Genomic DNA, 144,179 nt, shown 5'->3' on the forward strand with positions numbered 1-144,179 from the left:
GACAATTATGGGCACTCGACGTCGTGGTATCAGCCGAAGCCTTCATGACGTCAGCGACTGAGCGGCGCGCGCCGGGTTGGACTAGAATGCCTGCTCTTGTATAAGGGAGGCTAGGTCTGCTCGCCAGCCGCGTACGCAACATGAAGGTGTGCAATGGGCAATAGGCCCAGACCCCTGTGCCATAGGATTTAGACCGGCGTGCTGACCTCTCTATTGTGCCTAGGTAGGGCTGTGACGTGTTGATCTTCCGAGGCCGGGCATGACCCAGGAAAGTGTGTCCGGCCAAATGGGATCGAGCGTGTTGGGTTATGTGGTGCACCCCTGCAGGGAAGTTAATCTATTCGAATAGCCGTGATCTTCGGTAACAGGACAACTTGGAGTTGTACCTTGACCTTATGACAACTAGAATCAGATACTTAATAAAACACACCCTTCCAAGTGCCCGATACAACCCGGTGATCGCTCTCTAACAGGGCGACGAGGGGAGGATCACTGGGTAGGATTATGCTATGCGATGCTACTTGGTGAACTTACTATCTACTCTCTTCTTCTGCTGCAAGATGGAGGTTGCCAGAAGCGTAGTCTTCGACAGGACTAGCTATCCCCCTCTTATTCCGGCATTATGCAGTTCAGTCCACATATGTTACCCCTTTTCCATTTGATACCAATGCATACATATGTAGTGTAGCTCCTTGCTTGCGAGTACTTTGGATGAGTACTCACGGTTGCTTTGCTCCCCATTTTGCCCTTTCTATTTCCGATTGCTGCGACCAGACGATGGAGCCCAGGAGCCAGACGCCACCATCAACGATGACTCCTACTACTACGTGCAGCCCGCCGACGACGACCAGGAGTAGTTTAGGAGGATCCCAGGCAGGAGGCTTGCGCCTCTTTCGATATGTATCCCAGTTTGTGCTAGCCGTCTTAAGGCAAACTTGTTTAACTTATGTCTGTACTCGGATATTGTTGCTTCCGCTGACTCGTCTATGATCGAGCTCTTGTATTCAAGCCCTCGAGGCCCCTGGCTTGTAATATGATGCTTGTATGACTTATGACAACTAGAACCGGATACTTAATAAAACACCCCCTTCCAAGTGCCAGATACAACCGGTGATCGCTCTCTCACAGGGCGACGTGGGGAGGATCATCGGTTAGGATTATGCTATGCGATGATACTTGGTGAACTTACCATCTACTCTCTTCTTCTGCTGCAAGATGGAGGTTACCAGAAGCGTAGTCTTTGAAAGGACTAGCTATCCCCCCTTATTCCGGCATTCTGCAGTTCAGTCCACATATGATACCCTTATTCCATTTGATACCAATGCATACATATGTAGTGTAGCTCCTTGCTTGCGAGTACTTTGGATGAGTACTCACGGTTGCTTTGCAACCTCTTTTTCCCCTTTCTATACCCGATTGCTGCGACCAGACGATGGAGCCCAGGAGCCAGACGCCACTATCGATGATGACTACTACTACTCGGGAGGTGCCTACTACTACGTGCAGCCCGCTGATGACGACCAGGAGTAGTTTAGGAGGATCCCAGGCAGGAGGCCTGTGCCTCTTTCGATCTGTATCCCAGTTGGTGCTAGCCTTCTTAAGGCAAACTTCTTTAACTTATGTCTGTACTCAGATATTGTTGCTTCCGCTGACTCGTCTATGATCGAGCTCTTGTATTCGAGCCCTCGAGGCCGTTGGCTTGTAATATGACGCTTGTATGACTTATTTTTATTTGTAGAGTTGTGTTGTGATATCTTCCCGTGAGTCCCTGATCTTGATCGTACACGTTTGCGTGTATGATTAGTGTACGGTCAAATCGGGCGTGTCACAAGTTGGTATCAGAGCCGACTGCCTGTAGGAATCCCCCTTCCACACTCCTTGGCCGAAGTTGAGTCTAGACATTACAAAACTTTTACTAACATGGTTGTGTGCCTTACAGGCCCACGTCGCCATCTGGGTGGTATTAGTATCTTTTACTCCTCGATCCTTTGGGACTCTGAACTCTCTTCTACTCGGGTTAAACAATTTTACTAACTTTAACATTAGGATCCCGTGACCACGTTCACCCCAAAGTTGGATAAGCCCTAGCTATTCTTTAGAGTAGTATATTGAACATTATCCACACTGTCAGTTGACTCCTTTGAAACATCTTTGTTTTCAGATGGAACCCACGAGACAGGTCGTGCGCCACACGACGGCCATTGGTGCCTCAGGATCACCTGCTGTGTTGGTTGAGATGATGACCTATCTGGGTTATCGCTGGCACCCTGAGTACACCGTCTATGAGGAGTACTAGGACTTCAACCAGGAGCAGTACCGTGCCATCGTCCGAGTATGACTCCACTACCGTGCTGCACACTGCTCATGGTGTTGGAGTGACTATTGACATGGCGGTCCACGATGCTGCTTATGCTGCTCTGACACGTCTTCGTGGAGAGTATCAGGAGTTGGACACCTCCCCCTTCAGGCACATCGCTATCGCATCTGATGTTGGTGCGGAGGGATCCTACACTGCTGCCTACTCCACCGTCACCCGAGAGCCCTTCTACCATCAAAACCTGGTTCTGCATGCTGATGGGTTGGATAGAGCTAACCGAGCTCTTCGTCACGAGTTGTACACCACCCGTCAGCACCTGTACCGTGCTTTGACACTGTTGCACCCCTCTGTCCGATCTGGTGATCTGTCGCGTTCTGCGATCTACCCTTCCAGGACCGTGATGCCCCAGGGCGTCGGCTGGCCAAATGTGGGAGGCTACTCTCCCGCACTTGGTCCTCTCCTGCCACCTGCGCATCAGGTTCCGCACCAGAGTATCCGCGGACCCCAGGCTACTCGCGTGGAGGTCTTCCCTTCACGTCACTACCAGCTGTCAGGCTACACCTACCTCCATAGTTCCTCATGGGACTGATGTAGGCTTTCTTGTTAGTGTTAGATGCATTCGCCGCGAGCCTGCGTGCCGCCTATGATGTTCTTAGTCTGTGTACTGAACTCTGTGTACCGAACTCTATGCATGGTCACTTTTGTAAGATATGCCCACTACTATGCAGTGTCTATCTTGTTCCTTTCATTATGCATGTTTCATCATGAGTGCTTCTTGTCCTTGCAAATTCTCAATGCTGAACTACCCCTGTTATATATTAGCAGGATGGTTAGACCAGGTGGTCATGGTCGTGGTAACCCTCCCCCACCGCCGCCCGAGTACATGGCTGGGATGATGCAACAGTTTGAGCTGAATCGCCAGTTCATGGAGAATATTATGGTTTAGTTTCTCGCCCCAATATAAACCAGCAGCCAACCCAAGTGACTCTGCAGGATTTCATGCGCCTCAACCCAACCGTGTACCGCAGCTCAACTCAGCCTTTGGATGTTGATGACTGGCTCCATGACATCACCTATGAGATGGAGTCGGCTGATGTAGCCCCTGCCAGCTATGTCACCTTTGCTTCCTTCTCCCTGAAAGGACCCGCTGCTCAATGGTGGGACAGCCACAGGCGTACTCTGCCGGTTGGAACAATCATCACCTGGCCAGATTTCCAAGCTGCTTTTCGTGCTCGCTTCATTCCTCAGGGAGTCATGGACCGTAAGAAGTGCGAGTTCTGCAGCCTCACCCAAGGCAACAAAACCGTGGAAGCTTATCAGTGGGAGTTTCTGGACTTGTCCCGCTATGCTGAAGAAGACATTGCAACTGATGCACGCAGAAAGGAGAAGTTCCATGATGGCCTTCAAGCTGACATCAAGCTCGCACTTCTAGTGCATGACTTTGCTGATTTCGCCACCTTGGTGAACAAGGCCATCAATGTCGAAACTGGTCTGCAGGAACACCAGAGCTCTCACAGGCGCAAACGTGACACGGGCTCATCTTCGGGCCTATCCTCGCAGAAGCGTAGGATATGGATTCCCAACAGCATGTACCAGCCAACTGCACCTGCTCCAAGGCAGTCCTATGCTGCATCGTGTCTGCCTCCCCCATCAACTAGGCAGCCAAGACTTCCAGCTCCACCACCACAAGCTCATGTTCCACTCCCAATAATGGTCTGTGCTTCAGGTGTGGTCAACCAGGACACCGTGCTAGGGAATGCAACCAGAACCAGAATCAACTGGCCCTCCCTGCAGCTGGCCATGGAAACAACCAGCCTCGCAACAACAATGCTAGGTATTATGGTCGTGTTCATGCCAACCACGTTGATCTTAATGAAGCTCAAGACCAGCCTGCTACTGTGATGGGTACACTCCTCGTAAATTCAGTACCTGCATCTGTTTTATTCGATTCAGGAGCATCGCATTCATTCATGTCAGAAGATTTTGCATACAAGCATGATGTTAAATGTGAGGAGATGAACACTTCGGTATTGGTAAAAACCCCCGTGGGACAATGTCAAACCTCACTGGTTGGCATCGACATCCCCGTGGAAATCGAAGGGCTGGAATTCTATGCCTCTCCCATTATCCCGAAGTCGTCTAACATCGACCTCATTCTGGGGATGGATTGGTTGAAAGCGCATACTGCTTCTATAGTTCGTGCCACTAAGACCATCCATCTGCTCCATCCTTCCGACGAAATAGTTACTTACTAGGCTCATCTAGTTCAAAATGCCGAGGCACGACTTTATGCCTTGAATGCATTGAACGCTGCACCACTCGAGGGCATTGAAAACATTCCCGTCGTTCATGAATTCCAAGACGTCTTTCCGGAAGAACTTCCAGGGATTCCCCCTGCTAGAGCTGTCGAATTCATCATCGACTTGAAAACCGGCACCACCCCTATAGCCAAACGACCCTACAAGATGCCTCCACATGAACTCATTGAGCTTAAGGAGAAAATCGACAAATCTCTTGTCAAAGGTTTCATTCGCCCAAGTTGCTCTCCTTGGGGAGCACCTTCTCTCTTTGTTAAGAAGAAGGATGGGACAAACCGATTAGTCCAAGACTACCGTCCTATAAACCAAGCTACCATTCAGAATAAATATCCTCTTCCTCGGATCAATGATCTTTATGATCAACCGGCTGGTTCATCAGTGTTCTCCAAACTCGACTTGAGGTTGGATTACCACCAGATCCATGTTCGTGAAGAGGACATCCCAAAAACCGCCTTCGTGACTCGTTATGGGTCATACGAGTACACCGTCATGTCATTCGGCTTAACGAATGCTCCCGCCACCTTCTCTCATCTGATGAACTTTATATTCATGGATTACCTCGACAAGTTCGTCGTGGTTTATCTGGATGATATCCTTGTATTTTCCAAGAACAAAGAAGAACATGCTGAACATCTTTGTCTTGTGCTAGAAAAGCTTAGAGAGCATCAACTATATGCTAAGTATTCCAAGTGTGAATTCTGGCTCCCCGAAGTAACCTATCTTGGGCATGTCATCTCCAAGGATGGTATTGTTGTCAACCCTGAACGAGTTCAGGCTATTCTCGATTGGACTCCTCCGAAGAATGTCAAGCAAGTCCGAAGTTTTCTCGGTCTCGCCAGCTATTGCCGTCGATTCGTCGAGAACTTCTCCAAGATTGCCAGGCCTTTGACTAATCTGTAGCATAAGGGTGTCAAGTTCGAATGGACAGATAAGTGTCAGGAAAGTTTCCAGACGCTCAAAGACAAGTTGACTTCTGCCCCAGTGCTTGCTCCACCTGATACTAAGGACTTCGTCATTTACTGCGACGCTTCCCATCAAGGATTAGGATGTGTCCTAATTCAAGAGCGCAGAGTGATTGCTTATGCCTCTCGTCAACTGCACCCTCACGAAGAAAACTACCCAGTTCACGACCTCGAGCTTGCTGCTGTCATTCATGCACTGAAGCAGTGGCGACATTACCTTCTCGGTAATCGTTGCGAGATCTTCACCGACCACCAAATTCTGAAGTATCTATTTACTCAGCCAGATCTGAACCTCCGTCAGCAGAGATGGATGGAGACTGTTGCAGACTTTGACGTGGGTATATCCTATACCCCCGGCAAGGCTAATGTAATGGCTGATGCCTTGAGCCGCAAGTCTTACTGCAACCACCTCCAGGCTCACAAAGTTCAGCCCTCGCTTGTCGAAGAATTTAGAAAGCTGAACCTTCATATTGTTCCTCCTGGAGCACTCGCTCCCCCTCCCCCAGAGTTCCAAAAGATGAATCTTCATGTTGTTACTAAGGGTTCTCTAAATACCCTGGCTGTCGTACCAGATCTCGTAGCTGGTATAAAGACTATTCAAGGTTATGACTCTGAAGTCCATAAGATTAAACGCCATCTAGGAGAAGGAAAGCCCTCAATCTTCACTATCGCCGATGATGGCGCCTTGTACTTCAAAGGCCGCCTAGTGGTACCATGTTCGAAGAAAAACCTGGATAAGACTAAAAGGGTTATGAAAGAAGCTCATGATACGCCTCTGTCTATCCATCCTGGTAGTACAAAGATGTACGAGGATATTCGTCAAAGATTCTGGTGGTCTAATATGAAGCAGGACATTGCTCGTTATGTTGCTGAGTGTGACGTTTGTCGCCGTATCAAAGCAGAGCATCAAAGGCCTGCTGGAACTCTGCAACCTATCGCTATTCCTGAATGGAAATGGGACCATGTTGAAATGGACTTGATAACTGGATTTACCAAATCGCAGAAAGGTAATGATGCTATTCTTGTCATCATTGCCGGCTTTCTAAAGTTGCACATTTTCTGGCAGTCAAAGAGACAATCACTGCTAGCCAGCTTGCTACTCTCTACTTGTCCAGAATTGTTTCACTTCACGGTATTCCACTGGTTATCAGTTCAGACCGTGGCAACTTATTCACTTCAAGATTTTGGGCAAGTTTCCAAGAAGCTATGGGAACTCATCTGTCGTTCAGTACACCGTTTCATCCTCAGTCGCAAGGACATGTTGAGCGTGTCAACCAAGTTCTCGAAGACATGCTTCGAGCTTGTGTAATTTCCTTTGGCAAGAAATGGGAGGGATCTCTTCCATATGCTGAGTTCTCTTATAATAATAGCTATCAAGCTAGTCTGAAGATGTCCCCCTTTGAAGTGCTATATGGACGAAAGTGTCGAACCCCTCTGAACTGGTCAGAAACTTGGGAACGTCCACTCTTCGGTCTGGATATTATCCAACAGGCCGAAGAACAAGTTCGCATTATTCGCGAGAATCTCAAGACGTACTGCTCAGTCACGTCAGAAAAGTCAGTATGACCGTCATCACCAAGACATGGTCTATCAACCTGGCGAAAAGGCTTATCTTCGAGTTACACCAATGAAGGGTGCTCACCGCTTCGGGATCAAGGGCAAGCTAGCTTCTCGCTATATTGGCCCATTCACTATTCTCGAAAGGTGTGGAAAAGTGGCATATCAACTGGAGCTTCTGCTGAACCTTTCTCAGGTTCACGATGTGTTCCACGTGTCACAGCTCCGCCGTTGCTTCAAGGATCCAATCCAAGCAGTGGATCATGAAGTGCTTGAATTACAACAGAACCTCTCCTATAAAGAGCATCCGGTCCGCATTCTCGACCAAGCTGAACGCTGAACATGTCAGAAGGCGATCAAGTTCCTCAAAGTCCAGTGGTCGCACCATTCTGAAGATGAAGCCACTTGGGAACGCGAGGACCGCCTGCGTGATGAATACCCCGCACTGTTTCCCTCTACCTCCTAAATCTCGGGACGAGATTTCTTGTAGTGGAGGAGATTTGTAACGCCCTGATAATCGTGCTACAGTAATCCAACGCTAGTCATGCCACGTCACCACGGTTACTGTTGATAATCTACCGTTAGTTCAAAACCGAGTCAAATTCAAATTTAAAATAAAGTTAAATAATAAAAGTTTTCAAAAGTTAAAACAAAAATGTTCAGGCAGTGCCATAATTTGCATATTTAATTATGGTGTAATAAACACATTTTTATAAAGTGCCTGAGTATTTTAAAATGGATTAAAGCAGAAAAGGAAATTACAAAAAAAACAAAGAAAAGGAGAAAGCCCCCCGACCCCTTGGGCTTCGGCCCACCAGGCCACAACTGACCAGGCCACCGGCCCAAATGGGCGAAGGCCCAGCCGGCCACTCCCCCACTCTCTCTTATCCACTCCCACCCCGAAACCCTAACCACCCGTCGCCCCGCACCCCACTCCCCCCACCGCTCTCTCCTTCCCCCCGATCCAGATCTGGATCGGGAAGGGGAACGACTGTAACACCCTTGATGCGGCTATATCTCCCATGTGTCGAAGCATGAGTTAGAGGTATAACCGCATTGAAAGCAATGTCGCAAGTGAGGTAATCTTCACACGACCCATGTAATACATAAGGGAAAGAGATACATAGTTGGCTTACAATCGCCACCTCACACAATACATGAATAAAGCATTACATCAACCAGATACAATCAAGGTCCGACTACGGAACCCAAAATAAAAGAAGACTAGCCCAAATGCTACACAGATCCCCGATCGTCCCAACTGGGCTCCACTACTGATCGACTAGAATGAAACAACACAAAGGACAAGATCTTCATCGAGCTCCTCCTTGAGCTTGGTTGCGCCACCTGCTCGGTAACATCGGCACCTGCAAACTGGTGTTGGATCTATCTGTGAGTCACGGGGACTCAGCAATCTCACACCCTTGCGATCAAGACTATTTAAGCTTATAGGTAGGGTAAAAGGTATGAGGTGGAGCTGCAGCAAGTGGCTAGCATATTTGGTGGCTAACATACGCAAATGAGAGCGAGAAGAGAAGGCAAGAGCACGGTCGAACAACTATGATCAATAAGTGATCTTAGAACAACCTACGTCAAGCATTACTCCAACACCGTGTTCACTTCCCGGACCCCGCCGAGAAGAGACCATCACGGTAACACACGCGGTAGATGTATTTTAATTAAGGTCAACTTCAGGTTTTCTACAACCGGACATTAACAAATTCCCATCTGCCCGTAACCGCGGGCACGGCTTTCAAAAGTTCAAATCCCTGCAGGGGAGTCCCAACTTAGCCCATCACAAGCTCTCACGGTCAACGAAGGATATTCCTTCTCCCAAGACAATCCGATCAGACTCAGCATCCCGGTTACAAGACATCCTCGACAATGGTAAAACAAGTCCAGCAACACCGCCCGAATGTGCCGATAAATCCTGATAGGAGCTGCACATATCTCGTTCTCAGGGCACACTCAGATTGTCCAAACTTCCGGTAGGCCAGCCTAGAGTTGCCCCTGGTGGCCACCGGCGGCTGACAAGGTGGACCAACACTCAGAGGAGCACTGGCCCGGGGGTTTAAATAAAGATGACCCTTGAGTCCGTGGAACCCAAGGGAAAAAGAGGCTAGGTGGCGAATGGTAAAACCAATGTTGGGCATTGCTGGAGGAGTTTTATTCAAGGCGAACCGTCAAGGGATTCCCATTATAACACAACCGTGTAAGGAACGCAAAATCCGGGAACATAACACCGATATGACGGAAACTAGGGCGGCAAGAGTGGAAGAAAACACCAGGCAAAAGGCCGAGCCTTCCACCCTTTACCAAGTATAAAGATGCATTAATAAAAATAAGAGATATTGTGATATCCCAACAAATATCCATGTTTCAACAAGGAACGATCTCCAAACTTCACCTGCAACTAGCAACGCTATAAGAGGGGCTGAGCAAAGCGGTAACATAGCCAAACAACGGTTTGCTAGGACAAGGTGGGTTAGAGGTTTGACATGGCAATATGGGAGGCATGATAAGCAAGTGGTAGGTATCATAGCATAGACATAGCAAAAGAGCGAGCATCTAGCAAGCAAAGATAGAAGTGATTTCGAGGGTAAGGTCATCGTGCCTAAAATCCCGCAAGGAAGAAGAACGAGTCCACGAAGAAGACAAACGGATGTAGTCGAACGGGTCCTCACAAACGCAACGTTAACGGAACCAGCCCGAAGAAGCAACACCGGAAAGAAGCACACAACATAGTAAACAACCAACACATGAACATGGTATGATATGCGGGATGCGGTATGCGGTGCATATGCATGATTTCGAAAGGGATGATTGAACCTGGCCTCAACATGGAAATCCAAGAGTGCCACTGTAAAGGTGAGGTGATTTCGGTTGAAATCGATATAAAGATCACCGGAATCGGATGCACAGTTTGGAAATGGCAAGCAAAACAAATATGGCACCGGTGTGCGATAAACAACAAATAGCCATCTAAATGCAACAAGACAAATATGCTACATCACTCAAACATAGCAAAAAAAAATACATGGCAGGGATCCACTCATGATGCTTGACAAAAGATGAACATTGAGCTATGGCTAATTCAAACATTAACAGATTCAAAAAGCATGGCAAAAGTGCAAAAGATAACATGTTTCAGACTTAGCGAAATTAACAGCAAGTCAGGAATTTATCATCAGGAAGCAATGTTTAGAGCATGATAACTACATGCTACAGGAACATATCATGGCAAATCAGGGCATGGCATGAAGCTAATCAAAGCATATAACAAAAGTCCCTTAGTGACCATGAGCCAAAAGGGATTAAAAAATACAATTGCAACCATGTGAACATAGCAAAAACATAAACAGATTCAGACTTAGTGAAAAACTGGAACATGCAGAACATACATCAAGTAGGCATGTTTACGAGCTCGATGCACTCACTACAAAGCATGGCATGACAAACTAAGCATACACACATAAAATAGACATGGCATAAAATCTAAACATGGCAAGAACAACAACATAGCATGCACGGATTAACAACAACAAGCTTGGCAAAATTGCAAAACATGTTAACAATCTGCCAGGAACATTTTATAGCAAAAGTAGAGCTCGATTAACTCAAGCTAGGGTGCTCCATAATTTCAAACAAAGACATGGATGGATAGAGCACCACAATATTAACAAAACATCCTTACTGATCATACTCAAAAGAGGCACGGATCACCAGGAAACAACATGAACATATGGCATAAAAATAAAGACAGGTCAAGGACTTGGTGAAATTCTAAGTCCCTGAAATCAGCATCAATGAGTAGGCTACTTTGCATGCTTGTGCTAGTCACCACATAGATCACAAAAATACATGGCATGCACCCTTGTAAAGATGGCATGGCATTCTAAAAAACACATATAGAGCTCAGGATCATAGCATGCACACATTAATCATGGCAAAAATGACAAAAGTGCATTTTCTAAAACAGGTGTGACATAATCATCACACAGCCCTCTTCCAACAGCATTTCGGACATCAATATGAGCTCAAAATAAAATGATGCAATGAGATGAAATGATGTACTCGTCGAGACGAACATTTTGATATGCTACACGCACGAATCAGAGCTATGATGAGGGAGTTATGATGCTGTGAAGAATGCAAAAAATAATAGAGATTATGGCAAAAGTCAACCCTCGGGATCTCAGATCCAGATCTGCATGGACTTCGAGGCGGCGGCGGATCTCTCCGGAATCAGCGTCGGAGCTTGGCCGGAGTTGCGGGATGGAGAGGAGGAGGCCGGAGAGTGCTGCGGGGAGGCGAGGAGGTAGCCGGAGAGGGCCGGACGGCAGAGGGCCGCGCGGGCACGGCTGCTCCGGCCGGAGCGGTGCGGCGGGGCGCTGGAGCGGCGACTGCGCCGGCGAAGGGCGGCGGTGGCCGGAGCAGGCGACCACGGGCGGCGGGAGGGGGGGGGGGGCGGCGACCCGAGGCAGCGGAGGCGGCTCGGGCGGAGCCTGGCGGCGGAGCTGCCTCCGGGCGGCGGCGCTAGGAGATGGGCCCCACGGGCCCGATCCAGGCCGCGCGGGCCGGCGGCGGGGCTGGAGGAGAGAGAGGGAGCGGCGCGGGTGATGTGGCGGGCTGTGGTTGGCTCGGGTGGCGGTGACGCTGAGGTGGCGGGCTGCGATTGGCCCGGGTGAGGTGGCCGGCGAACATGTCCAACGGCGGAGTGGACATGCCCGGCGCGCGGAGGAGGAAGATCTAGGTTTAGACCCGGATTTCGAGGGAGATGCACATATATATAGGTAGAGGGAGGTAGGAGAATCCAAATGAGGTGCGGTTTTCGGCCACGCGATCGTGATCAAACGACCGAGATGATGGAGGGGGTTTAGGTGGGTTTTGGGCCACTTTGGAGGGGTGTTGGGCTGCAACACACATGAGGCCTTTTCGGTCCCTCGGTTAACCGTTGGAGTATCAAACGAAGTCCAAATGGCACGAAACTTGACAGGCGGTATACTGGTAGTAAACCAAGGCCGCATGGCAAGTCTCGGTCCAATCTGAAAACGTTTAACACCCGCACACAAAAAGAGGTAGAAAGGGACACCGGGTGACATAGGAGCGCCGGATTGCAAAACGGACAACGGGGAAAATGCTCGGATGCATGAGACGAACATGTATGCAAATGAAATGCACATGATGACATGATATGCAATGCATGACACGCAAGCAATAAAAAGGCAACAACAACGAATAACTGGAAGACACCTGGCACATGGGTCTCGGGGAGCTACAATGACCCACCCCGCCTCCCTGACGACACCCGCCGCCGGACCTCCACCCTGTCGAACGCCACCCCCTGCCTCCTCCCAGGCACCCCACTCGACTGGATCAGGGAGGTGCCAGATCCCGCGCCGCCCCAACGCGCCTCGACGCTGGCGCCCATCCCCTGCGTCTTCGCCCGTCGTCACCGGACTGCTGCCGCCTCGTCCTCTCCCTCGTCGGACCTCCCCGACCTCCTTCGAGCCCGCTGCCCTTGACCCTACGAACCCGCGGTGAGGCCCCGGGCTCCCGCCCCCTCTCCTCGCACTCCCTCCCCCGCGATCGTCGACGCGCCTCGCACGCTCCGACCCCGCGCTCACCACGGCCGGCCGCGCCCTGGCCACGCGCTACGTCGCCCGGCCGTGCCCGTCGTCCCTGCTCGCGGTGCGCGCCCCAGCTGCCGAGCTCTCTCCCGCTGCCCCCTTCGCCTGCGCTTGCCTCGCCTAGGCTGCTCGCGCCGCCCACTCGCGGTGGCCGCGCGCCTGCTATCCCGTGCTCACGCGCCCACCTGCCCTTGCCTGGCCGCGCTCGAGCTACCGCTGCCCTCTGCCTACTACGCCGCTCTCTGCCCCTCCCACTGCGGCGGCCTTCACGCCGGTCACCGTTGCATCCCTCTGCTAGCCGCCGGCGCCGGCGTGCGCCGTGCGCGCCCAGCGCCGCTCGGGCAAGCGCCCGTTCCAGCACCCCCACCTCGCTGCGCCTGTGGCCGGCGCCCCCCTGTCGATCTGGGCGTATGCCCAGTCGGGCTGGGCACCAGCGCCCGTTAGCGCCCGAACCCGTTATGGCCCCTATGGCCCTATGACAGTGGGCCCCCATGCCCCAGAATGATTTATAAAAAAAGGAATTTTAATATATATATATATAAAATAAATAAATAATAAAAATAAATAATTAATTAACTAATTAGTTAACTTAATTAATTCTGATTAAATTAGCTAATTAAGATTAATTAATCCAATGACTAATTAACCTAATTAACTACTGTTAATTAGCTAACAGAGTATGACAGTGGGGCCCACCCCCTAATTAATACTAATTAGGTTAATTAAAATGTTTAATTAAAATGTGTCACTAACCAGTGGGACCCACTGGTTAGGTTGACCAGTCAACCCCTGTTGAGTGCTGATGTCAGCATGACATCATGCTGATGTCATAAATCTAATTTTGAATTAAATTAAATAATTAATTAAATTCCAAAAATTAATAAAATCTTTAGAAAATCATATCTTTTAATCCGTAACTCGGATTAAATTATTTTCAACATGAAAGTTGCTCAAAACAACGAGATGAATCCGGATACGCAGCCCATCCATCCGCCACGCATCCCTAGCATAGCGAACACACAACATTCCCCCTGCGGTTCATCTGTCCGAAAATGGGAAACACCGGGAATACTTTCCCGGATGTTTTCCCCCTTCACCGGTACCACCTCGTACCGCGTTAGGGCACACCTAGCATCACGCTTTGTCATGTCATGCATCGTCATGCATTTGTTTGCATTACATTTATTGTTTCTTCCCCCTCTTCTCTCGCTAGACATCGAGACCGACGCTGCTGCTATGCAGTACGACTACGGTGTTGACGACCCCTCTCTCTTGCCAGAGCAACCAGGCAAGCCCCCCTCCTTGATCACCAGATATCGCCTACTCTACTCTATACTACTTGCATTAGAGTAGTGTAGCATGTTACTGCTTTCCGTTAATCCTATCCTGATGCATAGCCTGTCCTTGCTACTATAGTTGTTACCTTTACCTGCAATCCTAATGCTTAGTATCGGATGGTAGTTTATCATCAGTGGCCCTACATTCTTGTCCGTCTGCCATGCTATACTATCGGGCCGTGATCACTCGGGAGGTGATCACGGGTATATACTATATACTTTATACATGATACATGTGATGACTAAAGTCGGGTTGGCTCGAGGAGTACCCGCGGTTGATTCACGAATTGGGGGCTGGAAGGACATACTTTCCCGACAGCCCTCTTTGTGGATCTTTGTGGCGAAGCGACAGGGCAGTAGAGACCACCTTGGAAGAGTGTCAACTTTAGGAAGTAATGATCCCACTATTTTGGAGGGTGTTAAATCTTATTGGGATAATTATTAAAGTGGATTTGGAGAGGTCATGACTTTATTTAGTGATGAATCCACTATTTCAGAAGAGGTTCCAATTGATTATGAGAACAAAGCTGCTATCTATGATGATTATTGTGATGACTTGTATGCTATAAAGAATAATGATATCAATGAAACTTGTCATCATGATTTTAATTTTCAATTGGATTATGCCTCACATGATAGTTATTTTGTTGAGTTTGCTCCCACTACTATTGATGAGAATAGATTTGCTTATGTGGAGAGTAATAAATTTTCTATGCTTATTGATCATGAAAATAATGCTTTATGTGATGGTTATATTGTTGAATTCATTCATGACGCTACTAAAAATTACTATGAGAGAGGAACATGTGCTTTTACATATTGCAATAATATCAAGTTTCCTCTCTATGTGTTGAAAATCTTGAAGTTATGCTTGCTTTACCTTCCTATGCAAGTTGATTCTTGTTCCCACAAGTCGTTTGCTCACAAAATCCCTATGCATAGGAAGTGGGTTAGACTTAAATGTTCTAATCATATTCTTCATGATGCTCTCTTTATGTTTCAAGTCTTATCTTCTATGTGAGCATCATTGAAATCATCATGCCTAGCTAGGGGCGTTAAACGATAGCGCTTGTTGGGAAGCAACCCAATTTTATTTTTGTTCTTTGCTTTTTATCATGTTTAGTAATAAATAATTCATCTAGCTTCTGTTTAGATGTGGTTTTATGTTTTTAATTAGTGTTTGTGCTAAGTAGAACCTTTGGGAAGACTTGGGGGAAGTCTTTGCGATGTTGCTGTAAAAAACAGAAACTTTAGCACTCACGAGATTAGCTGCCACTTTTTTACTAGAGAGTGAGATTAGGTTGATTCTTTTTGCAGATGATTAATAGAAAAATTCCTCACGTCCACCAATTTATTTCAGAATTTTTGGGATTACATAAGTTTTCGAAACCTACAGATTACTATAGACTGTTCTGTTTTTCACAGATTCTATGTTCATTGTGTTGTTTGCTTATTTTGATTAATCTAGGAGTAGTATCGGAGGGTATGAACCATAGAGAAGTTGGAATACTATAGATATTACACCGATATGAATTTAGAATGAGTTCACAACAATACCTAAGTGGTGATTTATTTTCTTATACTAACGGAGCTTACGAGTTTTCTGTTAAGTTTTGTGTTGTGAAATTTTCAAGTTTTGGGTAAAGATTCGATGGACTATGGAATAAGGAATGGCAAGAGCCTAAGCTTGGGGATACCCAAGACAACTCAAGGTAATATTCAAGGAAAAACAAGAGCCTAAGCTTGGGGATGCCCCGGATGGCATCCCCTCTTTCGTCTTTGTTCATCGGTAACTTTACTTGGAGCTATATTTTTATTCACCACATGATATGTGTTTTGCTTGGAGCGTCAATTTATTTTATTTTGCTTGATGTTTGAATAAAATACAAAGATCTGAAATTCTTAAATGTTAGAGAGTCTTCACATAGTTGCATAATTATTCAACTACTCACTGTGCTTCGCTTACATCGTTTGGAGTAGTTTGTTGTTTGCTCTAGTGCTTCACTTATATCTTTTTAGAGCACGACGGTGGTTTTATTTTGAAGAAATAGATGAACTCTCATGCTTCACTTATATTGTTTTGAGAGTATTTTAGAACATCATGATAATTTGCTTTGGTTATAAAATTAGTCCTAATATGATGGGCATTCAAGATGGGTATAATAAAAACTTCCATATAGAGTGCATTGAATACTATGAGAAGTTTGATACTTGATGATTGTTTTAAGATATGAAGATGGTGATATTAGAGTCATGCTAGTTGAGTAGTTGTGAATTTGAGAGATACTTGTGTTAAAGTTTGTGATTCCCGTAGCATGCATGTATGGTGAACCGTTATGTGATGAAGTCGGAGCATGATTTATTTTTTGATTGTCTTCCTTATGAGTGGCGGTCGGGGATGAGTGATGGTCTTTTCCTACCAATCTATCCCCCTAGGAGCATGCGCGTAGTACTTTGTTTTGATAACTAATAGATTTTTGCAATAAGTATGTGAGTTCTTTATGACTAATGTTGAGTCCATGGATTATACGCACTCTCACCCTTCCACCATTGATAGCCTCTCTTGTGCCCCGCAACTTTCGCCGGTACCATACACCCACCATTACCTTCCTCAAAACAGCCACCATACCTACCTATTATGGCATTTCCATAGCCATTCCGAGATATATTGCCATGCAACTTTCCACCGTTCCATTTATTATGATACGCTTCATCATTGTCATATTGCTTTGCATGATCATTTAGTTACATCATATTTGTGGCAAAGCCACCGTTCATAATTCTTTCATACATGTCACTCCTGATTCATTGCACATCCCGGTACACCGCCGGAGGCATTTATATAGAGTCATATTTTGTTCTAAGTATCGAGTTGTAATTCTTGAGTTGTAAGTAAATAAAAGTGTGATGGTCATCATTATTAGAGCATTGTCCCATGTGAGGAAAGGATGATGGATACTATGATTCCCCCACAAGTTGGGATGAGACTCCATACGAAAAAAGAGAGAAAAGAGGCCATAAAAAAGAGAAGGCCCAAAAAAACAAAAAAACAAAAAAATGAGAGAAAAAGAGAGAAGGGGCAATGCTACTATCCTTTTACCACACTTGTGCTTCCAAGTAGCACCATGATCTTCATGATAGAGAGTCTCCTATGTTGTCTCTTTCATATACTAGTGGGAATCTTTCATTATAGAACTTGGCTTGTATATTCCAATGATGGGCTTCCTCAAAATTCCCTAGGTCTTCATGAGCAAGCGAGTTGGATGCACACCCACTAGTTTCTTTTGTTGAGCTTTCATACACTTATAGCTCTAGTGCATCCGTTGCATGGCAATCCCTACTCACTCACATTGATATCTATTGATGGGCATCTCCATAGCCCGTTGATACGCCTAGTTGATGTGAGACTATCTTCTCCTTTTTGTCTTCTCCACAACCACCATTCTATTCCACCTATAGTGCTATGTCCATGGCTCACGCTCATGTATTGCGTGAAGATTGAAAAAGTTTGAGAACATCAAAAGTATGAAACAATTGCTTGGCTTGTCACCGGGGTTGTGCATGATTTAAATATGTTGTGTGGTGAAGATGGAGCATAGCCAGACTATATGATTTTGTAGGGATAGCTTTCTTTGGCCATGTTATTTTGAGAAGACATGATTGCTTAGTTAGTATGCTTGAAGTATTATTATTTTTATGTCAATATTAAACTTTTGTCTTGAATCTTTTGGATCTGAATATTCTTGCCACAATAAAGATAATTACATGGATAAATATGTTAGGTAGCATTCCACATCGAAAATTCTGTTTTTATCATTTACCTACTCTTGGACGAGCAGGAATTAAGGTTGGGGATGCTTGATACGTCTCCAACGTATCTATAATTTTTGATTGTTCCATGCTATTATATTATCAACCTTGGATGTTTTATATGCTATTTTATATGATTTTTGGGACTAACCTATTAACCTAGAGCCCAGTGTCAGTTTCTGTTTTTTTCCTTATTTTTGAGTATCGCAGAAAAGGAAAACCAAACGGAGTCCAATTGACCTGAAATTTCACAGAGATTATTTTTGGACCAGAAGAAGCCCACGGAGTATCGGGGATGGGCCAGAAGAGTCTCGAGGCCACCACAAGGGTGGGGGGCGCCCCCTACCTCGTGGCCACCTCGGAGACCCCCGTGGCTTGTCCCCGATGCCAACAGCTCTTATATATACCCAAACTTCCAGAACACAACCTAGATCGGGATTTCCGCTGCCGCAAGCCTCTGTAGCCACCAAAAACCAATCTAGACCCGTTCTGGCACCCTGTCGGAGGGTGGAATCCCTCTTCGGTGGCCATCTTCATCATCCCGGCGCTCTCCATGACAAGGAGGGAGTAGTTCATCCTCGGGGCTGAGGGTATGTACCAGTAGCTATGTGTTTGATCTCTCTCTCTCTCTCTCTCTTGTGTTCTTGATTCGCATGATCTTGATGTATCGCGAGGTTTGCTATTATAGTTGGATCTTATGATGTTTCTCCCCCTCTACTCTCTTGTGATGGATTGAGTTTTCCCTTTGAAGTTATCTTATCGGATTGAGTCTTTAAGGATTTGAGAACACTTTATGTATGTATTGCATGTGCTTATCTGTGGTGACAATGGGATATCACGTGATCCACTTGATGTATGTTTTGGTGATCAACTTGTGAGTTCCGTGACCTTGTGAACTTATGCATAGGGGTTGGCACATGTTTTCGTCTTGACTCTCCGGTAGATACTTTGGGGCACTCTTTGAAGTTCTTTGTGTTGGTTGAATAGATGAATATGAGATTGTGTGATGCATATCATATAATCATACCCACGGATACTTGAGGTGACATTGGGGTATCTAGGTGACATTAGGGTTTTGGTTGATTTGTGTCTTAAGGTGTTATTCTAGTACGAACTCTAGGATAGATCGAACGGAAAGAATAGCTTCGTGTTATTTTACTATATGGACTCTTGAATAGATCGATCAGAAAGGACAACTTTGAGGTGGTTTCGTATCCTACAATAATATCTTCGTTTGTTCTCCGCTATTAGTGACTTTGGAGTGATTCTTTGTTGCATGTTGAGGGATAGTTATATGATCCAATTATGTTATTATTGAGAACTTGCACTAGTGAAAGTATGAACCCTAGGCCTTGTTTCAACGCATTGCAATACCGTTTTCACTCACTTTTATCATTAGTTACCTTGCTGTTTTTATATTTTGAGATTAAAAAAACATATATCTACCATCCATATTGCACTTGTATCACCATCTCTTCGCCGAACTAGTGCACCTATACAATTTACCATTGCGTTGCATGTGTTGGGGACACAAGAGACTCTTTGTTATTTGGTTGCAGGGTTGCTTGAGTGAGACCATCTTCATCCTACGCCTCCCACGGATTGATAAACCTTAGGTCATCTACTTGAGGGAAATTTGCTACTGTCCTACAAACCTCTGCACTTGGAGGCCCAACAATGTCTACAAGAAGAAGGTTGTGTAGTAGACATCACCGGGTTGCGAGTATTTGTTATTTGTGTGCAGGTGTTGTTTACGTAGTGTTGCTTGGTTCTCCTACTGGTTCGATAACCTATGTCTCATCATTGAGGGAAATACCTACCATTGTTGTGCTGCATCATCCCTTCTATTTGGGGAAATACTGACGTAGTTATAGCAAACATCAAAAGGAATTTCTGGCGCTGTTGCCAGGGAGACGTCATCAACATCTACCAGGTTCCTAATCACAAATCTCATCTCCTCGCAATTCACATTATTTTCCATTTGCCTCTCGTTTTCCTCTCCCCTACTTCACAAAAATTTGCCGTTTTATTCCCCCTTTTTTCCGTTCGCCGTTTTCTTGTCGGATCTGTTTTTGAGTGCAATCTTGTTGCGTAGTCACAATGACTCAAGAGAACACCAAGTTGTGTGATTTCTCCAATACCAACAACAATGATTTTATTAGCACTCCGATTGCTCCTCCCGCCACTAGTGCGGAGTCTTGTGATATTAATATTGCTTTGCTGAATCTTGTTATGAAAGATCAACTTTCTGGTACTCCTAATGAGGATGTCGTGATCCATCTTAACACATTCTTAGAATTATGCAATATGCAAAAGAAAAAAGATGTGGACAATGATGTTGTGAAGATGAAATTATTTCCGTTTTCTTTGCGTGATTCTGCAAAAAATTGGTTTTCTTCTTTGCCTCGCAATAGTATCAATTATTGGAATAAGTGCAAAGATGCTTTTATCACTAAGTATTTTCCGCCCACAAAAATCATTTCCCTTAGAACCCAGATTATGAATTTCAAGCAACTTGAACATGAGCATGTTACACAATCTTGGGAAAAGATGAAAATAACGCCAAGGAATTGCCCAACTCATGGGTTAAATCTTTGGATGATCATACAAATTTTTTATGCGGGGTTGAAATTTGTTTCTCGTAATCTTTTAGATTCGGACGCGGGTGGTACTTTTATGGAAATTACTTTGGGTGAAGCTACCAAATTGCTTGATAATATTATGGCAAATTATTCACAATGGCATAACGAAAGAGCTCCTACTAGTAAAAAAGTTAATTCAGTTGAAGAAATTTCTTCTTTGAGTGAAAAAGTTGATGCTCTTATGAAATTGGTTGCTATTAAAAAATGCCCCTATTGATTTCAATGATATTCCTTTGTCTACTTTGATTGAGCAAAATAGTGATGCCGATGTGAATTTTATCTCGCGAAACAATTTCAATAACAATCCTTATAGACGTAATTTTAATCCTAGGCCTTTTCCTAGCAATTCCTCTAATAATTATGGTAATTCCTATGGAAATCCTTCTTACAATAATAATAGGAGCACCTCTGATCTTGAGAATAATATTAAAGAATTTATCAACACTCAAAAGGTTTTCAATGCCACAATGGAAGAAAAGTTGAATAAGATTGATGATTTTGTCTAGAAGTGTTGATAGAATTTATCATGATGTAGGAAATCTCAAGATGGATTTTTTTGCCCAAGGTTGAGGAATCAATTAAAGCTCTTTATGTTTCTATGGATGAAAGTAAGAAAAGAACCGCTATGCTTAGAGCTAGAAGAGAATTTTTAGAAAAAAGCGTTTTCTAGTGATTGCTTTCATAAAAGTGATGAAGATATTAAAATGATTGGTGTTTCTTCTATTGATTCCTTGTTTAGTAAAATTAAGATTGATGAAAAAGGGATTGAAGAAGAGTCAACTTTAGCTAGAAGGCATCCCGATAATTCGGAGGGTGAAAATCTTGTTGACAAAATTGATAAAAGTGGGTTTGAACAGGTCAAAACTTTAACTAGTGATGTGCCCACTCTTTTGGATTATGATGACTTTAATTATGATAGTTGCTCTTTTATTGATTGTATTTCTTTGTTGCTGTCGGTGTCAAAACCGGCGGATCTTGGGTAGGGGGTCCCGAACTGTGTGTCTAAGGCGGATGGTAACAGGAGGCATGGGACACGATGTTTTCCCAGGTTCAGGCCCTCTTGATGGAGGTAATACCCTACGTCCTGCTTGATTGTTCTTGATGATATGAGTATTACAAGAGTTGATCTACCACGAGATCAGAGAGGCTAAACCCTAGAAGCTAGACTATGGTATGATTGTATGTTGTCCTACGGACTAAAACCCTCCGGTTTATATAGACACCGGAGGGGGCTAGGGTTACACAAGGTCGGTTACAAAGGAGGAGATATACATATCCGTATTGCCTAGCTTGCCTTCCACGCCAAGTAGAGTCCCATCCGGACACGGGACGAAGTCTTCAATCTTGTATCTTCATAGTCCAACAATCCGGCCAAAGGATATAGTCCGTCTGTCTGGAGACCCCCTAATCCAGGACTCCCTCAGTAGCCCCTGAACCAGGCTTCAATGATGATGAGTCCGGCACGCAGTGTTGTCTTCGGCATTGCAAGGCGGGTTCCTCCTCCGAATACACCACGGAAGAGTTTGAATACAAGGATAGTGTCTGACCCTGCAAAATAAGTTTCACATACCACCGTAGAGAGAATAATATTTCCACAAATCTAATCTGCTGACACGTTTTGACAGCATGACATCATGCCACGGCCCGGTCATTATTTGAACCGTTTTCTTTAACCAGCCCCGCACATAACGCGAGGCGATTTCTTGACACGTCTTGTCAAAGTAGAGATCGTGTTCCCCTTATCATGGGATTCTCATCAATACAAATGTGGGTAACCCAACTGTGCCGGTTGGTATGACTCCTAGATCTTAGGTAAGTCTCAAACGACCACGAGGAGGACGCCTGATATTCACCCTCTTTATAAAGGGGACAAGGCTTTTTCTTTTTTCCATCCCACGCTCAATCGAATCCTTCCCCCGCCTCGAGTTCTAACACCCAAAGCTCAGGTCAGGTACTTCGGACCTTCAATCATGTCTAGATCCAGCCTTCAAGGCCGATGGATGCCTTCCTCCGTCATGGAGGAGGACATCAAGAAGTTGAGGGAGGCCAGATATCTGACCGCCGAAATTTTGCATAGGCTGCCCACCCGAGGGCAGGTCGTCCCTACTCCCGAACCCAACGAGAGCATTGTTCGTCTCCCACTTCCTCCGAGGACTAGGCCTCGCTCTGGATCCCTTTGTTAGGGGTCTTATGTTCTATTATGGGCTGGATTTTCATGATCTGGCCTCGGATTCCCTCCTTCACATCTCGTCATTCATTGTCGTATGTGAGGCCTTCCTCCGCATTACCCCTCACTTCGGCCTGTGGCTCAAGGCCTTCGATGTGAAGCCGAAGACGGTCGAGGGGCAGTACGCAGCGTGCGGAGGTGCTTTAATAAGCAAAATTGCTGACGCTCCATGGCCAAAGGGTTCCTTTCCAGAGCTGTCCGGATTGTGGCAGCAGGAGTGGTTTTACATCATAGCTCCCCGAAGTGCCAAATGGGTAGCTGCCCCCACCTTTCGCTCGGGCCCCCCACCACAACTGATGTCATGGATCAGCAGGGGGCCGAGCTGGGGTCCAGCCAAGGACGTGCCAATACTGCAGAGCCGTATCCGAGATCTATTCGAGGGAGATTTCAGCTTGGTTATGGTAAAGCAAGTTATGCTGGTTCGTCTAGTCTAGCCTTGCAAACGCCGACCCCTCCGCATGTGGGAATTCAACCCGGAAGGACCGCACACTATTCAGCATTTCCTCGGCATGACGCACGAGGAGATGTACAAATCGTTCTTCAGACCCCAAATAGAGTGTCCGGACACCACCGAGGACGTGGGCCTAAGCTGCAACCGCCCCGCTGCCCAAGTAAGTAATCCCATGGACGAACACACTGTCCTTTTATTTATCATGACATTATTCTGAAGAATCGCTCTTTGACCAGGACTAGATAAAAAAGGCGAAGATGATCCGGTGTTCGGCCCCCCTTCCTGAGGGCTTGGACAATCCGGTGCTGGAAAAGATGCTCGAGCTAGCACCTTGTCTAGTGCCCTCAAAGGAAGATGAAGGGGGGAATAAAGAGGGAGAAAGCGGGCCTCCTTCGCTACCTATTCCAACCGAGGGACTGAGCACCTCCGCGAGGGAGGATAACACAGGGGAAGAATCTGACATTCTCTCTCCCCGGGGAAGGAAGAGGACTACCTCTGAAGATCCGGAAAGTAAGGTTTCCAAACGGGAGAAGAAATCTCTGCCAGAGGGTCCTGCCTTGGAGGGTATTCTTGCCACACAATGTCCGCGCGGGGATCAGCCCTCTACCGAGATGTAAGTAATCAAAAAGTACTTAATAGTGAAGATATCCTACCTTACTTCTGAAGACAATTACCGATGCTTATAAATTGTAGTCCGCATCGCAGCCCTTCTCGACAGAGTTCATCTTCGGGGGATCTTCTTTCGGAGATGATGGAGAGCGAAACGCCTCCCCCGGACTCACCAGCTCAAGAAGCGGGCGACCTTGAAGTGTCGTTGCGAAGGGTATCTCTGGATCCACTAGGGCCAGAGGATAACCCTTTGGCTGCCCGGAATCCCCAGTATCCGTCTCCTGAGGAGAGCGACAGCAAGGGTCCGTGCAGTGTGCGGTCGGACGCGCTGAAGGATCTTCTGGGGCAAGCTGCCATCTCGGAAGTGCATCGTACGCTAATGGGTACGGTAATTGAAAGGATTTCATCCGCTGAAAGTGGTTTGCACGAAGCTTTTATGAGTATGCTAAAAGGCTTCGAGGTACGTGAAATAATGTAGTATGCCTTTAACAGTACCGCATACGTTAGGTATGCCCATGCAGATAGTAGCCCCCGAGACTCTGGTTGTCGTCGAGAACGGCGGCAAACAGAGGATCATAGTCCCAGTTAATAACCTGACCGCCTTTATGTGCAGGTGGTTGAAGCTCCGATTGCTAGCCGGACTGATGGGTTTGCCGAACTAAAGCGGCAACTGGATGCGGCAGATGCCGACATCGTGCTTTTCAACAAGCGGCTTGACGAGGCACAGGGTGAGTGTTTTTTCTGGTGATCGTCACATAATAAGAGCAGCATGATGCTGGTATCTTTAATATGTTGTGACTGCAGATGGAGCTGCCACCGTGGAGACCCTTCGGGCGGAGCTTGCCCGAGCCAAGGAGCAAGTAAGGAGTAGCAATGCGGCCGCTTTAAAGGCGGCCAAAGAGTTAAGGGCCGAACAGGCTGCGCATTGTGAGAGCAAGGAAAAACTAGCCAAGATGGCTGTAGAGTTAAAAGATGCTGTTGACCGTTACCAGCTTCTTGAAGAAGAAAACCGGGTGAAGGCGACGGACCTGGAGAAGGCCCGGGTGGCTGCCAAGGAAGCCCGCTCCAAAATTAGAGCGACGAGGGAGGAGCTGAATCAAGCTGCAGATATCGTGTCTGGGAAGCCCTTCTTGTTGCGGACTAAGTTCGGAGATCCGAAGTACGCTCCTCTGGACTGGCTATGGAGTTCTGCGGACGCGTACATGGATTTGGCTGCAAGTGCTGCTGATGCGGCCAAGTACTTCAAGGATCAGAAAGGTCCCGAAGTGGAAAAGCTATTCTGGTCACAGTTTCAAGCTCCAGTCCGTCCGCTGCTGTTGAATGAGCGATTGGCCAGGTGGGCCGAGCTCCATAGGTTGTCCGGACTTGCCATGAGGTCCGTTGTGGATCACCTGTGGCCAGGAGGGCCAAGGCCGAATAGCTACTTCAGCTTAGTGCAACAATTCCTTGGTGTTGTGCCACGCGTCGATGCTGTAAAGAGATCGGCATGCATAGAAGGTGCGCGGATGGCCCTTGCCCGTGTAAGGACATACTGGGCGGAGATGGAGGCCACCACTGTTGCGGCACAGGGTTCGACCATAGGCCGAGTGGCTGCCGAGCACTACTTTGAAGAAGTTCTTGAAGGCGCTTGTTCGATAGAGGCTCAGTGCTCGAAGAATATTATTTTCCAGTGACATGTAGTCCCATTATACAAACAATGTTTTTATGAATTAATCAATGTTGTATTTATACTTTTGCCCGAAAGTACTATGATGCCTCCTGTGCGGCCGTTTATGTATATATGTATATAACCTGAAAGTTTGCAGTCATCGGCTTCTGCCCCCACGCATATAATGCGGGGATGTTCGCAAAAGATGCATATCCACACTTGATCCAACGCCTTGGTCCGTTAAGGAGGTGATAGCATAGCGAACGAGGCAATCGGACTATATTGCTTTAACACTTTCACTTAGCCATAGGAGTTTGACAGTGGGGCTACTATATAGCCCCTGGTACTTCTGCGCTTGTCCGAATACGGGGCGCGTGCGTACATGACCGGGAAACGACCCTTCGTTAATGCGGAGGAATCCCGAAGATTCCGGTCAGTCATCGAGTGGTTGACCATTATCTTGCTATATCATGACAGTCAGTTTTTGACTTTCTCTACTGAGGTGCTCATCCGGATGAACCAGGGCACAATCGCAGTAGTTCTCCCAGTGCTACCTTAGCCGATATAACGGAATGTAAGGTACCAAAACGTGGGAGCCGGGCAAACCCAACATTTAACCAAAGACATGATTCGGAGCTGATGCATAGAGGGCCAAACTCGCGACTCCGAACACTCCCTAAGGTGTTTGGTCTTTATAACATATACCGGGCTAAACAATGCCCTTTATAAGAAACCCCATGTGTCCAGGTACGTGCAAAATCTTGGCGTGGCCACATGCCAATAACGCCGGCATCCTTCTCGGCTGTGTGGAGTATCCGGAGGATGTGAGCAACAAGAGATAGTAATAAAGGTTTACGCAGGGTCTTAATCTAAAAAGAAACCTTTGGGTGGGTCCCTGCTGCACGTCTGCACCTGTGTCTCCGTTGTGCCGTGTCCTGGACGGGTGTAGCACGATTGTCATGTGCAAAAGGAAAGAACTTAGGTGAAAGTTGCCGTGCCAAAAAGAAGAATGAATTATGAAAATTCCAGAGAAGTCTAGTTGAGCCGGGCTGGCCCTGATTACACGCGAGAAGCCCCTGGTATCATTTTATGAGGGTTCGAAAACCAATCTCATGCATGTATGATGGAACGCCGGACTCGTCTAACCGTGTCCGTGGTCTTGACGACCTGCCATTTTTTCTGGTTGGTGAGGCCGTCTAGTGTTCGGCTGTTAGAGCCGCCGCATCCTCTTCCGTACGTAAAGAACGGTTGGTATTTCCGCTAACTGTGATGACGCCTCGTGGACCGGGCATCTTGGGCTTGAGAAAATCATAATGCGGTATTGCGTTAAAGCAAGCGAAAGCCGCCCTTCTGAGTAGTGCTTGAAAATCACTCAGGAATGGAGCGATGTGAAAAGTTAACATTTCACTCCGGAAGTTATCGGGAGAACTAAATACCACCTCTAGTAGTAGAGAGCCCGTGCAGTGGGCCTCTTGGCCTGGTATTACTCCCTTGAAGGTAGTATTACTGTGGCTTATTTGTGTCGGGTCTATCCCCATTTTGCGGACTTTGTCCTGATATATCAGATTTAGATCACTTCCGCCGTCCATGAGGACCCTTGTGAAATGGTACCCATTTATTATTGGGTCTAACACCAAGGCCGTCAGTCCTTCGCGGCGGATATGTGTATCATGATCCCTATGGTCGAAAGTGATCGGGCAGGCCGACCAGGGGTTGGACCTAGGGGTGACGGGCTCTATGGCGCGTGTGCCTCAGAGTGCATGGTTGCTTCTCCTCTTTGTCACCTGGATCACGTTTACTGTTTTAACCTCTGGTGGGAACTTTTTTTGTCCTCCGGCGCTTTGCTGGCGAGGTTCATCCTCGTCTTCACTTGGTGTCTCTTCCCCTTTGTGTTCGGCGTTTAGCTTACCAGCCTGCTTGAAGACCCAACATTCTCTGTGGGTATGATTTGCAGGTTTGTCTGGGGTGCCGTGAATCTGACAGAGTTTGTCAAGAATTTTGTTTAGGCCAGATTGTCCTTCTCTGCTGCCTTTGAAAGGCTTTTTTGCTGACCTGGTCGGGAGCCCCTGAATCCGGTGTTTACCGCCGTGTTATCTGGGCTACCTTCTTTATTTCGACGCTTGTTTTTGGTGTGTCGTGGTTTACCATTTCCATCCCTGACTTCAGATGTGCTTGGGTCGCTGGTGCTGTTACGGGCCGACCAGCTGTCCTCACCCGCACAAAAGCGGGTCATGAGGCTTGTTAGGGCTGCCATTGTTCTCGGTTTTTCTTGATCGAGGTGTCTGGCGAGCCATTCGTCTCGGACGCTGTGTTTGAAAGCTGCTAAGGCTTCGGCGTCCGGATAGTCGAAAATTTGGTTCTTCTTGGTGAGGAACCTGTTCCAAAGCTTTCGGGCGGACTCTCCGGACTGTTGGATTATATGACTTAAATCATCTGCATCTGGAGGTCGGACATAAGTCCCTTGAAAATTGGCCCGAAAAGCGTCTGATACGTCTCCGTCGTATCTATAATTTTTGATTGTTCCATGCCAATATTATTCAACTTTCATATACTTTTTGGCAACTTTTTATATTATTTTTGGGACTAACATATTGATCCAGTGCCCAGTGCCAGTTCCTGTCTGTTGCATGTTTTTGGTTTCGCAGAATATCCATATCAAACGGAGTCCAAACGGGATAAAAACGGACGGAGCTTATTTTTGGAAAATATGGAAAATTTGGAAGGAAAATCAACGCGAACTAGTGCCCGAGGTGGTCACGAGGCAGGGGGGCGCGCCTGCCCCCCTGGGCGCGTCCCCTACCCTCGTGAGCCCACCATAAGGCAGTTGACGCTCTTCTTTTGCCGCAAGAAAGCTAATATTCGGAAAAAATCACGGCGAAGGTTTCAGGCCAATCGGAGTTACGGATCTCCATATATACACGAAACGGTGAAACAGAGCCAGAACAGAATGCAGAACCAGAGAGAAACAGAGAGATAGATCCAATCTCGGAGGGGCTCTCGCCCCTCCCACACCATGGGAGCCAAGGACCAGAGGGGAAACCCTTTTCCCATCCAGGGAGGAGGTCAAGGAAGAAGAAGAAGGGGGGCCCTCTCCCCCTTGCTTCCGGTGGCGCCAGAGCGCTGCCGGGGCCATCATCATCACCGCCATCTTCACCAACAACTTCACCGCCATCATTACCAACTCTTCCCCCCTCTATGCAGCGGTGTAACCTCTCTCTTACCCGCTGTAATCTCTACTTAAACATGGTGCTCAATGCTATATATTATTTCCCAATGATGTATGGCTATCCTATGATGTTTGAGTAGATCTATTTTGTCCTAATGGCTATTTGATGATCAAGATTGGTTTGAGTTGTATGTTTTATTATTGGTGTTGTCCTATGGTGCTCTCCGTGTCGTGCAAGCGTGAGGGATTCCCGCTGTAGGGTTTGCAATATGTTCATGATTTTCTTATGGTGGGTGGCGTGAGTGACAGAAGCACAATCCCGAGTAAGTAGGTTGTTTGCGTATGGGATAAAGGGGACTTGATACTTTAATGCTATGGTTGGGTTTTACCTTAATGAATCTTTAGTAGTTGCGGATGCTTGCTAGAGTTCCAATCATAAGTGCATATGATCCAAGTAGAGAAAGTATGTTAGCTTATGCCTCTCCCTCAAATAAAATTGCAATAATGATTGCCGGTCTAGTTATCGATTGCCTAGGGACAAATAACTTTCTTGTTGACAAAATCTCTTTACTAAAACTAATTTAGTTGTGTCTTTATCTAAACATCCCCTAGCTTTTATTTTTGCGTTCTTTACTTTCTTGCAAGCTTACCCAAAAACACCTACAAAGTACTTCTAGTTTCATACTTGTTCTAGGTAAAGCGAACATCAAGCGTGCGTAGAGTTGTATCGGTGGTCGATAGAACTTGAGGGAATATTTGTTCTACCTTTAGCTCCTCGTTGGGTTTGACACTCTTACTTATCGAAAGAGGCTACAATTGATCCCCTATACTTGTGGGTTATCAGCGTCCTCGAGCTCCTCCCAACTTCCAGTTGATTTTTCGGGGAGGCTTTTCAGCCAGTGCCTAGCTGGCCCTTTAAGCTTGAGGGGAAATTATTTAATGGCATGGAGATCGTCTCCATGAGCCATATGGATGTGGAGGATGAAGTCCTCTATCCAGACTGCAGGGTCTGTGGTTCCGTCATAGGCCTCTATGTTCACCGGTTTGAATCCCTCTGGGAATTCGTGATCCAGCACCTCATCAGTGAAACATAAGGGGTGTGCGGCACCCTTGTATTGGAATGCGCCATGGTGTTCGGACGGTTGTAGTATTCGGTGTTGGTTGTGTACCGTAGCGCGCTTCCTAGATCCATAGATAGATCTGGTCGCGCCGGATTTTTGACGCAAGTTCTCACATAGATCGTGTGTTGACTTATGCGTGACTTTGTTAGCCGCTCTATCGCGTTCATAGGGTGGTGGATCCGGCCGGTTGGCCGTATCACTTTTCGGCTATATGGGCTCTAAGTCCTCATCATCGAATTCCGGTAATAGCTTGCGCTTTGGATAGCTATTTGGATGGTAACTTCCACAATACTTTGTTAGTTTGTTCCACTTTCTGTTGAGCGTATCTTGTGCGACCTTGAGCCTTTGCTTTTGTTTCTTCAGGCTTCTCGCTGTGGCAATAAGCCTTCCGCGGAGGTTCTCTTGCTCGAAGTGTGTTTCGGGGATGATGGGTGCATCATTGTCCGGACTGTTTTCTTCCCTAGACAGGGATTGATGAGGCTTATCTTTGGCGTCATCGTGTTCGGACGTCAGGTCCGTACTATGTTTGCAGTTTGCATCTTGATCGTGTTCTGCCACCGGGGTGGTGCAGTTGTCGTCTCTTCCAGAGTCGCGTGGACTATTATTATCACTGTTCTTGCTATGGCTGGACTTAGAGCAGCGCCGCTGACATCGGCGCTTGGGTTGCTTCTTGGAGGTGCCATCCTCCGCTGTCTCATCGCCATTGGCTTCTTTGGGGGTGTCCACCATGTATACGTCATGTGCTGAAGTAGCGGTCCAGTTCCCCGAGGGCGGTGGATCCTGTTCGTCTCCGGCTTCGTCGTCATACCGTCGAAGTCTTCGGAGCCGAAGTCGAGCATGTCGGTTAAGTCATCGACAGTGGCTACTAAGTGGGTTGTGGGTGGGCAGCGAATTTCTTCGTCGTCCGCATCCCATTCTAGCCGGACATAGTTCGGCCAAGGTTCTCCTGACAGGGAGAGAGACCTTAATGAATTTAGCACATCCCCGAAGGGTGAGTGCTGAAATATGTCTGCAGAGGTGAACTCCATGATCGGCGCCCAGTCGGACTCGACGGGTACGGATATGAGCGGCTCGGAGATGAATCCAGTGGTTCGGCGACACGACTCTCGTAAGGGGTGAAGTCAGTATACGGCTCTATCGCCACTGAGAGTGCAGCCTCCATGGCGAGATCCATCCCTCCGCTCTCGGATGGCGCGACTTGCTCCGGATTGATGGACGGAGTAGCTGCGGATGCGATCTCCCGAACACTGTCCGACGACAGAGTTACGTCATGCTCGTCAAGACTATTTGACGTGTCCGACATGGGCCCGAATCCGTCGAAGATCAAGTCTCCGCGGATGTCAGGCGTGTAGTTCAAGTTTCCAAATCTGACCTGATGGCCAGGGGCGTAGCTCTCAATCTGCTCCAGATGGCCAAGCGAATTGGCCCGCAGTGCAAAGCCGCCGAATATGAAGATCTGTCCGGGGAGGAAAGCCTCACCCTGGACCGCATCGCTAGCGATGATCGGAGGAGCCATCAAGCCTTATGGTGATGACACAGTGGAACTCTCAATGAAAGCACCAATGTCAGTGTCAAAACCGGCGGATCTCGGGTAGGGGGTCCCGAACTGTGCGTCTAAGGCAGATGGTAACAGGAGGCAGGGGACACGATTTCCCCCCAGGTTCGGGCCCTCTTGATGGAGGTAATATCCTATGTCCTGCTTGATTGTTCTTGATGATATGAGTATTACAAGAGTTGATCTACCACGAGATCAGAGAGGCTAAACCCTAGAAGCTAGCCTATGATATGATTGTATGTTGTCCTACGGACTAAAACCCTTCGGTTTATATAGACACCGGAGGGGGCTAGGGTTACACAAGGTCGGTTACAAAGGAGGAGATATACATATCCGTATTGCCTAGCTTGCCTTCCACGCCAAGTAGAGTCCCATCCGGACATGGGACGAAGTCTTCAATCTTGTATCTTCATAGTCCAACAGTCCGGCCAAAGGATATAGTCCGGCTGTCCGGAGACCCCCTAATTCAGGACTCCCTCAGTTGCAATCCATGATAAATTCACCCCATGCTTATGAACAAAATAAAGCTTTTACTAAACATATTGTTGATGCTATGATGAAAGCTTTAGAAGAAAAGTTGGAATTAGAAGTTTCAGTTCCTAGAAAATTACATGATGAATGGGAGCCTACTATCAAAGTCAAGATTAAAAATTATGAATGTTTTGCTTTAGGTGACTTGGGTGCCAGTGTTTCTACAATTCTGAAATCTTTATGTGATGTGCTTGGTTTTACTGATATTGAAGAGTGTTCTTTAAATTTGCACTTGGCGGATTATACTATTAAAAATCCTATGGGAAGAATTAATGATGTTCTTATTCTTGCAAATAGGAATTATGTGCCCATAGATTTTATTGTTCTTGATATTGATTGCAATCCGTCTTTTCCAATTATTCTTGATAGACCGTTTTCACGCACTATTAGTGCCGTGATTGATATGAAAGAAGGCAATACTAAATTCCAATTTCCACTAAGGAAGGGAATGGAACACTCCCCTATAACAAGAATTAGGCCACCATATGAATCAATCATGAGGGCATCTTATGGATCTAGGAACAAAGATGACCAAACTTAGATCCTTGCTTTATGCCTAGCTAGGGCCGTAAAATGATAGCGCTTGCTGGGAGGCAACCCAATGAATAAAATTTATTTTTGCTTTTTGCTTTCTGTTCTTGAGTGTTTACACAATTATGCTACTGTTATGATTGTGTTTTTTGTGTTTTAAGTAGTGTTTGTGCCAAGTAAAGCCTTTAGGATCTTCTTGGGTGATAGTTGTTTGATCTTGCTGAAAAATAGAAACTTTCGCGCTCATGAAAATAATTCTCATTTTTAACAAAAGCGTGATAAAATACCAATTCTTTTTTGCATAAGATTAATATACAAATTTCTCAGGCCATCCCAACTTTTCAGAATTTTTGGAGTTACAGAAGTATTGAAATACCCAGATTGCTACAGATTGTTCTGTTTTTGACAGATTATGTTTTCTTTGCGTTGGGTGCTTGTTTTGATGATTCTATGGTTTTCTGTGAAGAGTTTTTGCCATACAAAATTTGGAATACAGTAGATATAATGCAAGAATAAAGTATGAATTGTTTTGCGACAACACTTATAGTAGTGATTTGTTTTCTTATACTAACGGATCTCACAAATGTTTTGTTGAGTTTTGTGTGATTAAAGTTTTCAAGTTTTGGGTGATGTTATGATGGATGAAGGAATAAGAAGTAAGAAGAGCCTAAGCTTGGGGATACCCATGACATCCCAAGCTATTATCCAAAGAGAAGCAAGCAACTAAGTGTGGGGATGCCCCGAGTGGCATCCCCTATTTCTTCTAACGACCATCTGTATTTTACTCGAAGCTATATTTTTATTCGTCACATACTATGAGTTTTGCTTGGAGCATCTTGTATGATATGAGTCTTTGCTTGTTTTGATTTTTGTTTTAATCCTTGAATCCTTTCTAGAGACACCTATTTGAGAGAGCCAAAATTATGTCATGACTTGTTAGAATTGCTCTCTATGCTTCACTTAAATTATTATGAGCTATGGAATTGCTCTAGTGCTTCACTTATATCTTTTTGAGCATGGTGTGCTTTAGTATTTTTTTGAAGAAATGCTCTCTTGCTTCATTTAGATTTACTTGAGAGTTAGTAAGGGGCTGTTTGGATTGTGACTATCATTGCCATATATTGCCAAATGATTTTTGCCACACTTGCCTTAGTTGAGTTGCTCAAATTGTTAGCCACACTTTGGCTTGCCTAAGGGAATCTTGCCACACTTCTTGTGTCTATGACATGTGGGGTTCACTGCTCATCAAAAAATTCTTGCCTTAGGTGTGGCTAGAACCAAACACCTGCCTAACTTGGTCAAACTTGCCTAAGGTTAGTTGTGGCAAAGTGTGGCAAGGTTTGGCTAGGAACCAAACAACCCCTATATTTTTTGAAGAAATTCTCTCTTGCTTCACTTAAAATTAATTTGAGGGAAAGAAAAACTATGCTCATGATCTTCACTTATAATTTTTGAGCTTATCAAAAGGAACACATGAAAATTAGTTCCAAAGTGATAGATATCCAAGAAGGATATAATAAAAACTTTCATGAAGATCACCGGACAAAATAAACTTGATTCTTTGTAATATTTTTGAGATATGATGATGTGATATGCGAGTCATGTTCATGAGTAATTATGCTTTAGTAAGAATATTGGTGTTAAGGTTTGTGATTCCCTATGCAAGCACGCAAATCAATAGTCATGCAATGAAATTACATCCTACTTGTGGTGCATTATTCGGTGTTAATTATGCTCAATGCTCAGTTATGAGATTATTTGTTTCTTGGTTGGTCGCTTCTCAATCTTTTGCTAGCCTTCATTTTGCACTAAGTATGATCACTACTTGCGCATCCAAAATCCTTTAAACCAGTTTTGCCACATGAGTCCACTATACCTACCTATATGCGGTATTCTTTTGCCCTTCTAAGCAAATTTGTATGTGCCATCTCTAATTTTCAAAATAATTTTCTCTTTTGTGTGCTCGTACCGCTCGCGAGGCGGTGAGGGGTGGCCCATATTTTCCATGCTAGATGTGTTATTCTCACGATGAGTGTTTATTCACTTGTCGTTGCACAAGAGTAAGGCAAAGGTATTAGGGATGCCCAGTCCTGAAATGAAAATTGAATTTACTTTATGTTGTCAAATAATAAATTCCTTGGAAAGTGTTGGTATGGAGGGCACCCATGGATACGGTTAGCCATGGAAAGTGAAAGTATGGTGGCAAAAGGAATAAACTTTATTTTCTGTTTGGGAACCGCCTATGATATATCTAGCATGGAAAGTGTTGGGAGCTCTAAGTCATTTTCGTTGGTGGGAAAAGTATGCCTCTCAAAATGTTTTTATCTCTCAATTTTCACTTTGAGCTCTGGCACCTCTACAAATCCCTACTTCCCTCCGCGAAGGGCCTTTCTTTTACTTTATGCAATTTTTATTTTTAATTTGACTCTCCATCTTCTCTTATAAAAGCACCAACTAGGGGCACTATGATCGTACTTGAGCATTGGGTGTAGCTAATATGCGAGTGTGTTTCATGAACGGATCAACGATTGAGCATGCTGGGTTAGGGATAACTTATTTTAGCGTTGATATTTTGAAAGACATGGTTGCTTGTTGATATGCTTGAGTATTTAAGTCTCATGTCAAAACTAGACTATTTCTTTGAATCATATAAAAGTCCAAATGTCCATGCTATAAAGAAAATTAGACGACATGTTAGGCAGCATTCCACATCAAAAATTCTGTTTTTATCATTTACCTACTCGAGTACAAGCAGGAATTAAGCTTAGGGATGCTGATACGTCTCCAACGTATCTTTAATTTTTGATTGTTCCATAGTGTTATATTATAATTCCTGGATGTTTTATCATCATTTTATATCATTTTTTGGTACTAACCTATTGACATAGTGCCAAGTGCTAGTTGTTGTTTTCTGCATGTTTTTTTACATCACAGGAAATTAATACCAAACGAAGTCCAAACGCAGCAAAACAATTTGTGGATTTTTTTGGACCAGAAGACATCCAATGGGCCAGAAAAGCGCCCGGGGGTGCTCCGAGGGGGGCACAACCCACCAGGGCGCGCCTGGAGGCCCAGGCGTGCCCTGGTGGGTTGTGCCCACCTCGGGTGCCTCCCGAACCGACTCTTTGCTCTATAAATATCCTCAATATTCCAGAAACCCTAGGGGAGTCGACAAAAATCAATTCCAGCCGCCGCAAGTTCCAGAACCACAAGATCCAATCTAGACACCATGACGGAGGTGTTCATCATGTCCATTGGTGCCTCTCCGATGATGCGTGAGTAGTTTTTTGTAGACCTACGGGTTCGTAGTTAGTAGATAGATGGCTTCCTCTCTCTCTTTTGATTCTCAATACAATGGTCTCTCGGAGATCCATATGATGTAATTCTTTTGCGGTGTGTTTGTTGGGATATGATGAACTTTGAGTTTATGATCAGATCTATGTTTTTATCCATGAAAGTTATTTGAGTCCTCTTTGATCTCTTATATGCATGATTGCTTATAGTGTCATATTTCTTCTCCGATATTTGGGTTTTATTTGGCCAACTTGATCTATTTATCTTGCAATGGGAAGAGGTCCTTTCTGATGGGTTCGATCTTACGGTGCTTGATCCCAATGACAGAAGGGGAACCGACACGTATGTATCATTGACATTAAGGATAACAAGATGGGGTCTATTTCTACATAAATATATCTTGTCTACATCATGTCAACGTTCTTATTGCATTACTCCGTTTCTCCATGAACTTAATACACTAGATGCATGCCGGATAGTGGTCGATGTGTGTTGTAATAGAAGTAGATGCAAGCAGGAGTCGGTCTACTAATCTTGGACGTGATGCCTATATAATGATCATTGCCTGGATATCGTCATGATTATTTGAAGTTCTATCAATTGCCCAATAGTAATTTGTTTGCCCACCGTTTGCTATTTTTCTCGAGAGAAGCCACTACTGAAATCTACGGGCCACGGGTCCCTTCTTTAATATATTTGCCTTTGCGATCTATTTTCTTTTGCTTTTATTTTCAGATCTATTAAACCAAAAATACAAAAATACCTTGCTGCACTTTATTTTATTTGATGTTTGATCTATCAATTATTACAACTCTCTCACGTCCGTTTGCCAATTTCTGGCGCCGTTACCCGAAAGGGATTGACAACCCCTTTTACACATCGGGCTGCGAGTATTTGTTATTTGTGTGCAAGTGTTGTTTATGTAGTGTTGCTTGGTTCTCCTACTAGTTCGATAACCTTGGTCTCATTACTGAGGGAAATACCTACCGTTGTTGTGCTGCATCATCCCTTCCTCTATGGGGAAATACCGACGTAGTTCTAGCAAACATCTTGGGAATACTCATATTTTGGTTGCTGTTGATTATGATACTAAGTGGGTAGAAGCTATTCCAACTAGTAGTGCTGATCACAACACCTCTATGAAAATGCTTAAAGAAGTTATTTCCCAAGGTTTGGAGTCCCTATATATTTAATGACTGATGGTGGTTCACACTTTATTCATGGTGCTTTTCGTAAAATGCTTGCTGATGAACCACAAGTATAGGGGATCTATCGTAGTCCTTTCGATAAGTAAGGGTTTCAAACCCACCGAGGAGCAAAAGGAAGTGATAAGCAGTTTTTAGTAAGGTATTCTCTGCAAGCACTGAAGTTATCGGTAACAGATAGTTTTGTGATAAGGTAATTTGTAACGGGTAACAAGTAATAAAAGTAAATAAAGTGCATCAAGATGGCCCAATCCTTTTTGTAGCAAAGGACAAGTGTCGGTGTCAAAACCGGCAGATCTCGGGTAGTGGGTCCCGAACTGTGCGTCTGGGCCGGATGGTAACAGGAGGCAGGGAACACGATGTTTTACCCAGGTTCGGGCCCTCTTGATGGAGGTAAAACCCTACATCCTGCTTGATTAATATTGATGATATGGGTAGTACAAGAGTAGATCTACCACGAGATCAAGGAGGCTAAACCCTAGAAGCTAGCCTATGGTATGATTGTTGTATATGGAGTTGATTGCCTACGGACTACAACCCTCCGGTTTATATAGACACCGGATAGGGTTAGGGTTACATAGAGTCGGTTACAATGGTAGGAGATCTTGAATATCCGCATCGCCAAGCTTGCCTTCCAAGCAAAGGAAAGTCCCAGCCGGACAAGGGACGAAGTCTTCAATCTTGTATCTTCATAGTCCAGGAGTCCGGCTGAAGGTATAGTCCGGTTTCCCGAACACCCCCTAATCCAGGACTCCCTCAGTAGCCCCTGAACCAGGCTTCAATGATGATGAGTCCGGCGCGCAAATTGTCTTCGGCATTGTAAGGCGGGTTCCTCCTCCAAGTCCTTCATAGAAGATTGTAAACACCAAGAGTAGTGTCCGGCTCTGCAAAATAAGCTTCCACATATTGCCATAGAGAGAATAATATTAACACAAATCAAATCTGCTGACGTATTCCGCAGTGCGTCATCACACTACAGCCAAGTCCTTCACTCGAATCGTTTTCACTTTTCCACCTCAGCGTGTTTTGCGAGGTGGTTTCCTTGGTACGTCTTGTCAAAGCAGAGATCGTGTGCCCCCCTTTTACGGGATTCTCATCAATACGGACGTGGGTAACCCAATCGTGCCCGTTAGCATGTTTTCTCGATTAAAGGCGAGTCCCAAACGGTTACGAGGAGGGATCCTGGTATTCAACCTCTTATAAAGAGACCAGGGCCTTACTCCTTTTCTCCAATCCCAAAACAAGTTCGCCCGTCACCTCGAGTTCCAACACCCTAGGCTCCAGATTCCGGGTGCCTCAGACCTTCGACAATGTCCGGTTCCGACCTTCAAGGCCGATGGATGCCCTCCTCCGTCACGGAGGAGGACGTGCTAAAGTTGAGAGAGGCTAAGTTCTTGACCGCCGAAATTTCGCACAGGTTGCCTGCTCAAAGGCAGGCTATCCCCAGTCCCCAGCCCGGTGAGAGCGTAGTGTTCGTGTCTCACTTCCTTCGGGGGTTAGGCTTCCCGATGGACCCCTTTGTGAGGGGACTACTGTTTTATTACGGGCTGGAATTCCACGACTTAGCTCCGGAGTCCATCCTCCATATCTCCTCGTTTATCATTGTATGCGAAGCGTTCCTCCGTGTTACCCCTCACTTCCGATTATGGCTCAAGACTTTCAAAGTGGAGCCGAAGATGATCAAGGGACGGCACACAGAGTGCGGAGGCGCTGTTATAAGCAAAAATGCTGATGCTCCATGGCCCGAGGGCTCTTTTCAAGAGGAGCTAGGCTTGTGGCAACGAGAGTGGTTTTATATCACCGCTTCTCGGAGCACCAAGTGGGTGGCGCTTCCTGGCTTTCGCTCGGGTCCCCCACCACGGCTAGCGTCATGGGTTAACAGAGGGTTAGATTGGGGTTTGCCCAAAGACGTGCCCCCTGTTACAGGGCCGAATTAAGGATCTCTTGGAAGGAGACCTCAGCTTGGTCAAGGTGACGCAGGTCATGCTGATTCGCCGAATATTGCCCGGCAAACGTCGCCCCCTTCGCCCGTGGGAGTTTAATCCAGAGGGACCGCGAGCTCTCCAGAACTTTATGGGTGCAACGCCTGCGGAGATGTATAGACTGTTCTTCGGATCACAAGAGATGTGTCCGGATTTAACCGAGGACGCAGGCCTAAGCTGCAATCGCCCGGATACTCAAGTAAGCAACCTTGTGCCCGGACCTTCTATCCGTATAATTGTCATAAACTTGCCCCTAAAAGAGCCGTCCTTTTAAACATGAGTGGATAGCGAAGGCAAAGCTGATCAGGTGTCCGGCTCCCCTTCCTGAAACCAGGCCGGATCCCGTGCTGGTCAGGATGCTGGAGATAATGCCTTTGGAGGGGGAGGACAAGGAAGCTATGGCCTCCTCGAAGGAGGCTGCTCCGAAGGGAGGAACCGACAATTCCTCTCCTAAGGGGAAGAAGAGAGCCGCCTCTGACGACCCGGAAACCATGGCCTCGAAACGGGGGAGAAAATCCTCGTCAGAGGGTCTGACGCTGGGGAGTTCCTTGGCCGGACTACGCCCTCAAGGGGATCATCCCTCCAGCGAGCCATAAGTGGAGAAAAGATTTTCCTTTTGAGGGATGAGGGAAGTCCTTGATTTATATCTGAGAAGATTAACCAAACCTTTATCTTGTAGCTTGGACCTCAGCCCTTCTCAGCAGAGCTCGTCTTCGGGGGATCTCCTTCCGGAGATGATGGAGAGCGGGACGCCTCCCCCTGCCATGCCGCCTAGCGAGGCGGGCGACCCTGAGGTGTCGTCGCGGAGGGTTTCTCCAAATCCGGCAGGGGCGGAAGGTGGCTATGCGGCCCCCTGAGGTTCTTCGTGTCCGGCCTTCGAAAGAGGTCATGGGACGAGCCTGGCATCGTCTGGTGCTCGGCCGGAGGAGCTAAAGATTCTGCTGGGGCGAGCTTCTCTCTCAGAGGAGCACCGCGCATTGATGGGCACGGTGATTGAAAGGATTTCATCCATAGAGAGCGGATTGTATGAGGCCGTCAAAAGTTTACTGACGGGTTTCGAGGTACATTAGATAATGTATACTTTTGTCAGTTCCGCATGAGTAAGATGCGCCCTGTGTAGATAGTAGCCCCTGAGACTCTGCGCGTCGTCAAGAAATGACGGCACGCAGAGGATCATAATCCCAGGTCTAAGATGTCATCTTTGAATGTAGGCAGCAGGGTGTCCGGAATCGAGCCGAACTGACGATTTTGCCGAACTAAAGCGGCAACTGGACATGGCAGATGCCGACATCACGCTTGTCAATAAGCGGCTTGATGAGGCTCAAGGTATGTAATTCCTCGGGCGGCATCAGGTAAGAACAGTTTTATGCCTGTGTCTTACGATGTGTGTGCTTGACGCAGATGGTGCGGCCGCCGTGGAGAGTCTTAGGGAAGAACTTGCCCGAGCTAAAGAACAAGCCAGCGAAAGTGATGCGGCCACCAGGAAAGCCCTTGAAGAGCTGAGAGCCGAACAGGCTGCTCATTGCCGAAGCAAGGAAGAGATGGCCGAGATGGCTGAAATGTTAAAAAGCGCTATAGACCGTTGCAGACTTATTGAAAAAGAAGACCAGGCGAAATAGACAGACTTAGAGAAGGCCGTTTCCAATGCCAAGGACGCGCGCTCTGCGATGAGAGCTGCGAAGGAGGAGCTGCGTCAGGCCGAACAGATTGCGGCTGGAAAGCCCTTTATGCTGCGAAGGAAATTTTGTGATCCAAAGTTTGCTCCGTTGGAATGGATGTGGAGTGTGGAGGATACCTATCTGGACTTGGCAGCGAGTGCTGCTAATGCGACCGAACACTTTCGAGATCAAAAAGATCGCGAAGTGGAAAAGCTTTTCTGGTCGCAGTTTCACAATCCAGAGCGTCCACTGGCAGTGGATGATCGTTTGGCTCAATGGGCCGAACTGAATAGGTTGTCTGGACTCGCCATGAAGTATGTCATGGGTCACCTATGGCCGGGGAGATCGGAGCCGAAGAGTTATTTCAGCTTGGTGCAGCAATTCCTTGACGCGGTGCCGCGTATAAATGCAATGAAGAGGTCAGCATGCATAGAGGGCGCTAGGATGGCTCTTGCCTGTGTTAAGACAAACTGGGCAGAGATGGCGTCCCGAGATTCGGACAAAAGCCGAGTACCCTCCGAGCACTATTTTCAGGAAGTTCTTGAAGGCGCTCGTGTAATAGAGACGCAGTGCCCGAAAGATGCTATGTTATGATAGCATATGTAATTATAAAGTAATATTTTGATAAACTGTAGTGGCCTTTTTTATACTTGTGCCTCCAAGTATTGGGAACACCTCCTGTGCGGCCGTTTTAAGATATATATATATATATATATATATATATATATATATATATATATATATATATGTACATAATCTGAAAGATGGCAGTCGTTGGCTTCAGCCCCTACGCACATAGTGCGGGGGTGCTCGCAGAAGACGCATTTTCACACTTAACCCAACGTCTTGGTCCTATAAAGGAGGTGATAGCGCAGCGGGCCAGGCAACTGGACTATAATGCTTTAACACTTTCACTTAGCCATAGGAGTTTGACAGTGAGACTATTTAGGTAGCCCCTTGGTGGCAACTGCGCTCGTCCGAGTTCGGGGCGCGTATGTGCCTGACCGGGAAGCGGCCCTTTGTTAAAGCGGAGGAATCGATAGATTCCGATAGGTCATCGAGTGGCTGACCAGTCTCACACTACATCATGACAGTCAGTTTTCGGCTTTCTCTACTGAGGTGCTCGCCCGGCCGAACCGGGGCACAATCGCAGTAGTTCTCCTGGTGCTACCTTAGCCGATAGAGCGGAACATAAGGTAGCCTAACTCAGGAGCCGGGCAACCCAACATTTGACCAAAGACATGATTCGGAGCTGATGCATATAATGCCAAAACTCGCGACGCCGAACACTCCCTAAGGTGTTCGGTCTTTATGAGGTGCGGGCAAAACAACACTCTTTATTAAAAAAGCCCCTAGTGTCCAGGTACGTGCAAAAATTCTAACGTGGCCACATGCCAAGACGCCAGCCTCCTCCTTGGTTATATTAGAAAGAAAAAACCAGGGGATGTGTAGCAACAAGAGACAGTAAAAAAGGTTTATGCAGGGTCTTAATCTAAAAATAATCATTTAGGACGGGTCCCTACTGCACGCCTGCGCCTGTGTCTCCGTTGTGCCGTATCCTGGACGGGCATCGCACGACGTTCATCTGTAAAAGAGAGGAACTGAGTTGAAAACGGGTCGTGCCGAAAAAGTTTAAAATAAGCAAAGTATAAAGTAAGATATATAAGATTGAGCTTTATTGTCTCTTATTGTATATGCGTGGAGCCCCTAGTGCAGGGGTATATGGCTTCTAGGCCTGCATCAATGATGATTTTGCACCGAACTCGTCTATCCGCATTCGTGGTCTTGAATGACCTATTTCGAAGTTTTTTGGCCGGTGAGGCCATTTTGCTGTGGGGCTGTCAAAGCGGCCGCACAGTCCTCCGCTTGGGGAGGCGCACTTTAGTGCTTCCCCTTCAAAGAGATGATGCCTCATGGACCGGGCATCTTAAGCGTAAGAGATGCATAATGCGGTATTGCGTTAAAGCGAGCGAAAGCTTCGTGTCCCAGTAGTGCTTGATAGCGACTTGAGAATGGGACGATATGGAAGGTCAGCTTTTCATGGCAGAGGTTACCGGAAGAGCCGAATATGACTTCGAGCTGGAGAAAACCCATACAATGGGTGTCCGGACCAGGTATTACCCCTTGAAAGGAGGTTTTTCTGCGGTGGATTCTTGCTGGGTTTATCCCCGTGTGTTGGATTGTATCCTGATATATCAGGTTTAGTCCACTGCCGCCGTCCATAAGGACATTTGAAAACTGGAGTCCGCCAATTATTGGATCGAGTATCAAGGCAGTCCAGCCTACGTTCTTGATGTTGCTAGAATAATCTAGCTGATCGAAGATGATCGGTTTTGACAACTAGTGGCAGGACCCTTTGGGGATGGGCCGTGTGGTGCGTACCTTTACGGGCGCCGCACGTTTTGTTATGTGAAGTGAGTTCACTGTTTTTACTTCTTGTGGGAAGTTCTTTTGTTTCCTGGTGCTCTGCTTTTGGGGTTCGTCCTCGTCTTTGCTTGGTGTGTCGAGCCCCTTGTGTTCGGCATTGAGTCTGCCGGATTGTTTGAAAACCCAACAGTCTCTGTGGGTATGGTTAGCAGGCTTCCCGGGAGTACTGTCTATCTGACATATCCTGTCCAGGATTTTATTTAGGTTGGATGGATCGTCCCTGTTATCCTGGGGGGGGGCGATTTTTCCTGATTTTGTCGTGAGCCTTTGAATCCGGCATTGACTGCCGTGCTCTTCGGAATTTTGTCCTTAGTCCAGCGACGGTCCTTGTTGCGTCGCGGTTTTCCGTTTCCATCCCTAGTTTCGAATGTACTTGGGTCGCTGGGGCTGCACCTTGCCAACCAGCTGTCCTCCCCTGCACAAAAGCAGGTCATGAGGCTTGTTAGTGCGGCCATTGTTCTTGGCTTTTCTTGGCTGAGCTGTCTGGCGAGCCATTCGTCTCGGACGTTATGCCTGAAAGCTGCTAAGGCTTCGGCGTCCGGACAGTCGACTATCTGATTCTTTTTAGTGAGGAATCTATTCCAGAACTGCCGAGCTCATTCTCCGGGTTGTTGAGTTATGTGACTAAGATCATCTGCATCCGGAGGGCGGACATAGGTCCCTTGAAAGTTTGCTCGGAAAGCATCCTCGAGCTCTTCCCAGCTTCCAATTGTGTTTTCGGGAAGGCTTTTAAGCCAATGCCGGGCTGGCCCTTTAAGCTTAAGGGGTAGATATTTTATGGCGTGGAGATCATCTCCTCTAGCCATGTGTATGTGGAGGATATAATCCTCGATCCAAACTCCAGGGTCTGTTGTTCCATCATATGCCTCTATGTTTACGGGTTTGAATCCCTTTGGGAATTCATAGTCCAGGACCTCATCGGTGAAACATAGGGGGTGTGCGGCGCCCCTGTATTTGGGTGTGCCGGATTCTGATGATGGCTTCATAGCGTTGCTTACGAGAGCTTGCTTTCTTGGCCCATAAATGGACCTGACTGGGCCATGATGCGAATCCTTAAGTGGGTCGCATGCCGATTTAGGTGCGGTGCCGCTTGCCGCTTTATGGGGTCGTCTATCCGACCGTGTGGCTTTTTCATTTTTTGAATGCGAGGGCTCTAGGGCCTCTTCGTCAAATTCAGGCAATAGCTTTCTTTTCGGATAGCTTTTAGTGCGGCGACTGTCGCCGTACTTATCTGTGGTATTAATTACTTTGCTCCATCTAATCCGGAGTGCATCTTCCGCTGTTTTTAGCTTTCGCTTCTGCTTTTTTAGGCTGCGTGCAGTTGCAACGAGCCTCTCGTGGAGATTCTTCTGCTCCATAGGTTTATTCGGTGTGAGGTCGTCCGGAATGCCATTTTCGCCGGAGGAGGGATGTTCGGTTTCTCTATCCGTGTTGCCCTGTTCGGACGGTTGCTCTAAGGCCTGCTCGTTGTCTACCGGCTCATCCTGCTCTATGGCTGGGTTTTTGTCGAGGCGGGGCTTGGGTCGGTGTTTACGCTGATGCTTTGATTGCTTTTCGGGGGGTCGATCTCCCGTCCCATCCCCTTTTTCCTCGTTGTCGCTTCCTTTAGGGGTATCCACCATGTACACATCATGAGATGAGGTGGCTGTCCAATGCCCTATGGGCGTTGGTTCATCGGTATCTCCTGCATTGTCATCCATGCTGTCGATGTCTCCGGAGTCGAAGTTGAGCACGCCGTTTAAATTGTCGACAGTGGCTACCAAGTGGGTGGTGGGTGGGCTTTGAATTTCTTCATCGTCCGTATCCCATCCTTGCTGACCGTAGTTCGGCCCGGGCTCTCCTGATAAGGAGAGAGACTTGAGAGAGTTCAGGATATCGCCACAAGGCGAGTGCTAAAAGATGTCTGCGGCGGTGAACTCTATTATCAGCGCCCAATCGGATTCGATCGGCAGGGGCGCGGGGGGTTCGGAGTTCGGAAAGGAGTCCGGATCCTCAGAGTCACAGATCATGCAGAGTGCGGGGCTAGCGTTCGGCTCGATCGCCTTTGAGATCGAAGCCCCCGAGGTGACGTCCAACCGCTCATCCTCAATTGGCGCAATAGGCTCCGAGTTAGGGGTCGGAACCGATGCGTGTGCGGCCTCCAGGACACTGTCCAGAGGCAGAGCTAGATCATGCCCCTCGAGATAGTGCGGCGCGCTTGGCCGTGGCTCGAACCCGTCGAAGATCAAGTCTCCGCGGATGTCAGCCGTGTAGTTTAAGCTTCCAAACCTGACTTGATGGCCAGGGGCGTAGCTTTCGATCTGCTCCAGGTGGCCGAGCGAATTGGCCCGCAGAGCGAAGCCGCCGAAGACGAAGATCTGTCCGGGGAGAAAAGTCTCACCCTGGACCGTATCGTTGTTGATGATCAAAGGAGCCATCGGGCCTAAAGGCGACGACACAGAGGAACTCTTAATGAAAGCACCAATGTCGGTGTCAAAACCGGCGGATCTCGGGTAGTGGGTCCCGAACTGTGCGTCTGGGCCGGATGGTAACAGGAGGCAGGGAACACGATGTTTTACCCAGGTTCGGTCCCTCTTGATGGAGGTAAAACCCTACGTCCTGCTTGATTAATATTGATGATATGGGTAGTACAAGAGTAGATCTACCACGAGATCAAGGAGGCTAAACCCTAGAAGCTAGCCTATGGTATGATTGTTGTATATGGATTTGATTGCCTACGGACTACAACCCTCTGGTTTATATAGACACCGGATAGGGTTAGGGTTACATAGATTCGGTTACAATGGTAGGAGATCTTGAATATCCGCATCGCCAAGCTTGCCTTCCACGCCAAGGAAAGTCCCGTCCGGACACGGGACGAAGTCTTCAATCTTGTATCTTCATAGTCCAGGAGTCCGGCTGAAGGTATAGTCCGGCTGCCCGAACACCCCCTAATCCAGGACTCCCTCAACAAGCCTGAACAAACTCTTATATAGAGGAAAGCGCTCCCGAGGACACATGGTAATTATCGTCAAGCTAGTTTTCATCACGTTCATATGATTCGCGTTTGGTACTTTGATAATTTGATATGTGGGTGGACCGGTGCTTGGGTACTACCCTTTCTTGGAAAAGCATCCCACTTATGATTAAGCCCTATTGCAAGCATCCGCATCTATAAAAGAAGTATTAAGGTAAACCTAACCATAGCATGAAACATATGGATCCAAATCAGCCCCTTACGAAGCAACTCATAAACTAGGGTTTAAGCTTCTGTCACTCTAGCAACCCATCATCTACTTATTACTTCCCAATGCCTCCCCCTAGGCCCAAACAATGGTGAAGTGTCATGTAGTCGATGTTCACATGATACCACTAGGGGAGAGACAACATATATCTCATCAAAATATCGAACGAATACCAAATTCACATGACTACTTATAGCAAGACTTCTCCCATGTCCTCAAGAACACATGTAACTACTCACAAATCATATTCATGTTCACAATCAGAGGGGTATTAATATGCATAAAGGATCTGAACATACGATCTTGCACTGAATAAACCAACTAGCATCAACTATAAGGAGTAATCAACACTACTAGCAACCCACATGTACCAATCTAAGGTTTTGAGACAAAGAGTGGATACAAGAGATGAACTAGGGTTTGAGATGAGATGGTGCTGGTGAAGATGTTGATGGAGATTGACCCCCTCCCGATGAGAGGATCGATGATGATGACGGTGGTGATGATTTCCCCCTCCCGGAGGGAAGTTTCCCGGCAGAATAGCTCCGCCGGAGCCCTAGATTGGTTCCGCCAAGGTTCCGCCTCGTGGCGGCGGAGTTTCGTCCCGAAAGCTTGGTTATGATTTTTCTCAGACGAAAGACCTCATATAGCAGAAGATGGGCACCGGAGGCCTCCAGGGGGCCCACAAGGTAGGGGGCGCTCCCAGGGGGGTAGGGCGCGCCCCCACCGTCGTGGATGGTGGGTGGCCCCCCTCTGGTACTTCCTTCGCTCAATATTTTTTATATATTATGAAACGTGCTCCCATGAAGTTTCAGGATTTTTGGAGTTGTGCAGAATAGGTCTCTAATATTTGCTCCTTTTCTAGCCCAGAATTCCAACTGCCGACATTCCCCCTCTTCATGTAAACCTTGTAAAATAAGAGAGAATAGGCATAAGTATTGTGACATAATGTGTAATAATAGCCCATAATGCAATAAATATCGATATAAAAACATGATGCAAAATGGACGTATCAACTCCCCCAAGCTTAGACCTCGCTTGTCCTCAAGCGGAAGCCGATATCGAAAAATATGACCACATGTTTAGAGATAGAGGTGTCGATAAAATAAAATACGGACATGAGAGCATCATGATCATTCTTATAACAGCAATATATATATATTGTCATATGATCTCTTATGCTAAAGTAACAATTCATTCACAGTTTCAAGTATGAATCATAAACTTCATTGAAAACTAACAAACTATAATCTCAGTCATTGAAGCAATTGCAATTTATCATAACATCGAAAAGAGTCAGTATAAGAGCTTTTCAGCAAGTCCACATACTCAACTATCATTTAGTCTTTCACAATTGCTACACTCACGCAATATTTATGAGTATGAAGTTTTAATCGGACACAAAGAAAGATAGGGGCTTATAGTATTGCCTCCCAACCTTTTACCTCAAGGGTAATGTCAACAATAATAGTTCATGAAAACTCATATCCAATTAGCTATATATATCAGGATCTTTCCAACACATTGTGCTTGCCAAAGGATAAAATGTAAAAAGGAAAGGTGAAGATCACCATGACTCTTGTATGAAGTATAAGACAAGAATAAAAGATAGGCCCTTTGCAGAGGGAAGCAGAGGTTGTCATGTTCTTTTATGGTTGGATGCACGAAATCTTAATGCAAAAGAACGTCACTTTACATTGCCACTTGTGATATGGACCTTTATTATGTAGTACGTTGCTTTTATTTCTTCCACATCACAAGATCGTATAAAGCTTATTTTCTCCACACTAATAAATCATACATATTTAGAGAGCAATTTTTATTGCTTGCAACAATGACAACTTATTCGAAGGATCTTACTCAATTCATAGGTAGATATGGTGGACTTTCATGGCAAAATTGGGTTTAAGGATATTTGGAAGCACAAGTAGTATCTCTACTTGCTGCAAAGAATTTGGCTAGATGAGGGGGAAAGGCAAGCTCAACATGTTGGATGATCCATGACAATATAATTTATTTCAGATGTAAGAAAGCATAACCCATTACGTTGTCTTCCTTGTCCAACGTCAACTCTTTAGCATGTCATATTTTAATGAGTTCTCACAATCATAAAAGATGTCCAAGATAGTATATTTATATGTGAAAACCTCTCTTTCTTTATTACTTCCTATTAATTGCAACAATGACCAAACTATGTTTGTCAACTCTCAACAACTTTTATTCATCATACTTTTTATATGTGAAGTCATTACTCTCCATAAGATCCATATGATCTCTTTAATTCTTTTTATTCTTTCTCTTCTCTTTTATTTTTATTCCCTCAAGATCATAGGAAGATAACCAAGCCCTTGACTCAAAACTAATCTTTATTATATGTGACTCACAGACTCGATTACATGGAAGGATCATAAAGCAAAACTCAAAACTAGATCATACTAAAACTTTATTCTACTAGATCAAGATATAACCAAAAGGATGGAAGTAAGAAAAATGGTAAAGATAAAAGTGTGATGGTGATACGATACCGGGGCACTCCCCCAAGCTGGGCAGTTGCCAAGGGGAGTGCCCATACCCATGTGTTTATGTCTCCTTCCTCGGAGGTGGTGATGATGGGGTTGTTGATGATGTAGGCTTGTCGTCCATCTTCCAAGGCATAGGCTCACCATCATAGAAGGATGATCGAGTCTCCGGGATCCTCGATTCTGCAGCCAAACTCATCCTCTTATATCTATATACATACTCATAGTTTTGGTTTTGCAGGTCATAGATCTAGGCTTGGAGATGCTCAATTTTCTCGTGAAGCTTGAAGATGGTATCCCCGATGTTCCTGGCATCTTGCTTGGTGTTGTTGGTGAACTCTGTGATCATTATGTGGTTGGCGTCGAGTCCACGCTGCACCATCTCCTGGCACTTGAAAACTTGTGGATCCATTGCCTCGAGTCTTGTCTCCACGCTTCCGGTCCTCCTTGGTCCCTCAACATCACGGATGTGCAGCAACCCCTCTTGCATCTCAATGGTTTGAGGGTGTTGCAGCACCTCCGTGAGGTAGGGGTTGATGACCTTCTTGAAGAACTTGTCCTTGGGGGCACTTGAAGACGTCATGGCGATCTAAATCTGTCAGAAAAACAACTCGAAACAAAGACAGAAGATATTTGCGTGATACAGTGGTCAAAACCTTCAGGTGATTATATAATGAATTTTTACCGACCAAAAGAAGTATCGTGCAAGAAATCGGAGTCTGGAGAGCACACGAGGTGCCCACGAGGCAGGGGGCGCGCCCAGGGGGTAGGGCGTGCCCTCCACTCTTGTGGAAGCCTTGTGTCCTTCCCGGACTGCTTCTTATTTTCCTATTTTCTTAAATATTCAAAAACAGAGAAAAAAATGCTATTAGAACTGTTTTGGAGTTGGTTTACTTACCGTACCTCATACCTATTCCTTTTCGGAGTCTGAAACATTCTGGAAAGTGTCCTTCATGTATTCCTCTGGGGTTACAGTTTCGATAACATTAGTTTCAACATTTATAGGATTACCTGAGATATAATGTTTGATTCTTTGACCGTTCACCACCCTCGGATTTGTGCCTTTGAAGTTGTTGATTTTTATGGCACCGGAGCGATAGACCTCCTCGATAATGTAAGGACCTTCCCATATTGAGAGGAGTTTGCCTGCAAAAAATCTTAAACGAGAGTTGTATAGCAAAACATAATCACCTACATTGAACTCATGCTTTTGTATCCTTTTGTCATGCCATCTTTTAACTTTTTCCTTAAACAGTTTGGCATTTTCATAAGACTGGGTTCTCCATTCATCAAGTGAGCTAATGTCAAATAACCTCTTCTCACCGGCAAGTTTGAATTCATAATTGAGCTCTTTAATGGCCCAATATGCCTTATGTTCTAGTTCGAGAGGTAAGTGACATGCTTTTCCATAAACCATTTTATATGGAGACAGACCCATAGGATTTTTATATGCAGTTCTATAGGCCCATAATGCACCATCAAGTTTCTTGGACCAATTCTTTCTATATCTATTAACAGTCTTTTGCAAAATTAATTTAAGCTCTCTATTACTCAGTTCTACTTGACTACTAGACTGCGGGTGATACGGAGATGCAATTCTATGATTAACATCATACTTAGCAAGCATCTTACAAAAAGCACCATGAATAAAATGTGAACCACCATCAGTCATTAAGTATCTAGGGACTCCAAACCTTGGAAAATAACTTCTTGAAGCATCTTAATAGAGGTGTTATGATCAGCACTACTACTTGGAATAGCTTCTACCCACTTAGTAGCGTAATCAGCAGCAACTAAAATATGTGTATACCCATTAGAGGAAGGAAACTGTCCCATATAATCAAAGCCCCAAACATCAAATGGTTCAATAACAAGTGAATAATTCATAGGAATTTCTTGACGTCTACTAATATTACCAATTCTCTGACATTCATCACAAGACAAGACAAACTTATGGGTATCCTTGAAGAGAGTAGGCCAATAAAAACTGGATTGCAATACCTTATGTGCAGTTCTATCTCCAGCATGGTGTCCTCCATAAGCATCGGAGTGACACTTGCGTAGGATATGTTCCTGTTCATTCTCAGGTACACAACGTCTAATAACAACATCTACTCCTTATTTATAAAGGTGTGGGTCATCCCAGAAGTAATGTCTTAAATCATAGAAAAACTTTTTCTTTTTCTGGTATGTGAAACTAGGTGGTATAATTTTTTAGAAACTATGTAGTTAGCATAATCAGCATACCATGGAGCAGTACGAGAAGCATTTATGACAGCTAATTGTTCATCAGGAAAGCTATCATCTATAGGTAGTGGGTCATCAAGAACATTCTCTAACCTAGACAAGTTGTCTGCTACGGGGTTCTCAGCTCCCTTTCTATCGATAATATGCAAATAAAATTCTTGTAGCAAGAGAACCCATCTAATAAGTCTAGGTTTAGCATCTTTCTTTTCCATAAGATATTTAATAGCAACATGATCAATGTGAAAAGTTACTTTAGAATCAACAATATAAGGTCTGAACTTATCACAAGCAAATACAACTGCTAAAAATTATTTTTCAGTAGTAGCATAATTTCTCTGGGCACTGTCCGGAGTCTTACTAGCATATTGGATAACATTTAGTTTCTTATCAACTCTTTGTCCTAGAACATCCCCTACAGCATAATCACTAGCATCACATATAATTTTAAAGGGTAAATTCCAATCAGGTGGCTGAACAATAGGTGCAGAAATCAAGGCTTTCTTAAGTATTTCAAATGCTTCTACACAATCATCATCAAAGACAAATGGAACATCTTTTTGTAAGAGATTTGTCAGAGGCCTAGAAATTTTAGAGAAGTCCTTAATGAACCTCCTATAAAAACCGGCATGACCATGGAAACTCCTTATCCCTTTAATGTCCTTAGGACACGACATCTTTTCAATAGCATCAACTTTAGCTTTAGCAACTTCAATACCTCTTTTAGAAATTTTATGCCCCAAGACAATACCTTCATTAACCATAAAGTGGCACTCTTCCCAATTCAAGACAAGATTAGTTTCTTCACATCTCTACAAAACTCGATCAAGGTTGCTTAAACAATCATCAAAAGAAGTTCCATATACGGAGAAATCATCCATGAAAACCTCAACAATCTTTTCACAAAAGTCAAAGAATATAGCAGTCATACATATTTGAAAGGTAGCAGGTGCATTGCATAAACCAAAAGGCATACGTCTATAAGCAAAGGTACCGAAAGGGCAAGTAAAAGTTGTCTTCTCTTGATCCTCTTTTGACATAGGTATTTGAGAGAAACCAGAATAACCATCTAGAAAGCAAAAATGTGTATGTTTGGATAATCTTTCTAGCATTGGATCAATAAAAGGTAACGGGTAATGATCCTTTTTAGTAGCTTTGTTCAATTTTCGGAAATCAATTACCATTCTATAGCCTGTAACAATTCTTTGTGGGATCAATTCATCTTTATCATTAGGAACAACAGTAATACCTCCCTTCTTAGGGACACAATGGACATGACTTACCCACTGACTATCAGCAACGGGATAAATTATACCTTCCTCCAGAAGCTTTAGTATTTCTTTTCTTACCACTTCTTTCATCTTAGGATTTAACCGTCGTTGGTGATCAACAACCGGTTTCACGTCTTTCTCCAATTTTATTTTGTGCTGGCATAGAGTGGAACTAATGACCTTAAGATCATCAAGAGTATATCCAATAGCAGCACAGTGCTTCTTCAGAGTTTTCAATAATTTCTTTTCTTCATGCTTTGAAAGGTTAGCACTAATAATAACAGGAGATATCTCTTTCTCATCAAGATAAGCATATTTAAGAGTATCAGGTAAAGGTTTAAGCTCAAACACAGGATCACCCTTGGGTGGAGGAGGATCCCCTACGATTTCAACACACAAGTTGTGTTTCAAAATAGGTCCCTGTTTAAAGAATACTTCATCTATTTCCCTTCTTTCATTCATAAACATATCATTTTCATGGTCGAGCAAATATTGTTCTAAAGGATCATTAGGAGGCACGGAAATAGAAGCAAGACCAATAATTTCATCTTTACTAGGAAATTCTTTATCATGCGGTTGTCTATGAAATTTAGCAAAATTAAACTCATGAGACATATCCCCCAAATCGATAGTAACAATATCCTTTTTGCAATCTATCCTAGCATTAACAGTATTCAAGAAGGATCTACCAAATATAATGGGACAAAAGTTATCTTGTGGGGAACCAAGAACAAGAAAGTCAGCAGGATATTTAACTTTCCCACACAAGACTTCAACATCTCTAACAATCCCAACTGGTGAAATAGTGTCTCTATTGGCAAGCTTAATTGTAACATCAATTTCCTCTATCTCAGCAGGTGCGATATCATGCATAATTTATTTATATAAGGAATGAGGTATTGCAATTGCACTAGCACCCATATCACATAAGCCATGATAGCAATGATCTCCTATTTTAACAGAAATAACAGGCATGCCTACAACAGGTCTATTTTTATTTTTATTGTCATGTCTAGCAATTCTAGCAGCTTCATCACATAAGTAAATAACATGCCCATCAATATTATCGTCCAAGAGATCTTTAACCATAGCAACACTAGGTTCAACTTTAATTTTCTCAGAGGGTGTAGGTGTTCTAGTATTACTCTTATGAACAACAGTTGAAGCTTTAGCATGATCCTTTATTCTAACAGGGAAAGATGGTTTCTCAATATAGGCAGTAGGAACAACAGGATCAACATAAGTGATAGTCTTTTCTTCAACTTTAATAGGTGCAACTATTTTTACTTCATTGGGAGGATTATATTTAAACCACTTCTCCTTAGGCAGATCAACATGAGTAGCAAAGGATTCACAGAAAGAAGCTACTATCTCAGAGTCAAGTCCATATTTAGTGCTAAGTTCACGGAAAGCATTGGTATCCATAAAAGATTTAACACAATCAAACTTAGGTATTATACCTGACTACTTAACTTTGTCGAGATCCCAATTTTAAGAGTTGCCTTTAATTCTTTCCAATAAATCCCATTTGAATTCAATAGTCTTCATCATAAAAGAGCCAGTACAAGAAGTATCGAGCATGGAGCGATTATCGAGAGAAAGCCGAGCATAAATTTTTTGAATAATAATTTCTCTTGAGAGCTCATGATTGGGGCATGAATATAACATTGACTTAAGACTCCCCCAAGCTTGAGCGATGCTTTCTCCTTCGCGAGGCCAAAAATTATATATATATATATAATTACGATCACGATGAACAAGATGCATAGGATAAAACTTCTGATGAAATTCCAATTTCAGTCGGTTGTAGTTCCATGATCCCATATCATCATAGCCTAAACCATGTCAATGCCTTTTCCTTCAAAGATAAAGGGAAGACCTTCTTCTTGATAACATCCTCGGGCATACCTGCAAGCTTAAATAATCCACAAACTTCATCCACATAGATTAGGTGAAAATCGGGATGTAATGTTCCATCACCTGTGAAAGGATTAGCTAGCAGTTTCTCTATCATACCCGAAGGAATTTCAAAGTAAACATTTTCAGTAGGTTCAGTAGGTTGAGGAGCAACTCTTTGCTTTACTGGCCGGGGTGAAGATACCCCGAACAAGCCCCTCAAAGGATTGTGTTCCATAGTAACAAGTGACAGTAAATTTCAGCACACTATATAAATTTTTCCTTACCAAATTCCACCTACCAAAGGCGCTTCACTCCTCGGCAACGACGCCAGAAAAGAGTCTTGATGACCCACAAGTATAGGGGATCTATCGTAGTCCTTTCGGTAAGTAGGAGTGTCGAACCCAACGAGGAGCAGAAGGAAATGATAAGCAGTTTTCAGTAAGGTATTCTCTGCAAGCACTGAAGTTATCGATAACAGATAGTTTTGTGATAAGGTAATTTATAACGGGTAACAAGTAATAAAAGTAAATAAAGTGAATCAAGATGTCCCAATCCTTTTTGTAGCAAAGGACAAGCCTTAACAAACTCTTACATAGAGGAAAGTGCTCCTGAGGACACATGGGAATTATCGTCAAGCTAGTTTTCATCACGTTCATATGATTCGCGTTCAGTACTTTGATAATTTGATATGTGGGTGGACCGGTGCTTGGGTACTACCCTTTCTTGGAGAATCATCCCACTTATTATTAACCCCTATTGCAAGCATCCGCAACTACAAAAGAAGTATTAAGGTAAACCTAACCATAGCATGAAACATATGGATCCAAATCAGCCCCTTACGAAGCAAGTCATAAACTAGGGTTTAAGCTTCTGTCACTCTAGCAACCCATCATCTACTTATTACTTCCCAATGCCTTCCCCTAGGACCAAACAATGGTGAAGTGTCATGTAGTCGACGTTCACATGACACCACTAGGGGAGAGACAACATACATCTCATCAAAATATCGAACGAATACCAAATTCACATGACTACTTATAACAAGACTTCTCCCATGTCCTCAGGAACAAACGTAACTACTCAGAAATCATATTCATGTTCATAATCAGAGGCGTATTAATATGCATAAAGGATCTGAACATATGATCTTGCACCGAATAAACCAACTAGCATCAACTACGAGTAATCAACACTACTAGCAACCCACAGGTACCAATCTGAGGTTTTGAGACAGAGATTGGATACAAGAGATGAACTAGGGTTTGAGATGAGATGGTGCTGGTGAAGATGTTGATGGAGATTGACCCCCTCCGGATGAGAGGATCGATGATGATGACGCTGGTGATGATTTCCCCATCCCAGAGGGAAGTTTCCTCGGCAGAATAGCTCCGCTGGAGCCCTAGATTGGTTCCGCCAAGGTTCCGCCTCGTGGCGGCGGAGTTTCATCCCGAAAGCTTGCTTATGATTTTTTTCTCGGACGAAAGACCTCATATAGCATAAGATGGGCACCGGAGGCCTGCCAGGGGGCCCACGAGGCAGGGGGCGCGCCCCCCACCCTCGTGGATGGTGGGTGGCCCCCCTCTGGTACTTCCTTTGCCCAATATTTTTTATACATTCTGAAACGTGCTCCCGTGAAGTTTCAGGACTTTTGGAGTTGTGCAGAATAGGTCTCTAATATTTGCTCCTTTTCTAGCCTAGAATTCCAGTTGCTGGCTTTCCCCCTCTTCATGTAAATCTTGTAAAATAAGAGAGAATAGGCATAAGTATTGTGCCATGATGTGTAATAACAACCCATAATGCAATAAATATCGATATAAAAGCATGATGCAAAATGGACGTATCACTTGCCAAGTATGATGTTAACCATAGAAGTGCATCACCCTATCATCCTCAGTCTAGTGGTCAAGTTGAACTTAGCATTAGAGAAATAAAATTAATTTTACAAAAGACTGTCAATAGGTCCCGGAAGAATTGTTCTAAGAAATTAGATGATGCACTTTGGGCTTATAGAACAGCTTATAAAAATCCTATGGGTATGTCTCCTTATAAAATGGTTTATGTAAAAGCTTGTCATTTTCCTCTTGAGTTAGAACATAAAGCTTATTGGGCAATTAAAGAACTCAACTATGGTTGCAAACTTGCTGGTGAGAAGAGGTTATTTGATATTAGCTCATTAGATGAATGGAGAACCCAAGCTTATGAAAATGCCAAGTTATTTAAACAAAAAGTTACAAGATGGCATGATAAAAGGATCCAAAAGCGTGAGTTCAAGGTTGGAGAATATGCTCTTTTGTACAACTCTCATTTCATATTCTTTGCAGGAAAACTCCTCTCCAAATGCGAAGGACCCTATGTTATCGAGGAGGTTTATCGATCTGGAGCTATCAAAATAAATAATGCTGAAGGTACTAACCCGAAGGTTGCTAATGGGCAACGAGTAAAACATTATATCTTAGGTATGCCCATTAATATTGAAAGCAATATTATCCAAACTATGACACCAGAAGAACACATAAAGGAAACCTTTCGGAACACTCCAGAATCATGAAAAAAGGGATGTACATGATACAGTAAGTAAACGGACTCCGAAAAAATCCACAAAAATATTTTTTGTCCATTTTGGAATATAACAAAAATTAGGAAAATAAGAAACAACCAGGAAGGCACCCCTGGTGGGCACAAGACACTAGGGCGCCAGGCATGCCCTGGTGGGTTGTGCCCACCTCGATTACCTCCCGAACTCCATTTTTCTTCCATTTGCTTGTTTCCCAAGATAAAAAATCTTTATATACCCCCCAAACCTATTGACCTCCATATCGCGGATAAACCTCCTGTTTTCTTTTCCTTGTTATTTTCTGACAGATCTAATCCACCATGGCCGCTTCAACCTCCTCCAAGGACAAGTTCTTCGAGAACGTCATCAGCCCATATCTGCGGGAGGTGGTGCAGCACCCTCAGGTCATCCAGATGCATGAGGGGGTGCTTATCCTTCACGATGTGCCACATCCACATTTGCGATGCCAATCACCCTCAAGCTATCAAGATGCATGAGGGGGTGCTTAAGGGAGTCCTGGATTAGGGGGTCCTCGGGCAGCCGGACTATATCCTTTGGCCGGACTGTTGGACTATGAAGATACAAGATTGAAGACTTCGTCCCGTGTTCGGGTGGGACCCTCCTTTGCATGGAAGGCAAGCTTGGCAATTCGGATATGTAGATCTCCTCCCTTGTAACCGACTCTGTGTAACCCTAGCCCTCTTTGGTGTCTATATAAACCGGAGGGTTTAGTCCGTAGGATAACAACAATCATAATCATAGGCTAGCTTCTAGGGTTTAGCCTCTTCGATCTCGTGGTAGATCAACTCTTGTAATACTCATGTCATCAAGACCAATCAAGCAGGAAGTAGGGTATTACCTCCATCGAGAGGGCCCGAACCTGGGTAAACTTTGTGTCCCCCGCCTCCTGTTACCATCTGCCTTAGACGCACAGTTCGGCACCCCCTACCCGAGATCCGCCGGTTTTGACACCGACATTGGTGCTTTCATTGAGAGTTCCACTGTGCCGTCACGATAAGGCTGGATGGCTCGTCTTGTTGTCAAGGACAACATCACCTCAGGGGGAGCCCTGTCTGTAGGCCAAACCCTCCGACTAGGTGGCTTCGTCATGACCGCCTGTTCGGCTGTCGCGCCGACGATGACTTCTCGGGTCATAAAAAACAGCCTCCACGTCGGCTCGGTATTCGCCGAGTAGATGGATCCAATAGAGCTCTCTTCCTTGAATGAGCTCTTGGATCGCATCGCCGCCCTGGGAGTTGCTACGGACTACGATCGGATCGGGCTTAAACTCGACCAAAGGGAGATTAACTCTCCGCCGGTCACCCATCAGATAGCGGTGGTGGAGGAGCAATGTTGTGATTCTTTCTCTATTTTGAGGACAAACTATGTCCGGATTCCCGATCTCTCTGAGCCAGATACCGTCCACGGGAGGACATGGCCCAAGCTGCGAACCTAGAATCAGATAGCGGGCCAGAACTATTGGGCAACATCCCGGAGTCCGAGCTGCCAAGCTCGGAAACTCCTCCGCCCCTGGGTCTCAGATCGGGTCAGGGCTTGGACCTAAATCTACCCACCCACCCAGACTCAAGTGATCTTTCCCACATTAGACAAGAGCCCCAAGAGACAGTACATCACTATTGTGCCAGATTCCTTCTTGTAATGAGAAAGGTCAAGGACTATCGTGAGGAAGATGCAATTTCATTCTTTTGCAAAAATTGCACGGACAAGGGAATCCTCAACACCATAAGTCGCCGTGACATAGCACACTTTGCTGACTTAGCGGCCGTAGTACGGAAGTACTGTGCGATGGAAAGCACCTGGAAAACCTAAACAAAATTCTAGGACCCTCCGGCTCTCACTAACCCCCCCCCCCCATCCGAACTAAAAGGGTGCACTCTTGTAAGTCACCCAATCCAATTACAAAGAAACCAAAGCCCACTACAGGGCGTGGAACTGTATTAGAAGGATGGCTCAATGGGCCATGCAAAATTCACAGTACAGCGGATACCATGCCAACACACAACCTTAGAGCATGTTGGATACTCCGGCAGGTGGCCAAGAGCGGCGAGGATATCCTCACCAACAATAAAACAGAGCACCATCCTGTGGAAAATAACAATACATTATTGACAGTCTTCGAGACCTTCGCCTCAAATAATAGGCGCAAGCGAACACTCCGCAGCCTTGCCGAAGTCTGCTACGTTGCAGCAATAAATCCATGGAACGACACGGCCATAACCTTCAATGCCAGTGACGAACCTCAATTCCGAACAGCCCGAGCACCAGCCGCTTTGGTCCTTAGTCCAATTGTAGATGGCTTCCGGCTTACTAAAGTGCTCATGGACGGTGGCAGCGGATTAAACCTCACCTATGAGGAAACTCTTAGCAAGATGGAAATAGACAAGAGCCGCATTGAGCAAAGCAGCACGACCTTCAGAGGAATCATCCCTAGTCGGGAGGCACGATGTGCGGGAAAAATAAGACTAGATGTGGTATTCGGCACGCCGGAGAACTATAGGTCCGAAGAAATCACATTCCAAGTGGCCTAGTTTAGTAGAGGATACCACGCCCTTTTAGGGCGGGAGGCATTCACGATCTTCCAAGCATACCCCATTACGGGTACATGAAGCTCAAAATGCCCGGGCCCAATGGAATAATCACTCTGTCTAGTGATCCGGACATAGCACTCCGCGTCGAAAATAAAACCGCCGCACTAGCCCTCGAGGTGTTATCCGAAGCCCTGGCAGCCGAAGAACTAACTGCGATGCGCTCCACAGTGGACAAGGACGACGTGATACTCGACAAAAGACCCAAGTCCACCACTTTTAAACCAGTGGTCGAAATAGTCAAATTCCAGGTCCACCCAACGGACCCTACAAAAATAGCATCCATCGGGGCATAGCTGAACCCCACAACAGACGCCGCATTGCGGGAGTTCTTGCACGAGAATTGGGACATCTTCGCCTGTCATCCTTCAGACATGCCAGGAATCCCACGCAGGCTGGCCGAGCATAGCCTTAACATTCTAAAGGGGTTCAAGCCGGTCAAGCAGACTCTTCGATGTTTCTCTGAGCCTAAGCGACAAGCCATGGGAGAAGAGCTAGCCAAGTTACTCGAGGCCGGATTCATTAGAGACATAAAGCATCCGGACTGGCTAGAAAACCTGGTGATGGTACCAAAGAAGGACAAATCCTGGCGCCTATGTGTCGATTTCAAGGACCTTAACAAGGCTTGCCCCAAGGATCCCTTCCCCCTCCCCCGCATCGATCAAATTATCGACGCTACCGCAGGACACGACTCATTGTGTTTCCTCGACGCATACTCCGGATACCATCAAATTAAGATGGCGGAGTCCGATCAAGCCGCAACAGCATTTATCACTCCATACGGCCCCTTCTGTTTTACCACCATGCCTTTCGGGCTCAAAAATGCCGGTGCAACCTATCAACGCATGATTCAGACATGCCTGGAAACACAAATCGGCAGAACAGTGGAGGCATACGTAGACGACGTGGTCATTAAAACAAGACACGTCGAATCTTTAATTGACGACTTGAGGCTCACGTTCGACAATCTCCGAACATACGACATCAAGCTCAATCCAGAAAAATGCGTTTTCGGCGTGCCTGCCAGAAAACTCTTGGGCTTCATCATCTCCAATAGAGGAATTGAAGCAAATCCGGCTAAAATCTGAGCTTTGTCACAGTTGGCTATCCCAACAGACCTCAAGCAAATCCAGGAATTAACTGGATGCATGGATGCCTTAAGCTGCTTTATCTCCCGATTAGGAGAAAAGGCATACCTCTTTATCGCCTTCTTCGACACACCGAACACTTCGAGTGGACCGATGCGGCCACGGCTGGATTAGAAGAAATAAAAGCCGTATTGTCCACCAACGTAATCTTGGCCGCGCCAAATGTTAGTGAACCAATGCCGTTATATATAGCGGCAAAACACCAAGTTGTAAGCGTAGTGCTCGTCATCGAACGAGAGACGGACGGACATAAGTTCCCGCTTCAAAAGCCGGTATACTACGTATCCACCGTCCTCACTTCATGCAAATCACGATACCCACATTATCAAAAGATAGCATACGCGGTCTTCATGGAATCCCGGAAACTACGACACTACTTTCAAGAGTGTTCAATTATGGTGGCCTCCGAAGTACCACTCAACGACATAATAAATAACCGTGATGCCACGGGCCGGATTGCTAAATGGGCTATCGAGCTCCTCCCGTTCGACATAACATACAAACCACGGTGAGCCATTAAGTCGCAAGTACTGGCTGATTTCATCGCCGAATGGATGGAAGTCGAACTCCCTAAAGAGTACGGTGCGTACTCCAATTGGATCATGCACTTTGACGGCTCTAAGATGTTGGTTGGTCTGGGGGCAGGCGTCGTCCCGACATCCCCCACCAGAGATACAGTCCAATACATACTCCAAATATTATACACAAACTCCAACAATGCAACAGAATATGAGGCCCTGTTGCATGGTCTCCGGATGGCAGTCTCCATGGGCATTCAACGCCTAGAGGTGCGTGGGGATTCTAACCTCGCAATATCTCAAATAAATGGAGACTTTGACGCCAAGGACCCGAAAATGGTGGCTTACCGCAACGCCGTCCTCAAAATGTCAGGTCGGTTTGAGGGGCTTGAATTCCACCATGTGGTCCAGGAAAACAATCAAGCGGCGGATATCCTCGCCCGCATCGGCGCTAAGCGCGACTCTGTCCCACCTAACATCTTCTTGGAAAGGCTGTTTAAGCCTAGAGGTGCGTGGGGATTCTAACCTCGCAATATCTCAAATAAATGGAGACTTTGACGCCAAGGACCCGAAAATGGCGGCTTACCGCAACGCCGTCCTCAAAATGTCAGGTCGGTTCGAGGGGCTTGAATTCCACCATGTGGTCCGGGAAAACAATCAAGCGGCGGATATCCTCGCCCGCATCGGTGCTAAGCGCGACTCTGTCCCACCTAACATCTTCTTGGAAAGGCTGTTTAAGCCATCCATGGCATGGGAAGGAGAGACCGGCAACAACAGTCCGGACCCGACCACAATGCCAGATACCGAACACTCTGACATAATTAGAGGCTCTTCCACCGAAATAACGCCTTCGACCCACGTGATTATGGCTGTCATCGCCCCGTGGACAGAACCCTTCTTGGCTTACCTAACTAGGAAAGAATCCTTGATGACCGAAATGAGGCACGTTGCATTGTGCGGCGGTCTAAAGCCTACAAGGTCCATGAGGGAGAGATTTATAAGAAAAGCGTTACCGAAGTACTTCAAAGGTGCATCTCCGAAGAGGAAGGACGACAACTTTTGGCAGAAATTCATGCTGGACTTGGCGGCCACCACGCCGCAGCTCGGGCCCTTGTAAGAAAGGCCTTCCATATAGGTTTTTACTGGCCGACGTCCCGAGCAGACGCACAGGACCTCGTTCAACGTTGTGTCGGTTGCCAGCTTTTTGCGAACCAAAGCCATATGCCACCTACCGCTCTCCAAACAATCCCCATTACTTGGCCCTTTGCGGTCTGGGGGCTCGATATGGTCGAACCCCTTAAAGGGGGAAGCCATAAGAAAAAATACCTATTGGTCATGGTGGATAAATTCACCAAATGGATAGAATCCAAACCAGTTAAAACGGCCGAATCCGGACCAGTGATAGACTTCATATCCGGGGTTGTACACCGTTACAGCATCCCTCACAGCATCATCAACGATAATGGCTCGAACTTTATAGCCGACGATGTAAAAACTTGGTGCAGCAACATGGGAATTAAGCTCGATTATGCCTCTGTCTACCAGCCGCAAACTAACGGTCAAGTCGAGCGAGCAAAAGATCTTATCATGAGCGGCATTAAACCAAGATTAGTGCGATCCTTGAAGGAATCAGATACGCACTGGGTGGAGGAACTTGACTCCGTACTATGAGGGTTGCGGACCACGCCAAATCCCACTACCGGATACACACCGTTCTTTATGGTGTACATCGCAGAGGCGGTACTGCCCTGCGACATCATTCATGATTCACCTCGAGTGCGCATGTATGAAGAGAAAGAAGCCGAGCTTGATCGGCAGGACAATTTGGACGCCCTGGAGGAGGAGCGTGACGTGGCAAAAGCCCGCTCCATATTCTATCAGCAACAGGCTCGGCGGTATCAAAGCAGAGAAGTACGGGCCAAAACTTATAACGTTGGAGAACTCATTCTGCACCTACCGGAGAAGAAAAAGGACAAGCTCAAGCCCAAATGGGAAGGTCCCTTCGTTATTGACAAAGTTCTGACCGGTGTAGCGTACCGTCTGCAGGATGCATCGGACAATCGACTCGAGCCAAACCCATGGAACGCAGCCAGACTCCGAAGGTTCTACGCCTAGCGCCGGACTCTGTGTTCGTCTCCTTACCTCCGTCAATTTTTTATATATATCAGTTATCTGTCTTTTCTTTCTTTCTTTCTTCCCTTTTTTCACGGCCTTAAAAGGTTAAAATGTGTCTCGACTACACAATCCTGACATGCTAGGCGTGCTCATTATTCTCGGGGGCTTCTTATACAGAAGCTTAATATAACTATGTTCCGGGCTCTATGCCCCCCGCACATGTGCTACCTTTCCACATGTACCTTTTCTTCGCCATTATATGCATCGATATGACTTAAGTTTTGGCCAAGCTGGGTTGCCTGGCTCTTGTGTTTATGCCCTACGTCCCCGTTAATTCGGCTAGGGCAGAAGGGGAGCACCTCTGCGATTGTTATTGCCGGGTCAGCCGGATGTGTACCTCAGACTGGGTGAAGCCGAAAGCTAGCGTTCTTAAGGGAATATCCAGTCGATGAACAAAAGATGACTTTTATTTATTGTGATACATGCCCCTAGATGTTTATATCCTGCGTCTCTTCTCGCAGTCCGGACATGCACATTAATGCATGCGTACCTAGGGAAAGGAACCCTGAACAGAACTATTCTCCCTGGAAGATGTTTCTTACTATCCATGTAATATAAGATAGCTAGTTGGGTACTTGTTTGTTCAAGCACTTATGACCCCTACGCATGGTTTCCACGCGTACCCCGGTTTTTACATAACTGAGCAGGTATTCGGATACACTCCGGACTGTCGGGTCCGGAGGTTGAAGCGAAAAGGTCCGCCATGACCAATGATTTACAATCCGGCTAGGGACACTACATGTCATTTGAAGTACACAATCACTTAGACTGACTAAATTCTTCTTCTATACCATCCAACAGGCTATCTAGCCTACAATCCTATTGGGAATACTTTGCGGCTAATTTCACTTGGTCATACACCAAACTGACGGGGATCTCTTTCCCATCAGACCCCACAGGTCCGACCTCGGCCATGTGGTTCGGGTCAGCCTTGGTATATCGCGTCTTCACCATGGCCCAGGCTTCCGTTGCACCTTGTCGGCAGGCCAATATCTTCCATAATCGGAAGCGCTGCCACACTCCCTTGAGCATCTCTACAAGCTCCCCCATGCCTCCTGGCAGGGAGGCGGATGGCCACAAGACTTGGGCAATGCCCCGCATCACCTGCCGAACTTGTTCGTGCAGTTGTGAGAGCTCTGGCAGAAGATCACCCGCAGACCCGAGCATCTCCTCTGCGGGACGACCCGTTAGCATACCTACAGATATAACTTTGTTAGCCGGTTTCTTCGCCGAACTCTATAAAAGTTCGTTCAAGCACTTACTAAAAATGCCGCGTCGAAGCCTTTCATTCTCCTTTACGGAGTCAGCTAGCTGGGCCCGAACGTCTTTCAGTTCAACGCCCAGTTGGGTATTGGCATCTTGGAGATCATTTTTCTCCTGCCTAACCCATGTAAGCACGCGCTCGCCAACCTCTAGCTGTCGATGAGCATGTTGCTCATCCCCTCGCACGACCTCCGGATTCACTCCGAGGTCATCTGCAGAATCTATTGTTAGATTTGCATACATGCCGAATACTAACCAGTACATATCCTTCTTTTCGATAGAAACAAGTGTTACCAGATGGGGCCTTCGCGGACTCCTTCATTGCGGCAACTACGGCCTGCAACTGGGCTTTGCACCCCTCCATCTCTTGAGACAACTGGGTATTCTTCTCTGTAAGAGCCTACACAAATAACGATCCTTAAATCAGTTGTGTCAACTGTTTCAAGTCTCAGGGGCTACTAATATATATATATAATTATCAGATTTTCTTACCCGTATATCCTTTACATATTGGTCTGTGGCTCTGGCAAGACCATTTTGAGCAGCTTGGATGTACGCGTCTCCTGAGTTGAAGGCATCGAACGCCTCTTCAGAGAAACCAGGGTCGCGGAGTACGGCCCGGCGGCGCCTGTGATTCATGGCACTCTCCACTTCGGAATTTGTAGCGGACAGAATATCCACATCCTCTGTAGGAGGAACATCCGGTGTTGTCCCCACGTCAGCATCTGCCCCTAAGTCCAGCTCTGGAGTCCGGCTGGTGGAGGCATGGCCGGCAGGCTCTCCGGGCACGGTCTGGCGAGCGTTTTTTCTGCCAGGAACCATGGACGTTATTATATTTTAAAGACGTCAAACCACGGAGCAGGGTTTTTTCATACCTCTATGACGGCGTCTCAGTTCTGACCGCCTTCCTTTTAAGCCTATCTAGTTTCGGTGCCCCTTGCTGGTGAGTCACTATGGGTTCGGCGTGGCATCCCGAGGACCTTCCCTGTAGGACACCATATGTGTGTGATGGGTGAAGTGCAAAAAAGGGATCCTTCTCGGAAGTTGGGACTCCGGTTTTACTTACATGCGATGCAGGGAGTAGGCCCGGATAATCGGCTATGATAGCCACCAAGGCACTGTCACAGCTCAACTGATAGAACGTCATGTCGATGAGTTCCACGAATATGTCTGGATCTTCTTCGAGTTCGGAGTCGAGGGCCCGGGCAGGGTCCTCCGGCTATGGAGACGGGCTATGGACCTCCCTCACAGCTTTTCGCAGTTCCTGCTATGAAATAGCAAGGTAAATACTTATAATGAAGAATGTGGGAAGATCTGGAGTAAAAGGTAGTAGCTCACCCAGTTTGGGGGGTTGTACATGGAGAATCCATCCCGTGTCTTAATACGGATGAACTCCTCTTCCTCTCCTTTGTATAAATCGGATAGTACTTTTGCTAAAGCGGCGGCGGAGTCCGGACCTTTACGGCCGCAGTGGGTGACATTGTCTTCTCCATTGAAGTGCCACATGGGTTTCCCCCGATACTGAAGTGGCTGCACCCCCCGCATTATACATATTGTCATAACCTCGATTATTGTCAGTCCTGATTTGGCCAGCGTTTCTATCTTGCCCATCAGGTAAAGGACCTCTCTGTTATCTTCCTCCTGGGGGCTCCGAGGACGCCAGCTGCGGCGTTTCTTCAAAGGGTATTATTGAACTCAGGAAGGCCCATCCGAATAGGGTCCGAAAGGGGGACGTCCTCCATATAAAACCACTCCGAAGTCCAGTCTTCAGATGTCTTCTTCGGGGTACCAGACAGGTATCCGATCCCGGTGATGCGCCATATTTCGGCTCCGCCCACTTGATATATTGACTCCTTCTGTGTACGGGGTACGAGGCATAATAGCCTTTTCCATAGCTCGAAATGAGATTCGCAACCCAGAAATAGCTCGCAAAATGCAACGTAGCCGGCGATGTGTAATATGGAGGTGGGAGTAAAGTTATGCAGCTGGAGGCCGTAGAACTCCAGGAGCCTGCGGAGGAACGAATGGATTGGAAATCCGAGTCCCCTCAATAAGTAAGGGACAAGGCATGCCCGCTCCCCCATGGACGGGTTGGGGAAGCTCTCTGCTTGCTCCCCGCCATTATAGGTGGCTAGTCCGGCTCGGATGGGGACCATATACGCAGGAGGAAGAAACGCATGGGTCTGTAACTCTACTAATTGGCTGTGAGGGACGAAACACTTCTCCCAATTGCTTGGCTTAGCGCTACGGGAGCGAGAGGAGGAACTGCGATGGCCGGCCATGATAGGATGGGCTTTTCCGGGCGCGCTCCGATGGATACTCGCTGTGGGAGGATGGTGTGATCTGATCTGAGGATCCCCAACTCTTTAAATAGGCGATTTACTCACAGGGTTAGGGTGGCAAATGTAAAAATGCCCCGACTTCTCACATTTGCTTGACACATGGAAGATAGCCATTATTAAAGCGCAAAAGCCGAGGAGTGCAACATTTATGGGAAGCCGAACACTACTCGACAGGTATTCGGAATTTGGAGAAGAACCCGCCTTGCAATGCCTAAGACAATCTGCGTGCCGGAGTCATCATCATTGAAGCCTGGTTCGGGGGCTACTGAGGGAGTCCTAGATTAGGGGGTCCTCGGACAGCCGAACTATATCCTTTGGCTGGACTGTTGGACTATGAAGATACAAGATTGAAGACTTCGTCCCGTGTCCGGTGGGACTCTCCTTTGCGTGGAAGGCAAGCTTGGCAATTCGGATATGTACATCTCCTCCCTTGTAACCGACTCTGTGTAACCCTAGCCCTCTCCGGTGTCCATATAAACCGGAGGGTTTAGTCCATAGGACAACAACAATCATAATCATAGGCTAGCTTCTAGGGTTTAGCCTCTTCGATCTCATGGTAGATCAACTCTTGTAATACTCATATCATCAAGATCAATCAAGCAGGAAGTATGGTATTACCTACATCGAGAGGGCCCGAACCTGGGTAAACATTGTGTCCCCCGCCTCCTGTTACCATCCACCTTAGACGCACAGTTCGGGACCCCCTACCCGAGATCCGCCAGTTTTGACACCGACAGTGCTCCATATCCGCGATGTGCAATGCCCCAAGGGGACTGGATCCGTGGAGGCTAGGCTTGAAGCTATGGAGCAGGAAGTCTTCCAGTGCAAGGGGATGGTGGAACATGGACTCAATGCCAATCACCTCATGATTGCGGACTACACCCGTGATCTCAAGGTGGATGGAAAGTCCATGAAGGACATCATCTTCACCTTCAACGAGCAAATCAACTTCCTCCAGAGCCAGATCTATGACCTTCAAAACCAAGTCTTTGAATATGAGGCAAGGTTTAAAGTTACGAGTTTGGTTGCCAGTTGCAGGACCCGAGAGACTCATTCCTCCTCTTATGATGGTGAGCCTCTGCCATGGAAACCCAACAACAAGATCGCTACCACTTCATCACCACCACCTCCTTCTTCATCACAAAAATAAAATTGAGTATCGGGTATGGTCACTCCCCTTGGCTTGCACCAAGCTTGGGGGAGGTGCCCCGGTATCATATCACCTCCACTATCGTTTGCCTTTATTTACCTTAGTTCGATCCATAGTTATCTTTTGCTTTAGATGAATAAAAGTTTAGTTCGATCCTTGCTTTTCGAGAGTTTGCTTAGTGATATATCTCTGTAATCATATGCGAGATATATAATAAAGTTTAGTTGGAGTTTTGTTCTCTTTACTTTCATGTTCAATAAAAAGGAAAGGAAATAAATGAAAAAGATCATATGTTAATCTTATGGTAAGTAATGAGACCACATAAGGAAAAGTATAAGTAGAAAATTGTATTGGATATTCACAAACATAGCATTGGTCAATGATGCAATTCATGAAAGAATTAATAAGGGAGGAGAATATTCACATGCAAATACACTATCTTGGAAATCTTTTGTGATTCTGAGCCCCCATCAAAATATTATATGCCAAAACTGTTGATGTTGGACAAGGAAGACAACATAATGATTTATTTTCGTTCATATTCACGTAGAAGTTATATTGTCATAGATCCTTCAACATGTGGTGCTTCCCCCCATCTTTGCTAGCCAAAAATTCCTCACCAAGTAGAGATACTACTTGTGCATCCAAAAACCCTTAAATCCAAATCTTATTTTCAAGAGTCCACCATACCTACCTAAGGATTGAGTAAGATCCTTCAAGTAAGTTGTCATCGGTGCAATAAGGCAATAAAAATTGCTTCTAAAAATGTTAGATCATTTAGTGTAAGGGAAAATTGAGCGTTGTACAAACTTTTGATGGCAAAGAATAAAAGCAACAGACTGCATAATAAAGGTTGCTATCATAAGGGGTGATATAACGTGACATTCTTCTGCACTAAGGGATTGAGCATACAAACAAAAAGCACATGGAAACCTCTGCTTCCCTCTGCGAAGGGCCTATATTTTACTTTTATGTATTTACTTTCATGCAAGAGTCAAAGTTTTCTCTCTATTCCTTTTTATTTTTCTCTTTTGGCAAGCATCATGTGGTGAGGAACGATCTAGGCACATATATCCAGTTGGATATGGGTAGCATGAGTTATTATTGTTGACATCACCCTTGAGGTGAATACATTGCGAGGCGAAATTATAAGCCCCTATCTTTCTATGTGTCCGGTTGAAACGTTTTGCTCATGTGTACGCAGTGAGTGTTAGCAATCATAGAAGACTATATGATGGTTGAGTATGTGGACTTGCCTAAAGGCTCCGATACATGACCCTTCCTGAAAAGATGATGAATTATAGTTGCAAAGTTGACTGAGAACATAGTTTGTTGGTTTCCAATAGAGTTTATGCTTTATAATTTGATGTTGTGATGAATTGTTACTCATTCATGAGAAGTCTATGATAAAAGTTCAATGATAAAAGTTTTATGTTAAAGTTTGTTGTTGTTATAATAATTTACATGATGCTTCTATGTTCGTATTTTGTTTTTATCGACACCTCTCTCTCTAAGCATATGTACATGTTTTTCGATTTCGGTTTTTGCTTGAGGACAAGCGAAGTCTAATCTTGGGGGACTTGATACGTCCATTTTGCATCATGTTTACCTACTGTTATTTATAATGTTTTTGTGCATAATAATGCTTTTTGGAGTAATTCTAATGCCTTTTCTATCATAATATGCAAGGTTCACACAAAGAGGGAGAATTCTGGTAGTTGGAAATCTGCACCTGAAAATGCTACGTCAGGCTACCTATTCTGCACAACTCCAAATGAGCTGAAACATCATGAAGAATTTTTATGGAATATATAAGAATTATTGGAGCAAATAAGTACCAGAGGGGGCCCACCAGGTGGGCACAACCCACCTGGCCGCGCCAGGGAGCCCAGGCGTGCCCTGGTGGGTTGTGCCCTCCTCGGCCCACCTCCGGTGCCCATCTTCTGGTGTATATAAGTCATTTTGACCTAGAAAAAATAAAGATAGGACTTGTTGACACACGAACACGTCCCGCGCACCCTCGACGCCGGGGGTGACGCACCGCAGCTCACGTCGATGGAGACCCGACCGACAGCGCGATACGCAGGACAGTCGGCGGGCGCTTTTACAGACCCGAAACCCCGCGCACCCGGGAGGGACCCCGTCAGGGATTGCGGCGGCTATGGGCTGCCCTAGGTCGATTCACTCGCCCCTAGAGCCTCGTGGATCGCTGCCCTCCAACGCGAAGAACGAACGAAGAACGAGAAAGAAAGATACAAGGGTGAGGGATAAAAGTAGATTAACACAAAAGTGTAATTGATAGATTGGTTCGATCGGGTGTTGTTTCAATCGGCCGTCACCCCCAACATATATAAGAGGCGGCTGGACTTCCCGTACAAGCAAAGAATTTATCTAGGCTTTCCTTACAAGAAAATTACATCAATTCACGTCCAAAACCCTAGTCAAATTCGGACTGGTTTATCCGAACTTCCCAAAACTGTTCGGTTTAAACTGGCTGCACCTTGCGGGTCTCTTTTGCGGTGGTAAACGATCTCGGATGAAAACAAGCCCAAAAGCAATCTTGACCGTTTCGACGAGACGAACAACTTTCATGTTGAAGGTTTTTTGATCAGAGATCATATTAAGGGTCAGATCGGTCTCGCAACACAGGCTATTTCCTCGCGCTACCCGTCAGACATGTGTCTGGTGGGGCGCGCCACATCTCGCCTCGTGACACGGCTGCACTCCGATTGCTCTAACTTTTGCATACGAACTCGGATTTGAACGACTTTTATAAAAAAATCGATCGTTTCGACGAGACGAAGACAACCCATGTAGATCATTTTTCCATCCGAGATCATCTGAATAACCTTTTGAGCCCATCTTCAACTTCTCGTTCGATTGACTATCACAGCCTCCAACCCGGCAAGTTTTCCATCCGAGTAAGCTTTCCACACCGGTAATGTTTCTACCCTGCAAGCTTTCACACCGGCAAGGTTTCACTCCGGTAAGGTTTGTACTCCGGCAAGGGTTCCTCCCTGACAAGGTTTCTCCCCCGGCAAGATTTCACACCGGCAAGCTTCCACACCGGCGATCTTTCTGTGCCGGCAAGCTTTCCACGCCGGCAAGCCTCCACACCGGCAAGATTTTACCCCGGCAAGGTTTTCGCCCCGGCATGCTGCTTTATGATCGTGCCACTTTTGAGCGTCAACACATGCCCCCCCCCCCCCGTTTTTCGGTAAAGCTAGCGTGCCGAAAAATACTTGTACCAAGTTTGTTCTAAGGACGATGTCAACACTCCATCGGCCATTTATATGTTCTTAGGACGATAAGTATATATCGGACATGTCTTGTGTGAACTTTCTGATGCAAACTTGGGTGAATCCTTCTCAGCTTCATTAACAATCCGGTGATAAAGTTCCATAGATATGTATCTCAATGTCATCCTCCGAACCATATTGTTCACCCTTTTGCTAGGATTTTGTAGACAATCAACAATAAACTTTCTCCAATCCTTACTTTCGCCTGCATAAAAATTTCATTAGTGGCCGAAGTTGTGGACTCCAATTCGTCCTTACCTATGTTGGCAAGAATAAGCATCGGCTATTGATAGATGCGCAATACACCATGACCAACATGGTAGCCAAATGCTTGCTATGCCAACTCTCTCCAATTATCATGTCTAGATATATGAAGAATCTTAAAACAACCCATGGTAAATTTTACATCTAGACATACCTCAAGATAAACTAAAAGTGATTCGTCAAAATATTTATAACCATTGGATATTTGTTGCACTACTAGTAACGAATCACCGGAAGCCTCAATATGTATAGCACCTATAGAAAGGCAAAGCTCCAATCCGAATGACAATGCATATTTGGCTTTGATCATTGTGCAAAAATATTTTAAGCGGCATGAGGCTTCACAAAATAGCACCATAAGGATATATATAAACAACACCAACACTTTGGCCATTGCTATGAATTGAACCATCAATACATAATCTCCATAGTACTAGAGAGACAAGGCTAATATTAATATTATGTATGACATTAATCCGATGTTCAGTAACAAAATCAACTATGATTTGGCCTCTTATAGATCTCAAAGATGCATAAGCCAAATCATATCCAAACAAAGTATAAGCCCACCAACCAATTCTGCAGCTATGAATTGGTCTATGTAGCATATATTCAATGACATCGGTCATGATGTCTCAACTCCATTCAATCATAATATAGGCATACATATAAATTTTCATGAGCACGTACCTTGTCCCGCTCTCCAATCAAACTAAGGACGATGTTAGAATACTACACCGGCCATGCATTGACATACTCTTAGGACGATAGATAAATATCAGCCATTACCATGTAAACTTCATTCAAAGCACATATAGCCAAAATAAACAAATGAAATGACAAATCAAGTATTTCGGCCCTTTGGATCAGCAACAAACTTGTAGCTAATCAAATGTATAGTGATTTGGTAATACTCTGTCATGATATAGAAAATTATGTTGCATCCATGGATCAAATAAGTCCATGGAGGGTAACTGATCATACCTGTGGATGAATTCCATGGCAAAGGCATCAATGGCATTGTTGAAGAAAATGGATGATGTGCTAACCGAAGATTTTGATGTTGTGATCCACACCTTCGGCTTAATTGTTTGTTGCTTCCATTCTTCTCTTTTTTCACTTTTATTGTACTTGTTGCAATAGAAGCATGCACATCATTTTTGTTATGAGTGATCCTCTTGGTAACCCATGCCATGTTCTTCTGTCTCAGCTCTTGTGCACTAAGATTTTGCAATTCCTTCTTTTGCCAATACGTTAAGCCGAGTGGGCATCTCGGCTGTAATTCTGTTTTGACCAATGTCAGTTCTTTTTTGGCCTTATGCACTCTCAACTTCTTTTCTTCAGATTTGGCACTTTAACTCTCAATAATTGGTTTCTTTGTCTCATTGCCTTTAGTAGCCAATGTTAACACTTTAATTGGCTCTTTTTTATTTGAGATCAAATCTGAAGTTGCACTCTTACGACCATCTCTTTTAACACGGTAAACTTGCTTGACCACCTCTTTCGTCATCCTTGAGCTCTGGACCGATTCCTTATGATTGAAACGGTCTTTAACATGTGATTGTTCAGATATTGATCTTCTCGGAGCTGCATAATATTGGTGAGATGGCCTAAAATAAGATGGAGAATGTGCCCTTGTATCATACCTGTCCCATGATGGATATGGATCTATATGAGCATAGGGAGGCATCCACGACATTGGCATTGGCGGCCCAAAATAAGGATATGAATATGTTGCATTAAAATTCTCACTTTGCCAATACCGGTCCTCATATTTGCGCCTTGGGGGTGATCTTGGTTTCTTTGCATGGTTGGGCCGATAAGCATTCTTCTCTTCACTCTTCTTTTGATATTTATCCAATAGTTCAGCAAAGGTGATTTTTGATCTCTTACACTTGTGCTTATTTCGGCCTTTGTTTCCTTTTGGTTTGCTTTCATCGATCATTGGATTTGCTTGCTTCCCCCAGTCCTTGGCGTCTCCATTGTAGCTTCGATGGAATTCTTCAAGATTATGTTCATTATGCTCTTCGACAACTTCTTTACTTGAAAGCTTGATCCCATCACCTGCAGTTTTTACCTTCTCTTCAAATGGATCGGCTTGAAGCAGCTGATGCAAAAACTTTCTACCATCGGGACCAATCGGAATAGACTGGTCATCTCTTGGTGTCTCAACAAATTTCAATCGTCCTTTATCAATGGCCGATTTAACTATTTGACGAAACATGTTACAATCCTCAAAATTATGCTTGGACGAATCATGCAACTTACAATACATTCGTCCCTGGACAGATGGCTCAACATGGTGATCAAGAATTCTAATATAATTATTCCTCAACAACAAATCAAAGATTTTATCACACATGTTTGAATTAAAGGTAAACCTTTTATTTTCTAGCCAATCTTGATGTGAGAACGGCTTTGGAATTAAGAAAACGAATGGTTCAGATTTTGCACCACACCATTCGGCTATGCATTGTGTTTTGCACTCTATTTCCGATGTCTTTGGGTAAGATATTATACTAGCATCGGTTTTCTCAACAGAATTTAACCTTGGCTTTAAATTTCTAAAACGAAAATAGTTAGAACATACATGTCTCAATTGATACCAAGTGCAAGCCAAGTATGAAATAAGCAAAGCTACCCAAATAGATATGAACTTTAGATAAAGCAACGGGGAAAGCTTTGGCTGTAATAATAAGTCACTATCGGTCTTTATAAATGGCGCAATGGATTGACCGATATGTCCCATAACAATTTTATTGCTAACAAGTAAATTACCCTTCTTCATTGGTCTTTCAAAATTACTTAAGAGGATTTTTCTGATGGATGCACCAACAATAAAGTTTAGACCAAATCTGAAAATAGGTAAATTACTTGCTAAACATACCTCTTCAAATATGTTGGGAGAGCATGATAGTGGTGTGGCTTGAACAATATCTTGCTTCATCTTTGGGTGGCTCCCCAACGCCTCTTCATGATCTTTTTCTTTATTCCGTGCATCATTACATTGAAGATTTTTGTCAGCCGAACTTTGTTCGGCTACTTGTTCTTGTCCTTGAAGTTCATCAATTTCTCTGGCACGAAACTCATAGGGCAGGAAGTAGGTTCCATTAACTTTAGAAAAATCAAGTATGGTCGCTTTGCTATGCTTGCCATGCCCTTTCTCAATAATGCTTGCCTCTTTGCATTTGATGGATTCAGAATATATACTTCTTGATTCGGCTCTTTTAACTGGAGTACTTTCATGTTCTGAATCATCTTTCTTTACATTGCTTCTACCAATTGGCAATGCTTCTTTCACTTGAGCCAATTCTATTTCTTTTTGTTTCTGGCGGCGAGCGGCGAAATTGGCTTTAATCTTTTTCTCAATTTCAGCCCACTTCGGATACGATTGTCCCCCAATGCTTTTAGATTCTTTCGGCAATGGCACATGGGTGTTGCTGAAACTTTGCAATTGTGTAGGGGCTGTATAATATGATGTAGTATTAGGTGAAGGCATATGCATTGTTGTAAAACCATATTTTTGCTCGCCAATTTTATCAATTGGCAAAGATTCATCTTCTTGCAAAACTCTAGCTTTTATTGCGGCATAATCAGGAAATAGCCCCTTTTCATGTTGTTCAAGGCAAAGAGCACTAATCCTCTTATTTTGGGCTAAACTCTTCAATGCAGCCACCACTACCTTATCTTCTACAATATTTGGCACAGCCGCTTCCGTAAAATTTACATTTATTCGGCTATGATCAGAAAGGTGTGAAGCCGAATTATGAGCATCTACAGTTGTGTATGGTGCCGAAAAATTACTAACATGAGGTGTAGCATATGATGGTTGAGAGTAACTGGCCGAATAGCCAGTAGTAGCATGGCCAATTCTTCCATCCATCAGCAATGTTGGATTCACATATTGCAAATTAGTTGCCGATGAATAAAAAGGTGAAACACTTTCTTGTATGCTATTGGAAATTTTAACATGCGGTGTTTCAAATTGATTAGCCAAACCCATCATGTTGTTCATCGGCATATGGATTTGTGGGGTTGCCGATGCATGGGAGTTTGGATACATATGTTGTACGCTGCTAAAATTGTAAGAATTTGAAGCATGAAGATTGTTTTGCATCGGTCCTTGCGCATAATTACATGCATGATTGATAAAACTAGGGCTAGCCGATACATTATGCTCATTAGGTGATCTAGCAACAACATATGGATTATTTGCATCTACAAAGGGGAATTGGGTATTCATATCACCTTTGTAGATTGCAGCAACTTGATGATGATCTCTTCGTAGCAAGAACGGGCTGGAGACCGTTCAAAACTTCATCCCCAGCGGAGTCGCCAAAAAGTGTGTTGACACATGAACATGTCCCGTGTACCCACGACGCCGGGGGTGATGCACCGCAGCTCACGTCGAAGGAGACCCGACCGACAGCGCGATACGGAGGACAGTCGGCGGGCGCTTTTGCAGACCCGAAACCCCGCGCACCCGGGAGGGACCCCGTCAGGGATTGCGGCGGCTATGGGCTGCCCTAGGTCGATTCACTCGCCCCTAGAGCCTCGTGGATCGCTGCCCTCCAACGCAAAGAACGAATGAAGAACGAGAAAGAATGATACAAGGGTGAGCGATAAAAGTAGATGAACACAAAAGTGTAATTGATAGATTGGTTCGATTGGGTGTTGTTTCAATCGGCCGTCACCCCCAACATATATAAGAGGCAGCTGGACTTCCCATACAAGCAAAGAATTTAGCTAGGCTTTCCTTACAAGAAAATTACATCAATTCACGTCCAAAACCCTAGTCAAATTCGGACTGGTTTATCCGAACTTTCCAAAACTGTTCGGTTTAAACTGGCTGCACCTTGCGGGTATTTTTTGCGGTGGTAAACGATCTTGGATGAAAACAAGCCCAAAAGCAATATTGACCGTTTCGACGAGACGAACAACTTTCATGTTGAAGGTTTTTTGATCAGAGATCATCTTGAGGGTCAGATCGGTCTCGCAATACAGGCTATTTCCTTGCGCTACCCGCCAGACATGTGTCTGGTGGGGCGCGCCACATCTCGCCTCGTGACAGGGCTGCACTCCGATTGCTCTAACTTTTTCATACAAACTCAGATTTGAATGATTTTTATAACAAAATCGATCGTTTCGACGAGACGAAGACAACCCGTGTAGATCATTTTTCCATCCGAGATCATCTGAATAACCTTTTGAGCCCATCTTCAACTTCTCGTTCGATTGACTATCAGAGCCTCCAACCCGACAAGTTTGCCATCCGAGTAAGCTTTCCACACTGGCAATGTTTCTACCCGGCAAGCTTTCACACCGGCAAGGTTTCACTCCGGCAAGGTTTATACTCCGGCAAGGGTTCCTCCCTGACAAGGTTTCTCCTCCGGCAAGATTTCACACCGGCAAGCTTCCACACCGGCAAGGTTTCACTCCGGCAAGGTTTGTACTCCAGCAAGGGTTCCTCCCTGACAAGGTTTCTCCCCCGGCAAGATTTAACACCGGCAAGCTTCCACACCGGCGATCTTTCTGTGCCGGCAAGCTTTACACGCCGGCAAGCCTTCACACCGGCAAGCTTTCACACTGGCAAGATTTTACCCCGGCAAGGTTTTCGCCCCGGCATGCTGCTTTATGATTGTGCCACTTTTGAGCGTCAATAGGACTTTCAGGACGGAGCGCCGCCGTCTCGAGGCAGAACTTGGGCAGGAGCACTTTTGCCCTCCGGCGGAGCGATTCCACTAGGGGAACTTCCCTCCCGGAGGGGGAAATCATCGTTATCATTGATACATCTCCAATGTATCTATAATTTATGAAGTATTCATGTTGTTATATTATAATTATTTGATGTTTTACAATCATTTTATAGCAACTGAGTATCATTTTTAGGGACTAACTATTGACCCAGTACCCAGTGCCAGTTGCTGTTTTTTGCTTGTTTTTTATATCGTAGGAAATCTGAAACGGAGTCCAAACACGGCGAAACTTTTTTGGATTTTTTTGGACCAGAAGACATCCAATGGGCCAGAGCAGCACCTAGGGGGTGCCCCGAGGGGGCACAACCCACCAGGGCGCACCTGGTGGGTTGTGCCCACCTCGGTGGCCTCCCACACCCCTTCTTCGCCCTATAAATTACCAAATATTCCAAAACCCTCGGGGGTAGCCCTAAATCAGAAGTTCCACCGTCGCAAGCCTCTGTAGCCATGAAAACCCAATCTAGACCCTGTTTTGGCACTCCACCGGAGGGGGAAATCATCACTGGTGGCCATCTTCATCATCCCGGCGGCCACCATGATGAGGAGGGAGTAGTCCACCCTCGGGGCTAAGGGTTTGTACCAGTAGCTATGTGTTTAATCTCTTTCTCGTGTTCTTGATGGCACGATCTTGATGTATCGGGGGCTTTGTTAATATAGTCGGATCATATGGTGTTTTCCCCTCTCTATCTTGTTGTGATGAATTGAGTTTTCCCTTCGGATTGAATACTTTTATGGATTTGAGAGCACTTGATATATGTCTTGCATATGAATACACATGGTGAGAATGGGGTATTATTTCGATTCACTTGATATATGTTTTGGCACTCAACTCGCGGATTCCCGAGGTGACATTGGGGTAATCTATCCATAGGGGTTGATGCACGTTCTTGTCTTTGTTTCTTTGGTAGAAATCTTGGGGCACTCTTTGAGGTTCTTTGTGTTGGATTGAGTATTACGAATCTGAAATTATTTGGTGTTATTTTAGTATGAACTCTTGGATAGATCGATCAAAAAGAATATCTACAAACAATTTCTTCTTATGTTCTCCGCTAGATAGGAACTTTGGAGTGATTCTTCATCGCACGTTGAGGGATGGTTATATGATCCAATTATATTAGCATTGTTGAGAGATTGCACTAGCGAAAGTACGGACCCTAGGCCTTGTTTCTAAGAATTGCAACACCGTTTTTGTGCCCGTTTACTATTGGTTACCTTGCTGTTTTTATATTTTCAGATTACAAAAACCTATATCTACCATCCATATTACGCTTGTATCACCATCTCTTCGCTGAACTAGTGCACCTATACAATTTTCCATTGTATTGGGCGTGTTGGGGACACAAGAGACTTTTTATTATTTGGTTGCAGGGTCGTTTGAGAGAGACCATCTTCATCCTACACCTCCCATGGATTGATAAACCTTAGGTCATCCACTTGAGGGAAATTTGCTACTGTCCTACAAAACTTTGCGCTTGGAGGCCCAACACGAGTCTACAAGAACAAGTTGTGTAGTAGACATCAATCATCATGACCAACAACTCTCCATCTTGGGGAGGGCAATCTCCATCAACATCTTCAACATCACCAACTCCTCTCAAACCCTAGTTCATCTCTTGTGTTCAATCTTTGTACCAGAACTATAGATTGGTACTTGTGGGTGACTAGTAGTTTTGATTACATCTTGTAGTTGATTACTATATGGTTTATTTGGTGGAAGATTATATGTTCATATCCATTATGCTATTTAATACCCCTATGATCTTGAGCATGATTATCATTTGTGAGTAGTTACTTTTGTTCTTGAGGTCACGGGAGAAATCATGTTGCAAGTAATCATTTAAATTTTACACGTGTTCGATACTTTGATGGTATGTATGTTGTGATTCCCTTAGTGGTGTCATGTGAATGTCGACTACATGACACTTCACAATATTTGGGCCTAAGGGAATGCATTGTGGAGTAGTTATTAGATGATGGGTTGCGCGAGTGACAGAAGCTTAAACCCTAGTTTATGCGCTATTCCATAAGGGGCTAATTTGGATCCAAAAGTTTAATGTTATGGTTAGAATTTATTCTTAATACTTTTCTAGTAGTTGTGGATGCTTGTGAGGGGGTTAATCATAAGTAGGAGGTTTGTTCAAGTAAGAACAACACCTAAGCACCGGTCCACCCACATATCAAATTATCAAAGTAGCGAACACAAATCAAACCAACATGATGAAAGTGACTAGATGAAATTCCCGTGTACCCTCAAGAACGCTTTGCTTATCATAAGAGACCGTTTTGGCCTGTCCTTTGCCTCAAAAGGATTGGGCTACCTTGCTGAACCTTTGTTACTACTATTGTTACTTGCTCATTACAAATTATCTTGCTATCAAACTACTCGTTACTTATAATTTCAGTGCTTGCAGAGAATACCTTGATGAAAACGACTTGTCATTTCCTTCGGCTCCTCTTTGGGTTCGACACTCTTACTTATAGAAAGGACTACGATTGATACCCTATACTTATGGGTCATCAATAGAAAAGCCATGTCCCATGCTGACACTTCCCCTCCCGTCACCGGGCGATGGACGACCACCTCCACCTATCATGTTTACATGGTGGACACCCCCAAGGACAACGACGATGGCGCTAATAACAGGGATGTCACCCCCATGAGAGATAGCAATAAGTCGAGCGAGGAGCCACCCAAATGAAGGAGACAACACCGAAGATCCAAGGGGCGTCGAGGCTGGGAAAGCAACACGGGCACCAGTGAGGATGATACCCCAGAAAATGTGAAGGACCTCGGCGACCCTGCCCCGAGCAACAGCCTGATGGCTCAGAGGGGCATGGGGCTCAGTATAACCCCGAGGACCCTAATGACTCCAAAGATAGTAACTATCTACCTCTCTCCGAAGAGGATGTCAGCCTCGGAGCCGGAAATTTCATCGTACCGGAGGAGCCACTGGACCAAGAGTGGTTCAAGCAACAACTCATAGCCACTGCGTGAAACTTGAAGAAAAAGCAGCAGCAGCTGAAGGTCAAACAAAATAGCCTCAACGATAGATGGACAAAAGTCCTGGCAGCCGAAGAGGGGTACGACTACCAATAGAAAACCAAAAGCTACCCAAAGCGGAAGCTGCTGCCACAATTCAACGATGAGGCCCTTGCACCTGCACCACCAAGATATACACAGGTAGACCAACCCGATCGCCCCCCTCGAGGAAGGGACGGGCTAGCTGGACAGGCCGAACACCCACCCGCTCCCCCTCGCCGTAAAGGCAAGGAGGTAGCACATCCAGAATATCAATATGATCTCCGTCATGACCTGACCATTAGAGCAGGACAAACAAGATCCATCTAGGGATCTCGAGAGTACACTCTGGCTAGACGGTATGGATACCAAACTTGGTGCGACCGAAACGATAGAGTTCGGGAACAACACCGGGCCGATATGGCAGCCGATCTCCGGGCCGCCGCCGGGGAAGGAGCATCGCATGCCCGAGAACTATTGCAAGGATGTTCTGGCTGGTGCCCGCCTTATGGCGGATGAATGCACCAGGGATGTAATTTTTGAATGAACTCGCTCGTGTTATCCTGTGCGCTGAAAACTTGTTCATATGCGCTAAGCAATGCTTGTTGAATTTAAAATATTACTTTCTGTGCGGCCGTTTATCAAATTTTTTTGAGAGATGGCCAGTCGTCGGCTTCTGCCCCCATGCCACTAGTGCTGGGGTGTTCGGGATAAACCTGAGCGCTCTTTTTCCCATGATTGGGTCCGTCGAGGGAGGCGCTTAGCACAACGAACAAGGCAATCGGACTATAATGCTTGAACACTCTCACTTAGCCATATAACTCTATAATTTTAAATTTCGGCGAAGCCCCTAGTATTCGGAAGACCGAGTTCGGGGCGCTATCCACGCCTTGGCCGGACATAGCCGGTTCCTTGCTCGAAGCGGCATAAGATTTTAAGGACTCGAAAAACCTCTCGAACAGCGACCGGTCTCTCGCCTCATCATGACAGTCAGTTTTAGCTTTCTCTACTGAGGTGCTCAGCCCAGCTCAACTGGGGCACAATCGCAGTAGTTCTCCTAGTGCTACCTTAGCCGATATAGCGAAAGTAAGGCAGCAAAACATAGGAGCCGGGCAAACCCAACTATTGACCCAAATCATGATTCGGAGCCGATGCATATAGTGCTATAAGTTCGGGGTGCCGCACTTGTGGAAGTGTACGGACTTCTCACGCCGTATTGATGGGTACTGAATCCCCTGGCGTATTTTTGCCGTACCGCGGTGTACGGATGCAACATGTTATTAATAAACATATAAAAAGAGGATAATGCAAAAAATAGACAAAAAAGCTATACATTGTTTATGGAAAGGCTGCTATGAAAGCGGAACGATACCAATAGTGCGATAAGCAAAAGAAATTGGACTATTTAACATGTCCTGGCCAGGGGCAGGCCGTGGAGTTGTACTAAAAAATAGGTATACTGCTCGTAATAGAGACCACCTGGGAGTTCCATAATGCGGCGTGGCTTGTCTGCTTTCCTGGATCTTGCATCGTTTGCACGGCAGTTGAATTGCCGAATGGGTCGTCCGAAGTATGGAGTCCTGAGAGTAAGGAAGAAAGAAAAAAGAAATCCGGCAGCCCCTGGTGCGGTTTAGGACGTTTTTCGGGCGTGCCGTGATAGTGCCCCTTCCCCTGTGCCCATGGTATTTCAAGAGCGTAGTTATGTACGCGGAGCACTGGTTTTGCTATATCACGAGGGCTGGGGTTGGGGCCGTATTGCTACGCTAGCTCAGAACGTGCCAGACGGTCTTATTATAGGGTACTCCGGGCGCGCTTGACCGTGTTCGGCTTTTTGAAGGCCGAACTGGAGAACTGCCTAGAGAGGCTGCTTTGTACTTCTGCTGCGAGCGCTGCCGTGTGCTCCTCCATTTGGAGGGAGCATTCGGTGTTCCCATTGACCGTGATTACTCCTCTAGGGCCTGGCATCTTGAGCTTGAGGTATGCATAGTGCGGTACCGCGTTGAATTTTGCGAATGCGGTTCGCCCGAGCAGTGCATGATAGCCATTGCGGAATGGGACGATGTCGAAGATTAACTCCTCGCTTCGGAAGTTATCCGGAGATCCGAAGACCACTTCCAGTGTGACTGAGCCTGTACAGTTGGCTTCTACACCTGGTATGACGCCTTCAAAGGTCGTTTTGGTGGGCTTGATCCTCGAGGGATCTATGCCCATTTTTCACACTGTATCTTGGTAAAGCAGGTTCAGGCTGCTGCCGCCGTCCATGAGGACTCTTGTGAGATGAAATCCGTCAACGATTGGGTCTAGAAAAAATGCGGCGAAGCAGCCGTGACGGATGCTAGTGGGGTGGTCCCTTCGATCAAAGGTGATCGGGCAGGAGGACCATGGGTTGAACTTTGGGGTGACTGGCTCTATCGCATATACGTCCCGTAACGCACGCTTCCGCTCCCTCTTGGGGATGTGGGTTGCGTATATCATGTTAACCGTCCGCACTTGCGGGGGAAATCCCTTCTGTCCACTGTTGTTCGGCGGCCTGGGCTCCTCCTCGTTGTCGCTATACAACCCCTTGTCTTTGTTTTCGGCTCTTAACTTGCCTGCCTGCTTGAACACCCAACAATCCCTGTTGGTGTGATTGGATGGCTTTTCGGGGGTGCCATGTATCTGGCACAAGCGGTCGAGTATTCGGTCCAAACTGGACGGGCCCTGAGTATTTCTTTTGAATGGCTTTTTCTGTTGACCGGATTTGTAGCCTCGGAATCCGGCATTAACTGCCGTATCCTCGTTGCTGTCGCTGTTAACGCGGCGCTTTTGTTTGTTCCGACGCGACCTGTCACTTTTGTCCTTGGTATTCGAATTACCAGGGTTCTTGGTTAAGTTGTTGCTGCGAGCTAGCCAGCTGTCTTCTCCCGCGCAAAAGCGGGTCATGAGTGTCGTGAGGGCTGCCATAGATTTCGGCTTTTCCTGTCCCAGGTGCCGGGCGGCTACTCGTCACGGATATTATGCTTGAAGGCCGCTAAGGCCTCTGCATCCGGACAGTCGACTATCTAGTTTTTCTTTGTTAGGAACCGTGTCCAGAATTGCCTGGCCGATTCCTCTGGCTGCTGAATTATGTGGCTTAGGTCATCAGCGTCCGGTGGTCGCACATAAGTGCCCTGGAAGTTGTCAAGGAATGCGGTTTCCAGGTCCTCCCAAGAACCGATTGAGTCTGCTGGCAAGCTGTTAAGCCAATACCGGGCCGGTCCGTTAAGTATGAGTGGGAGGTATTTGATGGCGTGTAGATCATCACCGCGGTCCATGTGGATATGAAGGAGATATTCCTCGATCCATACCGCAGGATCTGTTGTGCCATTGTACGATTCGATGTTTACGGGTTTGAAGCCCTCAGGGATTTTATGATCCATTACCTCGTTTGTGAAGCATAGTGGGTGTGCGGCGCCTCTGTATTGGCCAATATCACGACGCAGCTCGAAGGAGCCTTGTCTGTTGAGTTCGGCCCAGCCGGATTCATTGCGTCCGGAGTGACAGTCATCGTCACGTGCCGTGGGGCGCCTGCGCGATCCGTAGATCGATCTTGTTTGCCTTGCCTTGTCCTCCAGTATGTCGCGCAGGTCGGGTGCATTTTCTCGTGCCTTAGTATGCTTGACGCGGCGCCGGGGCATGGCTTGAGTGGAGGGGCGAGAGGCCTCTCTGTCGCGGCCACGAGGTGGCCGGTCGGCCATGTCATGCGCTGGCGATGTAGGTGCTTCCTCCTCTAGTGGGGGTAGCAGCCTACGCTTTGGGTAACTCTTGGAGGGGCGTTCGAGTTCATACTCTTTGGCCGCAAGGACTTCAGTCCATCTGTCAGCTAGCAAATCTTGATCAGCTCTAAGCTATTGCTGCTTTTTCTTGAGGCTGCTTGCCGTGGCCATAAGCCTGCGTTTAAAACGCTCTTGTTCGGCGAGGTCCTCTGGCACGACGAACTCGTCGTCGTCGAGGCTTGCATCGTCTTCAGAGGGAGGCGTATAATTATCGTCCTCAACCTCTTGGTCCACCGCCCTCTCGTGAGGGTTGGCTTCTCTGTCCTCCTATGCTGAATCTTGCTGGAGGGGTTGTCCTTCGGCGTTATCTGGAGTAGCATTATCTCCTGTGCCGGAATCACCATTTTTGCTTTGGCGGGATTTAGAGCGGCGCCTCTGACGCCGGCACTTGGGCTGTTTCCTAGAGGTATCGTCCCCCGCTGTTTCATCGCCATCTCCATCCTTTGGAGTGTCCTCCATATATATGTCATATGACGAGGTGGCCTTCCAGCGCCCTACAGGTGCTGGCTCTTGTTCATCTGCTGCATCGTCGTCCATGCCGTCGATGCCTTCGGAGTCGAAGTCGAGCATGTCGGTTAAATCGTCGACAGTGGCTACGAAGTGGGTGGCGGGTGGGTTTTGAATTTCTTCATTGTCCGCATCCCAACCTTGCTGACCGTAGTCCGGCCAGGGCTCTCCTGATAAAGAGAGAGACTTTAGGGAATTTAGGATATCGCCGAAGGGCGAGTGCTGAAAGATGTCCGCGGCGGTGAACTCCATTATCGGCGCCCAATCGGATTCGATCGGCAGGGGTGCGGGGGGCTCGGAGTTCGGAGAGGAATCCGGCTCCTCGGAGTCACGGGCCATGCGGAGTGCGGGGCTGGAGTTCGGCTCGATCGCCTCTGAGATCGCAGCCCCTGAGGCAGCGTCTAACCACTGATCCTCGATCGGTGCAGTAGGCTCCGAATCAATGGTCGGAACCGATGGGCGTGCGGCCTCCAAGGTGCTGTTCGGCGGCAGAGCTATATCATGCCCATCGAGACAGTGCGGCGCGCTTGGCTGTGGCTCAAATACGTCGAAGATCAAGTCCCCGCGGATGTCAGCCGTGTAGTTTAGGCTTCCAAACCTGACCTGATGGCCAGGGGCGTAGCTTTCGATCCGCTCAAGGTGGCCAAGCGAATTGACCCGCAGTGCGAAGCCGCCGAAGACGAAGATCTGTCCGGGGAGAAAAGTCTCACCCTGGACTGCATCATTGTTGATGATCGAAGGAGCCATCCGGCCTAAAAGCGACGACACAGAGGAACTCTCAATGAAAGCACCAATGTCGGTGTCAAAACAGGCGGATCTCGGGTAGGGGGTCCCGAACTGTGCGTCTAGGCGGATGGTAACAGGAGACAAGGGACACAATGTTTTACCCAGGTCCGGGCCCTCTTGATGGAGGTAAAACCCTACGTCCTGCTCGATTAATATTGATGATATGGGTAGTACAAGAGTAGATCTACCATGAGATCAAGGAGGCTAAACCCTAGAAGCTAGCCTATGGTATGATTGTTGTATGATGAAGTTGTCCTACGGACTAAAATCCCCTGGTTTATATAGGCACCGGAGAGGGTTAGGGTTACACAAAGTCGGTTACAATGGTAGGAGATCTTGAATATCCGCATCACCAAGCTTGCCTTCCACGCCAAGGAAAGTCCCATCTGGACACGGGACGAAGTCTTCAATCTTGTATCTTCATAGTCCTGGAGTCCGGCTGAAGGTATAGTCCGGCGACCCGAACACCCCCTAATCTAGGACTCCCTCAGTAGCCCTTGAACCAGGCTTCAATGACGACGAGTCCGGCGCGCAGATTGTCTTCAGCATTGCAAGGCGGGTTCCTCCTCCAAATTCTTCATAAAAGTTTGTAAACACCAAGAGTAGTGTCCAGCTCTGCAAAATAAGTTTCCACGTATTGCCACAGAGAGAATAATATTAACACAAATCTTAATCTGCTGACGTACTCCACAGCGTGACATCACACTACGGCCAAGCCTTTATTCGAATCGTTTTCACTTTTCCACCTCAGCGTGTTTTGTGAGGCGGTTTCCTTGGCACGTCTTGTCAAAGCAGAGATCGTGTCCCCTTTATTTACGGGATTCTCATCAATACGGACGTAGGTAACCCAACCGCGCCACTTATCACGGCGCTTGGGAGGCAAGCCAGTTTTACTAGGCTGGTGGGGACATATAGTCGCATCCGCCCATATATGGGGATAAGGATCCACCTTTTTACCCACGCCTTCTTCCTCCTTTGCCTATCCATCTTCTGCGCACTCGAGCTCCAGCGCCCAAGCCCACACTTCCTACCTCAACCTTCTCCAACAATGTCCGGAGCGGGAGGCAAGTGGATGGTCTCCTCCGTCACGGAGGGCCATGTCAAAAAGCTAAGGAAGGCTGGATACTTGTCCAAGGACATCGCGCACCGGCTTCCTGAGGAGGGGCAGCTTCTCCCCACCCCAAGGCCCCATGAGAGGGTAGTATTTCTTCCCCACTTCCTCCGCGGACTGGGTTTTCCTCTCCACCCATTTGTCCGCGGACTCATGTTCTACTCTGGCCTAGATTTCCACGATCTGGCCCCGAACTTCGTCCTCAATATCTCGGCGTTTATTGTCGTGTGCGAGGCCTTCCTCTGCATCCGCCCCCATTTTGGCCTCTGGCTCAAGACCTTCAACGTCAAGCCAAAGGTGGTGTGCGGCAACCAGGCGTAGTGCGGAGGTGCCATGGCGGGCAAAATAGACAACGTCCTATGGCTCGAGGGCTCCTTTGTGGAGACATTGAAGGGGTGGCTGTCAGGGTGGTTTTACATCACCGAGCCATGTGATCCGAAGTGGATCACAGCCCCTGAATTCCGATCCGGACCCCCTACGCGGCTCACGTCGTGGAAGGAGACGGGCTTGTCGTGGGGCGACGAAGAAGAAGTGACTGGACTGCAAAAATGCATCCAGTCCCTGGTGAACAAGCAGCTCAAGCTTGTCAACGTAGTCCAGGTCATGCTCGTCCGCCGGATCCTTCCGTGTCAAGAACGGGACTTCAATTTGTGGGAGTTCAACCCGGCGCAACACCGAACTCTGAGCAGGCTCTTCGACACGACGTACGAAGATGTCTGGAAGGGGCTAACCAAAGGCGCCGAGGCTCCCACATCCGCCTCCGAAGACCGCGGATTCAGCTCGCAGCGTCCTGCTGGCGAGGTGAGATATTTCCATCTTTTACAGGATGTTAAGTTTTTTTCATAGTTTGACTCTATGCGGGATCTAAACTCCCTTACCTTTGACAGGATTGGCAGGCGCAGTCCAGACTGATCAACTGTCCGGGTCCCTTGCCCGAAGACCCAGCCCCTGCTCTCCTAGTGAAGCTGCTAGTTCCGGCACCTTATGTGGTGCCGGAGAAGAAAGCCAAGAAGAAGAAGGCCACGGGGACTCGAAAGAGTTCCCGGAATATAGTGGTGTCGGACTCGTCGTCCGACGAGTCCGAGACGCACTCCTCCCGTGAAGATGAGGAGGAGGAAGAAGAAACCTCTCCCCCTCCAGCGGGGGGAGGAAAGAAGAGGAAGGCCGCCCCAGTGGGGGAGGCCGAAGGGTCCAAGAAGAGGAAAACCCCTCCGCCGGGCTATGCCCCTGACGCCGACGAGGACGAAGAGGGGTGGCCGGACAGGGCCAAGCGTTCAGCGGAATCGTAAGTGTTCGGATACCAGAGTAACTCATGATATTCCTTTTGTTGCACAGCTTTCCCTAATGTCGAATATAATCATGCAGCCCGCCCAAGGACGGGCTCGACAAGTCGTCGAGCGGCTCCCTGGATTCATCGGACGTGAATTTGGTTCCGCCCGCTACCTCCCCCTGTGCCGCGGATGACGCCGAAGTGGCATTGCGACAAGCTCCAGGGCAAGAGGAGGTGGTCCAGGAGGAAGCGCGAGGCGACCTCCCGGACTGCAGGAGTAAAGGGGACAAGACCCCCCAGGGCTCCAAGTCCGGCTTTAAGCCGGACACCACGCTAGAATCGTCAACAGTTTCGGACCGTGGTAGGCGAACTCCTGCCAAGAGGAGCAAGCCTATTGAGCCGACGTCCTCCGTCCAGCCGGAGGCGCCGGACAATCTGCTGGAGGTGCTTGAGGGCGCCTCCATCGACGAGGAGCATCGTACCATCATGAGTACGGTGGTCCAGAAGGTTCAGTCCGCCAAAAGCGGACTGACTGAAGCTTGTGCTAGCCTTCTAACAGGCTTCGAGGTAAGTAAAAAATATGTAAAAATATTACCGCACAGACTGTAGCCCCTGATGCTCTGTTTGGCGTTCGGAAAGAAAAGCCGAATAGAGAATCTATTAAATATCGCAGGAGTCTAACTAAAAAGGAGTCAATATACGTATGCAGGCTTTGCTGCTGGCCACCGCCGCACTAACTGCGGAGGTGGGTGCCCTGAAGCAGGGCCTCGAGCGGACCGAGCAAGAGCTCGGCCTTGCCAAATGGCAGCTCGAGGAGAAAGAAGGTAAGAGATACCTTATAGAAAAAATGCCTACAAGAAGGCGCAATTGCAAAAAATGACAGGAGTATACTGCTTATTTGTAGGGGCCACAACTGAGGTGGCGACTGTCGGTGTCAAAACCGGCGGATCTCGGGTAGGGGGTCCCGAACTGTGCGTCAAGGCCGGATGGTAACAGGAGACAAGGGACACGATGTTTTTTACCCAGGTTCGGGCCCTCTCGATGGAGGTAATACCCTACTCCTGCTTGATTAATATTGATGATATGGGTAGTACAAGAGTAGATCTACCACGAGATCAAGGAGGCTAAACCCTAGAAGCTAGCCTATGGTATGATTGTTGTATATGGAGTTGATTGCCTACGGACTACAACCCTCCGGTTTATATAGACACCGGATAGGGTTAGGGTTACATAGAGTCGGTTACAATGGTAGGAGATCTTGAATATTCGCATCGCCAAGCTTGCCTTCCACGCCAAGGAAAGTCCCATCCGGACACGGGACGAAGTCTTCAATCTTGTATCTTCATAGTCCTGGAGTCCAGCTGAAGGTATAGTCCGGCTACCCGAACACCTCCTAATCCAGGACTCCCTCAGTAGCCCCCAAACCAGGCTTCAATGACGACGAGTCCGGCGCGCAGATTGTTCGGCATTGCAAGGCGGGTTCTTCTCCAAATCTTGTGTACCTGTAGGAATAATGTCCGATTTTTGTAATGTAGTGCTCCTCGGCTTCCACGCCCAATATTGGCTGTCTTCCACGTGTTAAACGAATGCGAAAAGCTGGGGCGTTTTTACATCCACACTCCCAGCCGTATAAACGAGCCGCCTATTTAACGGGATGGGGATTTAGGTCCAAACCACATCTTCTCCTTTCCGCGAGTTATCATCAGAGCGCTTCCAGCAAAGGTCCATTCCATCATGACCAGCCGTCGCAGCTCCTCCCCTCGCCCCTCCGGTCCCAAACTCGGGGACTGGGAGAGTTGCACCATCCCGCATAGCGAGTTAGCATCGCTTCAAGCCAAGGGATTTCTCCCTCAGGCATACATGGTCCCGATCCGAGCCGCTCTCGCCACCTACAATGGCGGAAAACAAGCGGAGAGCACCCCAAATCCTTCTAAAGGAGAGCGGGTGTGCCTCGTCCCCTATCTAATAAGGGGACTGGGATTTCCAATTCATCCATTTCTCCACAGGCTTCTGGAGTTCTACGGCCTCCAGCTGCACAATCTCACGCCCGCCTCCATATTACATATTGTGGGTTTCGTCGCCCTTTGCGAGCTATTTTTAGGCGTTGAGGCTCATTTCGCGCTGTGGAAGAGGTTATTCTGCCTGTTGCCCCGTTCTCGAGAGGGGTCTATATACCAAGTGGGCGGAGCCGAAGTATGGCGCATCGCCGGGACCGGATACCTATCCGGAACTCCAAAGAAGGCGTCCGAGGACTGGCCTTCGGAATGGTTTTACAAAGATGACGTCCCACTACCGGACCCTATTGAAGAAACGCTTGAGCTCAACAGTGCTCCATTGAAGAAACGCTTGAGCTGGCGTCCGTGGAGCTCTCAGAGAGAAAGCGACAGAGACGTCCTTTACCTGATGGGCCGGATAAGACCGTTGGCTCATTCCGGACTAACCATGATTGGAGTCATGGCCGCATGCATTATGCGGGGGGTGAAGCGACTTCAATATAGAGGCCACCCCATGTGGGATTTCAACGGGGAGGATGACGCCACCCGTTATGGTCGTAAGGGGCTGGCCTCAGCTGCCGCTCTAGTAAAGATCTTATCCTCTTTGTAAAAGGGAGAAAAGGAGGAATTCCTCCGCGTCAACCCGCAAGCCGGATTTACTATATACGATCCTCCAAGTCGGGTAAGTGAACAACTGCGCTTGCCCGTTTGTTTTATACTCCCACGGTTAGATATGTAGTCTAACGACTTCAATGCAGGAACCGCGACAGGTGGTAAAGGATATAAACAGCCGCCCTCCACAGCTCGAGGACCCAGAACGGTCCCTCGATCCGGACTCCGAAGAGGATCCGGACATATCGGTGGAGCTTATCGACGGGGTGTTCCATCAGCTAAGCAAGGACAATACCTTGGTAGCCATCATGGCTGATTACCCAGGGTTAATCCTGGCCTCCCAGGTGACAGAAACCGGAGTCTCATTCCCTTGAGAGAGATTCCACTCTAACGTATTCCGGTGTTTCTGACGACAACCGTGTTTTGTAGGGGAGATTTCCGAGGCAGGAGGCCGAACCTGCGGCGGCTAGCCAACGAGGGGCCGCAGGGCCCCGTGGGGCAAAAAGGAATGTAGTCCGGACTGAGATGCCGGCGCAAAGGTATAGCGCACCCTCTGTTTCCCTGGTGTTATTCTGTCAGGGCATATTAACGTTCGTGCTATATTCAGAACGAAGAGACCTCGCCGGACTTCATCCGGAGAGGTTGCCAATCGCGCCTCCACCAGCCAGGCTCCAACGCCTGGCCAGGAAGCGGAGGCGGGCACAAGGCACGCACCGGACGCTCCTCCGACAGAGGATGCGGACAGGCTGTCTGCCACAAATTCTAAAGTAGAGAGTGCCATGAACCACAGGCGTCGCCGGACAGTTCTACGCGACGCTTGTTTCTCCCAAGAGGCTTTAGATGCCTTTAATTCGGGAGATGCGTACCTCCGTGCCGCTCAAAATGGTTTAGCCAGAGCCACGGAGCAGTATGTAAAAGACATACGGGTAAGAAAATTTTGGTCAAATATATATATACCAGTAGCCCCCGAGACTTGAAACAGTTAGAGCAACTGATTTAAGGATCATTTAATATGCAGGTTCTTACAGAGAAGAATACTGTACTGTCCCAGGAGCTGGAAAAGTGCAAGGCCCAACTAGAGGCCGCACTAGCCACAGCAGGGGAGCCCAAAGAGACCCCCTCAGGTAAGATACACTTCTAAAGATTAGTATTGTGCGGTGTGGGTGCAAATCTGACAAATTATGTTGCAGATGGCGCCGGACTCGATCCGGAAAAGAAACAACTCTTACGCTGGCTAAAGGCCGGTGAGAGTATGTTGACAAAGGTGAGGCGAGAGAAGAATGATCTTCAGGATGCCAACACCAGGCTGGACGTCGAACTTAAAGATGTTCGTGGCCAGCTGTCGGACTCCACGAAGGAGAATCAGCGGCTTCGACGCGGCATATTTAGTAAGTGCTTGAACGAACTTTGAAAAAAGAGTTCGACAAGGAAGTCGATTAACAGAGTAATGTCTGTAGGTATGCTCACAGGTCGTCCTGCAGAGGAGATGCCCGGTTCTACGGGTGACCTTCTTCCCGAACTCATGCAACTGCACGAGCGAATTCGGCAGGCGATGCGAGGCGTTGCCCAAGCCTTATGGCCTGCCCACTCCATGCCCGAGGGCCTTGGAGAGCTTGCGGAGAAGCTGAAGGGAGCTCGGCGGTGCTTCCACTTGTGGAAGATATCGGCCTGCCGACAAGGCGCTAGGGAGGCCTGGGCCATGGTGAAGACCCGTTTTACGAAGTCTGACCCAAACCACATGGCCAAGGTCGGACCAGTGGGGCCTGACGGGAAGGAGATCCCTGTAAGCTTAGTATACGGCCAATTAGAGTTAGCCGCGAAGTATTCCCAGCAGGACTGTAAATTAGACAGCCTGTTAGATGGTATAGAAGAGGAATACAATCAGTCAGAATGACTATGTAATTTTGAATTGACATGTGTAATGCCTTATAGCCGGATTGTAGATCGTTTGTCGTTGCCGACCTTTTCGCTTCAACCTCGGGACCTGACGGTCCGGAGTGTGTCCGAATACCATAGCGGTTATATAAGAACCGGGGTATGCATGGAGACCAGGCGTAGGGGTCATTAGTGCTTTATCAGACAAGTGCCCAACTAGTTATGTTATATTACATGGTTAGTAAGAAACATCTTCTAGAGAGAATAGTTCCGTTAAGGGTTCCTTTCGCTGGGAGGCATGCCCTAAAGTGCATGTCCGGACTGCGTGAAAAGACGCAGAAAAAGCATCTGGGGGCGCATAAAATGAGTAAAAAGATCATCTTTATTTCACCGACCGAATATTCTCTTAAGAACGCTAGCTTTCGGCTTCACCCAGTCTGAGGTACACATCCGGCTGACCCGGCAGTAACAATCGCAGAGGTGCTCCCTTTACTGCCTAGCCGAACAATCGGGAACGTAGGGGTAAGCACAGGAGCCAGGCAACCCAGCTTGGCCAAAACTTAAGTCATATCGATGCATATAATGGTGAAGAAAAAGGTACATGCGGAAGTTTGACGCATGTGTTGGGCGTGAAGCCCGTATAAATAAGCTTCTGTTAAAGACGCCCCCAGGTTTAATGAGAGCGAGTGGCGCGTCACTAGATGAGCCTTTAAGGGATATAAAAGAAAAGAGGGGAAGGAGAGAAATGTAAGACAAAAAAATGCAAAAAATGGACAGAGGAAGGAGACGAACACAGAGTCCGGCGCTAGGCATAGAATCTTCGGAGACGGGTGGCGTTCCACGGGTTCGGCTCGAGTCGGTTATCCGACGCATCTCGCAGGCGGTACGCCCCACCAGTCAGGACTTGGTCGATTATGAATGGAGCTTCCCACTTGGGCTTGAGTTTGTCCTTTTTCTTATCCGGCAAGCGTAGAACTAGTTCGCCAACATTGTAATTTTTGGCCCCTACTTCTCTGCTTTGATATCTTCGGGCCTGCTGTTGATAAAATGCGGAACGGGCTTTTGCCACGTCACGCTCCTCCTCCAAGGCGTCCAAGTTGTCCTGCCGATCGAGCTCGGCTTCTCTTTCTTCGTACATGCGCACTCTAGGTGAGTCATGAATTATGTCGCAGGGCAGAACTGCCTCTGCGCCGTACACCATAAAAAATGGTGTGTATCCGGTGGTGCGATTTGGCGTGGTCCGCAGCCCCCATAGCATGGAGTCGAGCTCCTCTACCCAGTGCGTGTTAGATTCCTTGAGGGACGGCACCAGTCTGGGTTTAATGCCGCTCATGATAAGACCATTTGCGTGTTCGACCTGGCCGTTGGTTTGTGGGTGATAGACGGAAGCATAATCGAGCTTGATGCCCATGTTTTTGCACCAGAGTTTTACCTCGTCGGCGGTAAAGTTTGTACCGTTATCGGTTATGATGCTGTGGGGGACGCCATAACGGTGTACAACCCCGGATATGAAGTCTATCACAGGTCCGAATTTGGCCGTTTTAACAGGCTTGGCTTCTATCCATTTGGTGAACTTATCCACCATGACCAGTAAGTATTTTTTCCTATCGGTCCCACCTTTAAGGGGTCCGAACATGTCAAGCCCCCAGACCGCAAAAGGCCAGGTGATGGGTATAGTTTGGAGTGCGGTGGGTGGCATATGGCTTTGGTTGGCAAAAAGTTGGCAACCAGCACATCGTTGGACTAGGTCCTGAGCGTCTGCCCAGGCCGTCGGCCAATAAAAGCATGTACGGAAAGCCTTGCTAACAAGGGACCGAACAGCGGCGTGGTGACCACCGAGTCCGGCATGAATTTCAGCCAGAAGGTTCCGCCGTCCCTCTTCGGAGATGCACCTTTGAAGGACTGCGGTAGTGCTTTTCTTATAAAGCTCTCCCTCATGGACTCTATAGGCTCCCTTATAAAGCGGGCCTTGTTTTGGTCCTCCGGGAGTTCCTGCCTAGTAAGGTAGGCTAGGAATGGTTCTGTCCACGGGGCGATAACCGCCATTATTACGTGGGCTGAAGGTGTAATTTCATTGGCAGAGCCTCCAATTGTGTCAGATTGTTCGGCGTCGAGTGGTGCGGCTGGGTCCGGGCTGTTATTTGCGGGTTCCCCCTCCCATGCTACGGATGGCTTGAACAATCTTTCCAAAAAGATGTTGGGGGGAACTGCATCGCGTTTTGCTCCGATGCGTGCCAGGACGTCCGCTGCTTGATTGTTTTCTCGGGCTATATGGTGAAACTCCAGCCCTTCGAACCGAGCTGACATTTTTAGGACGGCGTTGCGGTAAGCTGCCATTTTTGGGTCCTTGGTGTCGAAGTCTCCATTTATTTGGGATATCGCGAGGTTTGAATCCCCGCGTACCTCTAGGCGCTGGATACCCATGGATACTGCTATCCGGAGACCATGTAGGAGGGCCTCATATTCGGCTGCATTGTTGGAATCCGTGTACATGATTTGGAGCACATATTGGACCGTGTCTCCTACGGGGGACGTCAGGACGACGCCGGCCCCCAGTCCGGTCAACACTTTGGAGCCGTCGAAATGCATAATCCAATTTGAATATGTGCCGTACTCTTTAGGGAGCTCGGCCTCCGTCCATTCTGCGACGAAGTCGGCCAAAACTTGCGATTTAATAGCTCGCCGTGGCTTATAGGTTATATCGAATGGCAGAAGCTCAATGGCCCATTTTGCAATCCGGCCCGTTGCATCACGGTTGTTGATAATATCGTTTAGTGGCACTTCCGAGGCTACTTTTATGGAACATTCTTGAAAGTAGTGTCGTAGCTTCCGGGATGCCATGAATACCGCGTATGCAATCTTTTGATAATGCGGGTACCATGATTTGCATGGAGTGAGGACAGTGGACATGTAGTAGACCGGCCTTTGAAGGGGGAATTTGTGTCCGTCCGTTTCCCGCTCGACAACGAGCACTGCGCTGGCAACTTAGTGTGTTGCTGCAATGTACAATAACATTGGTTCGCTGGTGATTGGCGCGGCCAGGACTGGGTTTGTTGCCAATATGGCTTTTATTTCATCAAGTCCGGCCGTGGCGTCATCCGTCCACTTGAAGTGTTCGGTGCGCAGAAGGAGGCGATAAAGGGGTAGTGCCTTTTCTCCCAAGCGGGAGATGAAGCGGCTTAAAGCCGCCACGCACCCGGTTAATTTTTGTATTTGTTTAAGGTCCTTTGGGACATCCAATTGTGACAAAGCTCGGATCTTTGCTGGGTTTGCTTCAGTTCCTCTACCGGATACAACGAAGCCCAAGAGCTTTCTGGCTGGAACGCCGAAGATGCATTTTTCTGGGTTGAGCTTGATGTCATATTGTCGGAGGTTATCGAATGTACGCCTCAAGTCGTCTACTAGAGATTCGACATGTCTTGATTTAACGACCACATCATCCACATACGCCTCCACTGTTTTGCCGATCTGGTTTGCCAAACATGTCTGGATCATGCGCTGATATGTTGCGCCGGCATTTTTCAGTCCGAAGGGCATTGTGTTGAAGCAGAATGGGCCGTATGGTGTGATGAATGCTATTGCGGCTTGGTCTGATTCTGCCATCTTGATTTGATGGTAACCGGAGTATGCGTCGAGGAAACACAACGAATCGTGTCCTGCGGTGGCATCGATAATTTGATCGATACAGGGGAGGGGGAAGGGATCCTTTGGGCAAGCCTTGTTAAGGTCTTTAAAATCGACACACAGGCGCCAGGATTTGTCCTTCTTTGGTACCATCACCAGGTTTGCTAGCCAGTCCAGATGTTTTATGTATCTAATGAATCCGGCCTCCAATAGCTTGGTTAGCTCCTCTCCCATAACCTGTCTCTTGGGTTCGGAAAAACACCGAAGGGCTTGTTTGACAGGTTTAAATCCTTTTAGGATATTTAGGCTATGTTCGGCCAGCCCGCGTGGCATTCCTGGCATGTCTGAAGGGTGCCAGGCGAAGATGTCCCAGTTCTCTCGTAGGAACTCTCGCAGTGCGGCATCTGCATCAGGGTTCAGTCGTGCCCCGATTGGAGCTGTTTTATTGGGGTCCGTTGGATGGACCTGGAATTTGACTATTTCGTCAGCTGGCTTGAAGGATGTGGATTTGGATCTCTTGTCGAGTATCACCTCATCCCTGTTAACCATGGAGCGAAGCGCAGTCAGTTCCTCGGCCGCTAAGGCCTCGGATAGTGCCTCAAGGGCTAATGCGGCCGTCTTGTTTTCGGCACGGAGTGCTATGTCTGGATCACTAGCTAGAGTGATAATTCCATTCAGCCCGGGCATCTTAAGCTTCATGTACCCGTAATGGGGTATTGCTTGGAAGATTGTGAATGCTTCCCGGCCTAGTAAAGCGTGATATCCGCTCTTAAACGGGGCCACCTGAAACGTGACTTCTTCGGACTTGTAATTATCTGGCGTGCCGAACACCACATCTAGTGTGATTTTTCTTGTGCAGCGCGCTTCCCGACTGGGGATTATTCCTCTAAAGGTTGTGCTGCTTCGCTCGACGCGGTTCCAGTCTATTTCCATTTTTTGAAGGGTTTCCTCATAAATGAGGTTCAGTCCGCTGCCTCCATCCATGAGCACCTTGGTGAGGCGAAAGTCGTCCACTATGGGACTGAGGACCAATGCGGCTGGTGCTCGGGCTGTTCGGAATCTAGGTTCATCACTTGCATTGAAGGTAATGGCAGTGTCGCTCCATGGATTTATTGTTGCAACTTGATAGACTTCGGCGAGGCTGCGGAGTGTTCTTTTTCGCACATTGTTTGATGTGAGTCTCAAAGACTGTGAGAACGGTACTGGTGTCCTTGGGCTGGCTTTCTGCGGCCTCCGGAATTAAGAGGTCCTCGCCGATTTTGGCCACCTGCCGGAGTATCCAACATGCTCTAAGGATGTGGGTTGGTGTGGCGTCCTCTGTACTGTGAATTCTATAGGGTCCATCAAGCCATCTTTCCAGTACGGTTCCATGCCCTGTAGAGGGTTTTGGCTTTTTGGTGTTTATCCCGGGTGTCCTGTGATGATGCACCCTCTTAGTTCGGACGGGATTACTATTCAAGGCCGGATTATCCCACAAATTTATTTCGGTTATCCAGGCGCTTTCCATCGCACAGTATTTTTGTACTATGGACGCCAAGTCAGCGAAGCGTGTGATATCACGACGACTTATGGCGTTAAGGATTCCCTTGTCCGTGCAATTACTGCAAAAAATTGAGATTGCGTCTTCCTCGCGGCAATCCTTTATCCTGTTCATAACCAGGAGGAATCTGGCCCAGTAATGATGTACTGTTTCCTCGGGCCTCTGCCTGATTTGGGAGAGATAGCTTATGATTGGGTGGGCGGGTGTCGTTGAATCTGAAACCTCACCCAATCCCAGATTCGGAGGCCGAAGTGTTTCCGAACTCTGAAGTTCGGATTCTTGGATGTTGTCCAGTGAATCTGGCCCATTGCCTGATCCTATGTTCAGGTCTTGAGTTATATCTCCCCCTCCGCGGGTATCCGTCTTGGAGGGGTCGGGAATTCGGACATAGCTAGTCCTTAAAATAGATGAAGGGTCGTCGCACAGCGTCTCTACCACGGCAACGTGGTGGGTGACTTGGGGAGAGTTAATTTCTCTTAGATCGGGTTTAAGCCCAACCTGGTCGTAATCCGTAGCGACCCCCAGGGCGGCGATGCGATCCAAGAGCTCGTTTACGGAAGAGAGCTCCATTGGATCTAGCTGCTTGAAGAGCTCCGAGCTGACGTGTAGGTTGCTCTTGATGACCTGAGAGGTCACCGTCGGCGCAACAGCCGAACAGGCGGTCATGAGGAAACCACCTAGCCGGAGGGCTTGGCCGACAGCCAAGGCTCCCTTAGCAACGGTGCCGTCTTTAAAGACGGGAGGAGGCATCCTTCTTGATTGTGACGGCACAGAGGAACTCTCAATGAAAGCACCAATGTCGGTGTCAAAACCAGCGGATCTCGGGTAGGGGGTCCCGAACTGTGTGTCAAGGCCGGATGGTAACAGGAGACAAGGGACACGATGTTTTTTACCCAGGTTCGGGCCCTCTCGATGGAGGTAATACCCTACTCCTGCTTGATTAATATTGATGATATGGGTAGTACAAGAGTAGATCTACCACGAGATCAAGGAGGCTAAACCCTAGAAGCTAGCCTATGGTATGATTGTTGTATATGGAGTTGATTTCCTATGGACTACAACCCTCCGGTTTATATAGACACCGGATAGGGTTAGGGTTACATAGAGTCGGTTACAATGGTAGGAGATCTTGAATATCCGCATCGCCAAGCTTGCCTTCCACGCCAAGGAAAGTCCCATCCGGACACGGGACGAAGTCTTCAATCTTTTATCTTCATAGTCTTGGAGTCCGGCTGAAGGTATAGTCCGGCTACCCGAACACCCCCTAATCCAGGACTCCCTCAGCGACCCTTAAGCAGGCGCTGTCCAAGGCTGAAAATAAAGCGGCCACGGAGCGCACCGAGCTGTGGAAATTTGAGGCGCAGGTCGGCGAGGTGCAGCAAGAGCTTCAGGCTCTCATGAAAAAACATGAGAGTTTGGAGCTCGACTCGAAGATGCGAGCGTTCGAGCTTGCTGCGGCCCTTAAGACTGCCGAATCTGCCAAGGCCAAAGCCCAGAAGGCCCTCCAGGAATTGGATGCGGTGAAAAAGATAGCGGCGGGTAAGGCATTCTCTATGCATAGCAGACATGTAAAAGTAAACTACTTGTTATTTACCCGGATCCGGAGCTCTCCAGGGGCATTCGCAGATCTTCCCCGCAACGTATCCGATGCCGCCGCATTCTACCGAGCCGAGGAAGGCAGATCGACGGAGAAGGTGTTCTGGTCTCAGTACGCTGAGGCCGGACACCCTGTGCCCTTGAGCAATAAGCTGAAGCAGCTGGTCGAGCTCCACAAGGCGGGCGAACAGGCCCTGAAGGGCTTCATAGTTTGGCTGTGGCCTGGAGAGGCCCTGCCTGGGAGCTACTTCGGGCTGGTGCGGTGGCTGGTGGAGGCTTGTCCAAGGCTCAAGGTCATCAAGCGCTCCGTCTGCATAGAAGGTGCCCATAGGGCCCTTGCCCGTGCAAAGGTGCACTGGGGTAAGCTGGACGGTGAGAAGCTTGTGAGGGACGGGCCGCCGCCGGGGAAGGAGCATCGCAAGCCCGAGAACTATTACAAGGATGTTCTGGCTGGTGCCCGCCTTATGGCCGATGAATGCACCAGGGATGTAATTTTTGAATGAACTCGCTCGTGTTATCCTGTGCGTTGAAAACTTGTTCATATGCGCTAAGCAATGCTTGTTGAATTTAAAATATTACTTTCTGTGCGGCCGTTTATCAAAAAAAATTGAGAGATGGCCAGTCGTCGGCTTCTGCCCCCATGCCACTAGTGCTGGGGTGTTCGGGATAAACATGAGCGCTCTTTTTCCCATGATTGGGTCCGTCGAGGGAGGCGCTCAGAACAACGAACAAGGCAATCGGACTATAATGCTTGAACACTCTCACTTAGCCATAGAACTCTATAATTTTAAATTTCGGCGAAGCCCCTAGTATTCGGAAGACCAAGTTCGGGGCGCTATCCATGCCTTGGCCGGACATAGCCGGTTCCTCGCTCGAAGCGGCATAAGTCTTTAAGGACTCGAAAAACCTCTCGAACAGCGACCGGTCTCTCGCCTCATCATGACAGTCAGTTTTAGCTTTCTATACTGAGGTGCTCAGCCTAGCTCAACTGGGGCACAATCGCAGTAGTTCTCCTAGTGCTACCTTAGCCGATATAGCGGAACGTAAGGCACCAAAACATAGGAGCCGGGCAAACCCAACTATTGACCCAAATCATGATTCAGAGCCGTTGCATATAGTGCTATAAGTTCGGGGTGCCGCACTTGTGGAAGTGTACGGACTTCTCACGCCAAATTGATGGGTACTGAAGCCCCTGGCGTATTTTTGCCATACCGCGGTGTACGGATGCAACATGTTATTAATAAACATATAAAAAGAGGATAATGCAAAAAATAGACAAAAAGCTATGCATTGTTTATAGAAAGGCTGCTATGAAAGCGGAACGATACCAATAGTGCGATAAGCAAAAGAAATTGGACTATTTAACATGTCCTGGCCAGGGGCAGGCCGCGGAGTTGTACTAAAAAACAGGTATACTACTCGTAATAGAGACCACCTGGGAGTTCCATAATGCGACGTGGCTTGTCTGCTTTCCTGGATCTTGCATCGTTTGCGCGACAGTTGAATTGCCGAACGGGTCGTCCGAAGTATGGAGTCCTAAGAGTAAGGAAGAAAGAAAAAAGGAATCCGGTAGCCCCTGGTGCGGTTTAGGCCATTTTTCGGGCGTGCCGTGATAGTGCCCCTTCCCCTGTGCCCATGGTATTTCAAGAGCGTAGTTATGTACGCGGAGCACTGGTTTTGCTATATCACTTTTTATTATTTGGTTGCAGGGTCGTTTGAGAGAGACCATCTTCATCCTACACCTCCCACGGATTGATAAACCTTAGGTCATCCACTTGAGGGAAATTTGCTACTGTCCTACAAAACTCTGCGCTTGGAGGCCCAACACGAGTCTACAAGAACAAGTTGTGTAGTAGAAATCAATCATCATGACCAACAACTCTCCATCTTGGGGAGGGCAATCTCCATCAACATCTTCAACCTCACCAACTCCTCTCAAACCCTAGTTCATCTTGTGTGTTCAATCTTTGTACCAGAACTATAGATTGGTACTTGTGGGTGACTAGTAGTGTTGATTACATCTTGTAGTTGATTACTATATGGTTTATTTGGTGGAAGATTATATGTTCAGATCCATTATGCTATTTAATACCCCTATGATCTTGAGCATGATTATCATTTGTGAGTAGTTACTTTTGTTCTTGAGGTCACGGGAGAAATCATGTTGCAAGTAATCATGTAAATTTTACATGTGTTTGATACTTTGATGGTATGTATGTTGTGATTCCCTTAGTGGTGTCATGTGAATGTCGACTACATGACACTTCACAATATTTGGGCCTAAGGGAATGCATTGTGGATTAGTTATTAGATGATGGGTTGCACGAGTGACAGAAGCTTAAACCCTAGTTTATGCGCTATTCCATAAGGGGCTGATTTGGATCCAAAAGTTTAATGTTATGGTTAGAATTTATTTTTAATACTTTTCTAGTAGTTGTGGATGCTTGTGAGGGGGTTAATCATAAGTAGGAGGTTTGTTCAAGTAAGAACAACACCTAAGCACCGGTCCACCCACATATCAAATTATCAAAGTAGCGAACACAAATCAAACCAACAAGATGAAAGTGACTAGATGAAATTCCCGTGTACCCTCAAGAACGCTTTGCTTATCATAAGAGACCGTTTTGGCCTGTCCTTTGCCTCAAAAGGATTGGGCTACCTTGCTGAACCTTTGTTACTACTATTGTTACTTGCTCATTACAAATTATCTTGCTATCAAACTACTCGTTACTTATAATTTCAGTGCTTGCAGAGAATACCTTGATGAAAACCACTTGTCATTTCCTTCGGCTCCTCGTTGGGTTCGACACTCTTACTTATAGAAAGGACTACAATTGATACCCTATACTTATGGGTCATCAATAGAAAAGCCATGTCCCATGCTGACACTTCCCCTCCCGTCACCGGGCGATGGACGGCCACCTCCACCTATAATGTTTACATGGTGGACACCCCCAAGGACAACGGCGATGGCGCTAATAACAGGGATGTCACCCCCATGAGAGATAGCAATAAGTCAGGCGAGGAGCCACCCAAATGAAGGAGACAACACCGAAGATCCAAGGGGCGTCGAGGCTGGGAAAGCAACACGGGCACCAGTGAGGATGATACCCCGGACAATGCGAAGGACCTCGGCGACCCCGCCCCGAGCAACAGCCTGATGGCTCAGAGGGGCATGGGGCTCAGTATAACCCCGAGGACCCTAATGACTCCAAAGATAGTAACTATCTACCTCTCTCCGAAGAGGATGTCAGCCTCGGAGCCGGAAATTTCATCGTACAGTAGGAGCCACTGGATCAAGAGAGGTTCAAACAACAACTCATAGCCACTGTGTGAAGCTTGAAGAAAAAGCAGCAGCAGCTGAAGGTCGAACAAAACAGCCTCAACGATAGATGGACAAAAGTCCTGGCAGCCGAAGAGGGGTACGACTACCAATAGAAAACCAAAAGCTACCCAAAGCGGAAGCTGCTTCCACAATTTGATGACGAGCCCCTTGCACCCGCACCACCAAGATATACACATGTAGACCAACCCGATCGCCCCCCTCGAGGAAGGGACGGGCTAGCTGGACAGGCCGAACACCCACCCGCTCCCCCTCGCCGTAAAGGCAAGGAGGTAGCACATCCAGAATATCAATATGATCTCCGTCATGACCTGACCATTAGAGCAGGACAAACAAGATCCATCTAGGGATCTCGAGAGTACACTTTGGCTAGACGGTATGGATACCAAACTTGGTGCGACCGAAATGATAGAGTTTGGGAACAACACCGGGCCGATATGGCAGCCGATCTCCGGGCCGCCGCCGGGGAAGGAGCATCGCAAGCCCGAGAACTATTACAAGGATGTTCTGGCTGGTGCCCGCCTTATGGCGGATGAATGCACCAAGGATGTAATTTTTGAATGAACTCGCTCGTGTTATCCTGTACGCTGAAAACTTGTTCATATGCGCTAAGCAATGCTTGTTGAATTTAAAATATTACTTTCTGTGCGGCCGTTTATTAAAAAAAAATTGAGAGATGGCCAGTCGTCGGTTTCTGCCCCCATGCCACTAGTGCTGGGGTGTTCGGGATAAACTTGAGCGCTCTTTTTCCCATGATTGGGTCCGTCGAGGGAGGCGCTCAGCACAACGAACAAGGCAATCGGACTATAATGCTTGAACACTCTCACTTAGCCATAGAACTCTATAATTTTCAATTTCGGCGAAGCCCCTAGTATTCGGAAGACCGAGTTCGGGGCGCTATCCATGCCTTGGCCGGACATAGCCGGTTCCTCGCTCGAAGCGGCATAAGTCTTTAAGGACTCAAAAAACCTCTCGAACAGCGACCGGTCTCTCGCCTCATCATGACAGTCAGTTTTAGCTTTCTCTACTGAGGTGCTCAGCCCAGCTCAATTGGGGCACAATCGCAGTAGTTCTCCTAGTGCTACCTTAGCCGATATAGCGGAACATAAGGCACCAAAACATAGGAGCCGGGCAAACCCAACTATTGACCCAAATCATGATTCGGAGCCGATGCATATAGTGCTATAAGTTCGGGGTGCCGCACTTGTGGAAGTGTACAGACTTCTCACGCCGTATTGATGGGTACTGAAGCCCCTGGCGTATTTTTGCTGTACCGCGGTGTATGGATGCAACATGTTATTAATAAACATATAAAAAGAGGATAATGCAAAAAAATAGGCAAAAAGCTATGCATTGTTTGTAGAAAGGCTGCTATGAAAGCGGAACGATACCAATAGTGCGATAAGCAAAAGAAATTGGACTATTTAACATGTCCTGGCCAGGGGCAGGCCGCGGAGTTGTACTAAAAAACAGGTATACTGCTCGTAATAGAGACCACCTGGGAGTTCCATAATGCGGCGTGGCTGGTCTACTTTCCTGGATCTTGCATCGTTTGCGCGTCAGTTGAATTGCCGAACGGGTCATCCAAAGTATGGAGTCCTGAGAGTAAGGAAGAAAGAAAAAAGGAATCCGGCAGCCCCTGGTGCGGTTTAGGCCATTTTTCGGGCGTGCCGTCATAGTGCCCCTTCCCCTGTGCCCATGGTATTTCAAGAGCGTAGTTATGTACGCGGAGCACTGGTTTTGCTATATCGCGAGGGCTGGGGTTGGGGCCGTATTGCTACGCTAGCTCGGAACGTGCCAGGCGGTCTTGTTGTAGGGTACTCCGGGCGCGCTTGACCGTGTTCGGCTTTTTGAAGGCCGAACTGGAGAATTGCCTAGAGAGGCTGCTTTGTACTTCTACTGCGAGCGCTGCCGTGTGCTCCTCCGTTCGGAGGGAGCGTTCGGTGTTCCCATTGACCGTGATTACTCCTCTAGGGCCTGGCATCTTGAGCTTGAGGTATGCATAGTGCGGTACCGCGTTGAATTTTGCGAATGCGGTTCGCCCGAGCAGTGCGTGATAGCCACTGCGGAACGGGACGATGTCAAAGATTAACTCCTCGCTTCAGAAGTTATCCGGAGATCCGAAGACCACTTCCAGTGTGACTAAGCCTGTACAGTTGGCTTCTACATCTGGTATGATGCCTTTAAAGGTCGTTTTGGTGGGCTTGATCCTCGAGGGATCTATTCCAATTTTTCGCACTGTATCTTGGTAAAGCAGGTTCAGGCTGCTGCCGCCGTCCATGAGGACTCTTGTGAGATGAAATCCGTCAACGATTGGCTCTAGAACCAATGTGGCAAAGCCGCCGTGACGGATGCTAGTGGGGTGGTCCCTTCGATCAAAGGTGATAGGGCAGGAGGACCATGGGTTGAACTTTGGGGCGGCTGGCTCTATCGCATATACGTCCCGCAACGCACACTTCCGCTCCCTCTTGGGGATGTGGGTTGCGTATATCATGTTAACCGTCCGCACTTGCGGGGGAAATCCCTTATGTCCACTGTTGTTCGGCGGCCTGGGCTCCTCCTCATTGTCACTATACAGCCCCTTGTCTTTGTTTTCGGCTCTTAACTTGCCTGCCTGCTTGAACACCCAACAATCCCTGTTGGTGTGATTGGCTGGCTTTTCGGGGGTGCCATGTATCTGGCACAAGCGGTCGATTATTCGGTCCAAACTGGACGGGCCATGAGTATTTCTTTTGAATGGCTTTTTCCGTTGACCGGATTTGTAGCCTCGGAATCCGGCATTAACTGCCGTATCCTCGTTGCTGTCGCTGTTAACGCGGCGCTTTTGTTTGTTCCGACGCGACCTGTCACTTTTGTCCTTGGTATTCGAATTACCAAGGTTCTTGGTTAAGTTGTTGCTGCGAGCTAGCCAGCTGTCTTCTCCCGTGCAAAAGCAGGTCATGAGTGTCGTGAGGGCTGCCATAGATTTCGGCTTTTCCTGTCCCAGGTGCCGGGCCAGCTACTCGTCACGGATATTATGCTTGAAGGCCGCTAAGGCCTCTACGTCCCGACAGTCGACTATCTGTTTTTTCTTTGTTAGGAACCGTGTCCAGAATTGCCTGGCCGATTCCTCTGGCTGCTGAATTATGTGGCTTAGGTCATCAGCGTCCGGTGGTCGCACATAAGTGCCCTGGAAGTTGTCAAGGAATGCGGTTTCCAGGTCCTCCCAAGAACCGATTTAGTCTGCTGGCAAGCTGTTAAGCCAATGCCGGGCCGGTCCCTTAAGTTTGAGTGGGAGGTATTTGATGGCGTGTAGATCATCACCGCGGGCCATGTGGATATGAAGGAGATAGTCCTCGATCCATACCGCAGGATCTGTTGTGCCATCGTACGATTCGATGTTTACGGGTTTGAAGCCCTCAGGGATTTTATGATCCATTACCTCGTTTGTGAAGCATAGTGGGTGTGCGGCGCCTCTGTATTGGCCAATATCACGACGCAGCTCGAAGGAGCCTTGTCTGTTGAGTTCGGCCCAGCCGGATTCATTGCGTCCGGAGTGACAGTCATCGTCACGTGCCGTGGGGCGCCTACGCGATCCGTAGATCGATCTTGTTTGCCTTGCCTTGTCCTCCAGTATGTCAAGCAGGTCGGGTGCATTTTCTCGTGCCTTAGTATGCTTGACGCGGCGCCGGGGCATGGCTTGAGTGGAGTGCCGAGAGGCCTCTCTGTCGCGGCCATGAGGTGGCCGGTCGGCCATGTCATGCGCTGGCGATGTAGGTGCTTCCTCCTCTAGTGGGGGTAGCAGCCGATGCTTTGGGTAACTCTTGGAGGGGCGTTCGAGTTCATACTCTTTGGCCGCAAGGACTTCAGTCCATCTGTCAGCTAGCAAATCTTAATCAGCTCTAAGCTGTTGCTGCTTTTTCTTGAGGCTGCTTGCCGTGGCCATAAGCCTGCGTTTAAAACGCTCTTGTTCGGCGAGGTCCTCTGGCACGACGAACTCGTCGTCGTCGAGGCTTGCATCGTCTTCAGAGGGAGGCGTATAATTATCGTCCTCAACCTCTTGGTCCGCCGCCCTCTCGTGAGGGCTGGCTTCTCTATCCTCCTGTGCTGAATCTTGCTAGAGGGGGTGTCCTTCAGCGTTATCCGGAGTAGCATGATCTCTTGTGCCGGAATCACCGTTTTTGCTTTGGCGGGATTTAGAGCGGCGCCGCTGACGCTGGCGCTTGGGCTGTTTCCTAGAGGTATCTTCCCCTGTTGTTTCATCGCCATCTCCATCCTTTGGAGTGTCCACCATATATATGTCATATGACGAGGTGGCCTTCCAGCGCCCTACAGGTGCTGGTTCTTGTTCGTCTGCTGCATCGTCGTCCATGCCGTCGATGTCTTCGGATTCGAAGTCGAGCATGTCGGTTAAGTCGTCGATAGTGGCTACGAAGTGGGTGGCGGGTGGGTTTTGAATTTCTTCATCATCCGCATCCCAACCTTGCTGACCGTAGTCCGGCCAGGGCTCTCCTAATAAAGAGAGAGACTTTAGGGAATTCAGGATGTCGCCGAAGGGCGAGTGCTGAAAGATGTCCGCGGCGGTGAACTCCATTATCGGCGCCCAATCGGATTCGATCAGCAGGGGTGCGGGGGGCTCGAAGTTCGGAGAGGAATCCGGCTCCTCGGAGTCACGGGCCATGCGGAGTGCGGGGCTGGAGTTCGGCTCGATCGCCTCTGAGATCGCAGCCCCTGAGGCAGCGTCTAACCGCTGATCCTCAATCGGCGCAGTAGGCTCCGAATCAATGGTCGGAACCGATGCGCGTGCGGCCTCCAAGGTGCTGTTCGGCGGCAGAGCTATATCATGCCCAATGAGACAGTGCGGCGCGCTTGGCTGTGGCTCGAATCCGTCGAAGATCAAGTCCCCGCGGATGTCAGCCGTGTAGTTTAGGCTTCCAATCCTGACCTGATGGCCAAGGGCGTAGCTTTCGATCTGCTCAAGGTGGCCAATCGAATTGGCCCGCAGTGTGAAGCCGCCGAAGACGAAGATCTGTCCGGGGAGAAAAGTCTCACCCTGGACTGCATCGTTGTTGATGATCGAAGGAGCCATCGGGCCTAAAAGCGACGACACAGAGGAACTCTCAATGAAAGCACCAATGTCGGTGTCAAAACTGGAGGATCTCGGGTAGGCGGTCCCGAACTGTGCGTCTAGGCGGATGGTAACAGGAGACAAGGGACATAATGTTTTACCCAGGTTCGGGCCCTCTTGATGGAGGTAAAACCCTACGTCCTGCTCGATTAATATTGATGATATGAGTAGTACAAGAGTGGATCTACCACGAGATCAAGGAGGCTAAACCCTAGAAGCTAGCCTATGGTATGATTGTTGTATGATGAAGTTGTCCTACGGACTAAAATCCCCCGGTTTATATAGGCACCGGAGAGGGTTAGGGTTACACAAAGTCGGTTACAACGGTAGGAGATCTTGAATATCCCCATCACCAAGCTTGCCTTCCACGCCAAGGAGTCCGGCTGAAGGTATAGTCCGGCGACCCGAACACCCCCTAATCCAGGACTCCCTCAGCAACCTAACCCTGCAAGTAGTGTTCGGCTCGCCAGACAACTTCCGCAATGAATACTTGATCTTCGACATTGTCCCCTTTTGCAACGGCTATCACACACTCCTGGGCCGAACAACGTTTTCTCGTTTCAACGTTGTCCCCCATTATGCATACTTAAAGTTAAAGATGCCCGGACCTAAGAGCGTCATCACAGTCAATGGCAACACGGAGCGCTCACTCCGGACCGAGGAACATATAGAGGCCATGGCAGCCGAAATCCAAACCAGTATCGAGGGGCCCAAGTACCAGCCCGCCGTCAAGGCACGAGAAGCAAGGAAACGGGCCTGAGCTCTATCTCCGTTTGAGGAGCCTCCCTATGATACGTCTCCAATGTATCTATAATTTTTTATTGTTCCATGCTGTTATACTATCAATCTTGGATGTTTTATAATCATTTTTGGTACTAACATATTGACATAGTGCCAAGTGCCAATTGCTATTTTTTCATGTTTTTTACATCGTAGAAAATCTATATCAAACTGAGTCCAAATGCAATAAAAATTTGCGGAGATTTTTTTGGACCAGAAGGAACATAATGGGCCCCGGCTGCGTCTGGGGGGTGCTCCGAGGAGAGCACAACCCACCAGGGTGCGCCAGGAGGCCCAGGCGCGCCCTGATGGATTGTGACCACCTCGGGTGCCCCCCGGACCGCCTCTTTGCTTTATAAATACCCCAACATTCTAGAAACCCTAGGGGAGTCGACGAAATATTGATCCAGCTGCCACAGAGTCCATAACCACCAGATCCAATCTAGGCACCATCTCGGATGGCGTTCACCACCTCCATTGGTGCCTCTCCGATGATGCGTGAGTAGTTCTTTGTAGACCTTCGGGTCCGCGGTTAGTAGCTAGATGGCTTCCTCTCTCTCTCTCTCTTGGTTCTCAATACAATGGTCTCTTGGAGATCCATGTGATGTAACTTTTTGTGGTGTGTTTGTTGGGATCGATGAACTTTGAGTTTATGATTAGATCTATCTTTTTATATCCATGGAAGTTATTTGAGTTTCTTTGATCTCTTTTATGCATGATTGCTTATAGCCTCTTATTTCTTCTCTGATACTTGGGTTTTTTTGGCCAACTTGATCTATTTATCTTGCAATGGGAAGAGGTGCTTTGTAGTGGGTTCGATCTTACGGTGCTTGATCCCAGTGACAGAAGGGGAACCGACCCGTATGTATCGTTGCTACTAAGGATAAAACAATGGGGTCTATCTCTACATAGATAGATCTTGTCTACATCATGTCATCGTTCTTATTGCATTACTCCATTTCTCCATGAACTTAATACACTAGATGCATGCTGTATAGCGGTTGATGTGTGGAGTAATAGTAGTAGATGCAGGCAGGAGTCGGTCTACTAACCTTGGACGTGATGCCTATGTAATGATCATTGCCTAGATATCGTCATGATTATTTGAAGTTCTATCAATTGCCCAATAGTAATTTGTTCACCCACCGTTTGCTATTTTTCTCTCGAGACAAGCCACTAGTGAAACCTACGGTCACCAGGTCTCTTTCTCACATATTTTCCTTTGCGATCTACTTTTCCTTTGCATTTATTTTCAGATATATTAAACCTGTCGGATTTCGGGTTCCGGCAAAACCCTTGAGGTTCGAACACTGGGGTGCGCACTAAGATCTCTCCTCCCTCTAGCTCACGCCCTCACTGCGATCTCAAGGCTCATCGCGTCGAACTCGCAGAACAAAGGGACACAAGATTTATACCGGTTCCGGCCACCGATGTGGTGTAATACCCTACTCTAGTGTGGTGTGGTGGATTGCCTCTTGGGCTGAGGATGAATAGTTACAAGGGAAGAACATCCTCCTGAGGAGAGGTGCTCTTGTGCTCGGTGAGCTTGTGTGGTGGCCTTGGTGGAATGGATCCGGTCCAAGATGACCTGCCTCCCTACGATGGTGGCCTATAAATAAAGGCCCGGGTCCTCTTCCCAAATATTAGGCAGGAAGGGATCCCACAACGGCCAATTTGAAGGGGGACAGCTAGTACAAGCTATCCTGAAAAAAGATGGTTTTCGCCTGCCAAAGGCTCTAGTGGTGATACCGTCCTGGGCTCCACGGTGACCTCCGTCCTGCCATCCTGCTGGTCTTGGTCTCGTTGCACTGATATGGAAACCTTTGCCTGATGCCTCGGGACTCCTCGCCTGCGCTTGCCTCTTTAGCACCAAAAAGGAAACGAGGACACTGTGCGCGCTAGCGCCCGCCTGGTACCCGCCTGGCCTTGGTCGTCATGGCTTGCGTCACAGGAACCTCGCGAGGTGCCCCTTGCCTTGATCTCTCCGTCCCTTGCGAGCCAGCCTGGTGAGGCCGCCCCCGAGGAGGCCTTGTGTCGTCCGCCTCGTGAGGCTCGGCCCCTCGCGAGGGTCTTGGGTGTTTTCTGGTGAAGATGGGTCATATGGGTCCGCTGACGGAGCCACCCCGTGGGCCGCAGGCAGGCAGGTCTGGGGACCCCCGTTCCCAGGATGCCAACAGTAGCCCCCGGGCCCAAGGCGCGCTCGGACTTGGCTTTGAGGTGAAGCCAAGGGGCAAGTGCGGAGCACCACGGGCCCCAACAGCCTGCGACCTCGGTTGACGCATGGTGATTGATGGGACGTGGGCGTCTCCACATCCCCATGCCGCCTCTGCAACTACCCTACTGACAAAAGGCTGGCGCAGGCCGTATTTTCTTTCATTGCCGTCCTTCTTCTTGCTCCAGATCCCCTTTCTTGCTCCTTGCTTCCGGAGACTTCAGATCCTCCTCCGAGCTGGCCGTAGATGGCGCCCAAGAAATCTCAGGCCGCTCCTTCATTGTCTTGGTACGAGCCGACGCTTGATGCGCCAAGCCTTTCAGAGAAAAACCTTGCCGCTGTGCTCCTGATGACAACGGAGGGTGATAAGAAGAGGAAGACTGTGCTCCGGACTGGCTCCGACGAGCCGGAGACCTCAGGCAGCACCTTCTACCCCTTCTTCATGAGCAGCTTCGTCGCCGAGATGGTTCCCCCTTTCTCCGACTTCTTCTACTCTGTCCTTAGCCATTACAAGATCCACGCTCTCCATCTTCATCCCAACTCCGTCCTCCTCCTGTCAATCTTAGCCTTCTACTGCGAGCCGTATGTAGGGGTGATGCCGTCTATGTCGTTGCTGCACCACTTCTTCTTCCTCCGGATCAAAGATGGCCACTGCTCGGGGTGCATCGGCTTCGTCGCAGCCAACAAGACCAACGCCATCTCGAAGGCCGGGAAGAAGGCCGAGGGCTTCAGGGGCAAGTGGATCTTGATGGACGCCAAGCGCGTCCACCCACGACTAGTGCTGCCGACGGAGATGCCAGTGTCCCACAAGGGGTGGCTTCGCGCGAAGCTCATCGACGCCTGGGCGGCGTAGGTGTTGGAGAGGATGACCTCCGACCCGAGGCCTGGTGATTCAAGGGTGGCGAAGTTGACGGGGGCCATGATCGTCAAAGAATTCATGAAGCAGCGTGTGGCTCCTCTCCAGTTGCGCCCGCGCCCCTTGTGGAAGCTTGGAGACGAAGGGGACGAACTCCGCCTGCGCCCGGAGGCCCTTTCTGACAAGGAGCTATGCTCGGACTCTGTTCCTTAGTTGGGGACGACCAAGGGTACCCGCCAGACTCCTTCGTTCCCTTGTACCGCCGTCCGGATGGGGCAAAGGTGGCCGCCGCTCTACCTGTCTTCGACGAGCGTGGGCTCGTGCGGCCTACACCCTCGAGCATCCCGGTGACGACGAGTCCAGTGGACGTGTCTTCCTATGAGTCTCAGGCGAAGGAAGAGGAGGAAGAAGAGGGGAGGAGGAGCACGACTCAGAGGCGACCCGCGAAGGGGAGGGGGAGACCTCCCCTTTGCGCAAGGCTGACATCCTCTGCACCTTGCCTAATGACGATGATGAGGCCGGTGTCTTCCTAGAAAGGAGGGAGCTGCATGCGGCCGGTGGCTCCTCGAGGTCCAAGACCAGTCCTCGGAGGAGGTCCTCGGCTACGATTCCGACGAGAGGGAGGTCGGCGCTGATTTCCCGAGACGATGCCCCTCTTCTGACGCTGCCCGGAACTGCCTCCAACCCACCTTCTTCTTCTTGTTTTGTTCCTAGTGCTTGCGCGTCCGCGCCTCGGGCGAAGCTTTCAGGCTTCAAGCTTAGGAGGCAGCGAGATTACACTGCGGCGGACCAGTAAGTACTCTTGTCCTGTCTTGTTTCTGCTTCTGCTGCTGGTTCTTGACGCTCCTCCATTGTAATTAGGCCGATGCCCGCGGCGAAGAAGAGGAAGGAGGAAGCGGCGGTGCCGCTTGGGACCAAATCACATGCAGCGGACGCACCCTCCTCCACGGGGAAGGGCAGCGAGAGCGCTCGTGCTTCCCAGGCCCGATCGTCCTCGCGAGACTTGGGGGAGCGACCTCCGGAGGAGTCAGCCCCCATAGCCCCGCCGGCTCCAGAGGTGCCGACATCCGGCTTGATTGTTGGGGTCCCCCAAGTTCAGGAGCTCCAAGCCTCTCAGGCCATGGTGATGACATTGCCTCCTATTCCTTCCGCCGCACTGCTGACCTTGGATCCTTCCACCTCCCCTGACATCCTGGAGCGCGCTCTCCCTGCGCTGACCCTACTGCGAGAGGATCTTCAAGGCACCGACCGTCACCTGGCGGTCGGTCGCTTGGAGCTAGTCTCTGGCTGGATCTACTCAGATGTGCCCGTTCGGACGGCGCTGAGCCAGGCGGTAGCAACCTCTGTCGGATTTCGGGTTCTGGCAGACCCTTGAGGTTCGAACACTGGGGTGCGCGTGGATATTTCACCTCCTACCTACCTGCACCCCTCCGCCTCGCTAAGATCTAAGCAACGGAAAGAACAACACAAATGACACAGGGTTTATACTGGTTCGGGCCACCGTTGTGGTGTAATACCCTACTCCAGTGTGTGGCGTGGTGGATTGCCTCTTGGGCTGATGATGATGAACAATACAAGGAAGAACAGCCTCGCGAGGGTCTGCTCTTGGCTGGGGCGATGAACTGCTGAGAGGAGTTCAGTCACCCTTCTCTCTCTCTCTCTCCTTCCTTTTCTTTTCCTTCTCTCCCCTCGTCGCTCTCCTCCTGTGGGTGGTTGGTCCTACTTATAGAGGCCCTGGTCCTCTTCCCAAATATCGAGCGGGAAGGGAGCCAACAATGGCGAGCTAATTTGAAGGGGGACAGCTAGTACCAGCTATCCTGACAAAAGTAGTCTTCGCCTGCACAAAGCTCTGGTGGTGACGCCGTCTTGGGCTCCACAATGACCTCCGTCTTGCAGTCCTCCTGGTCTTGGTCTTGTTGCATCGAAATGGCAACCTTTGCCTGATGCCTCGGTACTCGGCGGCTGCGCTTGCTCCCTTTGCACCAAAGAGGAAAGGAGGACGCTGTGTGGGCTGGCACCCGCCTGGCGCCTTTGGTCGTCATGGCTTGCGTCATGGGCACCTCGTGAGGTACCCCGCCTTGATCTCTCCGCCTCCTCGTGAGCCATCCTGATGAGGCCGTGCCTGAGGAAGCTCCGTGTCGTCCGCCCTACGAGGCTTGGCCCCTCGCGAGGGTCTTGGGTCTGTGTTGGTGAAGATGGGTCGTGCTAGGCCCCCCTTTGAGCCATGCCATAGGCCGCAGGCAGGCAAGTCTGGGGACCCCTGTTCCCAGAACGCCGACAGTAGCCCCCGGGCCCAAGGCGCGCCCGGACTTGGCCGTGCAGGGAGGCGGAAGGGCGAGGGCGAAGCGCCGCGGGCCCTAACAGCCTGCGGCCTTGGGCGCCGTGTGGCGGTTGATTGGACATGGGCCTCTCCACTTCCCCATGGCGCCTCGGCAATTGCACGGATTGGACAAGTCCCTGCATGCAAAGCGGGTCATGATTAACTGCGATCGTGGAGGTCGGCGGTTGGCCTTTGTCGGCTATAAGTACGGAACGGCGTGCGCCCTTCCAGTTCATCCCCCCTTGCTTCTCCTTCTTTCTGGTCCTTGCTCCGTCTTGCTGCGATGGCTCCGATCCACTGGTTCTCGACAGCAGAGAAGGGAAAGGCTCCCCGAGAGGAACCAGACCCGCTCCCGCCGAAGAAACGGCTCGTCCCCCGTGGCCTGGATGAGGGGGCCCATCAGGTGGTGCCGAGGCCTTGGTGCGAGCGGGCACCGCCGGGGTTCCCGCTTCCCTTGTATGCCCACATCAAGGGCCCTGAAGGAGCTGATGCTGATCGCCACGGGCGGCGCCGCCGTCGGCACCGACGGGTCACGAAGCTGTGGGTCGTCCCCCCTGGGGTCCACACCGAGGGCTCCTCCCGAGAGCTCGTGCTCCACGTCGCCATGCCTCCTCAGTCCTGGATTCGCCTTCCTCCCTTCTTCGCCTCCATCGTCCCGCAGGGGGAGCCCCTGGAGCTTTGGCTGCAGCACGCCGGCTGCACAACCCTCGCGACCGAGGCAGGGGTCGCGGTCGTTACCCCGGGCGAGGTCTTCATGACTCGAGGCTGGAGCGAAATCGCCCGGGTTTGCAGGACAAGAGGCGCCTTCGCGATCCACTTGGAGTACGACGGTGCTTCGGTGATGTTCTTCAAGGTCTTCGATGCGAACGGGCGCCGGCTGGAGTGCTGCCCCGGGAGAGGTGGCCGGGACCCTGCTGCAGCGAGGACTAGGCCCGCCGACCGCTCCCTTGGCGGCTCCTTAAGCGGTGGAGGCGCCGGAGCTTCCAGCGACTCCGGCGAGCTCTTCGCGACTCCGGAGACGAGCGACGACAGCTACGAGCCGCCGAGCCAGCGCCGCTCCTGGAGCAGGGCGGGCTCGTCAGGCCGCCGCCTACTCTGATTTGGATGGGGTTGGCGCCAGTGCTTGACGGCCCACTGTTGATGATGGCGTCTTCTGCAGGGGCGCACGTAGTTAGTGTCCCTTTAGGATCTGTTCCCTGCGAGGAATCAAAGACGCGTCCCGTGGGGGCTTGTAAGGTGCCTGTGATCCTGTTTTGTTAATACAACCCTTGTCGTAGAACTGTGCGAGTTGCTCATTCCGTCTTAGCTCTGTCCTCCCTTTCAAACCTCACGAGGGCTTGGTGCTCTGCACCGACAGGTCCCAGTCCCAAGGCGGCTTCAGCCGTCGCTGGTATGCCAGGTCGCGATGCCGTGGTCAAGGCTAGGAGGTGAGCGACCCAGAGTCCGGTAAGAGCCCCTGAGTCGCGATGCTCAGGAGGTCCCCTTTGGCGCTCAAGCAGCCGTCGTTCGGTGAGAAAGGAGAGCGGCGTCGTTAACACGGGATTGCATTAGGTGCGGGGGTGGTGCCACGGTAGCTGGTGCTTCCGGGTGGTGACTTATCTCGAGAATCAGGGGTCGCTCTATGGTGTGTCGCCGGGTCCGTGCATCGGCAGGCGCGAGGTTGCTCGGCGAGGTCCTCGCGTGTCCCTCCCCTCTTGCCTTTGCTCCCCTTTCTGCTCTACGTCCTTGGGTCCCGGCCCTCGAGCGAGTCTCAGCCGTCGCTGGTATGCCAGGTCGCGATGCCGTGGACAAGGCCAGAGGGTGAGGGCTGGAGAGCCAGTAGGAGCCCTGAGTCGCGATGCTCAGGCACCCCCCCTTTAACGTGCAAGCGGTTCGCGCGGATGAGAGCGAAGGAGACACCGCAAGGGCCTCGTCTGACGCAGCTCCTTCATGAGATCCTGTAGACCCATCATAGAAAAAACAAGGGGTTGCCATGACAATTGACAGTCAGCCGTTGGTTGCTTCCGAGGGGTACGAGGCACTGAAGGCTTGACGAGGTGGCGCCATGCGGGGCTGCCGCGGCCAGAGCTCAGCCATTCAGGTTTGTCGGCGTTGCAGGGACGGACCCATGCGCAAGCGTCGTGCCGTTTGAGAGCAGTTCCGTCAGTTGGCGTCAGTTGAGCAGGCAGCTAGGTCGAACAGATTAGCCACGAAGGAGTGGATTCATTCAAATAGATGCTGGGAAGGCGGACATCACTGGGTCTGGCCCGAGCGACTTGGGGATAATGCAGCCCGAGGGGCGCCCCCAACAAGGTAAGCTAACAACATGAAATAAAAGGGATACATGCCGCAGGGACGGACCCACGCGGCCTGGGAATAATGCAGCCCTGGGGGGCGCTCCCAGATGGAAGTAGAACTTGAAAGATGTCACCTGATGACGTTGAGGACGAAGGGGTGTTGGTGTAGCAGACTCGGTGGGCTGCGGAAGCCGATCCTCACGAGCCCCCAGGCCCAGGGGCCTCAGGAGGCTCCGGAGGCGCTGGTGGCTCCCTGCGGGCCATCTCCATCTCCGCCAGGGCTGCGGAACGCCTAGCCTCTTGTGCCTCCATGATGCCCCTCATGAGGTGCTGGTACATGACAGCCGCGTTCGGCAGGCCGTAAGGCATGCGAACGCAGCTGTGGGGTGGACCTCCACAGCGCCCCACTCGCGAGGGCCAGAGGCGCTCCAGAGAGGCGACTCGGTTGAGCCCTGGTATGTCGATGCAGACGCGTAGCCCACCATCCTCGCCTGGATGGGGAGCCACTGCTGGTAGACGGCGGCCGCCTTTCATGACCCTTGACTCCTGTAGCTCCTGAATGGCCTTGCTGACGAACACCTGTAGCTCCTGAAACGTGCTTCGAAGCACGCCTCCATGTGGTGCCCAAGCGCCTCCCTCGTGACTAGCCAGGTCAGTGGCCCTCCATGGAAGAGCCCCCGAGTCCTGCCTGAGGAGGGCACCGGGCGTGTTTTCCTATGCGACGGAAGGAGGTTCCCCCTGGGCGGGCACGGGCCCAGAGGGGCCTGCCTCCTGAGGGACCGGGCCGGACAATGTCTTCTTCTTCTTGGGGGCGGTCTCGAGAAGCCTCTTGCTTCCATGATCCGGGTCTTCCAGTGACGCGGCCTGAAAGGCTCGTTCCAGGGAACACACCGCGTCCTTCTCTTCACAAGGCACCGTGATGACTCCCCCACTTCCTGGCATCTTGAGGCCGCTGTAACCGTGGTGAGTTACGGCCATGAACTTGGCCAGCGTCGGGTACCCAAGGATGGCGTTGTACGGCAGGCGAATGTGAGCGACATCGAAGTCGATGTGCTCGGTGCGGTAGTTGTCGCATGCCCCGAAGGTGATAGGGAGGCGGACCTGCCCAATCGGGACCGTGGAGCCGTCGGTGATTCCGGAGAAGGGCTTGGTTGGATGAAGCTGGCTGTAGGGCACTTGGAGATTGTTGAATGTTTCCATGGACAAGACATTGAGCCCTGCCCCGCCATCGATGAGGGTCCTGGTGACCACCACGTTGCTGATGATTGGGGAACAAAGCATCGGGAGGACTCCGGCTGTAGCCGCACACTTGAGCTGATCTGCTGAGCTGAACGTGATGGCGCATGCTGACCACCTGAGAGGGCGCGTGGCTTCAAGCCTGGGGAGGACTGCATTCACTTCGCGGGTGAACCGCTTGAGGATGCGTTGAGAGGCTGGGGCCTGAGCCCCGCCCAGGATGCAGGCGATCGCGCGCGGCTCCTGGAAGCCCCCAGCCCCCTCGTCTTGGTGGCGGTCCTCGTTTCTCCTTGGCTGTGGCGGCAGCGGAGGGAGGCCTGCGTTGCCATGCGGGCGATCCTCGCGAGGCTGATCCCTCCAGTCTCCCTCGCGAGGTGGGTCTTGCCAGCGATCCTCGCGAGGTTGATCGCGCCACCCTTGGCGCGGGCCACGGTCTTCCCAGCGTCCTGCGTTCCTTCCTCCTCCTCGACCGTAGCCCCGGTCACCGCGGTTGGGGCAACGGCCGATCCTTCCATCCCGCACGGCTCGGAGATCTTGATATTCGTTGGTGTTGTGGGTGTGGAGGTCGTGGTACACACAGTAACGGCTGCCCTTGGAAGGTTCGGGCTGATCTCTTCCTCGCTTGGTGTCTGGTTCTGCCGCGAGCACGGCAGCCCCCTTGCGCTTCACGTCCTTGGCCTTGGGCTTCTTCTCTTCTGGGTCTGCGGTAGGCAGCTCGAGGAGGGAGAGACGCCCTTCCTCAGCCCTGGCGCACTTGGTCGCCAAGTTGAACAGCTCCAAGGAAGTGCACAGGTCTTCATGCATCGCCAGCTCCTCCTTCATCTTGACATCGCGCACGCTGTCGGAGAAGGCTGAGATGATGGCCTCCTCAGTCACCTCGGGAATCTTGAGGCGTGCGTTGTTGAAGCGCTGGATGTACTTCTGCAGGGTCTCCCCAGGTGGCCGGTCGCGAGTACCTTGGAAGTTGGCGATGAAGCGGGTGCGCATCTCGTCCCAGGAGGAGATCGTGCCTGGAGCCAGGTTCAGGAGCCAGGTGCGGGCCCCGTCCTTGAGCGCCATGGGAAACCAGTTCGCCATGACCTTTTCGTCTCCGTTGGCAGCTTTGATGCCCAGCTCGTAGAGCTGGAGGAACTCCGCAGGGTCAGCCGTGCCGTCGTAACAAGGAGGCAGGTCCGGCTTGAACTTGCCGGGACACGCGATGCTGCGTAGCTCGGTGGTGAAGGCACGGCAGCCTGCTGTGGCCACGGGAGGCCTTGGGTGACGGAGAGCTTGGTCTTGCATGTCCCCACGCACTGCAGCTGGGTCTTGACATGCGGGAGCAGGAGCATGGTCGCGACGTGTTGGAGCAGGGAGCGCCCGGGCAGCTTCTTGCGGGCGAGGGACTTCTTGGCAGCTCTGCTCTTGCCGTGCTGGCACCTGACAGAGCGGGTTCCGCCTAGGGGCCACGTGCCTTGGAGCCATGGCACCTTCTTGTGGAGGAGGCGGCCAAGGCGCCGCCGGAGCTTCGTTGCCTGTGTGGGGCGGGGTGCGGTGCAGTGGAACGGACGGCGCAGGAGAGCCCCCTGCGGCGCGGACGAACTCGGCGATGCGGTCGAGCCATTCTTCATAGACGTCATTGACGGGACGGTAGCGCAGGAGCTTGTTTGCCGTGTTGAGCACAGCTCGAGCCTCCATGGGTCCGCGGAGCGCGCGGGAGGAAGAACCAGCTGGGATGAGCGAGGGAGTAGCGGTGCGGCCGTCTTGCCGCACGGACGGATGCTGAGATGATGCTTGCTGCTCGTCCCCCGCCGGGCCGGTGGCGGCGTTGACGGAAGGTGACGGGGAACGGCGAGGATGCCCGCCGACAGGAGCCGTCTGGGCGACGCGGGAAGCGAGAGCGGCCCGGCGCTCGGCGCGGGCCCGACGAGCGTCAGATATGGGCGCGATGGTCGGAGGAGAACGGGGCGGTGGAAGACGAATTCCGGCGCACCCCTACCTGGCGCGCCAAATGTCGGATTTCGGGTTCCGGCAGACCCTTGAGGTTCGAACACTGGGGTGCGGGTGGAGATTCCGCCTCCTACCTACCTGAACCCCTCCGCCTCGCTAAGATCTAAGCAACCGAAAGAACAACACGAATGACACAGGGTTTATAATGGTTCGGGCCACCGTTGTGGTGTAATACCCTACTCCAGTGTGTGGCGTGGTGGATTGCCTTGGGCTGATGATGTTGAACAATACAAGGAAGAACAGCCTCGCGAGGGTCTGCTCTTGGCTGGGGCGATGAACTGCTGGGAGGAGTTCAGTCACCCTTCTCTCTCTCTCTCCTTCCTTTTCTTTTCCTTCTCTCCCCTCGTCGCTCTCCTCCTGTGGGTGGTTGGTCCTATTTATAGAGGCCCTGGTCCTCTTCCCAAATATCGAGCGGGAAGGGAGCCAACAATGGCGGGCTAATTTGAAGGGGGACAGCTAGTACCAGCTATCCTGACAAAAGTAGTCTTCGCCTGCACAAAGCTCTGGTGGTGACGCCGTCTTGGGCTCCACAATGACCTCCGTCTTGCAGTCCTCCTGGTCTTGGTCTTGTTGCACCGAAATGGCAACCTTTGCCTGATGCCTTGGTACTCCGCGGCGGTGCTTGCTCCCTTTGCACCAAAGAGGAAAGGAGGATGCTGCGCGGGCTGGCACCCGCCTGGCGCCTTTGGTCGTCATGGCCTGCGTCACGGGCACCTCGTGAGGTACCCCGCCTTGATCTCTCCGCCTCCTCACGAGCCAGCCTGATGAGGCCGTGCCTGAGGAAGCTCCGCGTCGTCCGCCCCACGAGGCTTGGCCCCTCGCGACGGTCTTGGGTCTGTGTTGGTGAAGATGGGCCGTGCTGGGCCCCCCTTTGAGCCACGCCGTAGGCAGGCAATTCTGGGGACCACCGTTCCCAGAACGCCGACAACCTCCAAGAAGGACAAGCAGGCCGCCGCCGCTCGCGAGGTGGCACTGAAAGATGCCGGGGCCGCCCAGGACGAGATGGAGACGATGCGCAATGAGTGTGCGTCCGAGGCGCGAGGCTGCAAGGCAGAGGAGGAGAAGATGAAGGCCCGGGAGGACGCCGTCAATGGTCGCGACGCCGAGCTGGAGCAGTTGGGGAAGGCGCAGGCCGCAGAGCGCAGCCGGCTGGAGAAGATGAAGCGGAAGATGGAAGCGGAGAAAGCCAAGCTTGATGCCAAGGAGAAGGTCCTGGCCGAGGACCAAGCGGCCTTCAAGTCCCTTAAGGAGAGGTCCCGTGTGGTGCTGCGGTCACTCTACGAGAAGGGCTTGGAGGAGCCGCTAGCCACCGTCGATGAGGGCCCCACCTAGCTGCTTCCTCATCTGGTCGGGGCACTTGAGGAGGTTGTGGACGGAATCGACCCCTTGGTGGAAGGAGAAGCCTGCACACTTTCCTCGGCCGTGCTGACACGCATCTTCAGCCACCTCAATCTTCGTGACCCTACCGCCAACCTCGACGAGCTGCTGGAGCCTGTGGACGACAAGCGCTGTGCCGCCGCTGTCGAAGCTGTGAAGGGCCAGGTGGAGGCTCTGCTGAAGAAGTTCCGCGCCTTCGACCCTGCACCCCCAACTGGTGACGCTGCTGGGACTGCAACTCCAGCTGGCGGCTCAGGTGAGGGCGGCCTAACCGTCGAAGGGGTGCCTCTTGCAAGCGACGACGGCATCCAGGGATGATGGGATGACTTGTCGGCGGCTCCTTTTCCTGCTTTGCTTCTGCAACATGAACCATGCCTCGTGGAGGCGTTTAAACTTGCCTTGGTATTTGAGAAACAATATGTCTTGTAATGTTTATTTGAAATTCCGTGATTTCCTTTCCGTTTGCTTTGGTGTTCTGTGTCGGCAGGGCCCGACCCCGCGCATACCTCAGCCACCATTGGGTCGTCCGGATCACCAGGACGGACCAAGGAGTGAGGGGCTACGTGGCCAGTTAAGCTCCCGACTCACGATTCTTAGGAGTCCCCCTTGACGCGTAAACAACTTATAGAAAGGAGATGCAAGAGTAGGCCTAGTGTTCTACATCGATAGGGCCCGACCCCGCGCATACCTCAGCCGCCGTTGGACCGTATGGATCACCAGGACGGACCAAGGAGTGAGGGGCTTGATACATCTCCAACGTATCTATAATTTTTGATTGTTCCATGCTATTATATTATCTATTTTGGATATTTAATGGGCTTTATTATACACTTTTATATTATTTTTGGGACTAACCTATTAACCGGAGGTCCAACCCAAATTGTAGTTTTTTGCCTATTTCAGTGTTTCGAAGGAAATTAATATCAAACAGAGTCCAAACGAAATGAAACCTTCGGGAACGTGATTTTCCCAACAAACGTGTTCCAGAGACTTGGAGTGGACGTCAAGCAATCAACAAGGAGGCCACGAGGCAGGGGGCGCGCCTTCCCCCTAGGCGCGCCCTCCACCCTCATGGGCCCCTCGTAGCTCCACCGACCTACTTCTTCCTCCTATATATACCTACGTACCCTGAAAACATCAGAATATGAGCCAAACCCTATTTCCACCACCGCAACCTTCTGTACCCGTGAGATCCCATCTTGGGGCCTTTTCCAGCGCTCCGCCGGAGGGGGCATCGATCACGGACGGCTTCTACATCAACACCATAGCCTCTCCGATGATGTGTGAGTAGTTTACCTCAGATCTGAATACAAAGTTCTCCTTGATTCTCTTGGAGATCTATTCAATGTAATCTTCTTTTGCGGTGTGTTTGTCGAGATCCGATGAATTGTGGGTTTATGATCAAGATTATCTATGAACAATATTTGAATCTCCTCTGAATTCTTTTATGTATGATTGGTTATCTTTGCAAGTCACTTTGAATTTTCAGTTTGGTTTGGCCTACTAGATTGATCTTTCTTGCAATAGGAGAAGTGCTTGGCTTTGGGTTCAATCTTGTGGTGCTCGATCCCAGTGACATAAAGGGAAACGACACGTATTGTATTGTTGCCATCGAGGATAAAAAGATGGGGTTTATATCATATTGCATGAATTTATCCCTCTACATCATTTCATCTTGCTTAAAGCGTTACTCCGTTCTTATGAACTTAATAGTCTAGATGCATGCTGGATAGTGGTCGATGTGTGGAGTAATAGTAGTAGATGCAGGCAGGAGTCGGTCTACTTGTCACGGACGTGATGCCTATATACATGATCATACCTAGATATTTTCATAACTATGCTCAATTCTATCAATTGCTCGACAGTAATTTGTTCACCCACCGTAATACTTATGCTCTCGAGAGAAGCCACTAGTGAAACCTATGGCCCCGGGGTCTATTCTCTATCATATTAATCTACCGTTATTTCTATTACCATTTATTTTGCAATCTTTACTTTTAGTCTTTATCATAAAATACCAAAAATATTATCTTATCATCTCTATCAGATCTCACTTTTGCAAGTGGCCGTGAAGGGATTAACAACCCCTTTATCGCGTTGGTTGCAAGGTTCTTATTTGTTTGTGTAGGTGCGAGGGACTTGAGCGTGGTCTCCTACTGGATTGATACCTTGGTTCTCAAAAACTGTGGGAAATACTTATGCTACTTTGCTGCATCACACTTTCCTTTTCAAGGGAAAACCAACGAAGTGCTCAAGAGGTAGCAAGAAGGATTTCTGGCGCCATTGCCGGGGAGTCTACGCACAAGTCAAGACATACCAAGTACCCATCACAAACTCTTATCCCTCGCATTACATTATTTGCCATTTGCCTCTCATTTTCCTCTCCTCCACTTCACCCTTGCCGTTTTATTCGCCCTCTTCTTCTGTTCCCCTTCTCTTTTCTAGTTCGTCTCTTTTTTGCTTGCTTATTGTTTGCTCGTGTGTTGGATTGCTTGCTTGTCACGATGGCTCAAGATAATACTAAATTGTGTGACTTTTCCAATACCAACAATAATGATTTTATTAGCACTCCGATTGCTCCTCTTACCGATGCTGAATCTTGTGAAATCAATGTTGCCTTGCTGAATCTTGTCATGAAAGATCCATTTTCCGGTCTTCCTTGTGAAGATGCCGCTACCCATCTAACTAACTTTGTTGATTTGTGTGATATGCAAAAGAAGAAAGATGTGGACAATGATATTGTTAAATTGAAGCTATTTCCATTTTCACTTAGAGATCGTGCTAAATCTTGGTTTCCGTCTTTGCCTAAAAATAGTATTGATTCATGGGATAAGTGTGAAGACGCTTTTATCTCTAAGTATTTTCCTCCCGCTAAGATCATCTCTCTTAGGAACGATATTATGAACTTTAAACAACTAGATCATGAGCATTTTGCACAAGCTTGGGAGAGAATGAAATTAATGATACGCAATTGCCCTACTCATGATTTGAATTTGTGGATGATTATACAAAAAATTTATGCCGGATTGAATTTTGCTTCTAGAAATCTTTTAGATTCGGCCGCGGGAGGCACTATTATGGAAATCACTTTAGGAGAAGCTACTAAACTCCTAGATAATATTATAGTTAATTATTCTCAATGGCACACCGAAAGATCTACTAGTAAAAAAGTGCATGTGATAGAAGAAATTAATGTTTTGAGTGGAAAGATGGATGAACTTATGAAACTGTTTGCTAATAAGAGTGTTTCTTCTGATCCTAATGATATGCCTTTTTCTACTTTGTTTGAGAATAATAATGAATCTATGGATGTGAATTTTGTTGGTAGGAACAATTTTGGTAATAACGCGTATAGAGGTAATTTTAATCCTAGGCCGTTTCCTAGTAATTCCTCTAATAATTATGGTAATTCCTACAACAACACTTATGGAAATTATAATAATATACCCTCTGATTTTGAATCTAATATTAAAGAGTTTATGAATTCGCAAAAGAATTTCAATGCTTTGATTGAAGAAAAATTGTCTAAGATTGATGAGTTGGCTAGGAACGTGGATAGAATTTCTCTTGATGTTGATTCTTTGAAACTTAGATCTATCCCACCTAATCATGATATCAATGAGTCACTCAAAGCCATGAGAATTTCCATTGATGAGTGCAAAGAAATAACCGCTAGGATGCGTGCTAAGAAAGATTGCTTTGTGAAAGCGTGTTCTTCTAGTTTCCATGATAATCATAATAATGAAGATCTAAAAGTTATTGATGTGTCTCCTATTAAATCTTTGTTTTGCAATATGAATCTTGATAATGATGGGACTGGAGATGAGTCAACTTTAGTTAGAAGGCGTCCCGATGATTCGGAGTTTTTAGATCTTGATGCAGGAATTAATAAAGTGGGATTGAAATGGTTAAAACTTTAGATAGCAATGAAGCCACTATTTTAGATTTCAAGTAATTTAATTATGATAATTGCTCTTTGATAGATTGTATTTCCTTGTTGGAATCCGTGCTAAAATCTCCTCATGCTTATAGTCAAAATAAAGCTTTTACCAAACATATCGTTGATGCTTTGATGCAATCTTATGAAGAAAAACTTGAGTTGGAAGTATCTATCCCTAGAAAACTTTATGATGAGTGGGAACCCACAATTAAAATTAAAATTAAAGATCATGAATGCTATGCTTTGTGTGATTTGGGTGCTAGTGTTTCCACGATCCCAAAAACTTTGTTTGATTTGCTAGGTTTCCGTGAATTTGATGATTGTTCTTTAAACTTGCATCTTGCGGATTCCACTATCAAGAAACGTATGGGAAGAATTAATGATGTTCTTATTGTTGAAAATAGGAACTATGTGCCCGTATATTTTATTGTCCTTGATATAGATTGCAATCCTTCATGTCCTATTATTCTTGGTAGACCTTTCCTTAGAACGATTGGTGCAATTATTGATATGAAGGAAGGAAATATTAGATTCCAATTTCCGTTAAGGAAAGGCATGGAACACTTTCCTAGAAAGAAAATAAAATTACCTTATGAATCTATTATGAGATCCACTTATGGATTGCCTACCAAAGATGGCAATACCTAGATCTATACTTGCTTTTATGCCTAGCTAGGGGCGTTAAACGATAGCGCTTGTTGGGAGGCAACCCAATTTTATTTTTGTTTCATGCTTTTTGATTCTGTTTAGTAATAAATAATTCATCTATCCTGTGTTTAGATGTGGTTTTATGCTTTTAATTAGTGTTTGTGCCAAGTAGAACCTTTGGGAAGACTTGGGGAAAGTCTTTGCGATCTTGTTGTAAAAAACAGAAACTTTAGCGCTCACGAGATTTGCTGCCATTTTTTATTGGAGAGTGATATTTAGTTAATTATTTTTTAAGATTATCATAGATGAATTCCTCACGTCCAGTAATTCATTTTAGAATTTTTGGGGTTCCAGAAGTAGTCAAAACCTACAGATTACTACAGACTGTTCTGTTTTTGACAGATTCTGTTTTTCGTGTGTTGTTTGCTTATTTTGATGAATCTATGGCTAGTAAAAGAGTTTATAAACCATACAGAAGTTTAATACAGTAGGTTTAACACCAATATAAATAAATAATTAGTTCATTACAGTACCTTGAAGTGGTATTTGGTTTTCTTTCGCTAACGGAGCTCACAAGATTTTTTTGTTAAGTTTTGTGTTGTGAAGTTTTCAAGTTTTGGGTAAAGATTTGATGGATTATGGAACAAGGATTGGCAAGAGCCTAAGCTTGGGAATTCCAAAGGAACCCCAAGGTAAAATTCAAGTACAACCAAAATCCTAAGCTTGGGGATGCCCCGGAAGGCATCCCCTCTTTCGTCTTCGTCTATCGGTAACTTTACTTGGAGCTATATTTGTATTCACCACATGATATGTGTTTTGCTTGGAGCGTATTGTATTATTTGAGTCTTTGATTTTTAGTTTACCACAATCATCCTTGCTGTACACACCTTTTGAGAGACACACACATGATTTGGAATTTGTTAGAATATTCTATGTGCTTCGCTCATATCTTTTGAGCTATATAGTTTTTGCTCTAGTGCTTCACTTATATCTTTTAGAGCACGATGGTGGTTTTATTTTATAGAAATTATTGATCTATCATGCTTAACTTATATTATTTTGAGAGTCTTAAACAACATGGTAATTTGCTTTAATTGTGAAATTAATCCGAATATGATAGGCATCCAAGATGAGCATAATAAAAACTTCCATATTGAGTTCGTTGAATATCATGAGAAGTTTGATACTTGATAAGTGTTTTCAGATATAAAGGTGGTAATATTAGAGTATGCTAGTTGATTAATTGTGAAATTGAGAAATACTTGTGTTAAGGTTGGCAAGTCCTGTAGCATGCACGTATGGTAAAAGTTGTGTGACAATTTTGATACATAAGGTGTTCTTTTATTGCTTTCCTTATGAGTGGCGGTCGGGGACGAGTGATGGTCTTTTCCTACCAATCTATCCCTCTAGGGGCATGCGTAGTAGTACTTTGATTCTAGGGCTAATAAACTTTTGCAATAAGTATATGAGTTCTTTATGACTAATGTGAGTCCATGGATTATACGCACTCTCCACCTTCCACAATTTTCTAGCCTCTATGGTACCGTGCATTGCCCTTTCTCGCCTTGAGAGTTGGTGCAAACTTCACCGTTGCATCCAAACCCCGTGATATGATACACTCTATCACACATAAACCTCCGTGTATCTTCCTCAAAAAAGCCACCATACCTACCTATCATGGCATTTCCATAGCCATTCCGAGATATATTGCCATGCAACTTACCACTGTTCCGTATAATCATGTAGTTACATATTACTTTGCATGATCATGTAGTTGACATCGTATTTGTGGCATAGCCACCTCTCATAATTTTCTATACATGTCACTCTTGATTCATTGCATATCCCGGAACACCGCCGGAGGCATTCACATAGAGTCATATTTTGTTCTAAGTATTGAGTTGTAATTCTTGAGTTGTAAGTAATAAAAGTGTGATGATCATCATTATTATAGCATTGTCCCAAGTGATGAAAGGATGATGGATACTATGATTGCCCCACAAGTCGGGATGAGATTCCGGACTAAATAAAAAAAGAGGCCAAAAAAAAGAGAGAAGGCCCAACAAAAAAAATGAGAGAAAAAGAGAGAAGGGACAATGTTACTATCCTTTTTCCACACTTGTGCTTCAAAGTAGCACCATGATCTTCTTGATAGAGAGTCTCCTATGTTTTCACTTTCATATAGTAGTGGGAATTTTTCATTATAGAACTTGGCTTGTATATTCCAATGATGGGCTTCCTCAAAATGCCCTAGGTCTTCGTGAGAAAGCAAGTTGGATGAACACCCACTTAGTTTCTTTTGTTGAGCTTTCATATAATTATAGCTCTAGTGCATCCGTTGCATGGCAATCCCTACTCCTCTCATTGACATCAATTGATGGGCATCTCCATAGCCTATTGATTAGCCACGTCAATGTGAGACATTCTACCTTTTTTTTTCTTCTCACATAACCCCCATCATTATACTTTATTCCACCCATAGTGCTATATCCATGGCTTGCGCTCATGTATTGCGTAAAGGTTGAAAAGGCTGAAGCGCATTAAAAAGTATGAACTAATTTCTCGGCTTGTCATCGGGGTTATGCATGATGAGAATGTTTTGTGTGACGAAATTGAAGCATGACCTAACTATTTGATTTTGTAGGGATGAGCTTTCTTTGGCTATGTTATTTTCATAAGACATAATTACTTGGTTAGCATGTTTGAAGTATTATTGTTATTATGTCAACACTAAACTTTTATCTTGAATCTTTCGGATCTAAATATTCATGCCACAATAAAAAGAATTACATTGAAAATTATGCTAAGAAGCATTCCACATCAAAAATTCTATTTTTATCATTTACCTACTCGAGGACGAGCAGGAATTAAGCTTGGGGATGCTTGATACGTCTCCAACGTATCTATAACTTTTGATTATTCCATGCTACTATATTATCTGTTTTGCATATTCAATGGGCTTTATTATACACTTTTATATTATTTTTGGGATTAACCTATTAACCAGAGGCCCAGCCCAAATTGCTGTTTTATTGCCTATTTCAGTGTTTCGAAGGAAAGGAATATCAAACGGAGTCCAAACAGAATGAAACCTTTGGGAACGTGATCTTCTGAACAAACGTGATCTAGAGGAGTTGGAGTGGACGTCAAGCAATCAACTAGGAGGCCATGAGGCAGGGGGCGTGCCTACCCCCTGGGCGCGCCCTCCACCCTCGTGGGCCCCTCGTAGCTCCACCAACCTACTTCTTCCTCCTATATATACCTACATACCCCGAAAACATCAGAACAAGAGCCAAAACCCTATTTCCACCGCCGCAACCTTCTGTACCCATGAGATACCATCTTGGGGCCTTTTCCGGTGCTCCGCCGGAGGGGGCATCGATCACGGAGGGCTTCTACATCAACACCATAGCCTCTCCGATGATGTGTGAGTAGTTTATCTCAGACCTTCGGGTCCATAGTTATTAGCTAGAGGGCTTCTTCTCTCTCTTTGGATCTCAATACAAAGTTCTCCTCAATTCTCTTGGAGATCTATTCGATGTAATCTTCTTTTGCGGTGTGTTTGTCGAGATCTGATGAATTGTGGGTTTATGATCAAGATTATCTATGAACAATATTTGAATCTCCTCTGAATTCTTGTATGTATGATTGGTTATCTTTGCAAGTCTCTTCGAATTTTCAGTTTGGTTTGGCCTACTAGATTGACCTTTCTTGCAATACGAGAAGTGCTTGGCTTTGGGTTCAATCTTGCGGTGCTCGATCCCAGTGACAGAAAGGGAAATGACATCTATTGTATTGTTGCCATCGAGGATAAAAAGATGGGGTTTATATCATATTGCATGAGTTTATCCCTCTACATCATGTCAGCTTGCTTAAAGTGTTACTCCGTTCTTATGAACTTAATGCTCTAGATGCATGCTGGATAGTGGTTGATGTGTGGAGTAATAGTAGTAGATGCAGGCAGGAGTCGGTCTACTTGTCACGGACGTGATGCCTATATACATGATCATACCTAGATATTCTCATAACTATGCTCAATTCTATCAATTGCTCGACAGTAATTTGTTCACCCACCGTAATACTTATGCTCTCGAGAGAAGCCACTAGTGAAACCTATGGCCCCCGGGTCTATTCTCTATCATATTAATCTACCTTATTTCTATTACTGTTTATTTTGCAATCTTTACTTTTAGTCTTTATCATAAAAATACCAAAAATATTATCTTATCATCTCTATCAGATCTCAGTTTTGCAAGTGGCCGTGAAGGGATTGACAACTCCTTTATCGCGTTGGTTGCAAGGTTCTTATTTGTTTGTGTAGGTGCGAGGGACTTGAGCATGGTCTCCTACTGGACTGATACCTTGGTTCTCAAAAACTGAGGGAAATACTTACGCTACTTTGCTGCATCACCCTTTCCTCTTCAAGGGAAAACCAACGCAACACTCAAGAGGTAGCGGGGCTACGTGGCCAGTTAGGCTCCTGAGTCGCGATGCTCAGGAGTCCCCCTTGGCGTCCAAACGACCTTCATACCTTGGCTTCGCTTGGGAGGGCACGCGACGACCAGGTCCGCGTGACCTGGCAGGGGGGCGTATGGTCGGGCGTGACCCGACCGCAGCCCCCATGCCCAGCCCCCTTGCGCGACTCTCCCGAGGGGAGGTGTTGTGATGAGGCCAGACACTGAGCTCGGAAGCTCCCTAAGGTTGATACGACCATGGGGCTTTCGGCATTCTGGGAACGGGGGTCCCCAGACTTGCCTGCCTGCGGCCCACGGCGTGGCTCTGTGAGCGGGCCCGTACGGCCCATCTTCACCAACAAGCACTCAAGACCCTCGCGAGGGGCCAACCCTCGCGAGGCGGACGACACAAGAGCTCCTCAAGAGCACCCTCACCAGGCTGGCTCGCGAGGGGCGGAGGGTTCAAGGCAAGGCAAACCTCGCGAGGTTCCAGTGACGTGAGCCATGACGATCTGGATCAGGCGGGCATCAGGAGGGCGCCAACGCGCACGGTGTCCTTGTTTCCTCTTTAGTGCTAAGGAAGCAGGCGCAGGCGCGGAGTACCGACGCATCAAGCAAAGGTTTCCATATTAGTGCAATGAGACCAAGACCAGCAGGACGGTGGGACGGAGGTCACCGTGGAGCCCAAGACGGCATCACCACCAGAGCCTTTTGCAGGCTGCCGGGGTTGCTGATCCACGGGCACCTATGGGACCGGCGGACCGGGTCCCTTTCGGTTCGGCGGGGGCGGAGGTCGCGCAAAGAGAAGATCGAGGCGAAGCGCGCGAGCGATTTACCCAGGTTCGGGCCGCACGGATGCATAAAACCATACTCCTGCTTTGTGGTTTGGTATTGATTTCTAGCTCGGGAGCGCGGAGTGCTACAGTACACACCGGCGGCTAGCAAGACCGAGCGTGAGTGTTCGAACTGGCTAACCCCCCTCTACGTTGCTCACGGGCCTCCTTTTATATGCTCAAGGGGTTACCCACAGGTGGCAACGGAGGTAAAGGGCAAAAATGGAAAGGTGCTGTGGTAGTTACAGCTACCTGTTACAGTGTATCATACCTAACCCTGGTGGCAGGAGACAAGGGCATTAATTGCCCGTCTGTGTCGCCTAAACAGTACCGAAAGGGACCGCTAGGGACGCCACCGTTTGCCACGATGGTTATCTTGTCAGCGCCTGCTTGCCACCTCGCACCCCTAGCTGCACGGCCTCCTGCCATGTGTGCTTGGGAGGGTCCTAGAGCGACACGTTGGCGGGTGTGCTGGAGCGCGGGCACGAAGTGGGGGTTTCCCGCGGCAAGCTCCTTGCCGCGGTCGTCGTCTTGTCGTGTTCGGGAGCTTGTCGCTCACCGGGCCTTGCTGGGACGCGTGGTGCGCCGCGGCAAGTTCCTTGGAATGCCTTGATTGGCCTTCCCGGCAAGCTCCTCTTGCTGGGGTCTTGGTTTCCTTCCCGGCCAGCTCCTTTTGCCAGGGCCTTGGTTCGAGTACTTTGTTCTTGAATGGTCTTCAAAGTAGCTGCGGAGGGTCTTGGCAGTCACTCGGCAAGTCTTGCCGCGGGATGCTGCGACTGCCCGTGCACAAGTTCGGGATACTAGGGTACCCCTACTCTAGTACACCGACAGGAGCCCCCGGGCCTGGGCCAGACACGGTGCCGAGCGCTGTTGGGCCAGGCCCAAAACAGTGCATGGGCACGCGCGGCCTAGGTCATGCCGAATATCTCTCCGCTTCTACCGTGCACGCCCAGAACGGCACGCGTCAAACGCGGCGTCGTGGGTGACGTGGGCGGCGTGCGCGGGGCTAAGCCCCGCGGGCATGCGTCAAGCCATGATGAAGGGGACGGTTCACGCCCTCCTACCTAAACGGAGGTAGGCGTGGGGGCGTGGTGCATTTACTGGACGGGGCCGGTGCGCGGTTTTCCAGGCGTCCACTCCCCGCGATCACGGGGTGGGGCCTGGCCGCCTCATCCGTCGCCTCGGTTCTGCATCCCCGCCACGCGGCTCCCATGCGCTTGGGGTCGCGGACGGTGGAAGTGGGAATCTGGGCCGTCGCGAGCAGAGGCAGCGGGTCGGCCCCGACTCCCTGCTCTTCCCGTGCCTTGATTCGCTGAGCGGGGCGGCCGAGCCCCCACCTCGCTCCTTTATAAAGAGCTGGAGGGGAGCACAGAAGCCCGCACTCTCTCATCTCCTCCTTTCTTCAGCTTCTGCTCCCCTTTCTCTCATTCGCCATGGAGAAAGGGAACCCTGGCCCTTCATCGGTGGCGGCGAGGGTCGCTGCCAGACAGCGCACCCCTCCTTCTCCCGTGCCCGTGGTGGCAGAGCCAGCCATAAGGGGAAGAGGGAGGGGGCGAGGTCGTGGACGAGGTCGAGGCGCTCGGGGAAGAGGCGGACGGGGCGGCGCGCCAGCTTCGCCTCCGCCGGCGGCTCCTCCCCCCACGGCGGTCCATATAGGGGACGACCCTTGCGAGTTCTTCGTCAGGCTGCGCCGGGCGCCTCGTCATCGCCTCCGGCTTCCAGCTCCGTTTGCGAGCGCGATGGAGTTGGACCCGCCCAAGACACTGAGATGCACATGAGGGGCTGTGGGATCAGCGGCACGCGAGTCCGCGTTGTATTCCCAGCCCCTAATGTGATGTATCTTGATCGAGGGTGGAAGACGTTCGCCCGTATCCACAGCCTGATGGAGGGGTTTACCCTCCATTTTAAGTTGATGGAGGGCGATCTCCTCTCCGTCAAGGTCTTCGGGTGCTTCAGCACTCGGGCGAAGTGCTGCGTGGACAGCTCCTCCGATAGTGAAGGCTCCCCCTCGAGCAAGAGTGACGAGGAGGAGAGCGACAGCGACGATGAGGGTAGCGGGTGGCGGGATGGCAGGTCCGACTAGGTGTCGGGCGCCGCTTCGCGCGGCACCGGCGACCCCATCATCCGTGTCGCCGGCTCCTTGAACTCCCCGGGGTCGTCTCCTTGGGCGGCTGGCGTAGGGAGGCTGTGGAAGGGGAAGAGGGCTGGCGACAAGGCCGTCAAGACGGAGTACGAGGGCGTGGTGCCCTCGACAGCGTGCTGACATCCTGCCACCCCGTCTTCGAGCCCCGCTTCCGGCGCCGCCATCACCGTCCAGCCTTCGGACGGCCCCCGGGATGTTCTCTTGGTGTCTTCTGGCACCCGTAGCTCGCCTAGGCGCCCCTTTTGCCCTTTTCGCCTCCTTGACCTACCTCCTGAAGAGAGGGACAGGAAAGGGATTACGGGCATCTTATCTTTTTAATTTGTAAGCCTTTGGGCCTTAGCTGCATCTAAAACTTGTAATCCTCTCTTTCATGTTTTTCATCCTCTATGGACTGTACCTGAGTGGGATGTTTTTTAATGAAAAGGGGAAGCTTGCCGGGTTATTTGTCTCGCGGGTTGAACCCATGCCAAGGAGCAAATCCTTGGTATCCCTCGGACAGACATTTCATCTCCCGGCAACAGGCCCTGCCGCCTTCCCACGTCGCTCGACCTTTCTCACGCCTTTGACGGAGGGGGGAACGAGGTGGGTGCGGCCTCCTCGTTTCATCCCTTTGCTGCCGCGACTACGACCAAACTTGGCCCCGGGAACGAGCCCCAGGGCCTAGAGTTGAGGGAGCACGGCAGTTTTCGGGAAGAAACGCGGTTTCGCATTCCCCAGTCCATAAGAGGATGCATGATGAGGGACGAAAGACTTATCTGATACCGCATCCCCCGGCAACTATGGCTTGCCATGGATGAATCTTGGTACTCGCAGCCCCCAGCAACACTGGCTTGCCGGGGCCCAGGTGCCGGCGCGCCCTTCTTCTCCTTTTCGTCCTCAAGCGGTCTGGCCAGGATATGCGAGCCCTGCGAACGAAAGGAAAGCAAAGGGACGGACACTCGACCTCTAAGCTAGGGGTTAGCCGCTGTTAGGCACTATCAACCCTAACCAAGGACGAGACTCGACCTAGCATGCATGCTATAACCCCGGGGTGTCAGCGCTTCATTTACTTGTGCTCAGGGTCTGCGCCTGGCTTTGTACAAAGGATTACATGCAACAGCGGCAAGACTTGTACAAAAGGGTGGTTGCCGGACAGGGTCCGACAACCGCGCCTTACGGGTAAAACTTACGAAGATGCTCGATGTTCCAGGAGTTGCTCACCGGAATGCCATCTTCGGTCTCAAGGCGGACAGCGCCAGGCCTTGTGACTCGCTTCACCCGGTAAGGGCCTTCCCACTTCGGCATCAACTTGTTGGAATTCTTGGCGGACTGAACGCGCCGAAGAACAAGGTCGCCTTCCTCGAGACTTCTGGCGCTAACTTTGCGGCTATGGTAGCGGCGCAAAGCTTGCTGGTAGCGAGCAGCTCGCACAGCAGCCTGAAGACGGTCTTCCTCAAGGAGCAGCGCGTCATCTTGTCGCAGCCTCTCTTGCTCGAGCTCATCATAAACGAGCACTCGAGGTGACCCGTATACGAGTTCCGTGGGGGTAACTGCCTCTGCTCCATAGACTAGAGCGAAGGGTGTCTGTCCAGTGGCTCGATTTGGCGTCGTTCTGATCGACCAAAGAACCACCGGCAGCTCCTCGATCCAGTTTCTTCCGCACTCGTGCAGCCTGTCGAAAGTTCTGGTCTTGAGCCCGCGTAGCACTTCAGCATTTGCCCTCTCCGCTTGACCGTTGCTTCTCGGGTGAGCAACAGAAGCGAAGCAGATCTTGGCGTTGAGATCTTGGACGTATTGCATGAAGGTGCGGCTCGTGAATTGTGTACCGTTGTCGGTGATTATCCTGTTAGGGATCCCGAAGCGGCAAACAATCGACCTGAAGAACTTGATGGCTGACTGTGCGGTCACCTTCCTCACTGGTTCCACTTTCGGCCACTTTGTGAACTTGTCGATTGCAACGTACAAGTACTCAAAGCCCCCGACAGCTCGGGGAAAGGGGCCGAGGATGTCGAGCCCCCAGACCGAAAATGGCCAGGATAAAGGGATCGTCTGGAGAGCTTGAGCTGGTTGGTGTATCTGCTTGGAATGGAACTGGCACGCTTCACACTTGGTTACTTGTGCAGTTGCATCCTGGAGGGCTGTTGGCCAGAAGAAACCTTGTCGGAATGCTTTGCCAACAAGTGCTCTTGCGCCAATGTGGTGACCACATATGCCTCCGTGTATCTCTGCCAACAGCTTTTGTCCGTCTTCCCGGTGAATACACTTCAATTTCACACCGTTGAGTCTTCTTCTGTACAGTGTCTTGTCGACAAACTGGTACATACTTGACTGCCGGGCTACTCTTTCCGCTTCTTCTTGCTCTTCAGAAAGTTCTCCTGTCTGAAGGAAACGGACAATCTGCTGCGCCCATGTTGGAGCTTGTGGCTCGACAACAAGGACTAAAGGCAAATCTGCTGCTGCGGGAACATCCGCTTCCACGGCAAGAACCTGCGGCTCTGCCGGAGCTTGACGTTCCCTGACAAGCTTGCCGGAGCAAAACTTGTCGGGAGCTTCTGCTTCAACGGAACAAACCCTAGGGCTTGCCGGAGCATCTTGCTCCTTAGCGCTCTTGGTGTTGTTCTCAGCTGCTGCGGGAACATCCGCTTCTACGGCGAGGAGCTGCACCTCTGCCGGAGCTTGACGTTCCCCGACAAGCTTGCGGGAGCAAAACTTATCGGGAGCTTCTGCTCCAACGGAACAAACCCTAGGGCTTGCCGGAGTAGACTGCTCCTCAGCACCCTTGGCGTTGATCTTGGGGACCTTCTTGGCGGCGGCTTCGGGAAGCTCTGCCGGCAAATAGTCACCAGAAACCAACTTCCTCTTCTTGCTCTGTCCAGTTGATGGCATTACGGACGGCTGAGTCAGCTTGAGCACAAAGATCCCTGGTTCCACAGGTAACTTAAGTGCGGCACACTTTGACAGGCCATCTACAATGGCGTTCTGAGCTCTTGGAACATGCTCCATTTGTAGGCCGTCAAAGTGTTCTTCTAGCTTTCTCACTTCGTCGACGTAAGCTTCCATCAACGGACTCTGATAACTCTTGTTTACTTGGCGGACGACAAGCTGTGAGTCACCCCTGACAATGAGCTTCTTGATCCCAAGGTCTGCCGCGATCCGGAGACCGGCAAGCAATCCCTCATACTCTGCAGTATTGTTTGTTGCTTGCTCCTTGGGAAAGTGCATCTGGACTACGTACTTGAGGTGCTCTCCGGTGGGTGCGATAAGCAGCACACCAGCGCCGGCGCCTTGCAGCGAAAAGGCACCATCAAAGTACATCAGCCACTCTTTGCTTGCTTCCTTGTCGGGGATGCTCGTTTCTGGAATTTCTTCATCTGGTGTTGGCTTCCATTCTGCTATAAATTCTGCCAATGCTCTGCTCTGGATAGTTGAAGTGCTTTCAAACTTGAGGCCAAAGCTTGACAGTTCCAGTGCCCACTCAACAATCCTGCCTGTCGCTTCTGGATTCTGCAGTATCCTCTTCAGCGGAAAGCGAGTGAGAACTGTGATCTCATGTGCTTGGAAGTAATGGCGCAGCTTTCTCGAGGCCATGAGAAGGCCGAAAAGCAATTTCTGCACACCAGAATACCTTGACCTAGCCCCCTGCAGGAGGGAACTGACAAAGTAAACTGGGCGTTGCACCATTTTCTTCTGTGTCTCCTCGTGCATCGACGCAGATCCATCTTTGTCGGGACCAGAGCTTGCCGAGGAAGCCCCCTGCTTGTCGCTGGATGCGCTTGCCGCGGTTGCTGGCTCATCATCTGCCTCCCTCTCTGCTACTAACGCAACACTAACCACTTGATTGGTTGCCGCTATGTACAGCAGCAACTTCTCTTGTGGTTTAGGTGCGACAAGTATTGGAGGGGAGGACAGGTATCTCTTCAGGTCTTGCAGCGCAGCCTCCGCTTCCGGAGTCCATTTCATTGGACCTGCCTTTTTCAATAATTTGAAAAACGGCAGGGCACGCTCAGCAGACCGAGAGATAAACCTGCTGAGAGCAGCCACGCAACCGGCAAGTTTCTGTACATCCTTGACGCGCTTTGGTGCTTCAATCTTCTCAATGGCCTTGATCTTGTCGGGATTGGCTTCGATTCCCCGCTGAGACACGAAGAACCCGAGAAGCTTGCCGGAGGGAACTCCAAACACACACTTCTCTGGGTTGAGCTTGAGGCTGATCTTGCGTAGATTTGCAAAGGTCTCGTCTAAGTCTTGAATCAGGGTTGCTCTGTCCTTGCTCTTGACTACTATATCATCCATGTAGGCTTCCACATTTCTGTGTATTTGTGGCTCAAGAGCAACATGGACTACTCTTGCAAATGTCGAACCAGCATTTTTTAATCCGAAAGGCATCCGTACGAAACAGTACGTGCCACATGGAGTAATAAATGCGGTCTTCTCCTCATCCTCTTCTGCCATGAAGATCTGATGATATCCTGAGTATGCGTCAAGAAATGAAAGCAAATCACATCCGGCCGTGGAGTCAACAATCTGGTCAATGCGCGGCAAAGGAAATGGGTCTTTGGGACAAGCTTTGTTAACATCGGTGAAATCGATGCAAAGTCTCCATTTCCCGTTTGCCTTGCGCACGACTACAGGATTGGCCAACCACGTGGGATGGAGCACTCCTCTGACAAGGCCTGCTGCTTCCAGTTTCTTGATCTCTTCTGCAATGAATTCTTGGCGCTCCACTGCTTGCTTCCTGACTTTCTGCTTGACGGGCCGCGCATGAGGACAAACGGCAAGGTGGTGCTCAATCACTTTCCTGGGAACACCGGGGATGTCAGACGGCTGCCATGAAACACGTCGACATTCGCCCGCAGGAAAGTAACGAGCGCGCTTTCCTATTTAGGGTCGAGCGTGGCACTGATGGTGAAGGTACCACCAGTGCCGTCCTCCTTGGCGGGTACCTTCTTCGTCTCTGGCGGAGCTGCCATCGTCTTCTTGCACTTGCCGGTGGAGCTCGATGGTGCGTCCTCAACGGCAGCGCAGCACTCCGAAGAGGTGCGCTTGCCGGAGTGGGCATCAGAACTCTTGCCGGACTAGGTCTTCTTCCCCCCGGGAGCTTCAGCGGCAAGTGGATTGCGATCTGCCGTGGCTGCTGCTTCCCGGTAGATCTTGTCGGCACAGATAAGAGCATCCTTCTTGTCGCCAGGGACAGAAATGACACTTATCGGGCCTGGCATCTTCAGCATGTTATATGCGTAGTGAGAGGCTGCCATGAACTTGGCGAGTGCTGGACGGCCAAGTATCCCATTGTATGGCAATGGGATATCGGCGACGTCGAATGTGACCTTCTCAGTCCTGAAGTTTAGCTCGCCGCCAAATGTTACCGGCAGCGTGACCTTCCCCTTCGGCTTGCTCCTTCCCGGGTTGATTCCTTGGAATGTGCCGGTCTCTTCGAGCTCGCTGTCAGGGATTTGGAGTTTCTGGAGTACAGCGGAGGAGATCAGGTTCAAGCCGGCCCCGCCGTCAACTAACATCTTAGTGACCTTGAGGTTGCGAATAGTTGGTGAAACCAACATCGGCAGGCACCCGACCGCAGTTGTGCGATCAGGGTGGTCCTCAATGTCAAAGATGATAGGCGTGCTGGACCATTTCAGAAGCTTGCGCGATTCAACAGGTGGTTCCGCTGCATTGACTTCCCGTGCCCACTGCTTGAGTTGGCGGTGTGAAGTGTGCAGAGAAGCACCGCCGTCAACGCACAAGACCTCTGTGGCTTTCTGAAACTCCTGTTCGCTGGTCTCAACATCATCCATGTCTTCGTCGTCGTCATCTTCATCGTTGTCGCGGCCGCGGGGAGGCCTGTCTCCTTGCCGCTGCTTGGCCTTGCCGCGGCGTCCTTCCCGTCCGGCGCGCTTCTTGCCGGATTCTCCAGCACCCCCTTGGGCCCTCTCCTTGTCGCGCCGCTCGTACTCAGCTTTTTGCTGCTGGACAAGCTGCTCGACTTTCTTGCAGCTCTGGAGGTCATGGCCCTTGGTGCGGTGAATCTTGCAGTATTGGTTGTCGGAGCCGCCCTGCTTGTCGGCGGCCGCCACAGCCTGGCAGTTGGTGCACGCGGCAACCTCCTTGCCGGAGCTACTGACCTTGGCTCGCTTGGCGCCGCCGTCGCTGCCGGACTGCTCAACGACCAGCACCTCTTTGTTCTGCTTCTTCCTGTTGTTGCGCCGCCGGTTTTTGTTTGCCGGGGCGGCATCCTCGCTGTCAGATCCCCCTGCTCCAGTGCTTTCTCCAGGGAATTTCCTCCCTTCCTCAGCGCGTGCACACTTGTCGGCCAGGGCATATAGCTCGCTGACGTCCCGAATCTTGCACATCGCCATCTCCTCCCGCATCCTGCGGTTACGCACGTTCTGATGGAACGCGCTGATTACCGCGGCAGGGTGGATATTTGGGATGTTGTGCTGTACACGGATGAACCTCTGGATATACTTGCACAGGGGCTCTCCTTCCTTCTGAACGAGCAGATGAAGATCACTCTCTTGGCCATGAGGTTTGTGGCCGCCTGTGAAGGCGCCGACAAACTGATGGCATAGATCAGCCCAGGAGGATATGGAGTTGTCTGGCAAGTGCATGAGCCAGGACCTGACGTTGGGCTTGAGCACCAACGGGAAGTAGTTGGCAAGGATCTTATCGTCCCGCCCCCCAGCAGCCTGCACTGCGATGGTGTAGATGCTGAGGAACTCCGACGGATGCGACTTGCCGCCGTACTTCTCTGGTACATCTGGTTTGAAATTCTTCGTACTGGGCCACTGGACTTGCCGCAGCTCACGAGTGAACGCAGGGCAACCTACCGCGTACGGCAGGTCGCCTGGTTCCCCTGGTGCATGCATGTCAACAGAGGGCCCAGCGCGCTGGTCTGATTGACGCCGCGCTTCTCTCCGGCGCTCGATGCGAGTACGAGCGTCTTCTTGTGGTCGTTCTTGAAGAACTTGGCGCTGATCGCGACGAGCTCGCGGATCTGACGACGCGGTGGAGTCGCTGTCGAGGTGGACCCGGCGAGTCGACGATCTAGGCCTTCGGGGTGGAGAGTGCATAGTAGTTGCACCCCCACCAGTCTTGTCATCTCTGGCCCGTGCCTAGCTGGCTTGCCGCGGCTGAGACGCGCTCGGCTGCCGTGGAGTGTCGCCGTTGGCGAAGCCGATGAGACTCTGGATAGTGGCTCTCTAGTCGTCGATCTTGTCCGCCGCTGGAGGGTAGTCTAGGAGCAGCTGAGCTCGGGCCAAAGCTTCTGCTGCAGTGGCGGGTGGCGGTGGCGAACGGTGCGAGGAGCGGGATATGCTCGGACTTCTAACTACATTAGAAGGAGCAGTATCCCGTCCAGGCGACCGTGTCTCGCTCGCGCCCGCAGGTTGACGTGCATGGTAGTCCTGAGCGCTCCGAGATCCACCAGCTCGATCTTGATCTAGCGAACGCATGGTACCGTGAGTACCATGACGCTGCCGGTCCCGCGCCTCTTGAGATGGGCGCGGTGCATGCACGGATGCCGAGGTCTTGGAGTGTGCCCGGTCATTGTGGGAGCCGGCTACGCCGCCGATGGGCAGCGCAGCCTTGTCCTGGGACCTGGCAGCACCGTGAGTTCCCTCGTCGACGCGTGTTATTCCGCCAGTGCTTGCCCCACCAACCGTTTTCTCCGGCGTTGGCTGGCTCGGCGCGGACGGAGCAGCTGCCTCCGAAACTTTCTTCTTCGGCGGCATGTTGATGAAGATGATGAAGATCTAGCTCGCAAGAACGCCGGATCTGGTCCACACAACTTCGACGCCCCCTACCTGGCGCGCCAGAGATGCCGGGGTTGCTGATCCACGGGCACCTATGGGACCGGTGGACCGGGTCCCTTTCGGTTCGGTGGGGGCGGAGGTCGCGCAAAGAGCAGATCGAGGCGAAGCGCGCGAGCAATTTACCCAGGTTCGGGCCGCACGGATGCGTAAAACACTACTCCTGCTTTGTGGTTTGGTATTGATTTCTAGCTCGGGAGCGCGGAGTGCTACAGTACACACCGGCGGCTAGCAAGACCGAGCGTGAGTGTTCGAACTGGCTAACCCCCCTCTACGTTGCTCACGGGCCTCCTTTTATATGCTCAAGGGGTTACCCACAGGTGGCAACGGAGGTAAAGGGCAAAAATGGAAAGGTGCTGTGGTAGGTACAGCTACCTGTTACAGTGTATCATACCTAACCCTGGTGGCAGGAGACAAGGGCATTAATTGCCCGTCTGTGTCGCCTAAACAGTACCGAAAGGGACCCCTAGGGACGCCACCGTTTGCCACGATGGTTATCTTGTCAGCGCCTGCTTGCCACCTCGCACCCCTAGCTGCACGGCCTCCTGCTATGTGTGCTTGGGAGGGTCCTAGAGCGACACGTTGGCGGGTGTGCTGGAGCGCGGGCACGAAGTGGGGGTTTCCCGCGGCAAGCTCCTTGCCGCGGTCGTCGTCTTGTCGTGTTCGGGAGCTTGTCGCTCACCGGGCCTTGCCGGGACGCATGGTGCGCCGCGGCAAGTTCCTTGGAATGCCTTGATTGGCCTTCCCGGCAAGCTCCTCTTGCCGGGGTCTTGGTTTCCTTCCCGGCCAGCTCCTTTTGCCGGGGCCTTGGTTCGAGTACTTTGTTCTTGAATGGTCTTCAAAGTAGCCGCGGAGGGTCTTGGCGGTCACTCGGCAAGTCTTGCCGCGGGATGCTGCGACTGCCCGTGCACAAGTTCGGGATACTAGGGTACCCCTACTCTAGTACACCGACACAGGCGAAGACTGCTTTTGTCAGGATAAGATGTACTAGCTGTCCCCTTTCAAATTGGTCGTTGTTGGCTCCCTTCCCGCTCAATATTTGGGGAGAGGACCAGGGCCTCTATAAATAGGACTAGCCACCACCATAGCTAGGGGTGCGGATCGATCTCATCGAGAGCCAAGAGAAGAGAGACCCGAACAATCACAAGTTCACCTAGCACAAGAACACCTCTCCTCAAGAGGCTGTTCTTCCCCTTGTACTGTTCATCCTCAGCCCAAGAGGCAATCCACCACACCACACTGGAGTAGGGTATTACACCACAACGGTGGCCTGAACCAGTATAAATCTTGTGTCATTTGTGCTGCGAGTTCGTCGAGTTAGCCCTTGAGATCTTAGCGAAGCTAGGATGTGGACCGGTAGGGGGAGATCTTCGCACGCACCCCAGTGTTTGAACCTTGAGGGTTTTGCCGGAACCCGAGATCCGACAGGGGCCGCCCTCAATTGTTTATCACCACCACGGAGCATAGCGCTTCCGCACTGTACGGGCATAGCCGCTCCTCGGCAGTGTCGACTGCCAGCGCGGAGCATGGTGCTTCCACTGGTGCGTGGGTGAGGGCTCCCTCTGGGTGGAGCCCCCGGGGCATGTACAACCCCGCCCAGACACGTGGCTTGCACGGTAGGGCTATACGAGGTGTCTCTGGGCACTCGTGAGCCAGCGTAGGACTCACGAGGCCCTACTTCAAGGCGGGTTGCGCCTGGTCTTGGCTCTTGATGGTTGTGGTGGTCCTGCGAGATGGTTAGGCAACCTGCGCCGAGCGGATCTCCTGAGGCTATCGCATGAGGAGGCCAAGCACCAACGACCCCCAGGAGGTGACATGAATGGGCCGTCCCGCCAGACAGAGATCAGTCGTTGGGTTTATCGATGCTGCAGTGACGGACCTGAGCACAGGCGTCGTGCCTAGTCTTCTCATGCGAAGAATCCTAAAGAAAAATGATCGGCGCGTGGCTCCCGTGGTGGGTGGCAATGAGGACCCACAAGTATAGGGGATCTATCGTAGTCCTTTCAATAAGTAAGAGTGTCGAACCCAACGAGGAGCAAAAGGAAATGATAAACAGTTTTCAGCAAGGTATTCTCTGCAAGTTCTGAAATAAGTGGTAACAGATAGTTTTGTGATGAGATAATTTGTAACGAGCAACAAGTAACAAAAGTAAATAAAGTGCAGCAAGGTGTGCCAATCCTTTTTGTAGCAAAGGACAAGCCTGGACAAACTCTTATATAAGGAAAAGCGCTCCCGAGGACACATGGGAATATCGTGAAGCTAGTTTTCATCACGTTCATATGATTCACGTTCGGTACTTTGATAATTTGATATGTGGGTGGACCGGTGCTTGGGTGATGTTCTTACTTGAACAGGCATCCCACTTATGATTAACCTCTATTGCAAGCATCCACAACTACAACAAAAGTATTAAGGTAAACGTAACCATAGCATGAAACATATGGATCCAAATCAGCCCCTTACGTAGCAACGCATAAACTAGGGTTTAAGCTTCTGTCACTCTAGCAACCCATCATATACTTATTACTTCCCAATGCCTTCCTCTAGGCCCAAATAATGGTGAAGTGTTATGTAGTTGATGTTCACATAACACCACTAGAGGCTAGACAACATACATCTCATCAAAATATCAAACGAATACCAAATTCACATGACTACTAATAGCAAGACTTCTCCTTGTCCTCAGGAACAAACATAACTACTCACAAAGCATATTCATGTTCATAATCAGAGGGGTAATAATATGCATAAAGGATCTGAACATATGATCTTCCACCAATTAAACCAACTAGCATCAACTACAAGGAGTAATTAACACTACTATCAACCTACTAGCACCAATCCCGGACTTGGAGACAAGAATTGGATACAAGAGATGAACTAGGGTTTTGAGATGAGATAGTGCTGATGAAGATGTTGATGGAGATTGCCCTCTCCCAATGAGAGGAGCGTTGGTGATAACGATGGCGATGATTTCCCCCTCCGGGAGGGAAGTTTCCCCGGCAGAACAGCTCTGCCGGAGCTCTAGATTGGATCCGCCAAGGTTCCGCCTCATGGAGGCGGAGTTTCGTCCTGAAAGGTTGCCTCTTACTTTTTTCTTGACAAAAGACTTCATATAGGAGAAGATGGTCATCAGAGAGCCACCAGGGGGCCCACGAGGTAGGGGGCGCGCCCTAGGGGGGGGCGCCCCCACCCTCATGAGTAGGGTGTGGGCCCCCTGGTCTTCATCTCTGGCAAGGATTTTTCATTATTTATTATAAGGCATTCCGTGGAGTTTCAGGAATTTTGGAGTTGTGCAGAATATGTCTCTAATATTTGCTCCTTTTCCAGCCCAAAATTCCAGCTACCGGCATTCTCCCTCCTTATGTAAACCTTGTAAAATAAGAGAGAATAGCCATAAGTATTGTGACATAATGTGAAATAACAGCCCATAATGCAATAAATATCGATATAAAAGCATGATGCAAAATGGACGTATCAACTCCCCCAAGCTTAGACCTCGCTTGTCCTCACGCGAAAGCCGATAACAATAAATATGTCCCCATGTTTAGAGGTAGAGGCGTCGATAAAAATAAAATACGGACATGAGGGCATCATGATTATTATCATAACAGCAACATATATAGATATTGTCATATGATTACTTATGTTCAAGTGATGATCTATTCACAATGCAAAAGTATGAATCGGAAACCTTATTGAGAACCAACAAACTATAACCTCAGTCATTGAAGCAATTGCAATTTATCATAACATCAGAAAGAGTCTATGTCAGAGCTAAAAAGCAAGTCCACATACTTAACTATCATCTAGTCCTTCATAATTGCTAACACTCGTGCAATACTTGTGGTTATGGAGTTTTAATCAGACACAGAGAAAGATAGGGGCTTATAGTTTCTCCCCACAACATTTTACCTCAAGGGTAATGCCAACAATAATAACTCAT

This window comes from Triticum urartu, chromosome 3A (genome assembly GCF_056163025.1).
Source record: "Triticum urartu cultivar PI428250 chromosome 3A, HENAU_Tu73, whole genome shotgun sequence".
NCBI lineage: Eukaryota > Viridiplantae > Streptophyta > Magnoliopsida > Poales > Poaceae > Triticum > Triticum urartu.